The sequence below is a fragment of the Platalea leucorodia genome, assembly GCF_965183815.1.
Source record: "Platalea leucorodia genome assembly, chromosome: 7".
Classification (NCBI taxonomy): Eukaryota; Metazoa; Chordata; class Aves; order Pelecaniformes; family Threskiornithidae; genus Platalea; species Platalea leucorodia.
The window spans coordinates 34,231,839-34,376,017 of NC_138829.1; the positions used below are offsets into that span (position 1 = coordinate 34,231,839).

General features: G+C 37.6%; 1 protein-coding gene across 3 annotated transcripts; it reads left to right on the forward strand.

Annotated features, from left to right (window-relative positions):
• Positions 1–10,141: 10,141 nt before the first annotated feature.
• STXBP6 (syntaxin binding protein 6) lies at positions 10,142–99,600 on the forward strand (the record flags this gene model as incomplete). Of its 3 annotated transcripts, none has more annotated exons than XM_082316595.1 (5): positions 10,142–10,295; positions 65,592–65,722; positions 67,512–67,677; positions 92,968–93,125; positions 99,577–99,600. In XM_082316595.1, the coding sequence occupies 5 exons, from the start codon at positions 10,142–10,144 to the stop codon at positions 99,598–99,600; spliced, it is 633 nt and encodes a 210-aa protein (XP_082172721.1). The 3 variants fall into 3 exon arrangements, with proteins under 3 accessions (XP_082172721.1, XP_082172722.1, XP_082172723.1); XM_082316596.1 differs by having other exon boundaries at positions 92,989–93,125; XM_082316597.1 differs by lacking the exons at positions 65,592–65,722; positions 67,512–67,677.
• Between the last annotated feature and the right edge of the window lie 44,579 nt (positions 99,601–144,179).

The following is a 144,179-nucleotide window of genomic DNA, read 5'->3' on the forward strand; positions in this document are numbered from 1 at the left end:
CTCCAGCTGCAGTTGTGCAGTTTTGGGTGTGTCCATCCCCATCCCCCCCTTCTTAACTATGTTATCCCTAGGTAGAGGCACTACCACCGTTGCTGATGGGCTCAGCATTGGCCAGCAGCGGGTCCGTCTTGGAGCCAGCTGGCATTGGCTCTGTTGGACATAGGGGATGCTTCTAGCAGCTTTTCACAGAAGCCACCCCTGTAATCCCCCGGCTACCAAGACCTTGCCCTGCAAACCCAATACAGTACCAGTACCAGTTATGTGAGGAGGGATGGAAATGGAACCGTGAGGATTTGGAAAACATGATTTAAGAGCTTCCTGAGGTATACTAGTGGGAGTGAGCCAGTGTCAAGAGTACTAAGTGCTAGCTGTTAGCTGAAACAGTGTTGTTTTTTGGTGTTTTGTTTTGTTTCCTTAAAACACATTCAACTACTACTGTAATAATATCCTATCTCTCTGGCAACCTGTACACTGAATTATGAATCCATTTAACATTGGATTTTTCAGTGATCAGTACTTAGTACTTGCAGAGTTTGTCCTTATTGAGCAGCTGTGATTGTTCATGCTAATAAGTCAAAATCAGCTTCCTGTGAGATGTTTTGCCAGAGTAGCTGCTGTGACTTAGTGTTCTAGTAATGTAGCATATACTGCAGTAATAGCATTGCATAATATTTTTGTATATTCTTATATGCAGCACATTCTGATTTAGTGCAGAAATCACACTGCATGCTAACAGAGCCTAACTTCCAACCTGCCTTTTTGCTATGCCTCTGTTTAACCCAACAAATAACAGAGTCAGTATACCAAGAAATTTGCTCCTATCTTGGAACATGTTTGTTCTTATCAAGGAGCAGCCCCATATTAACTCCTGTGTTTTACAGCTTTTTATTCAGCTTGTTTCTTCGTTGCAAGTTTTGATTGTGAAAAATTTTGTCTTGATTGGCTCCGTGCCATGTCTTCAGTCGGCCAACTTCACTATTTGATGAAAGCTCCTGACATTTCAGGGTCTGTCTTTAAACCGCGGTTTCATGATCCTTGTAAACTAATAGCGCTGGTGCATAAGGCAGCCCTAATCTTACCCCTGCCTTTCCTTCCCATGTGCTGACACACAGCTGTCTAGTGAACTGAGTCAGGGAGTTGATCTGAGTAAAAACAAAACTAATCACTATTTTTCTTCTAACAAGATTAAACCTGGATTAATTCTCTTGTCTAGTTCACTGCACTACCATGTAAGCACTTGTGCTGTCGTAAGAAAGAAAAGTGCACAGGGAAATCAATCATTTCTGCCAGCACAAATGCATGAGGTTGGCATAAATTAAATGTGACACAACACAAACTGCTGAAAGAAACTGTGCATGCTCCAAACTGCAGTCCTTCAAACCAGTTCCCCTTTCCCTGGGGAATGTGGACAAAACCTATTTTTAAGGAACTAGAGGGTGACTGGGGAGAGAACTTAAAACAAACAAACAAACAAACAAAAAAACCAAAACCAAATCAAACATTGGTTTGTTTCTGTGATAAAGAATTAGGCCATGTGAATAAGTTGGAACTGGCAGATATCTCGGCTTTAATGGTGCCTTTGATGCCGTCTCATGTGACGTTAGTCATGAGTGAACTAAGGAAATTAAGTTTACATGGAAGTAGTGTAAGATGTAGGAACACAAAAATGATTATAGAAGTGTATTTAGAGGAGTTGGTATCTTTCCAGTTCTGATTGGAGAAGTGAAGGCGGGCCTGTGTAAGGTCTCAAACAATTTTAACTGACTAAAGTGATGGCACACAGAGTGTACATCCTGACTTTCAGTGAGTGTCCATCTAGAGACCTGCAAGTGTTGAACGACAGGATTGGAATTTAAATGATCTTACAGTATTGGAGAAACAGCCTGAAAGCAGTAAGTACAAAAACCCCTGTTAAGTGGGAATAATTAGTTATCAGATGTCAAATGTATTTTTTTCAGAAAAAGAAGAATATGGTAGATGTTGAACTAAAGCTCTTGTCTTTTACTGATGAGTTGGAAAAGATCCATGTATGGCAGTAGCTGTATAATCAGGAGTGTTTGCTGTAAGGTCTACAAAGTATCGTAGAACCATAAAATGTCTGGAGTTGAAAGGGACCCATAAGGATCATCGAGTCTAACTCCCTGCTCCTCGCATGACTACCTAAAACTAAACCATATGACTAAGGGCGTCGTCCAGATGCTCCTTGAACTCTGACAGGCTTGGTGCCATCACCACTTCCCTGGGGAGCCTCTTCCAGTGACCGACCAAGCAGTTCTTCCAGTTGACTCTGGTACCATAGATGAAGCTGTGAGTCCAGATTTGAGGATTGCATTTCAAAAAAGATGTAGGCCAGTGGGAAAGGGTCTAGAGAGGTGAGGTGTCTGGAACAAAAATTGGTGAGGAATGACAGAAGAAACTGTGATAGTTCAGCCTGCAAATAAAAGTCTAAGAGTGGATGTAATAACTGGTCTTAACATCTAAAAATATCTAAAAGGTCGTAAGGATTAAGCTGACTTCTCAAGACTATGATTTTCCGTGTTGCTATGCAGAAGTATTGCTGCTATGAATGTCCCAGTGTCCTGAAGTAATAAATACAACTTTCCACAAATGCAAATGTGGTCTCTCTGGGGCTTTGTTGTAACATCTGGCAGTTCTGAAGTTTTTTTGTGAATCTCTTTGTGAGATTCAAAATGTTCCCGTTCCAAAAGGATGACTCCAGCGGCAGTCTTCCCAAGCAGTTCTTGGTTGCCTTTCAGTAAGCAGTTTCGTCATTTGGATGGCACCGCTTAATGTAGCGTTGTCCATCCTTATTTTCAAATTCATACATTCACAAACAATAATGACTTTCAGATTTTGGGACTCTTCTAATGAGAACCTCTCTTAGCGGGTCCTCAGCTGTTGCTCTTCACTCGGAGAGGCCCTGATAGGGCGGTACCACCACCTACTGACGTGCCTTTCTCCCAGAAGCTCCCCCAGCTGTCCATACAGGGTTTGGGGGAAAGCATGTTTAGGGAACATTGCTGCTCCTGGCTGTTAAGAAAATGCTTAGAGAATGAATGTCCACAATGTCCACTGATTCTTGCATTATTATTTTATTAATTTCTTATGAATATAGTCTTGATCCAAAATGCCATGAAAACATAAGCAGCAATTTATTTTAATTTGCTGCAGTTCTTGAATGTATGGTTGTTTTCTTGCATGCCTGTTTTTAAAGCAGTCTGCTCCTAACTGTCTGTAGCTGTTCACACAGAGAATTCCAGTACAGAAATGTTATACGTCTTATATTTGAGTTGGATTTTTCCAGTTTGCAGTACTGTAAGTTCAATTCAGAATTAATGTTTTCTTGTGAGCAAAGTTTAGCTGGGACTCACCATACTGCGTACTAGGACATTAGCTGCCGCATCTGGAATTGCTGCGTTCCTGTCAGAAGAAAAAAAAAATTGTTTGACCTGGAATATACAGTAACCCATCCATCAGTATGCCTCTTTGGTGCCTTCTTGTACGGCCTCGTACTTAATTTTCTGTACCTCTTGGGGAGAGTTTGGGGACACAGAGTCTCAAAAGAACCAAGTGGTGTTGCGTCTTCTGCTTTGGCTGCCATCCGGCTTGAGGAAGTAAGGGTATTGGTTACCATGATGCTGTATGTATGCCTCTCACTCTCTCAGTAGTAATATGCCTTTACTAGAGCAGAGTGCAGGAATGAAAACAGCTGCTCTGTCTTCTACATGAAAGTGGGACTGATGCTCATTTACCCACTTGTGGGATTTCTGTGATGTCCCTGATGATCTGTCATTGGGGTTTTTTTGGGGGTGATGGAAGGAGGTAAACAAAACTTCTAGGTGAACTTTGTTCATTTTTTAAGAGGATTGTGTTATGGTCTGCCAGATTGAGGCACTGGATGATATAAACCCAAAGGTACCTTTCTGCTCTGCATCCCTTTTTTATCACTTCTTTATAAATACGTATTCTAGTCAGAGCCCTTGATGGATTTGATCTCATTAGACCCATAGGTCTGTACAACTTGCACAGAACTCAAATCACCTTCCTTTGGGATTGAAAGGTTGTAGGAATTGCTCAAGGCCTCAGGCTTTCTGCTTCAGGTGAAGAAGCATGTCAAACATCAATATTTAGGCACTTTTACTGCTTCAGTCTGACCTTAACATATTACTACTGTGCACTTTGCCCCTCTTGTTTAATTTTTTTTTTTCCTTGACTAAAAATATGACATGTTCTCAGGCCACAAAGTATAGTTCCTATTCCTTTTGCTTATTCTAGGAGTCTTTTGAGAGATTCACGGATCGTTCAAACCATGCTGGTTTAAGGGGTCAGCAAACAATGCTGGAACACTATTAAATCCCTGTAACCAAACCATAGCTTGCTTAGAAATAAAGTTAAGAAGGCTTGTATTTCTAACTTAAAGTGTATTCTGCCAAGTGTTGGTCTTGAATCAGGTGAGCTACAATATAAAGCCTCTGTAGGCTCCACTTAGAAAAAAGTCACTTCACTGTAAGAAAAACTCAAGTTTTAGGTTTAGGAGCCACTGTTCTCTGAAGTCTGCTTCTGTCCAGTTCAGCTTGATTGGGCAGACAGTTTACTCTGTAGTTATATATGTAAGTAAAAACATATTTCTTGTTTCTATTTTAAATTGCCACAAATACAGTTTACAATTTCATAATTTTTGTATTTTAGAATTAATATTTTACTCAAATGAACCAGTCATCACTGAAAGCTTATTTAAAAAAAAAAAAAAAAAAAAAAAGTTGGAAATGTGACTACCTACAAATAACTCTGGAGGGTGATTATTTTTTTTTTCCAGTAAATACTTCTAAAAGTTGTGAACTCATGTTAGCAGGATGTAATAGAATTTTTCTGGCCTGTACAGTGGCTGCCACTGTTGTCCTAATTTAAATCCAAATCTATCAAGCAAAGTTAGATTTTGCAAACAGAAGGATGACAGAAGATATTCTGATCTTATTGTTACGTTCAAGCCTTTTAAAGATTTTACCTTGACTGTTTTTAGAGTAAGGTTGATCTACTGGTTTAATCCTTATTTGCAGAGATAAGTTAACTTGATGTTATTCCTTTAAGATAGACTTAAGCTAAATAAATCTATTCCAAACCAACTTTAGAAATTGTATGTTCTAATATTTGCTTTTTAAGGATTTAGAAATTATTTGCCTTCATTTAGCAATGATTTTGTGCTTCTCCAAAGTTGTACTACCTATTTGACACTACAACAAATACAGAATTTTGATGAATGGTAATGATCAAATATGTAGTCTCAACACTTCCCGCAAGTAAATACCAGACAATTTTCACTATAGCAGAAGGTGGGCTTTTAGTAATGGTGTCTTGCAATGATTTCCTAAAGTAGATGTCCTCCGTCAGGATGGTGGCTTTATTAAAAGCAGATCTGAGTGCTTTCTAGAGCTACCAGTGCAGCGCAGTGATAGTTGTTTGCTCAGATGATTTCATACTGCAGGCAGCATTTCAGTGGTTAGCCTGTTCTGTGAGCCCATCCCTGTTTGTGATTAAACTAAAGATCCTTGAAAACAGCGAGACTAACATACTGAACATGTTTTCCTTTTTGGAACACATTATTTGCTTTTCCTTCTCTTCTTATTTCATTTTTCCTTGTTAATTTACTACTATTTAAATTCTGCATGCTGAGGATTAGTTTCCCCAGTTCCTTCTGTGTGCCAATACCTCGACAAAGATGCTGAAAATCTTTTTTCCATTTACTTGCATGGTCCTATAAAACATCTGGATGCAAAGATAAGTCAGCCGCTTGCTGGCTGTCTGCCCGAAAACAGTCAGAGATTCTGGCTGACTAGAAAACAGTCCAAGTTTTTTGTTACTGAACGTGTGGGGTCTGTGAAGGTATCAGCTTAAGTATCTTGGTTTTATTAATATCTTTTTTGGAAGTTACCTTTAATCCCTGTCCCCGCATACGCACATATAGAGGAATGGTCAGCTGTTCCTAGGAGGAGGTTTTAGTGATAGAAATGTCATGGACAAGAATTGCAGCAGAGGGAGATTGGAGGAGATGCAGATGGGCAGCGTGTTACAGGCACTAGTTCAAATCTGCACAGGAATCTTCCCTCTTTGGTGTTTCTGTTGAGTGCTGGGGGCACAGTGTAAATGTTGACATCCTTTTCCATAGCACTGTGATGGCTGGAGTGAAAATCTGCGGGAGGAAAATGGAATTTTCTTTGTTCAGCCAGAAGCATCATTATAATAATTTGAGTGGAATGAAGTACATGGAACAAAGAAAGCACGTGAGGCAGGAAGTGCGGGCTCTCTTTAAAGACTCTTACATTTACTGAAACATTTAAATCCCTCTTGCCACAGCGGGGTAGATGTTGTGAACAATAATGCGCTGTCTCAGAGTGCTCAGAGATCTTCCAGTAAAAGTTTCAACTTTTAAAGCATTTTATATTCAAGCATGGGGGCAACTGTTTGCATTCCAAAGTGTGTGAGTCCACATAGGCCATGAATGGAAACTGCTGATGGTTTGAATTCATCCTGGAATGTGCACCAAGAATACACATTACCGTGTAAAGAAGTCTTCATGTACTACATGAAGTTTTGCTTGTACCACCAGCATATTTTTTTTTTTTTAGATGAAAAGAAGTATTTTTGTTGGAGAATGGGAAAAATTGAGACTTATTCATGTTCCTTGAGCAAGTCTGCCATATTTTTTAGTGAGACTAATAAAAAGATTCCATTATGCCTGCTTTTGAAAAAGGAAAGTGCTGGAATGTTTCACTTACTTAAGACTTTAACATAACCTTTGCTTTTCATAGAATCATAGAACATCTCAATTTGAAAGGGACCTATAAGGATCGAGTCCAACTCCCATAGATCCACCAGTAAATATGGAGAAGGTAGCTTGTGTAAACCCAGCTACTGATTTTTTTTTTTTTTGACCTATGTAAAACAACTTCATCCAAACTATACTGACAGCTCAATCTCAGAAGTCTGTTTGCACACCGGCACAGTTAGTTGTTTTCTTTTTTAAATATATAGGCTTTTGTGGTTTGTGCCACGTCAGTTTCCATATTAGATTCCGCAATCAATATCAAATAACACTGCATTAGATTAGTTGGTTAATTCTGGCATCTGAGGCTGTTGTAAACCAACAGAAGGATCACGATTGTCCTAGGGAGCGAGTGTGTGCTTTAGAGGTTCCAGTTAAAACGTTTGGTGTCTACAGCATCTGTCTGTGTACAGCTTCTGGTGGATGTCTATACAACCAGCTAAATCACAAAGCAAATAAGAGCATGCAGCAATAAACTGCAATATTTAATTGTTCTATGTCCTGTCTTCTGTGTGTCTACTGAAATAGATGTAATCTGTCTTGGAATATTGTGTTGAGCTAGGCTTTATTTAAAGCTGGATTTGTATGTTGTTTGTGTGTAAAAGGACTTGCATTAAGAGATAGATGTGTGTATACATAGAGAGGTATGTTAATTAAATCTCCTAGGTTTTGCATTTATTTTGGGTTATTGTCTATGTGGCAGTCATTCGAGTTTCATGCTGTAAGTTGCAGTGCACGTATGAAGTGAAATGGTTTGGGAAATCTATGAAATAGGATATGGATAGTGTCTCTTGTTTGGCTTGCCTCCTGTTCAGCAGAGCCTTATCAAATGAAGCTATATACAGTGAGACCTGTTGCTTGTAATATCCTTAAAGTAAATCTCGAAGTACTGTATGAAAGTTTTGAAGTTATAAACCAATAATATTTTCTACTACAACTAATTGTAGGTAGGGAAAACATAACCCCTCCTAATCCAGGAAGTCTTTACATCACTGAGTATATCTTTGAAATCACACTTTATTTTGGTGTGTGAACCTCAAGAAAACAACTGAGAACATCTATTCAACAACTCAGTTGCAGAATTAACAGCATCAGATCGTTGAAAGCTGGAGAACACTTTTTCAGTTGGCTGTGACTCTAGTATATTTTTACCTGACAGTATTTGTGTGTGTTTTCTCAATAAGCTAGCTATTGAAAATTCTTTAAGCAAGTGAAGGTCTGAGACTGAAGTTATTTTTGCTTTGGTTATCAGTCTTTATCTCAGTCAGAAGGAGATCTGTGTGATTTAAACCCACAGTCATTGACAGTGGCCTTGAATTTAAAAACAAAACCAAACCAAACCAACCAAACAAAACAACCAAAAAAACCCAAAAAAGACCCCCAAAACTAGTCATAAACTGCCAGCAGCTCACATGCTGGTATAAGATATACTGCAAATATTTTCATAACACAGAAGAGGAGAAAATTGTGGTATAATGAACATGAATGTGAAAAGAACGTTTTCTAAGTAACTAGCAGGTAAATTTATTCTTTTGATTCTTTTTTCATGTTGATATATTTGTTGTTAAAGGATAGGTAACTTACATGGCAGGAGTTATGAAACTGCATCTTTTCAGGAGCTGCACATTTTTTCTTTCTTTGAAATTAGTCTAGATTTTTCCTTTGATGGGGCCATTTTTTAAAATGCAATTAATTTTTGTAAAGGTGCACGTAAAAAAAACCTAATACTAAAACTTGTCAGAATTTGCATACCGCTGTATTGGTTAACTGAGGTATACTATTACAGGTTATTTTGGCAAAGGTTTCTATTTGCGTCCCAAAACAAATAGGTGGTGAATTTGATTTGGACTAATTTGTGCTCTCTCACATCTCCATGAATACAGCTTTTTTTTTTTTTTTTTAAGATAAGGGAACATCATAAATAAGTGCCAAGAAAATGTTGAGATTGAAAGTGTTAAGACAATTATTTTGTTGATAGTATGCACACTAAAAATAATGGATCCATGACTCTCTTGGCCTCATAGATAAATTCCAGCCAAATTAGGTTATGTTTTCTAATCAGTAAATTGTGGCAAATATCAAATGATGCCACAGGCAGAATTTCTGGCTTCACTAGTTGAGACCTGAAGATGATCTTACTCATACTAAGAAAGCTAAGGATGTCAAAAAAGATCTGTGGGCTTGAAAATCTTAATAATATGGAGATGTGAAATTTAATGTATGTGTATTGGAATGTCATTGTATTTGAACAATTAAAAGGGGCATTCAGTAGTCTCTGTCAGTGGGGCCTGTATACTGATTAACAGATTTCAGTGCAGAACTCATTGGAGTTGTAACTGTGATGCTCTCTAGATAAAGAACCTGTTATTATCCTCTCTGTAACAGAGTTCTCTCCTTCAGTTAGGCTTCTCTGTAAGCTGTGGTCAGGTCGACCTTTCTTTTGCTGGACACGCCTGAATAAGCAGCTTCCCTCCTTCTTCCTCCCTGTTCTCTACATTTCTCTTTTCTCCCTCCCCCTCCCCCCCCCCCCCCCAAGTCGACTGTGCTGTTTTCTTATGAAACACATTGAGGAACTGACCTGGGTCAAAATTACTTAGTAGAAAAGAGGAGGTGTGGCTTTTCCTGCCTGAACCCAGGTGGTTTCTCTGACACTGTTTCTGTGCAGTTGCCCAGTTGGTAATTACAAAGTTGTTGAGGGGACGAGGCACTGAAGGCGCGAGAGGTGCAGGAGCTGCTTAATCAAGTACTGTCACCAAGAGCAGTGCTCCTGAAGGAGCAGTCTTACTGAGTCTGAAGCTTTCTGTATCTTCTGTGAATGTGACTTCTTGTCTGCCAGCACAACTAAGCTCAGAGAGGACACTGATGAACTCTACCACAGTGTTCCTTCCCTATGCCCTTGCAGTGCTTTCCCTGTCTATGTGGGACACATGAGCTTCCCTCCAGTTACCAGAGAGGCAATTAATGAAGCTTTTATGCAGCATGAAGTTACAGGGTGTCCCTCTGAGAAAATTTTGCATCATACTGAAGCGCTAGTGTGGACAGCTTCTGCCCAAAATAAGCTAAGCTAGTTTAAGATAATTTAAGAAGTGTGGAGAACAACTTAAGTGAAGACTCTTAGATACTTTGAAAATTCTGCCTCTAAGTGCATGCAATTATCTTCTAAATTCTTTGAATCATTAAAAACTTTATTTGAAGGTCAGAGCTGCTAATGCCCATGTAAATTAGCTGGACTTTCACATAACTTAGGAGTTTCTAATATTTTTTTTTTTATTTATGATTTTATTTTTAGAGAGGAGCAGTCTGCTATATCTGTGATCTACAATGAATGCCAAATCTGCAATCAGCAAAGAAATTTTTGCCCCACATGATGAAAGGATGCTGGGAGCTGTCCAAGTGAAAAGAAGAACAAAAAAAAAGATCCCTTTCCTAGCTACTGGGGGTCAGGGTGAATATTTAACATACATCTGCTTGTCAGGTAAGATTAATGATTTTGACATCTGGTTATCTGTTTTGGTTTATCTTTGATTTAACTGATTAGATATTATCTGTAGCCATAAGGAGCTGGGTGACTCGAATCTTAGTAATGTAACCAGAGGATTATGGCGCTTGTATCTTTAATCTTGAGACACCACATGCTCAAGGCTATTAATATTTATTCCATATAATAAATTGAACAGGTGGTTTCATTGTTTAAGAAAATTAGGTATTCTTTCACAGCATAGCTGCAGAGTATGAACAAACAGAATATTTGGAAACAGTCTTTGCTTACTGAGGTTAAGACCTTTCTTGGAGACATGAACTTTACAATGTATTTCATTTTAATGCCTTGAAATTTTTTGTTTGAGGCAAATATGCTTTCCTCTTCCTTTCATATTTGCCTCTGCTTGTTACCAGCTCATTGAGTACTTAAATATACAACTTTCAGCCCGAATATTTTCAGTTCATTGAACAGAACAGTGGTGCTATGTGTCAATCATCTGACTTTAAGAAGGATGAAGATGGAAATATTTGGATTGAAGAAAAGTATGTGTAAAGACATGTTTTTTGAGAGGTCACAGGGAACAGGGAGAAATGATCTATTTGTAGCTAATGTGTTCAGATGGAATTAATTTGAGTTTTTCCAAGGTCCAGTCAGCACTCGTGAGAGTCTGGATTTCAGGAACAGGGTAGGTAGTAGCTGTACGATGTTTTGCTTTATATTTTTACCCTTTCTAATAAAAGTAAAGGTCTAATTAATTATTTTTTTAACGTATATAAATGAAACCCATTGATTGGGTAACTTCTGGTTAACTATGGTATTGTAGGTTTTTGGCTGGCTTTTTTTTTTTTTAATACTTTGAATACTTTCTGGTAATTGTAGTGAAATTTACCTTAATTAAGATTACTTCTCAAGGCAGTTGGAAAGCAGTTTGTGATCCTGATTTGCTTGTAGTTTATACCTGTTTTCAAACTTAGAGTGGAATTCAGTTGCCTGGAAGTAGGCATTCAGTGCACTTTTAGGTTTCTTGCCCTTCTTCCAGGTAGCACCCTAGAAAGGCAGAAATCCCTCGTAGTTTCTATGTCCGCCAACTGAGTGTGTCAATAACTTTCATATCCTAGGGTGATTTGATCACTTAGGTTTTTAGGTATATCAGTTGCTCCTTTTGAGTGTGTGCATGGAACTGGAAGTAAAACTAGTGGTTAGAGGAAGAATCAGAATAGTTTGGGTTGGAAGGGAGCTTTAAATCAACCCCCCTACAATGAGCAGGGACATCTTCAACTAGATCAGGTTTCTCAGAGCCCCGTCCAACCTGACCTTGAATGTTTGCAGGGATGGGGCATCTACCACCTCTCTGGGCAACCCGTTCCAGTGTTTCACCACCTTCATCGTAAAAATTTTCTTTCTGATGTCTGGTCTGAATCTTCTCTCTTTTAGTTTAAAACCATTCCCCCTTGTCCTATTGCAACAGGCCCTGCTAAAAAATTTGTTTTCATCTTTCTTATAAGCCCTCTTTAAGTATTGAAAGGCTGCAATAAGGTCTTCCCAGAGCCTTCTCTTCTCCAGGCTGAACAACCCCAACTCTCTCAGAGAGAGACACAGTCTTCTTCATAGAAGAGGTGTTCCAGCCCTCTGATCATCTTCCTGACCCTCCTCTGGATCCCCTCCACGAGGTCATTCCTGTGCTGAGGGCTCCAGAGCTGGACGCAGTACTCCAGGTGGGCTCTCACCAGAGCAGAGTAGAGGGGCAGAATCACCTCCCTCGGCTTGCTGGCCACGCTTCTTTTGATGCAGCCCAAGATATGGTTGGCCTTCTGGGCTGCAAGAGCACATTGCTGGCTCATGTCCAGCTTTTCATCCACCAGTACCCCCAAGTTCTTCTCAGCAGTGCTGCTCTCAATCCTCTTATCCCCCAGCCTGTACTGATACTGGGGGTTGCCCCAACCCATGTGCAGGACCCTGCACTTGGCCTTGTTGAACCTCATGAGGTTCACACAGGCCCACTTCTTGAGCTTGTCCAGGTCCCTCTGGATGGCATCCCATCCCTCAGGCGTGTCAACTGCACCACTCAGCTTGGTGTCATCTGCAAACTTGCTGAGGATGTACTTGATCCCGCTGTCTATGTCATTGATGAAGATATTAAACAGTACTGGTCCCAATATGGACCCCTGAGGGACACTGCTTGTCATTTCCATCTGGACGTTGAGCCGCTGACAACTACCCTCTGGATATGACCATCCAACTAGTTGCTCATCCACCAAACAGTCCACCCATCAAATCCATACCTCTCCAATTTAGAGAGAAGGATGCTGTGGGGGACCATGTCAAAGGCCTTACAGAAGTCCAGATAGATGACATCTATAGCTCTTCCCTTGTCCACTGGTGTAGTCACTCCATCATAGAAGGCCACTAGGTTGGTCAGGCAGGACTTGCCCTTGGTGAAGCCGTGCTGACTGTCCTGAATCAGCTCCCTGTCCTCCATGTGCCTTAGCATAGCTTCTAGGAGCTCCATGATCTTCCCAGGCACAAAGGTGAGGCTGACAGGTCAGTAGTTCCCAGGGTCCTCCTTTCTACCCTGTTTAAAAATGAGAGCAATGTTTCCCTTTTTCCAGTCCCCAGGGACTTCACCTGACTGCCAAGTCTTTTCAGATATCATTGAGAGTGGCTTGGCAACTACATCAGCCAGTTCCCTCAGGACTCTGGGATGCATCTCATCAGGTCTCACAGACTTATGTATGTTTGGGTTGCTCAGGTGGTCACGAACCTGCTTTTCTCTTACAGTGGGAGGGACTTTGCTCCTCCCGTCCCTGTCTTGCAGTCCATCCACTTGAGAGGTGTGGAGAGAGGTTGCCTGTAAAGACTGAGGCAAAAAAGTTGTTGAGTACCTCAGCCTTCTCCTTGTCCATTGTTAACAGTTTGCCAGTTGTGTTCATCAGGCGGTACGCTTTCTTTGACCTACCTTTTCTGGCTGACATATGTGTAGAAGCCCTTCTTACGCCTTGTATCCCTTGCCAAATTCAGCTCCAGCTGTGCCTTCCTAACGCCATCCCTACACAACTGGACGGCATCCCTATGCTCTTCCCAGGATACCTGTCCCTGCTTCCACTGCCTGTGCATTTGCTTCTTGCCCTTTACTTTGACCAGCAGGTCTCAACTCATCCATGCCGGTCTCTTGCCTTCCTTTCTGACTTCTTACACCTGGGTATTGAGAGCTCTTGTGCTCTATGGAAGGCATCCTTAAAGATCTGCCAGCTCTGTTCTGCTTCATTGTCCCTGGGGGCAGTTTCCTAGTGGGTCCTATTGACTAACTCCTTGAACAGCTGGAAGTTTACTCTCCTGAAATTCAGGGTCCTGACCACTCTTCGCCTGACGCATATCCCTCAGGACCGCGCACTCCACCAGTGCATGATCACTGCAGCCCAGGCTGCCTTGAACCTTGATGTCTATTAGCTCACTTGCATTGGTGACCATCAGGTCCAGTATTGTATCCCCTCTCGGAGGGCTGTCTATTACCTGGCTTAAGAAACTATTCTTCATGCACTCCAGGAGTCTCCTGGATTGCCCACAGCTCAGCATGCTACTTTCTCAACAGGTGATTGAAGTCCCCCAGCAATATGAGAGCCTGTGAGCACGATGCCTCCTGTAGCTGGAGTAAGAAGGCTTCATCAATAAGCTCTCCTTGATCATGCGACCTGTAGTGAACACCAACCGCAAGGTTTCCTTTGTTGCCTTGGTTTCTAATTCTTACCCATAAGCTTTCAACCAGCTCATGGCTATTCTTCAGAGACAGCTCTTCACAATCTATTTCTTGAGTAGAGGGCAACCCTTCCGCCCTTCCTTCCTTGCCTATCCCTTCTGAACAGCCTGTAGCCATTGATAGCTGCACTCCATTCATGGGATGCATTCCACCAAGTTTCAGTAATGGTGACTAGGTCATAGCTTTCTAGGTGGCTTCCAGCTCCTCCTATTTGTTGCCCATACTGCGTGCATTGGTGTAGAGACATTTCAGCTGGGCTGTTGGCCATGTCACCTTCTTAGAGGAATACCCCTTAGTTCCTTTGAGGTATTTCACTGGTGCTTCCTTGTTGGCTCCTATTACCTCAGGAGCCCCTGGCTCATCTCTGTAAGACTTCAAGTGTGCTCCAGTGTACCCAGCACATCTCGGAGCAACAGGCTGAGGGCCCTGGCTACCCCTCCATCTAACCTTGGCGTGTCGTCCCACAGCTTGCCATGGGCAAGCCTGATATTATCCCTCTCCCCCTTCAAGTCTGGTTTAAAGCTCTGTCAAGGAGCCCTGCTAGCTCATGAGGAAAGACCCTCTTCTGCCTTTGAGGAAGGTGAATCCCATCCAACACCAGTAGGCTTGGTGCCGTATAGACCATCCCATTATCAAAAATCCCAAAATTGTGGTGGTGACACCAGCCATGGAGCCATGTATTAATAGACTGGGTCCATCTGTTTGTTCCAATGTTGCTGCTCGCAACTGCAAGGAGAGAGGAAAAAAAATAACCTGTGGTCCAGATTCCTTTACCAACTGTCCCAAGGCCCTGAAGTCTCTTTTGATTGCCCTTGGACTACATGTTGCTGCTTCGTCACCACCCACGTGGAAGAGCAAGAAGAGCTCTGTGAATCTCAGAAGATCGCAGTTATTTCTGGATTAAATGGAAGATAGCGTTTCATGGACTCTTTCAAATTTTTTTCCACTGAAAACTATGTTAAAACTTTAAAAACATAGGAAGTAAAACCCAGTGACTCTACTACTGGTATAAGACATCACACACATGCACACAAAGTGTACATTTATTGAATGTTATTGAATGAAATATTTTTTGTATACATATGTACAAATGCTTATGTTAAAATATAAGCTGCAGAGTATATGCACACACATACTGAGGACAGTGAGACAAAACAGAAGACTTCTTATTTCTAGGTGAGTGTTCTGCTTGTTATTCTCCCTGTATACAGAGCTTCAAGGAAGGGTTTAAAAGTTGATTTCCCAAGCTTGTTCCCCAGACTTGCGGTTGGGATACTCCTTTTGGATGTAAGGACTGCGGGTTTCAATCCTCTCGGTTTGCAGAAGAAACTGAATCTAGGTCTCCCATCTTTAAAAGAAATGTTCAAGTCACCAATCTTTTGAAGCAAAGCTCAACTCTTCTTCCTTTGGCAGTCAAATTTTTCAAGTGTCAGTCCAATTTTTTTCTAAGTCATTTTATTTTAAAGAACAATCCTGTTCTAGGGCTGTGCGGTCAGTTTTGGAATACTCACGTGTTTGATACCCATGTTTATGAGGAAAGCTTAGAGGTGTGATCTGTGCTTACAATTTTCTGTAGGCTAACTTTATTCAGGAGGTGACTTTTTTTTTTTTAATTGCCATTCTGGGGAACCTAGCTCTCCTTCAGCTCCCCCACCCCCATGTTGATGTGTAGCAGCCAACATGGATTTTCAGAGATTGAATGGTCTTAGATGCATCTAATGTCTTTCTGCAACAGGATAACATATTATGAGTAAAGAAGAAACAGCAAATATCCTGACTTCAGCAGAGTTTCTCACTGATGACAAGGAGAAACATTCAGGATCTAAATAAAATTACTGTGTGGTGGGCACCGAAAAGCTGCATAATTTTATTGGGAGAACCCTCATGCGTGGCTTGCGATCAGTGGGGTTTTGCAGGGATCTGAGACCAGTTGTTTTATATATATTTATAGTTTGTATTATGGAATGTACAGTATGATTATTAATTCCAGTAGACAATGAAGTGACTAGGGAGAGGACTGCCTGGCTGTGTTTGTGTTTGAGGGCAGTACTAGACTTCCAAACAGTCTGATCAGAAAGATGATGCAGTTCAATAGGGTCAAGTGCAATTAGTTATTTAGTCAGGAATAATCAATGGCACAAAACTAAGGAGTAGAGAACAACTGTTTCTGCCACTATAGTTAAAGGAAATTGTGACAAGGATAAACTGTGGGTTTTGCTAATCCTGATGGCTGTGAAGCAGTAATGGTTTCAGTTGCAGCAAGAAGTTCTGTTACAAATACAGAGAAGGTTTTCCTTTAGTAAGGGTGTTCATGTGGGGATGGCAGTTTAGCTGTGTCCCCAAATGGTCTAAGATGAACTGTATCTTGGGATAACACAATATACGTGGTGACCTTCCGTTTCTCTGTGATTTGGTACAATGAATGAGATACAATGGTGGCTACCTCTGGATTTCAGTTTCCATTTCAAGCAACACATGCTTTAACGCTGAGTGTTGCAACATCTATCTTGGAAACACCTTTATCAGCCTTTGACTCTTGTCCCATTTTTCCCAGGTTTGCTATGTATTAGGTAAACATAGTGACTGGAATATCTTTGTGTTCTTAGTTCCCTTGGACTAATTCAGTTTGGCCTTTGCTGAACGGAATTTGATAATTTACTGTTTAGAACTGAATTTGTCAGTTGAAAGAATACACATAGAAACTGACTTGTTAAAGGACTTATAAATATTTGGGGGTATAAAATATCCTGCCTAGTTGTGGTTTCATTCAAGATAGGATGCAGAAAATTAAACATCAGCCATTGTGATAGCTACTTTTATTTACTGCTCAGTTTCTAACTGACAAATTGCACCAATTGTTATAATTGGAGTTAAATGTTTTCCTTTCAGTGTTGAATTGAAAATACATTGCATCATAATTGTTGTCTATCTGCATTTTTGTAAGCATGGGTAGAGATGCTAGGCAGGGAGAATGCCCTTAGGCCCCAAAGAGATGGTGTAGTGAAGCATTAAAAGAATAAAATATTGAACCGAGCAAGATGGGAGAGCAAGGGAGATTCTTCCTTAAAATTTTAAGGATGTTCTGGATTTTTTTATTTGACAATATTAAATACTGAATTGGCTAGAACGACATACTGTTAATGCTCCAAAAAGGTGTACCTAAAGCCTGTCATCTGAAACTGGAGACAGGTTAAGGTAAGAAGGCTGTAGCCCTACCGCTTGCTGGACTGGTGGAAACAGAGCAGCTGGGTTACCTTCAACTTTCTAGCCTGCTGTAGGGATGGGGCTGGCCAAGTTAGACTGGTAAGCAGAGCCAAGAGAGATCTTCTGCGAGTTATTTAGTTGAAGAACAGCAAGAAAGGAGTAGACAGATGGGAAACACAGAGGTGGGGTGGCTGTAGGCAGAACAGAGAAGATGAAAACTGGGAGGGTTTGGTTGTTTTTTTTTTAATGTTTAAAGAGTATTTAACACAGAGAAAAGACAAATTCAGAGCTGAAAGTGGGTATTTATCACCTCCTCCACACTAGCAGACCTAGTGACAGTTACTGGATCAGATCTAAGTTTTAATTTTGTCATCATTGTCTTATATAATTGAAACATATTTTTTTAAAAATAGTTCTTAGCCTTATTTAGAATTCTTAAGTATAAAATACTTAAAAGGTCACTTCAGAAATATAGGACACTGGCGATCTCTCCTCCTTGCTTGTGCACAGTTCTGTGTGTGTTATTACCTTTGACACCCTATCATTATGTTTTTTAAGTAACTTCTAATATTTAAAAAGATTTTTAATTTGTTGTAGTGCATTGGAAGCGTTCCAGTTTGTACATATGGATCTGTCATTGACCTTTCAGACTAAAAATCTATTGCAGTTGCATTGAACTGAATGAACCAGATGGTTCCTTTTGAACCTGAGTTCCTGTGTGTCATAACACTCACGGCTTAGCTGCACTGCTCTCTCTAGTCCTTCTGCTGGAAAGCTTGGGATTTGACTGTAAAGCTAAAGTTGTTTATAACTGGGAGTGGAACTTTTTCCCTCTGTGGTTACAAGTTCAGTAGTGTTATTAACATATTGTCAGCTCAGAGTTTGGTTTTTTTTTTTTTTTGGATGGCTTTTATGCAAAAGTACAATCAAGAATGGTGCTAGAAAAGCCAAAAGGAAATGCAAAGAAATCATAAGAAATAATATACAAAAATAAAATGAGTAAGATGTACATGCAAGGGGAGAGTGTGTTGGGTTTTTCTTCCTTCTTTAAGATTTAACCTTCTGGATCATGTCACAGACTTTTTAAAAAGACAGGCACTAAATAGCTTAGAAAGCTATTTGCAGTTACCCCAGAAGGTTTGGGATTTTTTTTTTTTTTTTTTTTGCTCTGGGCATACAGAGAGGGAGAGGCTTGCCTTATTAGCTTAAATAGTTCTGTGAATACCCTCATTTGTGCTCTTACAGCACACTTACTTCAGCAGATATCTAACCGCACCACTCAGTTACACTTCTAACATAAGCTTTGTATTCTGTTTTTTGCCCTTAGAGTCAGTGGTGCTATGAAGTTGTTTTTCCAAATATGAATTTGTTATTCCTCCCATACTGGCCACTCATGGAATAGAATATTACCCAGGAATGACCTATATCTTTTGCTCCTTTGAAGGTCACTTGACATGACTGCTAGAAATTGGCCATAATTTCATGGGGAGTTCAAGGGCAGGTTAAGTGCAATTGAGTTTTCAGCATGGTAGCTGAACTGAAAATTGGAGAGTAGTGAGAAGGAGCTTCATATCAAAAGAATTCAGTTTTCTCCTAATGTGTTCTCATTTTCCATTTGAGTTTTGCTACTGCACTGAAGTGACAATCTCCCAATTTATTTTCTATATTTTCTTGTTGAAGAAAACATCCTATTTTCAGGAGCTTATAGTGCAGAGGATTCTTATGGTTTCTTCTCAGGACATGAGAAACCAAAGTAAACTTCATTTTCCACTGATTTCCAGGAGAATGCTGTAATCACCTCCCCATAGGGTGTATTGAGGTATTACTGTGTATTTTGGGGTGGGGGTGGGCAGGGCATTTCCCCTCTGTTTGAATGTTGTGTTCAGGAGTGAGAATGATACTTCAGTGCTCATGGTCAGACATAGGGCATTCACTTTGAGTCTGACTCACTTAGACGTCAGACTCTCCATTGAATGTTTAATTACTTATGCAAAATAGAATATGATGGACGTGAGAGATTCAGTCTGCCCAGAAGAACATGCATACGAAATGGTGGTCCAGTCTTTTGCAAGCTCTGACCTGGACAGCCATTTGAAGACAGCTGCAGACCAGTTGTGGTACTTTCCTTAGCCCTGTGGACCCAGACTGGCACAGCAGGCTGAACATCTGGGCATAGATTGGTATGTTCAATCAGGGATCAAGGGAAATATTTCTGGTACGTGTCCTTAATGCAAGGGCTACCTGTTGCAGATGGTGGCTTTAACATAAAGACTCATATTCTGTCCCTCAGAGAAGAGGGATGTGATGTATTCCTGTGTCTCAAATGAATTCTTGAGTGCTAACTATCGATATAAAAGTGTGGCTGCTGTCACCAGTTCTCTGCCTAACACTTTTGCATTTTATCTGAAAATACCTGAGAACTTTCTGATGGCCAATGGAGAAACTATTCCAGAATTCAATGGGCAGTACTCTGCAATGCAGAAAATGTAGAAAATAAATGTACTATTTCTTCTTTATTGGCTTTTTTAATATCAAAGCACAGACACGTTGAAGACTTTCTTCTATTGGCTACTGATCCCTCTGAAGCCTTCTCATTGTGCAAAGTCAGTGGCTGCTTTTGCTTCCAGTTACTCAGAGATCTACCCTACACTGATTTAGTCAACATGAATGTAAACTTTGCATAAAATCTAAGTGATACAATTTGCTCGTGTGGGTGGAGTTAAATTGATGTAACATTCTGTGGTTTCCACGCACATGTAGTTAGGTTCAAGTTTAATGGCAACTTCTTTGTGTTTGTTCTTGGACTTCCGTGGACTGATGCCTCTGACTGCCTTCCTAGTACCTACACTGATGTTCATGAAGCTTTTTACCAGTGCTCATGCACTGAACTGGTGCAAATGTGTGAGCAAGAATCTCTGGCCATGAGAAACATGAACAATTTCAGTTGACTTTCGCTCATATGAAACCATTAAGACTAACATTACACTTATAAAAAATAAAGTACAGTGATGAAGATGCTATGAGGAAACCGTTTTGGGGTTTTTTTGTTTGTTTTTGGTTTTTTTGTTTGTTTGTTTCTTTGGTTTTTTTTGTTTTGTTTTTGGTTTTTTTTGGTTTTTTGGGTTTGTTTTATTTTGTTTTTAACAGTAAGAATAGCAAGTCATTGGTATAGCTAGCTTTGAAAAGTTTAGTATGTCATTGGAGACCTTTGGGAAGAAGCCATGGAAGCGTGTCAGGAATGGTATTAGAGGTTTTGCCTTTGGGGTAAGAAGGTGCTCTGAGAGATCACTTGCGTTTACTTGTAGATTTTTTTTTTTTTAGACATTATTACAGAGGTTAGTTTTTTTCAGAGTAGTTTTAGCACAGAGGAAAAAAATCAGTAATATTACTGTTTTCTGATGAATAAGCTACTGATTATTTTTTTTTCCCCATTCTCTTGCTGGATACCTTTTGATATGCTTAGATATAAGTGTGTTGGCATATACCTGTGTAAAATGTAATCATACTAAATCCTTTTATTTAGTCTTCATACAGTAATTGTTTTACCACCAGAAAGTAAGTAAATATACACAGGTGTTGTCAGCCTTTATATGCCATTTCATATATGCTGTATCTCGTTTCCACACTTCCATTTTTTTTGTTTGTATTTTCAGATTAGAAAATCTGGGAAACAATTTTCTGGGTGTGTACAGCACACCCTCTTTATAATACTTAGTTGATAACTGGAGCTTGTTGGAGACATTCAGGTACTTAGTTTTACTCCTTCTAGCCATGGTTCAATCTTGAAAAATCAGCTTTCCTCATCTGGGGAGATACTTCATTCACTGAAGAAGCTGTCCAGGAAACAAGCTAAAATACGTAAGCTCTTCAGTGAAATTTAAGGTCATGTGTGAGAGTTCCTTAAAGTGAGTCAGGAGGCTGTGGCAAACACTAAAAAGGGTTAAGAACTGTGTCCTGTTCAATATGTATGTTTTTGCCTTGAAACTTTCAATGTTTGGAGAGTGAAATAGGCTCATTCCACTTTCTTCTTTGCTTTGCTCCATTAATTTAGAAAAAACTTATTTGATCATTCCAATACTTCTGTTCTAGTTCTGAATGAAATAATGCCTTCTTGGGGTTGTGTACATGGCAGATTACTCTATTTTCTTCACCACTGAGTGTGTTTTAGGCTGGTGCTTATATTCGTTGCTTAGCAAAGTTATTTCCAGTGATGATATAAAATGCAAAAATTTCATTAAATGCTATGCAAAAAAACCTCTATGCTTTACTGACTGTAAGGATTACTATAAAGGCAATTTCTGCAGAATGTAAGTTCTCAATTGGAAAATATGTTTACTTCATCAAATACACAAGAAAGATTATGGTCTTTCATGGACACGTTTTTTCCCCTTACTAACATTGCTTCAGAAGTCAGTCTGAGTGGAGTTAAAATCCTTTCTAAAAGTGATAGGATTGAAGCAAATAAGTCTCGTCAGTATCCCTACCTTGTCCTTACTAGGGTTTCTTTTAACCTTGATTAACCATCATAGGAGTTTGGAGGAATTCTCTGTTTACTCTGCCTTTACTTCTCCTTTTGAAATAGCTACCTAAAAGAAATCATCAAAAGCTGTTGGTTAAAACTTTTAAAGTTATTTAAATTTTATTAAATTATTTTAAAAATAAGGAAATAGAAGTTTATGTATGCAGAGGCATGATATTATCATTCGCCATTCTGTGGAGTGAACTAAGGCCTGTTACGACCTTGATGTTTTCTAAGAGAAATAAAAAATAAATCAAGTCCAAGAGATGTTTCAGACCCTGTCTTCCCTACTGTGGGCCTCTAACCATGCACGTGTGTTGCTCTGGGTTCAGGTGTTAGCTGGGCTTTTTTTTGTGTGTTTTGTTTTAAACTACAATAACAACATAAGTTTTGTACTGTGTTTCGTGGTGAAAATGCAAATTGTTTCTTTTCATAAGCCAGAACAGGAAAAAACCAAACAAGCTTCTCTTCCTTCCACTTCGTCCAAGGGTAAAGTTCATAACCATCACTTTCTCATCTTGGTAATGGCTTCTTTAAGATTAAGGTTTAATCATTCAGGTACCTATAGAGCAAATGAATGTCTAGCTCCTCGTGCTGTGTGCTCAATGACCTATATTGACTGCTCTGAACTGACCATTTAGTTAGGTAAAAGAGAGCACTGATATTTTTTGAATTGTTGCTTAACGTGGTTACATTCATGTAATGTACTGTGTGTGTCTAAATAAACATATATTAAATGTATACATATGTATGAAGCTTCCATCTACTCTTAGCTGCTAGCCTCAGGGCTCGTTAGAAACTGTGGAAGCAGTTTTTTTCCAGTAACGCTAATTGATTGTAACTGGCTGTGCTCAGACATATCTCGTGTTGTGGCTTGGAAGACTGGCAGCACAGACAAGGGTAATGCTTGTCTCAAAAACAGCTTCCCTGTTGCATCACAGCTCAGTGAATTTGCCACGATGTTGATGTTTTGGGTGCAGTGCTCATATTAAACTGTCAAAATACAGTGTCAAAATACAAAATACAATAGGCCTTCATCTACTTATAATAAGTGATCATGATACTGAATACAGTTCTTAACCAAGCCATTTTTCCCTTCTTTATCAGAACATGTTTTGTCTTTGTTAGGTATTTCTGATATTTTAACTCTATGGTTTTCAAAAGGAGTTTTAGAAGTAAAAATATCACCTGCTCATGATGGCAATAAATGCCAAATTCCATTTTGTAAAAGGAATTTAAAAATTTGAAGTCATGTAAGGGTCTTTGAAAAAATTTACCAGTGATCAAATCATAGAAGAGAAAAACTGATGGCTTTTGGGTGGGAGCCAGATTAACCTTCTGTTCTTCATTATTGATTTTTTTGTATTTATTTAAAATAGAAGAGGGGAAACGATGACCTTCTTTGGCGGGTAGGCTACATTTATTGATCGTATTCAGAGTAATACCCTTAATATATGTTGATGCTCTGATCCCTCCTGACTCCAAGTTGTTCAACTTAATGTAACCAGTACCTTTTCACAAGAATTTTGTGTAGGAGGGAATCTTGTTATAGCAAAGCTACAGAATTGTGTATTTGAAAGCATCTAGTCTAAGATTAGTGGTTTTTTTATCTTTTCTTCTTAAAGTGGAGAAAGAATATATGTGTGCTCCCATGCATCCCCCCAGCACACTATTTGATTTAATTTGCATGCAGGAAATATTTTCTAAATTGCAAGCTGAAGGTGTGCAGTTATGTCTGCTGTGTAGCTCTTTTTCTTTTTTTTTTTTTCTTTCAGAATAGAATTGTAGCAGATTGATAAAGCTTAATAGTTAATTATTGTGAATCACTTTCAGTTTTATAAAATGATGTGTCGATCCAAGGAGCTTGTGTTACTAATGTTACCTTCAGTTTTATTCAGAACTGAGCTTTTGGAACAGCTTTTTGCTCCACCTCCTGCATACATGGAATCCTTGGAAAGATTTCCAAAATACCAAATGAGATTATCTTGGCAAAGTAAGAAGGAAAAAAAACATGAGCAAAACAAAACCATAGAAAACTTGATGGTAAAAGTGAGGCATCAGATCTGTTTATTTAGTCAGATGTAATTTTGCAGTAATCAAAAGGGATAGGTTTAATATTCATAAATATGAAGCTTGTATTGATGCAGTAAGTTTTTATGCATAAAACAAGTTGGTCTCAAAGCTGTATGTTGGAAGGTGTACACTGGAAGCTGTATGTTGCCCCGTTCATCATAAAGGAAGCTTGATGAGGTTATTCTTAGTTGGAATTTGTGGCCTTTTCCATGGAGGCATTCCAGAATTACTGTGAAGGCTTACAACAAAGTAGTTAGGTTGCAGACTTCCTTCTACCCCTCCATGTTCAGAAGAGGATGGTGCCTCTGTAGTGCTTTATCTGTTCATTGGAATTACTTGTGCTGGGTAGGTTTGTATTCCTCAAGAGCTGGCAGTAGCTTCCTTCAGCGAGTGCAGTGTATTTCACTGCAGTGTTTTGCCCAGAACATGGCAGATGCTTGCATCAAGTTTAATGCCAGGTTAAAGTGTTTAATGTCATGCTGTCTTTGGAAGCAGTTTGTTCTTTGTCCAAGTGAGGCTTTTGGCAGGGCTTGGTGCTATTTTATATGCGATAAAAATGCAGAGCTATAAGTAAGGATGTACTAAACAATATTTCATGGTAACTGTTCCTTCATGTTTAAGTATAGCAACCATGCACACAAGACCTGCGTGAGTATCCTCTAATTGCTGGCTTTGCTGAAAACCGTTTTCATTATACCATTGCAGTTAAAACTGGTGTGTTTTGCTTTGAGGTAGGATTCATTTTTGAATGGTTTTCTTAGTTTTCATGGTGCATGGTATTTATAATACCCTGACTCACTGTGTTAGGATTTTTGAACTTGAATCATACTGGGCAGAAAACATCTGGATTGTTCCCTTGCAGTTGCACTTCAGAAAGCATTTCTGTCAATTGCTGTGTAGCTCTGCTCTTAGTAGTTGTATCAGCTTGTAAAGAAAACCAGAAGTTGTCTTTCTGACTGACCAGTGGTTGGTGTATTACAGAGTCTTTTAGTAGATAAACATCAGATTAAAATCTTATCCTTTTATAGTACTCTAAGCTGTAGGAGTCAAATCCTGTAAGTTTTCATCATACTTCTGACCTTTGAAGACTGTACTATCAAATAATTTCCAGTGCAGAGCAGCACTTAACAAGTACTTAACAAAGGAATTGCTAAGCTGATTACAATATCACATCAGGCTTCTTTATCATTAAGTAGGTTTTATTGTTGCCTCGACAAACAGAAAGATGAACAATGCAGTCCTGATCTCTGTTTTGTTTATGATTTTAATCTATAAATAATCTTTTTAAAGTGAGTTAAATAGAAAAAGAACAGATCAGAACTGATCCCTGATCTGCTGTGATTTGCTGTTATCCCCCAGTTTATCCAAACTGCTGCCACAGGAGCTCAGATACTAATCAAGTAGCATGCCACCTATAAAATACAATAGGGAGGGCTCACTGGTGAAATATATGAATATTTCTAGCTGTAGCAATAAAAACAAGGTTATAGTCTTGTGTGTGCATATGTGTATGCTACCACAAACAATTGCTCTGCATTTACAGCAGGCAGTGTTTCTCCTCCAACCTACTTACATTAAGATTTTTACGTAAGCTGGTTTTTGTAGTCTGATTATGCATATCCTAACAAGAAGGAAAAAACAACATATGAAGGGTGGGGAGGCTGAGAGAATATAAACTATGCAAAGTTTTGTTGGCCTTGTATCAGGGAGGAGCCTACCCATTTGTCCAAGTTAAAACAATCTTTGGTAACTGTTTAGCTGGAACAACTTCATAGAGAAAGTCTGGCACACCCTGACAGCTGCTCTTCTGCTGTGTTCATTAGAGCTCAGCAACACACAGTAACTTCCAGTAGCCTCAGGGAATGATGGAGTTAAAACCCTACTGCAGCTCACATTCTCTAATGTTAGTGTTTTGAAGAAAACTTCATTTAGGTGAAATTTTTAGGGAGGTGGAGCTGAGATAGCTTTAAAATATTGTGGAACTTGTGCATCAGGCAGTGAAGTTTCTTAGGCAATTTTATCCCCTAAATCTAGATGGCTATTGAAAAATTGCTTTAAGCATCTAATTGTCCTTCTTTATTGTCTCCTCAGACATGTCTTCAGAGGACAGGCTCAGCTGGAAGGGAAGCTGCAACATAAACTTCTTGCTGGATGAAATAACTAGTAAATGCTTTTCATGGATAATATGATATCAGCCCCTGCTGTGTTAGTTTTCTTAAATCTCTGCCTCTTGTCACTCTTTGTGGAACACAGTGGTAATGGCAAGAGCAGTTTTCTGTGACTGGATCAATGACTTGGAAGAGAACAGAACTGTTAAAAGAATATTTTCTTGCTAGAAGCAAGAGAAGCATTTACACAAAGCATTCAAAGCATTTGCACAAAGTATGCTTTTCCTGAGTGAGGTGAAAATTGAAAGCTTAAATAAACAAAAGCTTTCAACCTCCAGTCATTATGTTTGTTCACCTGCATTAATGACAGATTCCTAAAGAAATCTTGGTTGTTCAAGTGTCTGAGAATATCTAAAATTGTCTAAAACACTATCTGATAAGATTTTTGGCAGCTGAAATTTGTTAAATTTACATAAAGGAAAACAACGAGCTGGGTAGAGAACTTTTACAAAAGTTCTGGAATAACTTGTGTTCTGATTTATTTTTGTATTCGGATATCGTGGTTTCTGTATGTATATAGAGTATGGAATAGCTTTCTTAGGTTTAGCCCACATAAATTTAGCATACAGATACACATAAACCATCCTTCAGCTGTACCATCTGCCTGAGGGAATGCTGGTTGTTTACCCAGTGTTCATTCTCTAATGGAAGGTAGTTGGGAAGCAAAAGAACAAAAATTGTCTTCAACTATGGAAAACATAAAAATGGAAAAGACTTGAAGGGATACTTCGAAATTTGTCAGGAATTGGAAAAAGGGATGGCTTGTACCATGACATTTGAAAGATTTTAAACTGATAGACCACTGTGTGTGTTGAGTGATAAAGCCATGAAGTATTCATGTTTTGTTCCGTTGGACTCCCAAATCAATTCTAATTTTTTTTTTTTTTGTAAATTTAAATTTTAAAAAAAGGTTTTCTGTTGTGTCCCACCCCCCCACCAAAAAAAAAAAAAAGTAAGCAAGCTTGCCTTTGGATGTGTCAGCTTCTTGAAGTATTGATCTGTGTTCCTAGCAGCTTGTATAAAGCAATAAGTATCAGTTTTAACCAAAGGTGAGGTTTGTTTTGTTTTCTAGCTAGAAACTGATGTAGCCTAATAAAACAGTTTTGCACTAATGTCAAATAGCTTTTTTTCTTGGCCAGGGGGAAGGGTCAAGAGGGGAAGAGCAGAAGGGAGAGAGTCAATGTGTGTGACTACACAAGCTGGTAGAACTACAGACTTCTCTTGACTCTAATGATGTATTGCAGCATGATGTTGCTGTTTTGCAAGAAGGGTCCTTCAGTCCATACTGAGATACTATGAGGACTGAAGCATTTTATCATAAACTTCCAGTGGTAGTGGGGTTTTTGTGGTCCAGGTGATGAGAAATAACATAGTTTTCATTAAAGGCTCTAATTGCTTTTTAAATATGATAAAAATGTCTTTTTGTTTAGACATATTTCAGTCCTTATGTTACAATAGTCATAGAATGGCAGAACAGCCCAGGTTGAAAGGGACCTTGAAAGATCATCTGGTCCAACCTTTACTCATTAAAGAGTGTATTCCAAAAAATAGTGTGTAGTGAGACAGTGGTGTCATTCAGGCAATCTGCTACAATTATTCAGAGGAGCAGTCTAAACAGTAGAATTATTGTCAAGAATTGTATTAACCATTCATTTAGACAGATAGCACAGTCTTAAATACTTGAGTAATCAGAGATGTACCATTGCTTTCTATCACTTTGGACTGAAAATTTAATGAAGCGGAGAAAATCTGATAAGAGTTACTCATATTTGACTTTCTACAGCTGTGCTTTTCCTGTTGTAAGGATTTACCCATAACCTATGGTTTCAAACTGTTTCAGCTCAGTCTTGGTCACTTTCTTAATGGACTCCATACAGACTGTTCTCACCTCTCTTCTTACTGTGGACCCGTTCAAACATTCATTCTTTCGGTTTGCTCTTTTCTCTTTTTTAAAAAAAAAAACCTACATGATTTAGGGGAATCAACTTGGTTTCATGATGTCTTTCCCCTTTTTGCATATCTAAAATGCCTTGAAAGGCTGAAAAAATGTTTGAAATGCCCTTTTTCTGTAAGTAGCTCCTATTTTCAAACCACCCAACCTATTGTGGACAGCTTCTTTTTGTCTTATTTGTGGAAAACTTTAGCAAGGTTTCTATTTATTACTTCTACTTTTCAAATAGTCCTTCTTGTTTATGGTTAGTTAATTGGATTCTTTCTGCAGCCATTTATATTGCCTTTTTCTATCTCAACTGTTTTCTGTCAGCTGATCGTCTCTGTGATTCTCTTAGGCTGCGGCACCTTCTTGGAGAAATTTCTGTCACTAAACATAGTTCCTTCACTTCAAGTTAATTCTCGTTTTAATTTTGCGCACTTCCTTCCTGAATGTGAATATTCACTAGTAACAAGCCATTGTCATCTTGCCGCTATTTCTGCTTAACTCAATTTCCAGCTGTCCAGCTCTACGCAAGAATCTACCCTTTTTTTAAAACAAATAAAACGTAACCCTATTCTTCCTCTGTCAACAGTTGTTTGTGCCAACCTCTTTCATTCCTAACACAGACTAGTAATTGCTGATTGTCTTTTAACCTCATGAGATTATTCCATCCCCTTTTACCTTCTTGCTCTTTTTAATCGGTCTGCTCTTCTGACTTTTCCATCTTACAGTCAAGCTCTTCACTTTTCAATACCTCATCTGTGCTGTTGGACCATATTTTGCTTTGCTTTGCTTTGTTTTTCTCTTTCCCTTTGTTTCTAGAATCCTGCTACAGCTGTAAACCCAGGCTTCCGCTATGGCATTTCCGTGAAAATTTGATGTCCTATCACTTGGCTTCGTTCCCTGCTCAGGAGGAATCATTTGGAGTGCGGAATTACTATTTCTTACTCTTCTTGCACTTTGCCTTCAGCCGAATGGGACATTTGCTGCTTTGGTTGGGTTTGTGTGAACTCTGTTAGTGAGTGTCTGTTGGGAGACCAAAAGGTATCATTCAGCTGATTTGTGTAATACTTGATTAAAGCAGTCCTAGCACTTGCTTGTCAGCTCTGTACAGGGGGTCACATAGCAGAAGGGCAGAGAAATTGTTCCTGAAAAATGGTTTGGCTTTTTTTGGGCCATAGAGCCTGATTTTAAAACAATTTGGAAAAATAAGTACTGCACGGAATAGCAAAGAAAGAATAAGTATTAGAGCAGCCTTGTAGATCTATATTCTTGACTATGAATGAGTGGTCATTAGGACACATTTGTGGGGATGGATCATTGGAAACAGCTGTGTTGCATTCTCTTAAGTGTTTGGGATTCAGCTGTAAACTTCTGCTTTAGCTAGCTGTGCTCTGGCTTCCTTTTCACCTGTTAAAGAATATTACTCCTTCCCTCTAGGAGAACTTTTTGGCTTCACTGTTGTGCATGCTTCATTCTCTTTTGCATGTTAATCTCAACAGAAAGAGTATTTACAGCTTTTTCGTCTCTTTTTACACAGTGTTCTCCATAAATACTATCATGTATATGTATAAAAAATAATATATTATGTTTTCCATATGTTGAGGCTTCAGTGAACAACACAGGAGAGAGGAATACAAATTGATCTCTCTTTCAACACATCCATCCTCATGTTTTAGAATTAGCTTTAGACCTGGTTCCTCTATTTGTTATAAGTTGTCTCACAAAACATTGCGGATAAAAATTGAGTAATATGGTGACTTATTTTTTTTTTCTTTTTCATAAAACGCTTTATCTCTGATAGTGTGACATGTTAATAACACAGTTTGTAAAGCATCTGTATGTATATAGAATATAGAATAAAAGAAATGCAAATTCTTTGGGCCTTGAAGTGCTGTCTAAGCAGACAGTTTCTCTTAAATCGTAACAGGAATGCATCAATTTGAGGGCTGATTTAAAAATTATTTTTCCTAAGTATAGAAATGGTTTTGAAAGGATGGGTTTTGTTTCATTTTGAGCATAATACAAAGATCTCAAGAACTGGATGGAACTGATATTCAATAAATTCTGGAAACTTAATGTAATATATGCATATGCAACTTTGTCAAGCTATGTCTTGACTATGTGCTTTTATCTGTCAAAGCAATCTGACTCAGAGTACACATAGAATTTCCTAGAATAGGAGTAACTTGACTGACATGTCCCTTATTTTAAGATGTTATTTTTACTGAACTAGTAGTTTCATAATCTAGTTATCAATATTCTTGAAACAAAGGCAGTTACCACCAAGTTGCTAAGTGACTATAAGCTTGCATAAGGGGTAGTACTGTAAGGAAAAGGGGTGGACTGCCCACTTCTAATGTTTCTAGTATAAAAATAAGAATTCTTGTCTAACTTTTCAGGTTTATTCTTTGCCACTGTGGCTGCAGCTTGTATAGAAATTAGTTTTGTCTTAATGGATAGTGAGTACCAAAAGATAAGTTAGAAGAACCCTTGAATCATAATGTAGCTGATTGCAGGATTACCTTTCCGCAAGGAATGCTATTTCCTTATTACCCAAAACGCTGCCTAGTGCTTTGTGTTGTTTTTTAAAGCAAACAGAAGCAGGATTTTTGAGTTACAGATGACAGGGAGTCTTAGGGGACAACTGATGCCATACTGTGCAAGCTGTGCACAGTATGGTGTGCAGCCTCCATCGTGAGAAGGGTGCAGCTGCTCTGCTGACATCCACTGTGTGGCCAGATCTTTAAGTACATTATCACCAGCAATAGGAGACTGAGGCTCAGAACCTCTGGGGCACGTTTTCATAGATTTGGTATTTTAGCTAATGGTATTCATAGTTATTTTATTGAAACTGAATATGGATTAAAGGAGTAGTGGGTGTAAATTAAAATGTGCCAAAAAGAAAATCATTCACTGGGATTTATGATGGTTGCAGAACGTCCAAAATGCAATTAAGCAAGGCGTCAAGATACTGTTTCCGGATATTTCAAATACTATGAGGGTCTGAAGAATTTTCTTCACTGCTATAATACAATATGAAAAGAACAAATGAGACAAGTAATGAATAAGCTTGCATTCCCTTTGGTGTTGACCATAATGAATTGAACAAGCAGACTGAGGCAGGTAAAAGGAGATTGATTTACTAAACCAATGCATGTCAATACATGCAAACCCTGTGTTGGTAGGATCTAGAATCTGTAAGGTGTTGTAGTATTTGAGCAGTAAAAGGTGATTCTTATGGACATCTCTAAAAAAAATTGGGTGTACTTTGAAAGCAAATGCTGAGTTTTGTAATGTGTGTTATCCCTTTCCACCTGTGCACCTTTGGGATTGTTTTGATGCTCTGAAATGCAGAGGATGTTCTAAAATTGCTTTGTCATCTTCCCCCTATCTTTTGTGTTGTACCAGTAAGTGCTTGATATACAGCTGATACCAGTATTGTAACTTATAAAGAATTTCATGTTGTTTTCTTGCAGGTTCAGTGTGTTAGTTGTTTGAGGTGCACTGTCCAAGGAAGTTGGTGAGGTGTCAGGAAGCATAACCCAGGGAAGGGGAGGTGGAGATAGAGAAAAGAGCTATAGTTCTATCTGCAGCCACTATATCCTGCTGACAGTACAGCTGATCTATAAATTAGGCGGATACTACCATATCCAGTTCAACCAAGTTTTATTTTATTTTATATCTGATATACAGTGTCTGCATTTGCTCAGAACATCATTAAAGTTATTACACAGTTGGTTAGGTGTCTGTTGTGCCTGACCTGCTGTGGGATTGTGTTTGAACTTGGTTATTAGTGTTCCACAGGAGTGCTAAGAGGGATAACCACACACTTATTAGGCAGAGTTTTTTTAGATAAGACATTTGTATTTATTGTTCTAGGGAAATTTGACCTATTACTCATATAAAAATTTTTATGTACTCCAGGAGCACAGAAGCTTCCATTTTTCCAGCAGTAATTCCTAGTCCCAAGAGTACTGGACTACTACTGCACCCAATATTTGTGTAAGCTTTCAAGATGCAGCTGCTTCTTATGTTATTAAATCCTTTTCATCACGTATTCTTTATAGAAGGATAAATACAAATAAGTTAAATAACAATAGCAAGAGAATTTACTGCTGTCTGGGGCTATACAACTGCAACTTGTGTAGTATCGTGCAGTATGCGATGTTCAGTTTTAAAGTTCAACATCATTAACGTATCAAGAATCCACTATGAATTTGCTGTATAATTTCTAAAGTTAAACTTAAGGCTGACGTTCATAGGATAGTAGAATGAATTAGTAAAAGGCTGGTATTTCTATTAAAGCTAACTGATTAATATAGTATATTGGCAAAAAGTATATATCAGAGTGATATTCATCTGAGGACAATGGTGGTAGGTACAGTAGGAAATTCTGATTTAAAAATCGACCATTGAAAAATCTAAGTATCTTTAGTACTGCCTATTAGGATTTATTATTTGTTTCTGGAAAATATTCTAAACAAAAGAGCCACCCCCCCTGCAAAACCCTACCTATTTCTAATTCATTTTCTAATCTCTGAAGATATGACCCTTTCTGAGAATTGTTTAGCACAAAAATTGGTCTGCATTGTGTATGTAGAAGGCTAAGGAATTACAGGAACTTTAAGTAGGTATTGAGATGGTTGATTCTTCTCCAACAGCTACAAAAGGGGTGGCGGGGGGAAAGTAACTCAACCAAGTATCAGTTTGTTTCTACTCCAGGTACTTGCATTAGCTGATGTCATTCCAGGCCATGGGCTTTTGAATCCATGTTTATTTGCTCCGTTGAGAGAAGTATATGCAACTCTGATAGCTCTTTATCCTTCTCAGTGAAGGAGTACTTGAGTGAGATTTTTGTGGTATTGAGGAGGACTCCAGGCAATCTTAAGCAGCATTCCTGTGTTTCTGCATGGGATTTCCAGAAAAATATGTATGAAATCACACGCATTGCAAGTCCTGAAGTGTGTTAGACAAACCCCAAGTGCACAGTCAGTGCACACACTGTACAGGTGTTTCTCAGGATCCTGGTATGTTGTTCAGTCTCTTAGTCTCACCTGAGCAACAAATTGTGTGGGAAACCTCATGCAAGTATTCAAAGCCTTCAGCTTATGTTTAGGGAAGACTTCCAGATGGAAAGAGAGGAGGATGTATCTGAGGAAATCTGAACATAGGGCAGGTCTGTTTCTTAGGTTTGTTTTATTTTCAGCTTTCTGGAAATTGACTTGCTTTATAAACAAAATGTTGAAATAATAGCCTTGTTTGATAATGTTAAAATAATTGTTCTGCAATAGATGGCAGATACTTACATAGAATTTTTTAAAAGCTTGTTGTACTCATAGTGTTTTAGGATTTGGGGACCAAGTGTGAATCAGGCTGGATTATTGTGTTTTAATTTGATTTTCCAGATTAGAACACTTTATCTTGTCATACCCCAATTTGTAATCAAATGCATCCTCTTTCTGTGTATGCGAAACACTGTATCTTAAGCAGCTTCATAAAGCCGGTTTTCCCGTTGCTATCTGAACATGAATATCCCTAGCAGTGACCCGGAGAACTTGCCACAGCATTGATATAGGTACATACTGAACTATTTACACTTTTTAGCTGTAATGATTTGGGTGAATTTAGTAATATATGCAGTGGTACTTATTGTTCTGATGGTTATAAGGCTTTAATTATCTATTTTATTTTGTAATTGTTTCTAAAAGTTGCGGCCAAGTCCTAACTGGCAGGGCTGCCATGGGAAGGTGTACTTTAATGCTCTATTGTCAGTGCTTTGGTTATGGAGAGTAGTTCTGGCTAATCTAGCAGTAAAAGATAGATTAGATGTTACACCTGAACAAAAATCATATACTATTTATTTTAATGATAGCATGTTGTTATATTGGTGGGTGAATTGGAAAGTAGATAGGGTCCTAAGGCAATAGGGATTATTCAGCAATTGCATTTATAAAAATAAAGGAATTGAGTTCTTTTAGGAAATGTGCTTGATGATAGCTCCAAACTTGATTATTTGCTGAAATAAATAGTCCCCTCTTTTAATCTTATATATTAAGCTGTCATAATTTCAGAGAAAGTAATTGGGTAAAATATTTAAATGAATTAAATGCTGCAAGATATAGTTCAACTAATATATACTAGCCTGGAAAGTATGATAGGAAACACAGGTCAAGAAACTGTTTTAACTAGTCAGTAGGATCTGTTTCCTTCATGTAAGTGAATTACTGTGGTTTAATTTTTGACAATTTCATGGCTTCTTTCTCAAGCTGCAGAGTTTTGGTTGGTTTTACTTTTCTTTCTTGAAATAGTTTGAACTAAACATTAGATCAACAGGAAGGCCATAGCTTGAACCAGAACTTAGAAAACATAGACGAAACCCAATCTTTAATCAATCTAGTCTCGCCTCTCCTGTAGCATAGGCCACAGAATACTGCCCAGCAAACTGAGGTTGAATTGGTATTTAGTCAGCTCTTACCCAGTGTAATGGAGGACTGACACAGTCCAGGTTGTGGAAGACAAAGAATTAGCTCAAAAATGTACTGGAGGATGTGACAGAATGAGAAGGGGGGAAAAAACCAACCAACCAACCAAAAAAAACCCAATACAAAACCACCACAAAAAAACCCAAACAAAACCCCAAAACCACAGGTCTGAAAGGAGTCTGCAAAGCAAGTCCTTCAGCATAAGTCTTAACATTTTGGTGGCAGTTTAGGGAGTTGTCATTCTCTCCCTCTCCAATGGCACTGCAGTTTGTGCGGTCATATACTGACCTAGGTCAGGAACTGATTCAACTGGAAAATATTTTTCTTTTCCCGTGTTCTTTTGCAGCCTGCTCACTTTGCAGTCTGGTTCTTTCTGTGACTATGAAACCCACAGCATGGGATATTGTGAAAGCCAAGGCAATGGGAGGAGGTAGCTGGCGGCGGTACCTGATGTAAGCTGTAGGGGTACCAAGCCTCTGACCACAGTCTGCGCTGTCTCTGCACTGCAGCTTGTTTGGTGCTGGTACAAATCCTGAACAAACCGATTCCATGCATTTGTGCAAAGCTGTATTTGAGCTTAGTGAGATCAAGTGAGGCCTTCGTAAACAAGTAGTGCATTTAGTAAAAGTAAAATAAAAATACCATGTGTAAATAATCAAAACGGGAACAAAGTGAAATTCACAAGGCTGAGGTACTATGCAAGGGTTTTCCTAAGCAGTAGCTATTACTGTTACCTTAATACTTCAGATATGCTTTTTATCCAAAGACCAGAACAGTAGTTTGCATAGCTCCCCCTGAGTCGTGTGCACTAGGATATGTGTTCAGAGGAAGTTAAGGGGCACAACAGTCCATTACCTAAAGGAGGTGTTAGCAAGCTGCTCAGCATTCTCAGCCACAGACTGGCAGCTCACAACCTAAATAAGTGTTCCAGCTCGGTCACCCCAGGCTCTCAAAGACGTCTGTTTGTGTCCCATTGTAAAGATGATATCTATCTTATAGGCATTTATCCCTGCCAGATTTATGTGAAATGTATGATTTATTTCCTTGGACTATTTTTCTGTATTTGCCACTGATTGAAGACAGTAAGTATCAACACTGTAGATGGTCTCAAATCTTCATTTTTATATTTATTGCAATGAATTAGCTAAATTAATAATATATTTATTGCAAAAGTAGCTGTATAATATCTCTATCCTCATCTTTCTCAGGAGAAATGTTGTTTCTGATTGGCAGTATCAGGTGAGTTCGCGAGAGCATGTGGCATTATTAGTTTTCCTGTCACGTTCTAATCCTTGTAAGTATCTCATGTGGGATATAAGTAAAGAAATGCTTCCTTCTTAAGCAAAGTATTGCATCCGATAGCATCCCTTTTCCTGCATTTTTATGCACGTATGATGCTAATGTGTCTGTGCTCCACAGGTAGGAAAGAAAGCTGTGTAGCTTGAAGGTCTTTTATTACTGCACAGATGACCTTTCTGCAAGGTCCGTTTAAAATCAAGTTAATAGCTCTTCTGTCTGGATAATTTGACAAACACAGAAGGTTGGAAAAGTTTCTGCCCCTTTTTTAGATCATTCTTTAAATGCCTAATATGTGTGGGTGATGTAGCTGTGAAACATCACTTGGCTGATGATGCATTTCAGCTCTCTTTAAGAGAAATTGATGTGGTTCAATTATTTGCTTTAAAGTAATCTGATCCTAGGTATTTTCTTGCAACCTTGCTGGTCATATTCAATACCTGTTATTCAGGGAATGGTCCGGCCTAACTCAGCACATAAAATACAACTGAATTGGACATCCCTTTAAAATATAGTTAAAATCAAGAAGCCTTACTATTCCCATGGTATTGTCCAGTAATCTTTGAGCATTTGTAAACTATCAGGAAGCTTCTTTAACCAGTTTGTTCATCAGAACTGTGCTCGGTGTTACGCTTCATGCTGTTGAGTTTGACTAGGGAGAGTGAGACATTAAGATAAAACCCTTCGAATGGGATAGGCCTGCTCTGCTCCCTTCCCCTGTAATTTTAGTCCTTGCATCCTTTCAATCTGAATGCCTTTGCTTTCTTTCCCTGATGTTGTAGTTTCTATAGCTATTCTGGATCACATTCAACTTCTTGTGTTGGCAATCTTTGCAATTATAGCACATTCAGTAAATCTCTGACAAGGCTAAATTGACTTCTGAAGAGCATTTTGAAGGCGTCATTACCATCAGTTTCTGTCCTGACATGCTAATAGGGATACATCCCTGCACTTCTAGCAGAACTAAAGAATTAAGTGCTTCAATACCTGTCCCTATGCAGTATAAATTTTCTAGGATAGTGCTTGTTTCTTAGTTTCAAATAGCATATTCTTCACAGCTGTGATAGAGTAGGTCTGTGGAAACCTGGAACTGGGATGCAGATGTATTTGCTTAAGAACTGTTAAACCAACTGATGCAGCAACTTACTGCTTGTACATAGCTCTCTTTAGTTGGCAAAAACTTTTTTAAGGTTCATAGGTAATCTTGTGGATTTAGGGTTCTAGTTCATGTGAGAGCAAACTGTTTCAGTATTCTCAGGCTTGGTAGAAGGAGGGAAGGGTTCAGTGGTTGTCTCTCACCAGTGCCATGGGAGATTTTGCTAGCAAATGTTAAACAGCTGTTGCAGTAGTTAGGCAGGTCAGATGACAGATACTAATTACTGTATCCTAGTGATTCCCAGATATTCTGATGTCCTGTTCTGTTTATTGTTTCACGAACAGAGACTGAGTTCTGAAAGAAATGTTGCTTCTTTAAAAGCTGGTGGCAGAAAAAGTGCCAGGCAGGGGAGAACTTGAGCAGGAATGCTGCAATGGTTTTTAATGCATAATTGTAATATTAAGTATTTTGATTTCTCAAATGGTCATGTGAAAAGGGGAAGGGGGGGAATTAAACCCCTTAAAGCAAGGGGTCCTATTTCTTGATCTTTTATTTATTTATTTCAGGGGGAAAGCAGAGTAACTTTGGTTTTAGTAAAGCCTCTTACCTAGCAGTAGAATGCTGTTCTGACTGAACATAAACCGGAATGGTAGTGTTTGCAACAGGTCACTAACTAGGAATAATCTCTAGGTGGAAAGGTAATGGAAATGGACATCTGTGAAACAATGAAACATTTCTCATTAAGACAATTAGCCTGTAGGGTGGGGTGTTCTGCCCTCCCTTTTTTTTTCCCTTTTAAAGGTGCTGTGTCTAACTGCTGCTATTAATGTGTACTTGTGTAATTAAGCTAATGAATGCTGGTAAATTTTTAAAACTTGTGTTTCCAGGAGATTTCTGTGGTGTTATTTTCTCTTAAATTTCACTCTGAAGCAGCTTAAATAATGTAATGGCTTTATTACTACTTTTTTTCTTTTCCATTTTCATTTTTTACAAAGGCTTGGGACTCAGAAATTTCCAGCTGATTTTCCAGCTTAGTTTCAGTGGGAGGCAGGGTCAGATCTGCAGGAATTATGGTAGCTGTTGACAATATGTTGTTATTGTAAATTCTTCGAAGTTGTAAAAGTAAATCTTTATGGTGTGAAGCAAGCCCTATATGGTTTTTTTTTTCATTTGTTTTGGTTTTTGTTTTTTTAATATGAAACTGAAAACTGAACTTAAATGCTCAGAACTTCTTTAAGTACCCAGGTTTTTGCATTTTCATTTCAAACACTTTTTACATTTCAGTTCTGTTTCCATATGTTGTGGTTTAATCGCAGCGGGCAACTAAGTACCACACAGCCGCTTGCTCACCCTCCGCCTCCCAGTGGGATGGGGGAGAGAATCAAAAGGGTAAATGTGAGAAAACTTGTGGGTTGGGGTAAGAACAGTTTAATAATTTAAATAAAATAAAATAATAGTAATAATAATAATAATAGTGAAAATGAACACAACAGCAACAAACCCACCCCCCCCCCCCAAAACCCAGGAAAATCAAGTGATGCCACTGCTTACCACCCGCTGACCAATGCTCAGCATGTCCCCAGGCAGTGATCGCTGCCCCCCTGGCCAACTCCCCCCAGTTTATATACTGAGCATGACCTCATATGGTATGGAATAGCCCTTTGGCCAGTTTGGATTAGCTGTCCTGGCTGTGCTTCTTCCCAGCTTGGCAGAGCATGGGAAGCTGGAAAAAGTTCTTGCCTAGTGTAAGCACTACTTAGCAACAACTCAAAGATCAGTGTGTTATCAACATTATTCTCATCCTAAATCCAAAACACAGCACTACACCAGCTACTAGGAAGAACACTAACTCTATCCCAGCTGAAACCAGGACACCAGCTTATAACACTACTCTGAAATTTAAATTTATTTACTCAACAAGGTTTAATTATGTAAAATAAAGGTTTGTTGGATAGGATTTGTGTTTGCAGGGACTGATCTGTAGATATTAATTTTTTTTTTTTTTTACTGCTTCTGTGAAAAAATAGTGAGTTTTTTCTCCTTCCCCCCCCCCCCCCCCCCCCGAAAATTCTTTAGCAACAGTTCTGTCTAACTTTTTTCATTTCAAAGGAATTTAATAAATACAATGTCTGACTTCTAGAAGGAAAAGTTATGGAAGTACACTGTACCTCCTTGGTGGGTAGAGCAGGACAGAGATAGAAGCCAGCTATAGATGTACCATGTTTGACTTGCTTTGAATTACCTCTGTCTCCTCAAAATGTGTGCTTATCTGAAGGAAACAAAACATTTGTGATTCATTGATTAGAGCTTTTTTGTACAGAAATTGATTCCTAGCATTAAAGAACCAACTTCAAATTGTAAACTACAATAATAGAACAGGTCTTAATACAGTGTAGTGAGTTCTTCCAGGCTGAGCAAATCAAAGCAGTTATTTATTACTGGAGCAGGCCACAGTTTGACACTGCATGGTTGAAATCTTCCTCAGTTTATACAAACAAACAAAAATATTGTGTGTATAAGACAGCAGCTTGGAACTGTTTTCCTTCTGAAACATCATCCAGAGACGTGGGGCTGTGATACACTTATCTCTTGATGGCTGGGGACGGCTGGCTGCAAAATGGCACGGAAGAGGAAGGGAAAATAGATTGTGCCAAAGCTTCTTGTCATGTTCTCCTTTTATCTTGACTTAAGAAGGTTGTCATGCTGTTGTCGCAGGGCTCTGATAGGAAGGGGAAGCGTTACAAGTCTGAACTCTGCAGGCAGTAGTGGCATGTAATACAAATGTGCGGTTCAGTTAAGCATTGAGAAACAGTGATATATGGGCCGCAATTCTGAATTTCCCAGCCCTACTTCCTGAAACCGTGTATAGCTGAGCCCAGTAAAGTAAATACTCTTTGATTAGAAATGAAAGAGACTTTCACTTGCCTATACCAGTATGCTTTAGACTTTTACAATATTCTTTTCACTGCTCAGCGTCTTGCTTTAGCCATTTTGAGTCCTTTAAGAACTTCACAGAAGGCAGCTGAGAAATAATTCTTGCTATTTTTTGTTTTGTTTTTGTTTTCCCTCAAAGTCAACTAAGCATTTGGTAACTTGCAAAGAAACATATGATTCAATAGATTTGGATTTTATTCTGTATATATTTTCTAGCTCCTTCCTAAACCTTAGGCTTACTGAACGTGATACTGGATCTTCATACTTAATTTTTTTGAGGATCCTTTTTTCCAAGCTTCTCTAATCAATGCTTAAACTCATCTAGGTTTTCTGGTGTCTTATGACAATAGTTACATAGTTTAATTTTGAGTTGCATGTGTTTCCTTTTTTGATTAACTTAATTTAACGCCTTATAGTTACTGTGAGAAATTGTGAGGAAAAACTGAGTAGTTTTTCCCTATTCATCATCTTCGTGCCATTCTTGAAGTTTGGACTTATATTATGCTCCTCCCGTCTTCACCCTTCCCTGCGTTCAGTGCTCTTTTTCTAGATTGAAAAATGGTATTTTTATTTTCTCATTGCAAAATTTCCCTGCACAATCTTTGATCATTCTTGTTATGTGCAAATAAATACATTTTAAATTCTCTATTCTAAATTTAAATTCTATTTTAAATTTAAATTCTCTATTCTAAATTCTCTATATTCAGAAAGAACTTTAAAAGGATGTTATACTGAGAATATGGAAAATGATGTGTTTCAGGAAGATATGATATTTTGCCTATTTCTTGGCATAATTTCAAAAGCATGTATCCTGCCTAAAAATGGAAAAAAAAACAAAAAAAAAACCAAAAAAAAACCAAAAAAAAACCAAACAAAACAAAACCCTGTCTAAATAGAGATGGTTGGGGTAAGGGGGAGAACAGTCTAAAATGTGTTTATTAGAAATAACCATTCTGTGACTTTCACGTGAAGTAGCTATTCTCTGAAATAAGTCCTGGTTCAACTCTGGCATTTAGACAGTAAAAAACTCTAGAAACAGATTCTTATGGAAAATGTTTTCTGCTTGTAATGCTTACATTTATTTACAAAGTGTCCTGTTACAGTGTTCTCCAAGACTTTTTTTTGTTGTTGTTGTTAAAATATGAGGATTCTTAATAAATATAAGAAATCACCAGCTGGAACTGCTGTTGATACTGAAGTTGCTTCTCTTCTTGCTTTGGCAGAACTTTGTTGTTGTCCTCTTGCTGACTAAATCTGTAAAACATCTGATCTTAAGTCCTCACTATGGACCATCATCAAAGGATTTGTATTGATTTGCGTCAGCTGACTTACAGGCCGTGTGTTTAAATTGAAGTTGAACTGGGACTCATGCCCTCTTGACAGCCTATTGACCAACTGGACAGACTGCATAATATACCACAGTCCATGGAGAGGGACTTCATGTCTTTTGTCTTCAATAAGTGATAAAGTTCTCGATAAAATAGAGTGTCTTTTGGTAAGTCACTTTTGCTTTTAATAGATGGAGAGTGATATACCAAAAGCTTATAATTTCACAGTGTTTTAATTCCTTAAAGCAAATCTGAGTTAAGACTGCCATATTGTTTTTGTGGAATTATAAAAGATTTATTCACTAAAATGAATACTTTTGAGGGGTCATTTTGGTAATGTAAATCACTTTAAATCACTGGACAAAGCTGTTGAAGCTAGAGTTTAGTGACAAAACCTGGTACTTTTTGGGAGGATTATTTTCTTTAGGAAGTTTTGGCCCTCGTTTTCTTGGTCTCTTGCTCTCATCATACAATTTCGGAATGCTATGTTAAAAATGTGGCTGTACCTGTCATCAGTCTTTAAGTGTACCATTTTCTTTCTTAATGCTTTTAAACTAGTAAGTCATTACCTGTAAATGATGTTCTGAATTTTATGATTTAAATACTTGGTTCATCTTGATATCACATGGCAAATGTCATTTCGAAGGATATTGTGCAGTAACTTTTTTCTTACATAAAGTTAAGATATGTATCGTTAATGGATTTACCAGGAAATCTTTCCTAATCTGCAATGAAAATATGTAGTATTACTAATAAGAGGTGAAGGAAGTAGTGACAATTTACTTTATGATGCTGTCTGTTGGAAAGGCTATTTTTAGACTGTTGGAAGAGAGAGAATAATTATACATTTGTACACTTGGAAGTATGTCTCAAGTATAGAGATACACAACAAAGAAGCATAGAATGTGGTAAGATCTGTACATATCTTCTAAAATACATTCTTAATTTATGTAGCATGAGCAGAAATACTTCAGGGAATATCTTAGTGAGGTACTTTGATGTAACTTTTGATCAATGTTCAGAATTTGCTTTCTGAATTACCAGAGCTGAATACAAGCGCATGTGTTGCAGTGATACTGATTTGCTTTGTGAATGCATCACTTAGGACACAGTCCCACTTTTTTTTGTTTGTCTATGGCTATTAATAAATTTAACAAATGCAACTGCATTTTTATAGAATAATTTTATATTGGACTTTTTTGTTTTAAAAAGACAAACCGTTGTCTTTTGAGGAGAACATGGCTAATTATTTGTCTCTCTAGCTACTACTACTTAGGCAAGCTTTGAAAGAATTTTATTTCACATAGGGTAAAGGCTTAAGGAAACTGAAAAAGCTATGGAGTTATTACTGCCACTACTGTAGTTCAAGGCCATTCTGTTCACATCTTAAGTAACCAATTTCAACATCGTTTCAAGCCCTTCAGAAACACATTAGTACATTTAAATTAAGCAAGTTACAGTAAGGACAGCAGATACATTTTCTTCTTTGCACCATTTAACTGGTTTTATCAATGAGTATTTATGGATGACTAACGGTAGTTACAGGATAGCCTTCATAGACTAGACAGCAGACAAGCCAACACTTACAGTGATTTTTGGCTCTAAACTATGCAGTGGGAAGAAGCTATTAACAGCAAATTTACAAGTAGTGAGTCTTGGAATAATAGAATATAGTAATACTGTGTATCAGAGAACAGAAAAGTCAAGCAAATGCTCTATTATACATACAATATCAGATTAGACATAGGAGCTTTCATTTCAGGATGGGAATGGTTCAGGGGTATGTAACGCAGAGACCCCTGGTTATACCAGGGGTATGTAACGCAGAGAATAGGAAAGAAACTCCATAAAGCCATAATCAAGCCAAATAAATGTTTAAAAATGCAACACAAACACAAAAATGCATATAACTTGCATAGTAATAAATGTCATACAAAAAAAAATAGGAATTGTTATATGTTGTTAGTCCTGGCTTTTGGAGATTCTTCTGTTTCTTGATATGAATTTAAATTTGGATGGGGAGAAGCAGAGGAATGGGTAATTTGGTAGAAATATTGTGAGTTTTTTCTTGTATTTAATCCCTGCACTTTAAAGTGCTTGCAATTTTTACAGAGTAGTCAGCACACTAAAAATGACTGTGACATAAGTGTTAAGAATATAGAATTTGATCGGAAGAAAATGCTGACACCAACTAAGAGGGTAGTTAAGTTGAGAAATAGAATTATTTCTGAGTAATAGGTATGTAATTTTTATGTATTTTTAGAGTCCATTCAAGTTTTCACTATAAACATATGTAAATATTACTTAAATTGAAATTTGCAAATCTGCTCGGTGCTAGGCCCAAAGACACTGTGTTTGGCATTATGTAATTGGTCTGATTTTAAGTGTTAGGCCCTGAGCCTGCAATAATTAAGTGATGCTACAGTAGAATATTGGTGAGGGTAAAAATTACTCATTATATAAAACTGACATCAAAAGACAGAAAATCTCTAGCTCACTGTTTTGCATTACAACAGTAAATCAATGTATTGATGCTTGTAATGGAATTTATAAATCCTCAAGTAAATCTAATGTCGTTCAGTTATCGTATGGGAATGTAGTTATGTAGAAGTGTAGCACAGCTTTCAATGCTCTGTCTTTCCATCCTTGCAGGCAGATAGGGTAACTTGGATTGGAGAGATGGACTGCGAGGTGAGGGGAAGAGCTGGGAGGACCACAGGGCTCGAAGCTGTGATTCTGTCTCTCCTCAGTGGTTCAGAGTCTAACTGGCCAGCTGCTGGTGGCATGGTGCAGAGGCTGATGCTGGAGCTGATCCTAGTTCATGGCCTTGTCTATGACCAGGAAAACGGGATGTGCTGTGCTTCCCTCAGATTTGCAGGTGATACCAAATTGGAGGGGAGTAGTCGATAGGCAGGGAGGCAGATGGGATTTTTAATAAGCTGAATCTAGGTCGGGGAATGGGATGACGGGAACTTCATGACGTTCAGCCAAGACAAATGCAAAGTCCTGCACCTGGGCTGGAATAATCCACTGCTTGGCATCGTGGTTTAACCCCAGCCAGCAACTATGCACCACACAGCTGCTCGCTCACTACCCCCCGGTGGGATGGGGGAGAGAATCAGAAGAGCAAAAGTGAGAAAACTCGTGGGCTGAGATAGAGACAGTTTAATAGGGAAAGCAAAAGCCATGCACACAAGCAAAGAAAAACAAGGAATTCATTCACTAGTTCCCATCGGCAGGCAGGTGTTCAGCCATGTCCAGGAAAGCAGGGCTCCATCACACGTAACAGTTACTTGGGAAGACAAGTGCCATCACTCCGAACATCCCCCCCTTGCTGCTTCTTCCCCCAGCTTATATACTAAGCATGATGTCATATGGTATGGAATAGCCCTTGGGCCAGTCTGGGTCAGCTGTCCTGGCTGTGCCCCCTCCCAGCTTCTTGTGCACCTGGCAGAGCATGGGAAGCTGAAAAGTCCTTGACTAGTGTAAGCACTGCTTAGCAACAACTGAAACATCAGTGTGTTATCAACATTATTCTCATCCTAAGTGTGTTATCAACATTATTCTCATCCTAAATCCAAAACACAGCACTATACCTGTGACTAGGAAGAAAATTAACTCTATCCCAGCTGAAACCAGGACATTGGGCTGGTTGAGTCAGGAGCAGCCTCCTGGGAAAGACAGGGGTCAGTGGACCACCCTTGCAGCAGTGAAGACGAACTGCATGCTGAGTTCCATTAGCGGGAACGGAGCCTGCAGATCAGCAGGAGTGATTATTCTTCTCTGCTGGGCATATGGGACTGCATCTGGAAACCAGTTTTCAGCCTCCTAGTGTAAGGTGCATACTGTTAAACTTAAGAGTCTAGCACAAGTCAACAAAAGTATTTAGGAAGCTGTAGCATGTAACAGGAGGGGAGACTGAGGAAACTGGTTTTGTTTAGAAAAGATCAAAAGAGAAGGCAAGGCCATAGGGAGATCTAATTGCAGCCTCCCCCTCCCTAAAAGTTTCATGGTTGTAGAGAAGGTAGAACTAGATTCTTTTTAGACGTATACAGTAGAGAGCTAGGAGGCAGAGGTGACGAGTCACAATCAGGGAAATCCGAATCAGTTAAAAGGGAAAAGAAAAGAAAAAAAAAATTAAAATCACTATGGGAAAGTGAAGTTATGCCCTTAGTTTTGCTATGTTTTGCCATTAAGCAGCCTCACTGAATGTTAATGTTTGCCCTGCTTTGAGCAGGGGTTTGGCTAGATGGCCTTGAAAGGTCTGTTTTGATTCTGTGATTCCGAATTGTATAAATGAGCAGGTGGTGGTGGAGTAACTCCAGTGTGTTTAGACAAAGTAGTTCCAGTCTGTCATGAAATCACAAATGTTTTGGGAATCTGAGTGCTGTGTACAACAGGAGCTTCCTTAAAGCTTCATAATGGAATTGGAACAAGCAAAAAAACTTTTCTGGAGGAAGAGGAAAATACTAGATTTATGCTAAATCTCTTCATGAACATGCTGGGTGCTTCCTAAGGCTGTCACTGATATCAGCGGACTTTTTTTTTGCCCTGGAGATTGAGTTTGGAGATATCTGTTAGTCCTGAATTAACTTTGCTTTTAATGACAAGTACATTACATAAAACTAGGATGCTGGTAAATGCAAGACATATAATGAGAGAGAGAAGCTTCTATCAAGATAAAACTAAACTGATTTTATCCTTGCTCCTGATAAGTATTGCCAAAAGTATCGCTGCTCAGTCATAAGTTTGTTGATAATCTTTTCCGAAGTTTAGCAGTGAAGTGTGGCAAGGCTGTAACAATATCATGCTGTGAAGGTAATTGCATTTGACTTCAACTTTCCCAGATCAATCTCCCTCATGAGGAGATTCCACGGTAAAGTCTTATTTATTAAAGTTGGTATTTGAATCTTACTTTACTTTTCGATGATGGCTGTTATGTATTTGTTCTGTAACTATTGGCTGGACGTGGTTTTATTTGGCGTGTTTCTGTTTCTTAGTGTGGAATGGGTGTACCTAAAGTGTTTTGCTTTACGTTAAGTGTTGCAACAGATGTATGAAAGTGAACACAAGTTACCCATTTTCTCATGACTTCTGCAGCAAATGTGCTGAGCCTTCTTGCTAGATTACTGTAGACAGAAGAAGTAAGTAGTCTCATTTAGGGATTCCCGTTTTAAAGAAGTCAGAATAATTATTTTCCTCTGGTCTTGATTCTTCTGGTGTCCAGCTGGAAGAAACCAAATGCATTTTCCATATCAAGCATGTTTCCAGAGAGTTTCTTGTAAAATATATATGTGGTATAGGTTATCCACACTGTTACCTCCTATGCACTGTAAAGGACTGAAAAAAATTCGTTGTGAGACAATAAAATGTTACGAGATGAGAAAGCTGCACTGTCAGATTTCAGTTTGCAGGTTGTGCATCTCTTTAGAGGTGGTTGTGTTTAGAGATCATAACTTCAAATATATGTTTTTAGAAAACCTGCTGGAATTTGTTGAGGTTTTTGCCATCTTGAGTCTTGCCAGGTACCAAATTTGCCTGATTGTGTGCTAGTCTGCACCTCATTTCTTACCATGGAGAAGCTAAAAATCAGTCAGAAGAATTAAATGCAGGGAGACATAATGAGCAGTTCATCCATTTCAGAATAAATCCTGCTCATTGCATTGTGCAATGAATACGTAGTGACAAGAGTAGGAACAAATCTGCAACGTATTATCGTGGTGCTTGTAGTATCAGTTCTCTTTATGTTCAGACACTGTTTGTGTGTAAGGAGACATTTGGTGAAATGCAGATTGGGTTTTTTTGCAGCATTCCTTCATACCCAGATTTTTCTTACTTTTTTTTTTTTCCCAGTTTAAAGTGAACCTACTGTATTTCTCCTGGTTTGGGAAATTATTTGTCCTCCAGATACTACCACGGATTAGAGCTTTTTTGCACTATTGTCACATTGTATTTTTTCCTCTCCTGATACGTGACTGTTTGTGGGAATAACTCTTTTTCTAATTTGATTGCAATAGTACTAATGTCCTCTGTACGACCACCCAGCAAGAGAGCAGGTAGCTCCACTCTGTTATAGCTCTTGTACCAACAATCACAGCATGACTGTAAGCGAAGGGGGCACACCTGCTGACACAAGTTTTGAACTATTGAGCGTCTGACTTGTGTAACTTTTGCAGATAGTGGAACTATTTTAAGTATTTAAGATTCTTGATTTCTGTCATCTATACTTTCTTCATGTTTCACACCTGTTCTTTTTCTTTCTTTGTGGTTTTTTTTTCTTTCTCCTTTCAAGACCTTTCAAACTGTTGCATTTATCTGCTTCCAAAATATCTTTAGTTTTAACCTTTGAAGGCAGAGGAAATCAGGATCTGAGGAACAAGTTGTGGTTTTGTTTTTGGTTTTTTGTTTTTTTGGTTTTTCCTTTCCACCTGGTTTTAATTTGGCTATAAATATAAATGTGTTACACACAATTTCCAAAAGAAAATGATTGAGTTTCCCCTCTCAAAGACTGATATTAGTGTACTGTGTCCGGGAACACTATGGATATTGCTTTAAAGAAAATAGTTTCCTCTGTGTGCGAGTTTCCTTTACCTTATCCTTTGCGTACTGTCAATCCATTTATACTTTCACTGGCTGTTTTCTGGTAGGAAATTGATCCAATTCAGTCATGCAAAACACATTTCCAGCCAAATAATTCATAGTTACCTACTTGGACAGATAAAATCCTGTTGTTCAGACGGCTTAAAAAAAAAAGAAAAACACCAGCCAAAAGCCAAACAAGTAGTAGTGCTTTTTACAGACGTGGTTTTATTTCTGGTTTGATTTTTTTGTGTTTTGTTTTGAGTTTTTTTGGTTGGTTTTTTTTTTTTTTTTAATTGTTTTGTTTTGCAGAGCAGATGCATGGGCTAGATGTGTAACAGTTTTGGTGTGTTTTATACTTTTCTGAGAAAGAGGATTTGTCTTTTTCTGTTTTTCCATGAAGTGTGCCAGATCAAGCTTAGATGAGACAATAGTCAAATGCCAATCTGCTGATCTGTTTCAAACCTGGCATTAGTATGCATTCCCTGTCCATAGAGCTTAACGGAGAGGACCTGAGTCATTAGCTCAATTGGCCCTGTGTAGGGATGATTAATAACCCTTCAAAAGGCCAACTCAGTTCATAAAACATAGATGTTGATGTCTTCTTTTGCAGCTCTTGAGGTGTACACTTCACTAATTCTCTCCTGATTCCATTATTCAACCTCTAAAAAAAAAAACCCAAGGTCTTGTATTTTAGTCTATATATTGGAAGTGCTGAAAATAGTGGCTAATTTCTTGCCATGTGAAGGAGAAGAAGGACTTTTGTGGTTGCATCTTATTGGAGGAGGGAGAGAGTCACTGTTTTTAATCTTTCAGAAAAAATGACATACTAGTAAAATCTGCTAAACAGTATCAAAATCGGCTTTGGCAGTTGAAAGAAGTGCATGCTATAGCCTTTGGGTGCTATACCGCTGAATGCTTCCTATTTATCTTAAATTGAATGATGACCGCTAATGTATAGTATAAAAATAACTTTTTGAAAGTTCTGACTGCATTTTTTAATCAGTTCTTTGGGTTTCTGTTTAACTTATTTATGGTATCAATGAGATTTTTGCTTTTGGGGGTCCATGTATTATAATGATTTTTTTTTTTTTTTTTTTGCCTTTGGTTTTTTATTTGTTTGTTGGGGGCTTTGTGACTTGATGATGATTGATACTTGGTAGAGGGTAATTGGAATGTACATCTGTAGTAGCTTCTATTGTTGGCATTTACAGATGATGGACAAAATCAGTGCAATCTATACAGACTTGTTAAATATCATTTCAGTATTGACCTGGGACCCAAACCCAAATTTTAAAATGTTTCCAAACTCTTTTCTCTTTTGGCTTCACTTCACATTTCAGCTATAACTTTAGGTCTGGCCTCTTAATGTGTCACTTAATGTGTCAAAAATTATTTCATGGCCTTTGAGTCTGTTAGTTTTCTTTCTCTGCTCTGTATCCATTTTGGGAGGATCACAGTGCTTAGAAGTCTTCAGTGAGTGTTTATTAACCTGAAAAGTACTTTCATTATAAGCCAAGCTAAAGAGGAGAAAATAATTGTGGGTGGTTGTTTGGTTAGGGTTTTTTTGTTTGCTTTTTTTTTTGGGGGGGGGGGGGGGGGGCGGGGCGGGGGTTGTTTGTTTTGCTTTTGTTTTTTGCACAAATTACAAAGGGGACCAACATAGTGGCAGTAGTATGTAAAATAACAAAAGTATAAGAGACTTTTTTTTAATCCGTTTAGGTGGTTTTAGTAATTTTGCCAGGGGGCTATTTCCTCTGTTCTGCTTTTCTTTGGAAACAATTGTCTCCTCAGGCAGGTCAAATATAGACACATCCCAACTGAACTGTTGGCAAACCGTTGATCTGCTGAGGAGCAGTGAATCCTGTTGGATGTAAAATGTGAAAATATTACTGTGAAACATACATTATGTGGGTTTTAACAGTCCTATTTGATTAAGATCATAATTTCCTTTACATTTTTATGTTTAGTAAAGACAATGCTAGTGATCATTGCAATTACTGGAAACAAGTTTTTTTTCTATTATAACTAATAACATGTCTCTAAGGTGGTAATGAGTTTCTTTTGGGGGGGAGGGTTGATGTGGAATATTAACTTTTGTTTGGTTTTATGAAATGTAATGAAAAGGATGTTGTCCCTCATAATAGCACAGTACAATGTGTACAGTAGAAAAAAATAAGGTCAGCTGCAAAGACCTCTTGCTATCAGGATCTATAATGTGCAAAGAAATAAGGTTGAATCGCTCTTTTTTGTGCTCTAAAATAAATTCAGGAAGAAAACTCTTCTGTAACACTGGCAGATTAGATTGTTTTACTGAGTAATTTTCAGAGGAAAAATTTTCACAAAGGAGAAGCTACCATAAACAGTAAAATGTTACTGCAAATTAAAAATTAATGCTACATTAGCACAGTAAATCATTAAAAGGTTTTTAAGATACTATTTTCTGTATAAAATGTGGAAGAGTTGTTCCTAATTTTTTTTTTTTGAGACGTTTCTATATCTGTAGGGTATCTGTTTTTCTCATTAAGCATGAGTCATCAATTGTGTCTTAAACCTGTTTCTAAGTTTTTCTTTGGTTTGGAATTTCATGCGTTAAGTAATAGCCAGGGGCACAGTCAGGTTAGGTTTTCATAGCTTCACAGCTGAGAGATTAAATCTGAAGCCAAATTTCATTTAATTGAGTTATGAATAAAGAGAAGAGCATAATCTTCCACATTACTGCGAAGAAAATTTGGGGCCTATAAGGGCTACCTGGAGTATATTCCTATAAGAAGTATGCCTATGAAACAGCAGTAATTAATCCTGTAACATAAGGAGCTATGCATTTTAAGATACACAAATTAATAGGCCTTCTTCAAATAGAAAAGAATGTAAACTGAAAAAGCTGGTGAAAATGAAAGGTGGTGGCACGCACTTGAGATGTTTTAGTCTTAGCTTTGTATGCACGTCCACACACAAACGTAATAAGGAAGGTATTTCATGTACCTGAATGTTGCATGTTAAATAATAAGGTAAACTTTATCCTTTGATGTCTTTTTAATTGTGCTTTTCTGCCTGGAAATCACCTATTTCAGTGAACCCTTGAGGAAATGGAAATAGTGGATTGACTGAATACCAGTTTGATCACCTGCTGTTCATTATACTACACCATATTAAAAAGTGTAGATTAAATGAGATTAAATCTACACCTAATCACATTAAATCTAGTAGATTTAATGAACCTGCTGAAAATCTTTGTCAGAAAAAGTCAGTAAAATCCTTGAAGAAAATTGCAAACAATTTCTCTGAGGCTTCTTATAGCTAGTTATGGGGAAGCACAAATACGGACACTTTAAAAATACATGTTGTAACTGACTTGCTGAGAGTTCATGGAAGAAATCTTCAGAAAGCCATGCATCCGCCACAGCAGCTTTTGGCTTTTCTGAAAACATACTGGATATTTCCATATAATTCATTTTACTATGATGTCTTGTATCTATGATTTTAGATATTTGACTTTTGTTCAGTTGAGCAGTCTGAGAATGTACCTTTTCAAAATACATTTTCAAAATACCTGGTTGTTTAAATACATTGTCATAAATCACTTCACCACGTGACTTTGAAAAGTTAGCTTTTTATGCAAAGTTTTGAAGATGTGGCTCAGATAAACTTCCAATTTGCAGAGGTGATCTTCACCTTAAGCTTGTGCTAGGTCTAGAGTTCATATCCCTATGTTCTGGGATATGGAAGCTGTTAGGGACATCCTTCAGCTATCCTGTAATTGCATATCAAAGGGAGACCTACCAGTTCACAATTCTTTCCCACCGCAAAATGCTCCCTGATGGACCTTTCTTTGGTGGAGTACCTTCTGAAATTATTATTCAAGGAGGTGTATGTCATTCCTTGATTGCTGTGGCCTCATTAAGGAGAGTGATTAAGTTGGAGAAATAAAAACTGTTGAAACTATTTGCTAACAGTGTGCATGCTTTCCTTTCTCTTCTACTGTTAAACCTGTTTGATGTCTTACTCTCTACAACAAATTTTTTTACCAGTTTCTGGTTTTTTTTCTTCTTTAAAGGCTAGGAAAGCTCCATGTTTGGAAATGGTAGACTTATCCTTGGTAAAGAGAGACAACTGATGCTTTGGAGAGTTTTCCCAAAGAATAGTAAATATGAGAAAACTACTGTTTAAGTCAAATTTTCAGTCCTACCATTGCAAGATTGTTCAATGGCAGATGAGAGTAGTTTTATTTTAATAAAAATATTTGAGTTAAAAGAAGCACACTTTACAGGGGTGCTTTGAGATTCAGTGCTTTGCAGAGGACTGTAATAGTAGTAACAATTCAGATGTCAAGTATTTATGTTTTAATTTCTGCTCTGGTCCCTTACAGTTTATGGTAATAAAAGGAACTGCATGCAAGTAGCTTAAGATACTACATACAGTAACTGAATACTATCAGCACATAGCACCTTCGAATAAAATCTAGTCCACCGCAGGTATAAAATTTGTAATGTAGAATATAGAAAGAACACCTCTCTTGCAGTTCAGACATGTTTCTACAGAGTCTAATGAAGGATATATTCCTACTGGATATGTTTGATCTGTGAGTGTACCTAGGATCCAAGTATTAAGAAGAATGAGTAGCTGTTTATAACATGGGTAAAATCTGTGAAGCTAAGATACTCAGATTCGAGTGTCTGTTCAAATCTTGAGAAATTGTCTCTTTACGCAGTTGAACTTTATTGCCAAAGGTCTGTCTGCATTGGTTTTGCTTTTCTGAAGATACTGACCCAATTAACCAGTAAGTGATACTTGCTGTGTTTAAAAAAAAAAAAAAAAAAAGCCATTCAAATAGTCCTACTAAAATGCATTCAGGTGCAATGGTGGTGTGCTGTAATCCTGGAGTTCTGAAACTTACTTCTCATAACATGAAGTACACATTTGCTTTGCTGTTAATTTCGGTAAATGTTATGAAGTAGCCATTTCAAATTAGTTTTGAATACGTTTAATATAAATTGTCTGTGTATTAACAAATACATGACTAACAAATACACAAGAGTTCCAGAGTTCGTTGTGGGGGCTTTTTTTGTTTGTTTCCATACCAGTAGTAGAAGGCTGCCTTTCCCCAGTTTGTACCATAAATGCTTTTATTTCACTCTTTTTTTTTTTTTATAACCTTTTAGTGTGACACGGAAGATAGGTATATCATCTGATTCACTGACCTACTCTTGTAGGTTCTGAGCAGCTAATGATTTCTTTCCTACAACAATCACACTGCCTTAATGCACATGCCATCAGTGAGATCAGGATCGTGTTGATTATTTTGGAGTGTGCAGCCAGGGAAACAGGGAGAGGGGACTTGAATTAGACTTTTGTTTTCCTGGTTTTGCTGTCTAATGAGAGAACCAAAATATAACTATTTATTTCTTTAAATGGTCTACCGTGTTTTTTCTTTATGTTTATTTTTCCATATTTTTTAGAGTTGTCACCAGTTGTTTAGTGTTTGTTACTCTCATTCTTCTGGTGTTGCCTGCGGCTGTTTGTTTGCTCGTGGTTTATTGTGGTAGGGCCTTTCAAGGTCAGTCTGTAAGTAAGCATCTTACTTACAGCTTACTATAAGTAAGTAATAGTACAAAAGTACATATATACTTTAGTTTCTAGACACTTTAATTACCTGCATCTTGTTCATGAAGTGAAACAAGCTCAGTGGGTAGCTGCAATAAATCAATAGTTGAAAGAAAAAAAGGCAGTTTGAGAAATGCCATCATTGTACAAATTTAAAATGAAGCTGGAGAACAAAGCGTAGTGGAAAAGGATGGAGGGTAGATACACAACCAAAGTGCCGGGTCCCAGTTCAGCAAGACATTTATTTCTGTAAAATGGATTTTTTTTTTTAGCACTTTTTAAGGTAGTCTTGTTAGGGTCTCAGTTTCATTTGGATTTCAAATCATTATTCACATGCTTACAGATTTCAAAATTTTAAGTATTATTCATATATGACCTTCTGTTTCATGGTCTCAAAGTGCTTTGCAAACTAAATTGGCATAAAAATAAGTGGAGGTGACTTCCGACCCTGAAATGCTGCTGTTGAAGAGCACATGGAAATAGTAGTGAACAGCTTGGCAAGAGACCATACTGTGTCTCTTCAGATAATTGAAGCTGTAGGGAATATTTGTGAAGGTTTAAGAAAGTCTCTGTTAATGTTGTGGGTTATGTCAAGAATACTTGTTGGTTGATGCCATTGAAAAAGAGGACTTAACCACTGAATTCAGTGTGCAAGAGCAAGCATTGAATACCCTTGGTTGCAGATGGGCAGAGAACTGATTTCCAGAAGCACGATGGGCATTGGAAGTGTGACAAGGATGCCATCTGCTGAACTGTCCATAAAACACTGCACAGGATTCTGTCCCATGGAGGTTTTTGGTCTTACCTCTAAACTGCCTTGATAGTGTTTAATATGTAAATTTCTAAAGATTGGTGTCTAAAGTTAAATTGTTACATTCACACTTCTAGCAGTTAAAAAATTGGGGGAGTAAGATTGCATTTCAAAAGTCTGTTCATTTGTGTATATATATATCAAATTAAAAAAAATTACTCTCTGGACTACTGCTGGATACGTAGGATAGAGATAGGACCTGCTGATATGTAAAATATCCTTTGGATTTGTGTAAGACACAGAACACGAGCATTCTCCCAGATCTAATAATAATAGTACTGGTAGTCTTATTTTTATAAACTTAAATCAAGTTCAAAATATTCAGAATATACATACTTCAGAGATGATTTTTTATCCTACTTCTACGTCTCAGGCTAAGTGCTACCTAAAATGTATATGTTGCTTGCTGTATTTCATTTTAGTTGTCTTCAGAAAATAATTCAGATAGCAAAAAAAAGTCAGCATGTAAGAACATCCTTTCACAGTAATTATTGCACTTCCAGCGTAAGATGCAAGAAAGGCTGGATACCTGGCTTCTGCTGAGTAAATGGATTGTGGGTTATATACTGTGGGTAGAGTACTTAATAGCTTGAGATGCTGGTTTTTGTTGTTGTTGAATGGACAGGATTTAAATAACTGGCTTCAGTTAAAATAATGTGTGATCATAACTTGGGATTGGAGCCGTTGGCCCACTTACTTGTTTTCCTTCCTGCTTGGCCTCTCCTTTAGTCACCCCTGTACTTCCCCACAGATGCGTTTCTGGGGTTTTTGTTGTTTTGTTTTGGTTTGTGTGTGTGTGTTTTTTAATTTCTTCATAATCTGAAGTCTACCAGCATTTTTTAGTTGCTTATATTGAGACCTGGATGTTATCACGCCTCATGCGAATGTGAAGTTTTTGTAGAATTGGGTCCATCTAAAAGTTTGAGTTATAAGAATATGGAATAATTTGCCCACTGCTGTTCTGACTTAGGCTGTCGTATAGCAAAAGGTAGAGATTTTGTATTGAACAGATGTAATAGAGTCCTTTCTTGCATCTGCTGTGTGCAAAGTATTTTCTTTAGTAGTGCTCTAATCTACTATATTTTCAGTCATTGATTAAGTACAAAATCAAGAGAAGAGCACAGTCTTATAAGTCATTTCTTTCAAAGCTCCAGTAAATACTCTACCCTGTCACAGCAGGGTCCTCTTACACATAGAATCATAGAATCGTTAAGGTTGGAAAAGACCCTTAAGATTATCAAGTCCAACTGTTAACCTAGCACTGCCAAGTCCACCACTAAACCATGTCCTCAATCACCACGTCTACCCGTCTTTTAAATACCTCCAGGGATGGAGACTCAACCACTTCCCTGGGCAGCCTGGTCCAATGCTTGACAACCCTTTCAGTGAAGAAATTTTTCCTAATATCCAACCTAAACCTCCCCTGGCACAGCTTGAGGCCATTCCTTCTCATCCTGTCGCTTGTTACTTGGGAAAAGAGACCGACCCCCACCTCGCTACAACCTCCTTTCAGGTAGCTGTAGAGAGCAATAAGGTCTCCCCTCAGCCTTCTCTTCTCCAGACTAAACAACCCCAGCTCCCTCAGCCGCTCCTCCTAAGACTTGTGCTTTAGACCCTTCACCAGCTTTGCTGCCCTTCTTTGGGCATGCTCCAGGACCTCGGTGTCTGTCTTGTAGTGAGGGGCCCAAAACTGAACACAGTAGTCAAGGTGCAGCCTCACCAGTGCCGAGTACAGGGGCACTATCCCCTCCCTGGTCCTGCTGGCCACACTATTCCTGATACAAGCCAGGATGCCATTGGCCTTCTTGGCCCCCTGAGCACACTGCTGGCTCATGTTCAGGCGGCTGTCAACCAACACCCCCAGGTCCTTTTCCGCCAGGCAGCTCTCCAGCCACTCTTCCCCCAGCCTGTAGCATTGCATGGGGTTGTTGTGACCCAAGTGCAGGACTTGGCACTTAGCCTTGTTGAACCTCATGCAGTTGGCCCCAGCCCATCGGTCCAGCCTGTCCAGGTCCCTCTGTAGGGCCTTCCTACCCTCCAGCAGATCGACACTTCCACCCAACTTGGTGTCATCTGCAAACCTACTGAGGGTGCACTCACTTAGTGAGGGATCTTAAAAGTCATTGGCCAGTTTGTTCCAGAACCTGAAGCCTGTCAAGTTATCTAAGCAAACTTCTAAATGGAGAACTATTTTGTAATACCATGCTTCTTGTGTGAGTTACTGAGTAACAAATTCGAACCTTAACTTTCCAGACCCTCTTCCTGCCCATCAGGACACTTGCTGTGAAGTTCAAACACTGTTTTCAGGCTGGTGAGGTAATTCCTAGTGTACTGTCTGCATGCGGATGCACATCTGTTAACTTGTACGGGAATTATGCCAAATTCCACTTATTAAGAGTAGAAGTACTTTTGTGGTATTGATTTTAACTGATTCTCCATAGTTGCAGGTGCTGAAGTGACCAGAATGTAATAAAAGGAATATCTCAGGCCAGCAACATAGATATTCACTGTGGTCTGTATCTTGAGCTTTGATTTCTACACTAGATTGAGGTGGGGTTTTCTGAAGTGTGTGTAAATGCTTACGCAGCTATTTAAAGTATCCCATTCAGCAAAGTCTGTGTAGGATGCTGCCTTCCTTTTAAGAAAAAGAGAGATAAGAAGATTGAAGCTGTAGATGATCTAGACTAATACAGAAGGGCAAATGCTGTGGTGGGCTGAAATTCTCAGCCACAAAATGTCTTACAGTTAAGAAGTGAGGCTCTACCATCCCAGGACAAGGTGAACTACTAATGTGAAATGCTCTAGGCCAGGATCAGCAGGAGCTCTGTGCTGGTTGAGAGGTCCCTGATGAAGACTTTGGTCCCTCGGTTGTGAGGAAGTCATCCCTCTTCCCTGGGATCTGGCTGGAATACCTATTATCTTCCTCTGCAGCAACAGTGCCTTGGTAGATCTGTCAGAGCACCATGCTGTCCTCTCAACTAGATTTCAACTGGAAACATATATGGAATTCAAATTTACTATATTTGACTAGAAATATCTAAGGAGTCTTCAAATGCAGCTGACTATCCCTGTGCAGGAAAAAGGAGGTGGGAAAAGCTTGAAAGTTGGCTGCTTTGCAATATGGAATAGTAAAAGCCAATTCCAACAAAACCTGGAAGTTCAGTCATCATTCTGGAAGTGAATATGTGTTTAATAAGATTCCTTTCCAAATATTTGCAGTTAAGCAGAAGCTTTCTCTCTGGCTATAAAATGAAATCTGCCATTCTTTCCACTGTTAACTGCATCTGTCTATATAACTGTGCCAATATGAAAAGCAGTTGCTTTGGTATCAATACCTTAAATTATATTGCTGTAGTATATGAAGAATAATTTGGGGAAGCTATTAATTTATAATTGCAGTACTTCTATCTTTCTAGCTTTAAAAATTTGATTGGAATGAAAAATGCGTCTGTCAAGAAACCGTAGAGACTAATGTATATGGTATGATGGGGGCTTAAAGTGTTTGAATAGGCATAAAAACTATTTTTAAGGACATGTATTTACATGGTTCTGTGAAAAGTAAATATAATGGAAAACTAGGTGCAAAACTGAAAGGCAAGGCACTGCCTATAAGCAACAGTTTGTTATTAATGCACTCAGCAGTATGTTTGGAAAACATACAGGCTCTCACTTCAGGCTTATAGCACTTTATAGTGTCTTACACATAAAAAAAAAAAAAAAAAAGCATTTTTCATTGCAAGCCAAAGCAATTTTTTTTTTTTTTTATTTGAAGGCACCAGAAAACTGTTTTGTCTAGCCTTTCATCTTGGGAAGACACCACATACTTTAATCTGAATTTCCAGGGTAACTGATTTTTTTCATATTTTACTTTTGTTTTACTATTCAGCAGATAAAGATAACTTGTATGTAGAAAGAAAAAATATTACTTAAAACTGTATTTTGAACAATGTATGAAAAAACCTTAATTAAAAGATACATATTTCGTACATTTTTATCTGGAAAGCAATGAGAGTGAGGCTGGCAACTTGTTATGGACAGTGCTGCGGTAGATGCTGATTTAAGCAGACAGATGATGCAAATTGTTATTTGAACTGTTGGGAAGGGCTCTGGGAAAAACAGTATGTGTTTAGACTGAGCAGTTTGCCTCTGTATCTGAAATCTTCTCTTTTCATTGTGTTTTCCAATTTTATGTCAAAACATTATGCCGTGCCTAAAGAAACAGAAAGAATTAATTTTTCGTTAAACTGGTGTGTATTTAGGACCACTGACATCCCCTTGTCCTGTTTGGCAAGTGGAGAAGGTGAGAACTGCACAGCTTCTCCCTGCTTTCAGCTCCTTAGATCCCAGGTGGTGAGAAAGCAGCATTGTCAAAGGAAGAAAAGAAGAAATATGGGCAAAACTAGGAGATACAATTCTGAGAAGTCAAGCCTCAACTTATCAGCTATTTTGACACCTGGCAAGCCTTGACCAGCAAGTGGGAATTTAAACCTGCCCCAGTTTTAGTTGCTTTTGTTTATTTTCAGTGAGGCTAGCTGTCTTCTACCACAAGCATACCCTTTTTTTTTTTCTGTACCTAAAATTAATCCTGGAGGTGGCAGTGTAAGTCTGGGTTCTTATTAGCACTATCTTCTCAGAGCATCTCTTTGTATTCTAGATAGCTGAGGTCTAGGAACCATGGCAGGTATGAAGGTTGCAGGAGGTAGCAGTTGGACAACCACAGTGGGAAGGCTCAAAGTTCTAGCATTAATTTAGACTCCACATTAAATCAGTGTTTAGTTGAAACTGTCCCGAGAAAACATGAAATAGTACAAGTTTTGGTGTTCAAAGTCAAAGCTGGAGTTGATAGACAGAGAAGCTCACAACCATCATGTGAAGCAGACTGGAAATAGTTTTCTTGAAATCCACATGGTATACTAAGACAGTTTCACGTATGTGGTCCTTATTCTTTAATACCTAAATAGGTCAGAATGTACCGGTTTGCTCCATCTTACTTAATCCTCAGCTTCATTTGTCTGATTGCTGAAAAGTTACTTTGGGAAATTCTGGGAGTTGCTTGCCAGGACCACACTTTGCTTGTAGGACCATGTGGCCTAAACAGTAGTAGTTCAAACTACCTTGGAGCATTGCAGAACAGCAATAATACAAGCTTCCACTATCATAAGGGTTGAGGAATGTGTTATTTAGTGTCCTTTCTCCTTCCTAGACCCCATTTCCTCACTCTGGGAAGAAAACAAGGAGAGTAAGATTTTGAAATGTGGGGGAAAGCAATTGTGAGGTTGTTCTTGTGACAGAAGAAAGAGCTCCTCATGTTAGAGGAATAGAGATAAATCATCTTTTCTTGACTTTTGCTAAGGAATAATATAGGTGAGAATAGGAAATAAGGGTCAGTCCTTTTAGATATCTTGTTGATGTTGTCTTTTCTTTGAGCATTTGTACTTTGACATTTGCAAGAAGGAAATCCCTCTTGGGTATCCTCAAACTTCTGAGCTTTTCACAAGTTACTCATGCTTTGTCCTCTGAATACAAAAACTCAAACATGTTGCAGAATTGAGTAGCAATTGGACAAAGAAACAAAAAAATCACTATTTTTTCGACAGTCAGAAACTGCAGTTCATCAGCCTAACTGGTAGCCATAGCTTACTAGGATTGTGTATATACTGCCGGAATTTTAGTCAATGAGCTTTTTGCAAGTTTATGAAATAGTTGTTTCCTTGGTGGCTGGGAGTGAAGGGACTTGCAGAATGAGAATTAGATGTAATTGCACAAACAGAAATCTGGAGGGAGAAGACAGCTTTTCCATATGTAACTGGAGAACTGGAAAGTATAGAGGAGTAATTATCTCTGTCACAGTCTGTTCATAGCCTACTTTTTTTCCTTAAGAACTGGCTTGAAAAAAAATGCATTTCTACCTCAAATACTAATACACGATTTTATCTATTTCATAATAAAATCTGTATCAGATATCAAATAATATTTTTAATTAAAATGTGCTGCTGCTGTTAAATTTGCTTTTTATTCTGACTGAATCAAAAGCTGTTCAGGAAACTGCTGGCTGTTTTTAGACTTAGTCTGACTGTGAAAAGAAGAGTTTTGCTTTAGGGTAACATTTCTGCAAGAAGGTAGGAATGATTAAATTCTAGATACAGTGACCATGAAATCACATCACACTGCCATGGTATTAAGTTCAACTTTTTCTTCATCAAAGAGGTCTTTTTTTAAAAAGGCTTTAGACTGTCTTCAGTGCATTCTAAAGATTTTTTTTTTCCATCGTTAACAGCCAGTTTGATGAACTTTGCATCACTGGTTATTTGTGAGTTGAGGGATGAGTGTCCACTGTACAGGATTTGACATACAGAAGGATTATGCTGATCTAATGTTAAATTGATGAATAGTTTTGGATTGAACTACACAGATTGCTCGTGCCTTCAGTAGACTTCTGCAGGCCCGCTCAGGAGTGAGTCTCAGTCTGTTACTTTCACAAATGAAAAAATTTCATAGATTAAAGCAAGTTTTTGAGTGATCTTACTTCATTTGCACTACTCCCACCCCTCACCCCACCACCACCAAGAGCTAGTGACACAGCAGCAATGGAAGTTAAGGCTGCTTAATTTATTAATCTGTGCAGTGCACAGATTTAAAAAAAAAGAAAAAAATCTTGTTATAATGTGAACAGTTACAGCAGTCACTGCCTGCTTCACGACTTTGTACTTTTTAATTTCTCCCTTCAGTAGTTATTTCAGTCATTCAGCACTTTAGAAATACAATGCAATATGAATAGAAATTTTGTGACACAATCAAGCCATTTGTCATAAGATTCCTAATTACCTAGAGTTTGAGTTGTTAAATTCACAGATCCGAATTTAAAGAACATCCGAAACAAACAAAGATATTCAGAGTCAAGACTTCAAGGACAGACATAGCTTTTTAAATATGCATTTCAAATCTGATAAAATAAATAGAAGTTCATAGTGCGGTGGTTTAGAGCTTACGTACTGTTTCTCAAGGCCAAGTATTTTGGGGTGGCTATTGAGGGAATTAACCATTTTTCATTATTTTCTCTTTTCCATTTGAGTAAAGATACTTTAGAAGACTGAAACAGTAAAGAAATATATTCTGGACTGCAGATGAGATGAAGTTGGACTGTGACTTTAGTCTCCCTTAGCTTTCTGTGTGAAAAGCTGTATTGATTTGCTGCTATAGATGCTAGACACGCACATGGCACTGGATCCTAGCTGAGGTCTGGAATTCAAATACGTTTGTTTCCATGTGTTCCAAATGATGAGAACAGTGACTTTCCTGACTGTTACAGCATTCTCTAAAGCTAATTCTGACTGACTATTTCTGCCTCGTATTCTCTGATCTGCTTTTGAAACAGAGTATTTCACTTAAATGCGAGCCTTTCAAGCTTTAACAACCTCTTTGAAACTTAATACTGTAACTTATTTTTATTTACGATACAAAATTGTTAATAATGTCTTCAATCCCAGAAGAAATAGTACTGTTTCTGACGTGGTGACTTTTGTTTGTATGTTAATCTAGTGTTAAAAAAAACCCCAAAACACTTCAATGTCTTCCATCATAAATTGCTGTAGCTGACTTCTCAGACATTCTTTCTTACTTTGCCAATAACTGTATGTTCCTTTTGCATCTGGTGACACACAGAAATACCGTATGGACCAACCATCTATTGATGGGTTCCAAATAAATGTGCTTTGTCCACATTACTACAGCTTCATCTTCTGAAGGCATAACGTTAAATTCTGTTACAAAAAAAAAAAGACCAAAGCAAACAAAAAAACCCACCTAAAATTGAAGCATAACTTAAATATTGTCTTTTATTTTATTAAGGTAGATAATGATTGTGGAAGATTTTAGCAAACACATCTGAGTGACCTGTCAGAGAGGGAATGTGGCTAGGAGCATTTAATTGCGTCCACTTTTTTTCAAACTTAAGAAAAGACTTTTTCCATGTTTGCAAGGTAATACCCACTTGGTGGCTTGTGTGGAAGTGCTCTAGTTTGCAAAGCAACGTAATGAGCAGCTAGTGAGGATGGTTTTCCCAGCTGCCAAAGGGTTTCACAGAGTGTAATGACTGCCATACTACTATCAAGCTGTCAGGGACTAAATGAAGCACGTTTGGTGGGTTTGCGGGTAGCTGGTTTTTTGAATGTTCTAGAAATGCTGGCTTTTTCCTAAAATACCAAGACACAAAAGGTGAAACGCAACTAGATCTGTTTGGCTGTGCATCATAGTTACAAGTGTGAGACCTAACGGCAGAACTGCTGTTTTTCCAAGAGGATCACATCAGCTAACTGAATTTCTACCCAAGATGACTGAGATACCCAAGACCCTTATAAGCTCTTCTGTAGAAGAGCAGCCCTCTCAGCCTCTCCCAGACTTACTGTGTGGTAGATGATATAGAAACAGTCATCTAATCAAGATGTTTTTATAGTTGATCACTAATATGTATTTTCAAGAGTTTACGAAGTTTAGGTACTTAATGTGATCTTTTGCCGAAGTACAGAGTCTTCAGCTCCAGTTGAAGACAAAGCTGCTATTCCTTGATTATTAAAAGTGCTATACAGAGAGGTTTGGAGAATTAGATTTTGGAAATGTCAAATCAGCCAAACAATTTATGGAGATATTGAGATTAGACATTTAGTGTTTAACTATCGTATTTGTAAAATCTGATATTTTCACCTTGAAATGACCCCTGTTTTTAAAGGCACTAGAATGTATGCCATGTAGAAGCCTTCAGAGCACTGAGAGGTTTACTGTATTAAAGTATAAGGCTATACATCTCATAATTGGTTATCCATGAGATTCTGTGCGGGGAAAAATAATGTTCGATCACATAATTTTTCTGTCTAGTGCTTCCTGGTTTTGAGTGCTTTGTTTTGCAATGCCACTAGTGTTAATTCTATATGTGGCTTATGTATAGTATACACAAATTATTCCTTTTAATACATGGCTCATTCAGCAGTAGATTATTTTGCGTTTTGCATGGAAAGGGAATAATCCACAGACCATAAATCTTGAGCCACTGTTAAATAGCCTTCTATTATTACTGCTTTGTAGAAAATATGTGAAACTCGGTCCAGTGGAGCACTATGGAGTCTGTCAAGGTGATCACTGGGGTTGGCAAAAAAGACATGAGTAAGTATTAGAAAGGGTTCAGGGAAGGTAGGGACATGAGTTTGTGGTCTGCTTGTGTAACTTTTGAATTTGTTTCCTACTCAGTGGTATGTAATCTTGCAATAAAAACAGAACCTGTATGTACTATGAGTATAGATAGGATGCCTGTCACATCTGCTTTATTGATATTGTTAGGCTTGGGTGCATAAGCCATTGAGCAACCAATGAATCTTTAATCTCACTTCTTAGTAATATCTAGTCATTGCATTTCAGTAGTTGATCTAATTTTGTTGCTACCTTTCTGGTAGTACATTGATTTTCTCTGTTCTGTACCATTTGATGTGCAATTCTGAATGTCATACTGCACCAATTTGGTTCTCAGTGCTTCAGCTGCTGATTAAGAGACTTCTGGCGATCTGTTTATTACATTCTTATCAATAGTCTGGTCAATATATTGAGCCCAACTATGCTTTCTATTCCAAAGTAACTTCTTAAAAACAATTATCTGCCACGTGGAATGTTAGTATGTGATTTTTTTTTTTTAACCTATTAAAATTTCCTTGGAAATGAATTTTCTGTTTATTAAATTAAGTTCTCATAAAGGTGCTTGGACGTTCACATGCACAGACACACACTGAACTGAAAATGTATAAATCTGAGACATTGAAAAGAACTTTTCATATTAATCTGAATTTGCTAATCTATTCCAAAGTACATTTAACATCAAGACAGTGATCTGTGCATTGGTAAATTTTCATCCTAAGAAACAATATTAACTTTTTAACTTTATGGAATGATGAGGTATTACATCATTATTTACTTACTGTATAACTGTGCCTCTGAGTGCTGAAGTGTATGCAGCATGCATCTTCAGAGTGGGAAGCCTGTTAGTTTTCCTGATTTATTTGGGTAAAGGGGATGCACAAAAATAAGCAGTCTTGCTATTCACGTCTTGATAATTTTAAAAGTCTTCTTTAACTGCCAGCATCTAAAAGCAGAGAAAAGTGACTTTTCCAATAATATTCTTTTTGGAGGACCATATGGATAAAAGGATTTTTGGAAACAAAGACTTTAAGATGAAAAATAAATGACACATTATCTTTAGTAGATTGTGCAGTACAATGATTCTAGAAATTATTTCTTCACAGAAGGTGGAAGTGTGTTTGGAAGTGACTTAACATACAGCTGCAGATAAATAATATGTAAATAAAATACAGAGTATGACTATAGAAAGTGCCTAAAACTGCTTATAAAACTTCCATGGAGGTTAAAAGTTATCCTGATGAAAAGAAAATTTGTTTGTTTAGAGAAAAAGTCTAATACTGGAAGCCAATTTTCCTGCTGTTGAAAAGTTAGCTTTAAAGTTTAAGTACTCTTTGAAAACCTGATGCTGAGTTAAGGATACAGTAATAGGAGTGTTTTATGCTTTTTTTTTTTTTTTTTTTTCTTTTTCCAAAAGCAGAGCTGTCTTGCATGACTGACTTTGTGGTTTTTAACATATATTTTGTTTATAACAAGTAAGATTGTTCTTATTTATGTTCTTTGTGGTACCTAATATTTGGGGGGGGGGAGTTGAGCGATCTTTAGTTCCTTAATTCTTACAACTGTATTTTTCACAGACTATTGTCTGATTGGGTGGGTTTACTTCCTCAATGCAGTAGGTACATATACTTTTGTCTGTTGACTGGAAACTGGAAATTGGGAATTGAATGTCACAGATGGTGGTGGTGTTATACAAATGTGACCTATGTGTGACATGCTGTGAAAAGGCTGGAGAAACCTTTTTATTTTTTTTCAATCAATCACCATCATGAAAGTCAGTCTAAAGACTTAGACAATTTAAGTCAGTCTAAAGATTTAGACAATTTAACAGATTTTTTTTTAAAAAAGGTACATAAATGGACTTATACTTACATGGAGATGTCTTTTTCGTGTGTGTGTGTTCTCTTGTCTAAAATGACGAGAAAGAAATGAATAAGAGGCTGGGTATGAGAAACCTCTGCTAATTAGCGTGGGGAAAGAGAACAGTAAGGTGACTGTAAGAATGCAGATGGAAAGACCTGTGGTTTAGTTTTGTTTTTTACAGGGTGTTGGCAACTTAAGCTGATAATGGCGAAAATATATCCAATTTTGAGTAGTATAATGCTTGTTTGGCATCCTACCATCATTCTGACAGTAAGGAATGTGCTTTTCAGTATGTTATCCAGGAAAGGGAATGTGTTCTACTGTCAGACTCAGTGACATGTGTTTACTTTGTGGGACATTATAGAAAATACACTAGCAAATCAGCTACTGATACAGTGAACTAAACTGCACGTTCCTGAAACATTAAGACCATTTCAGTCGTATGTTTTTTCTTTTATATGTTCAGTGACGAACAAGAAACCAGCTCAAGCATCTATTACAAAGGTGAAGCAATTTGAAGGCTCTACGTCTTTTGTCAGGAGAACACAGTGGATGCTCGAGCAACTTCGCCAGGTCAATGGTATAGACCCTAATCGGGTGAGTCTGAACAGTTCTAGAAAATGAAAATGGAGCTCTTTTATAACTGATTTGTGAATCAGGCATTCTTTCACTATTCAAAAGGCGTCTGGGAAGATAAGACACAGGTTTAAGTGCAAATTCTCAAAAAAGAAATAACTCTGGAATATGTGAAGTAGACTTTAATGGGAAAGTTGGGAGGAGGCCAAAGCTCATAGTCATATGGGGCTTTTTCTTCCTGTCTTTCCCTACTTTTCTTCCTACTCTCTCTCTTCTTTGTAAAGAGAAAAATAAGAGCCTTGTTTGCCGTGTCTTCAGCTATAAGCCTCTTGGGGTCCATTTTGGCATGCGGCTGTGTTGTAAGATAGAGCAGTAAGTAGAAGCAAGGACAGGAGAGGTTACTGAGGTTTAAGTTTGTGAAATATTGTGAACCTTGCATTTTTTCTAGGACAGTCCTTTCCTCAGATCCTTCTGCATTTCTTACCTTTTTCTACAAAGTGTGATGGTGTGGTTTAGTTGCCAATGGCACATGCACACTGATTTAAACAACAACGACAACAACAAAAAAAAACCAAAACAAAAACCCAAAAAAACCAAAACAACCCTCTACTAAATAGTTCTGGAATTATTCCTTTAATGTGGGATATAAGTCCGCCTTGAGCTGTCTCAAGACAAAGTCATACTAATATGTAATAAGCTTATGAATACAAATCTTCAGTACTAAAACAGCAGAATTAGAAGTTAGGAATGTGGCTCATACTATGTGATCACAAAGTGACTTACTGTGTTCATTGTACAGCAAAATATGTTTGTGACTAACCCCCTTGGTTTGTTCAAAGCTGTGCTGTGATCAGCCACATAAGCATCTTAATGGTGCACCAAATTCTGTTACTACCCGGTACAGTCTTTTGTACAAAAAAGGAGGCCTTTGGCCACTGCCCTATGAAATGCAGGGGGTGCAGTTAGATTTTCTGTGGGTAAAGGGACAATAAAAACAAGGGCAATGACAAATAGATAAGGGACGTGAGTTTTAGGCCTGTTCCCAGCATCTGCTATGCAGCTATGTAAATAACAGATACTTGGGATACTCTGAGATTGAAAATCCTGTCAAGTTCTTAAGTGTAGACGTGTTCCTTTCAGACTTGTCTTCTTGTGATTCCTAGTGTCATCAATTCAAAAAAGCATTTACTAGATTAGATTACGAAATGATATTTAGCAAATTCTTGCATAAAATCTATTTATTTTGGCAGTTGATGCATGGTACAGAGCTGGGCTTTGATTTGTTCTGGGAGTGCTCTTTTGTTCATGTTATCCTGAGACCTATGAAACACTTTATGATAATACATTAAATACAATGACTAGGACTTGCTATTTATTTTCCTTTCTTGGTTGAGCATCGAGAGCAGAACCACATCTTCTATAATACAGTGTGAAAGTAGATTTTGTGCTGAGAGGCACAAGTCCTTGCATAATATAGAAGACACAAGTAACTATAGATCTGTAGATAATGAGGATTTCTCATGAGATTCCAACTTTTAATCTTTTGGTCTAAAGTATTTTTGTTTTCAGGTATTTTTGTCATAGCTGCATATTCCTCATTAAAAATACCTGCAAGAAAAAACTTTCTGCCTGTTTTTTTTTTGCATCCAAAAATATGCAAAGGAGAAATAATCCCAAGATGGTCTTGAGTTGCGTGACCTTTCTGCTTTTTCCAACATAGTACCTTTTAAGCAATAATAGCTCTATATCTTTCTCCAAATCATTTATAAAGCTGGAATAATAGTAGTGTGTTTTTTTTTTTTTCTTCTAGGATTCCCCAGAATTTGATTTACTATTTGAAAATGCTTTTGACCAATGGGTAGCAAGCACAGCTTCAGAAAAATGCACATTCTTTCAGGTTCTACATCACACTTGTCAGCGATACCTTACAGACAAGAAGCCAGAATTTATCAACTGCCAGTCTAAAATTATGGGAGGTAAGTCAATCGAAGCTGGAGTACTTTGTGCAGTTGGACGTGAAATGATTGTCACGTGAGTTACTCTGTGTTCAAAAGAGCTTTGCAGCCTAATTACACCTTGAAATGATGTGTCTGAATATGCTAACTTCACAGTAGTAAACTTCTAGGCTTCAGCATTTCTCCATCAAGCACCACTTCACACTTCTCTGCTATCTTTGCTTCCCTAGTCTTCAGTTCTAGAGGCAACATCCCCTACCCACCTTGTGAGAAGTCATTCTCCTCCCTCTTTTTAGCAACCTTGATTTCGATTTGTCTCTCTGTTTTTGTTCATCCAGAAACATATCTGGATGGCCTGAAATATGTCCTACTAAAAGCCTGTTCTGCATTGCTATTTCCTCACAAGTCTGTGAAAAAGTGGTTATTACTAAACTTCCCGTGGGTTTTTTGGAATTTACTTTGATCTTGATAGAAATCAATTAGTTCAGAGTTTTGTTATGCTTCATAAGTCACATATCTTAAGGTGAATTTCCAGGGTTAAACTAAAAAAGGTCTGGTTAGGTAAAAAAAGTCTGGTCAATATGTGAAACTGGTATTTACCATCCACTTCGCAAGCAACAAAAACTATTTTTTGGTCAGGATATTCACATATTTCACAAAGTATTCTTTAGGAAAATAAACTGTTTTAGTTGTTCCCTTAGACTGAAATTTCTGAAAATAATCTGTTTTTTGTCTGCTCTAAAACAGAACACTTTTAAAAACTCTTACACCTCCTGTGTTCTGCATAGCTGGAATAAAAAAACGCGCTTTTTTCCTTCTCAATGGGTCTCCAAACTGTAGAAGTGAAGTGTAAGCTGACTTGGGGTTTTGTTTAGTTGCTGTTTCTTGCCCCCAGTAGACATCAATTATAGATATGGAGAACCTTACTCAGTTCTTTCTGGTAATTCTCCTCTCTCATAAATCTGGAATATGTTCCTGCACACTATTTTCAGAACTATATTTTGTGCAGCCACCTTTATATGTTCTTTTTTCTGGCTGTTATTTTGTCTTGCATCCCTTTCTTCTAAAACACCAAAGGTAAACTTGAGGAAGGGGGAAGTCATCTCTAGTTTTGTGCTTATGTTTTAGCTACCGATACTGAGGTTACCATTAACTGTGGTTGTAAGTCAGAACTGTCTGTCAATCATCCTTTTCTCTTAGTGTCTTCTCAAACTAAGAAAAAAGGCACAAAATTTCTTGTAAACTTCCTCTCTCGTTTTTTCCCCTTCCACATTAACAAGGTTTCCTTTGTTTTCTTTTTGCTGTGGTGGGGAGGAGGAAGGAGCAGTTTCTGCACTGATGGGAGAAGATATCTTTCCATTTCAAATGGAAGAAATCTCATATCAAGCCTTTGTTTGTCATCTGTTTGCTAATGATGTTCACTTCCATCCTTCCTGCTAATAAGTCAGTATTAATAAACCATCACACATTTCAGCCTCTGAAATTATTTTATTCTCATAAGCTTGACCTGTCCAAAATTGAGTTCCTCATTCAACTGATCCAAATATTAACTCTCATCCTAAACAAGTGTCATCACAGTGGGGGGAAAAAAAAATTGCCACTGAGGTTCATAAACTTCTGCTTGACTTCTAGTTTTTCAACACACACTAGATCCTACCATGTCCCATGAAGCATACCCACATTCTCTCTATTACAACTTCTTAGCTAAAATGGTCTTATTCAGCCATTCTCCGATAGCAGATGGTGACTGTTTCTGTATTCCTTCCCTGACATTCTCACCGCGCACAGATGCGGTCTGCGTGTACACACACGGTACAGACTATGGACATGGTACAGGGCTAGGGACTAATAAACCTCCTCATGGATACAGTGCTTCTGCTGTTCTTCACACTGTCAGGTTTTTCCTCACACTGGGTTACAGACTCCCTGTGGATAAGTTTAAATTTGACAGAAATTATAATAACTGTAAACCAAGTAATAGTTGACCCTAAATTCCAGTAACTTTCTGTGTGTCAGCCTCACTGAGCAATGGGAAGTCTACCAAAAATTAAAAAAAAAAAAAAAAAAGGTCCTCGTTAGCAAATAACTAGTATCAATAATTATAAAAGGCAATGAGATCATATTATTGGAAATTGTCTTGTGATATGTAAGGTGCAATACTCTTGTTTAAACATCTGCTGTTCCTTTGAATATTCAGATTGGTATTCTTAATGCAACACTAAGTTTTCTACAGAAATACTGTATCTGTACTATAATTACAAGCTTTACTGGTATGCTCATGCATACAGATAAATTCTTATTCAGTTCCAAAAGCATTGTTCTAACACCCATGCTGGTATTTCTTGAATATAGAGATAATTCATTACAAAAAAATAGATGAAATTAGCTTTTCAAACTAAATTTTTTTTGAGTTGTGGAAAAATTATTTTTTCTACTATGTTGTTTAGCATTTTTCCTAATGTTCTAGTATGGAACATAAATGGGAATATATTTCACTAATCTTTCCATCATCTTCAAAAGTTTTTGCATTACTTTATATTTAAGTGCATGTATCTAGGGGAGCCATGCTTCCTCCACTGATTAAAAAGAAATAAATAACTGTCATAGCAGCTTTGAAATATCTCCCAATTAAAAGTAGGTCTCCTTTGTAATATGTAATACTGTGAAGTTAACTCAGTGACTGGGTTATGTTAGTTGGTCTATTACTGTGAGGCAAATGGAGTAATGAAGTGACCAGAAGCAGCACCATTCATTGACTTTAGAAGCTGTTCTGCAAGCCGGGAGCTGGCAGGCTCAGACACTGGGGAGATACCTGCAGTTCTGCTAGTCCTCGTTTGAAGCCCAGGGATGGGCTAACTGTATATCAAAACCCATTTAGTCTGAAACCTGCAATACCAGTGTTTTTTTATGGAAAATACAGTGAAATGTGTTGTCAATCTCAAATTCATCCTGACTGGAAAAAGTAAGGTCCAACTGTAGCCGAGCAAACCAAAGAACATATACCTGAGGATATAGCTTGAAATTAATTAAAATCAGTTAAGAATTTGCAACTTGAGTTTTTGGTTTTGTTGGGGTATTTTGCTAATAAGCCAGAGCAGCATATTCAAATCATTCTTAAACCTTAGCGCAGTCACATTTGGGATGAAGCATGTCACTTCATCCCCTCTACCAAGGTAGCATTTATGTTGCAAGTGATATTCTTTTGAACTTTCTGGGGGATGTGAAAAGTAATATCCGTTTTGGATGGTTAGTCAGTTTAACTTCTAATACCCTACAAGTATTTTTAAATAAATTGTTAGAATATATATGCATACACCCACATGCTTATGTATGTTATGGTATAGATATGTGCATCATATATGTAAAGTGAAATTACAAAATATGCTAATTCATATTTTCAAAAACAAAAAAAATGCTGCCAAAGAACACTTCCTCCCAACTAGAACTGAAGATGAAAGAACTTGAAGGGCTTGTTTACAAGCTTGCTTATCTTATTAAGCCTTATTCGTTCCTAAAGGATAGGAGTGAAGAAAGTGAAATTCATGCTGCTCCTGTTTCTGCAGGAAGTGCTTAGGAGCTTACCCATAAGTAAAGATGGGCGTCCCTGTGGAACTGCAGACTCTCTTCATTGCCTCCCTCCTTTAACCTCCCTGCACACACTCTTCCCCCTATGGGCCAGAGCCCTGCCCCTTATTCTTCTTCTCCAGAACCACTTTTTGCTTTATTTTCATTTGAGTATCATGTAAGGATATAGTCTGTAGAGTTAAATAGGCTAGACTGTGTTCTGTAACTTGATTAATGACATTAGTAATTACAGCAATAATGAGAACTGATTAAAGGTGTGGGTGCTAATTCTAAGAACAAAGAACAAATTCAAATTTAGGAAGACTGTAACAAGATTCCTCCCACTAGGATCTTGTACTAAATATTTCTAGTTTGTCTTTTGTTTAGAATCTAGAAGAGCCCTCTTCATAGCTTACGTGCATTCTGGATGTTATTTTGGACAGGAAAGGCAAGGCAGGCATTTGGGGGTAGAGGGATTTTTGACTGAGGTAGGAAATATTTTCCACTTCTGTATCTTTCTGGCATATGGGTTCTGATACTGGAATTTGTCTAATTTGGAGTATCTTTGTGTTATGTTAATTGTTACTTGGTGGGCCAGGTTAATCAGATTGTATTGCTTTTACATCAGTAATGTAAAAAACAAAGTTGGCGATGAGTGGTATGCAGAAATTTTGTCGTCTACAGGTTGTGTTCGTTAGAAAAACTTAATTCTTGGCATAACATTAGGCTGGCACTGAGAATGAATTTGACTCATTTCTGGATAGAACCCTGTGGTACAGCATTTGAAGCTGTTTGAAGGTTAATTCTGGGCCTATAAGAGTAAACAGTTGCTGCCACCTTTAGGTGCATGTTAGAAATGGATAATCCTTGGAAAGGAGCAAGACCTCAGGTTGAAGGAAGATGATGATCTTGCGATTTTTTTGCTGTTGTTGTTTTAAGTTTTGTCCTATCTCTGTGCTTTGGTTTTAACAGTCATGCTACTGAATTAATTAAAATATTCTTAGAAGTCCAAAGTAATGACGTCTTTGCCTCTGTAACCTTTTCTCTAGGACAACTGGCAGGAGTTATTAATCGATCATTCTTTTTCTCCTCCAAGAATATATTGCCAATGTGAGAATGGTAATGAGTACTTCTTTTTTCATATGCTATTGACTCATTTTAGCTTACCACGTTTGAGACCTGGTAAGCCATACTGTGCAGGATTAATGACTGACTAAAGGAGATGAACAAAAACTTGCCGTTAGGATGGGAGGAAAGATGATTGCTCCCCTCCCTCCTGTCAAATACCTGGTAGTTGCTGGTTTCAGTTCTTACCTGATAGCCACTGAAAAAAGTGTGTAATTTAACATATTATTCTTACAGACTTTCACTTGTAAATTAATTCTGATGCAAAAGAATTTGACAAAAAGAAAAAAAAAAAGGACGAAGTATTGACCATGTTATTTTGGTCATGTTTTGCCGTTTTGAAATTACCGATCAGGTGAGTTTTAGCAATGTTTCTGTACAGGAATAACAAAATTTTTCGCGTTTTATTAAGGTATTTCTTGCTAATGTATACCAAATACTCAATTGTTTGCTTTAGGGAAAGTAAAGGCCATTGTCAGTCTAGAGACTGAAATATTAGAAGTAAATTTTCTGCTACCAAAGACCATTTCAGGTGCTTGCTTTTATGCCCTGCATATTCCTGTCAAGATTAATTCTGCTTTACCTTTTTTTATTTAACTGGATGGATTTTAGTTATCTTAAGCATAAAAGCCATGTGTTGAGATCAGAATGGATAAGAATAGTTGAGTGCTTGTTCCATAGAAATATTGCATATAATCAGAACTCTAAATTAACTTTTAAAATGGGAATCTTGGGCAAAAAAGTACATTATGCTCTTGTAAAATCTGTAGGGGTGCATAAAATGAGAAGGGACATATATCATTATAAAGGTTGGCTCCTTTTTGATCTGTATAACTCTGAGATGAGATAATATAGAAAGCATTAAGCAATGTATTTTCTTGCCTTTTCTGAAGAATGAAGGTCTAAGTGAGGTGTTATCTTCAAGATGCAGAATACTAATATTTGTCATAGAAATGGGAAAATTTTTTGTGTCAGTGTATCAGATTTTGGTGTTTACAGAGCCAGAATGGAGTGCTGTGCTTTTGTAGTAATTATGGATTCTGAAAGTTCCTGGTTGGTTAGACTTTCATTAGGTATAAATATTAGTTAGCATTGAAAATATTACTAACTTAGGTTAGTATTGTTTTTTATAAATGTATTAGATTAGAGTTTAATGTTTTCAAGTTCAAATAAATTTCACAGTTTAGAAGAGGGTGAAGGTTGTGGTAATATGAAATGAATCCTAATTAGATATTTCCTGAATTTGTAGCCAATCTGCAATATAGAGTAATGTCCTGTTCTGGTATCAATGCCAGTATTTAAAAATATCAACAGGAGAAGTACATTTGAAATAGAGAAGATAAGTTTTTTCTGAAAGACATTTGTGACCTGTCAATTTGGCTCTTAATATTTGTGCTATTTTTATTTGTGTACACTTTAATTATTAATTTCTGATTTCTGTAATTTTGACTAAACTTTAAACTTCCGTACTGTATTTTGGAGGCAGGAAGGTGGGAATGTCAAAACTATATGGTGATGTTGAACCCTAGAAGAAACCAAAGCGTGTGAATGTAATTGGCTTGAAAAATTATAGATAATATCTTCTCCTTATTTTAATGGAACATTTATTAGCACTAAAACCAGATCAAGACAAAAAGATCAAAGGTAGAAAGAAAATAAAAAAAACACTTAGCTTATGAAAATCCTTGCTTTAATGTAACGCCTATGTAAAAACATTTAAAAGATTAGCTATCTAAAGATATTAATATAATCAGAATTTTATTAATAAGCAAAGATTGGAAGTAATCTATTATTCTCTTGTTCTTTTGATCATCAAGCAAACTAGTAATTATTGAGGCTTAGGGGATGACTTCGTTGTGTAGTTACTCCAGTTTTCCTGGTGCAGTATTACATCCCTTTGAGAAGGTGGTAATGTATACAGCTAGACAGACCACTAGTCTGATCCACTGTGGCAGTTCAATTTACTTCTCTTCTCTATAAATAAAATACAATTGGTTTATAATGCAGTTCTACTGAGCTGCTGTCCTATCTGTAGTGCATTCCAGCACCTTTGAGCCATACGCTTGTGTGTATTTTGTTTCACTGTGTGTCTGTGCCTTGGTAAATATTTTCCTAGAAAATTGTATTTAAACTGAATGTATTGTTTATTGTGGCTTGCAAGTTACTGTACTGTTGGTTTTGGTGCCTGAGAGTTGTGCTTGAAAAAGTGCTTTTGTGGAAGAAAGTGAACAGCCTGTAAAAATAAACTTGATAGAGAAGCAAAGTATCTGCACATGTCAGTCATGCCATGAGTCTGATTCCAGGAGAAAGCACAGTGTCACAGTGCTACCTATGACAAGAAAAAGCTTAGTGCAACATGGGTGCCATTTTTGAAGGTACAAGTCTGAATTACACATACTCAGTGTATTTATATGTATATAAACATATTTGTGCATAGCTAAAACATATGTTTGGTTTTGTGTATGTATTTTATAGCATTTTGGAATTCATCAGTATTTGCTTAAAATGAACTGGGTTCTTGTTTTGTTTTGATTCTGCTGTGCATTAATTGATCAGTGAAAGCTGTCTTCTGGTCACCTTTGTGTGTAACCATGCAAGACCAGCTAGAGTTTCTTCATCCTTAATGAAACTTTTTGATCTAGCTGTACTCTGACATGGAAAGGTGATTGTCCATGTTCATAACAACTTCAGAACTATTAGAAATGGAAAACAGAATTGCTTCTCTTTTTCTTTTTAAAAAAGAAAAAAAGCAGCCTTAGGTGATGGCCAAATGAAATCTTTAAAAAGGAAAACTGCACGACCTGAATGCCCAGCTGTTTCAAAAACTAAAATCCTCCATTTCTGTCCATGCAACCCAGTATTTCTTATGTTTCTTCTTTAGGTCACTGTTGCTTCGTTTAATGCAGCCATTTTTCCCGGTCTGGAAAGTGAATGCAAGTGGTTCATCCATAGTAATAACTGAAAATAAACTACTGAAAATACCTCTATGGGACACACTTTTGTGTGAATCCAAATCCATTTCTTAGTATTTGTGACCTTCTTAAGTCCTTGAGAAGGAATTTTGTGTAAATTCTTAGGTTGCTTGGGACAAGAAAACTCAAATGAAGCATTAAATAATAGTTTTTCTTAAAATGACAGTGCTCCAACCATTTGACCTCATCTTGTTTGAAAATCACAGAGCTGCTAGCTCATTTGAAATGCATTGCTCAGAACCATCTGGTGCTTAATGAATTGATACATATTTTTTCAGAGTATCTTTTTGTTATCTTTTTGAATTTTGATTCTTTCCAGTTTCAGTCAGAAAGGATAGGACTTGATCTGCCTACAGAATCACTTCTTGATCTTTTGGGTAAAAATCCTATATGCCATACTGTTCATAAACAGTCCCTTCCAAAGTCATAAGGCAATGACATTGCTATACATCTGAATGAAGTAAATATGAAGCGTAAATTATCTTGTCCAGCATTGTTTCCGTTCCAAAAATCATTCCAAATTTAGTACAGCATAGTCCTTCATAACTATTAGGAATTCGTTAGTGCTGACATTTTCAGTCTTCTGTACTTGTCCTGTTGACACAGATAGGAACAGCTGAGTTCCTATCCATCCCACCATGTGGTTTCACAGCAACGGCTCTCTTGCTACTTTGATAGCATAGGTCATTTCTCTTCTGAAGGGTTTTAGCATCTCCTTCATCTTTCGCAGTTCCCATATTGGCATAAGAATGCATAGAAGACCTTATTTGGATAGTCTTATTTACTAACATGTAATTTTTCTAACATTTAATTTTTCTTTCTGATTGTTCATATGCAGTGTTAATTTGATAGCTGTGTTTTAATCTGTAATATCTATAGTATATGGGCTGTGTTTTTTTTGTTGGTTTTGATTTGTTTGTGCTTTGTGGGTTTTTTGTTTATTTATGAGTGTGCTTTATGAGTGACTACGGCTTACATTCTGCCTTCTTGTAAACCTGGTATTTGAAAACACAGAACTCTGAATACACCACTACAGTGGAGGAAAGATCAGGTTTGTTTTCCCTCTGACTTATGTTCTTGAAGTTCAAACTACCTTTGAATATGGCTGACCTTCCCAGGTTCAGGGCTTCCAAAAAAATGAATTAGAAAACAGTATTTAAATGTTGGAAAAGTCCATGCTAAATCTGTGTGAAGATGAGGCAAATGACACCAGTTAAACTACATTCTGTATCTCTAGACTTCTGGGAATTGAGGGGAAGGAGGATTAAAAAAGTTATTCAGCAGCTGGGATGTTGGGAGGTGATCCCTTTGTTCCATGTGGTAAGAAAACAATTCTTTCCAGATCACCTGGAGTAGAACTTCCAGATTCAGGAGACTGCTTAGAGGAATAAAGGAATAGAACAACAAAAATTCCTTCTTTACACGTTAATATATAGTTAATTTTGTGTCCAGCAAAACTCAATCTACAACAAAGAAATACTATTAAGTATTTTATTGCTGAACAATGTTCCCTCTGTGTTTTCATCTCTCTCCTCTATTTCAATTCTTTGTACATAACTGTTTTAAAAAAAGTCTGCTGGCAATGCTGTTGGATAAAATAGCCCATTCTAATTCTGTCTAATTATGTTTTCCACCCCCTAGTTTTAACAGCCATTCCATCCTAGCTTAATTATATAGATCCAGTGTCCACATTTGAATAGAATGTCAGTCCCTGTTCTTCTTTGGCTTAGAAGAAAAAGCGAGTTTCTGGGTGTCTAGCATCATTCATCTGGTTTGCAAATGAACATATATATATATGAAAACTTCCTCCTAACCCAAGTTTCTAAACTGTTTAGATTTCTAACCTGGAAGAGGTAAATTAAAATACAAAGTTGTAGACCATCAGTGTAGCTAGCAGATAAATAGGAAAATGTCTTCCAGGCTACTCAAGCCTTTTGAAAAATAACCCATAAAATTTAGTTACAGTAACTTGATATTTTTGATTCCTTTCCATGGATTAATGTTATTGTTTAATATAAAACATTAAGAAATAGAACACTGTATGTAGTCTTGATGATGTCTTAGACCAAAGTGTGATAGTAATTTTCTAAGGATATAACTTACTGATTTGCTGTCTTTCTTTCTCTTCACAGTATTTAAACTCATTCATAAAATGCAAAACAGATTGGATCTGCATCACCTTCACTCACTGTAGACTTTAATGCATTTCATTACATCTGTGCAGCTGTAGAACATCTTTTGTGGAGAAGAGGCTTGATATGGATGCCACTGTTTTGATTCCCAGGGGTGGAATCAAATCTGAAATAACAATCCCTAAAATCACTTAACTTTCCCATTACTGAAGGTTAGAAGCTGGTCCAGGCTACTGAAACCCCAGTTGCACTGGCTAATCATGATAGATCCTGTGCTGCTGTCAGGCTACGAATGCATTCTGTAAAGACATTTGTCTCATCTCTACATTCTCTTAGAAATTTTTCTTCATTAAAATAATACACAAGTGATGGATCTATGTAATAATTTCCATTCTCTCTCCACTGCCACACCACTAACGAGATATAACATCAAATGGTTTCTTTCCCTCTTCGCTTTTATTTACATTTGACAAAAATATAAAATGAGTACCTTGGCTGGTTGCTGTTTCTGCTTACCAGTACATACCCTCGGTTTGAACACCTATAGAAACAATATTCTTTCTTCTGTTTCCTTCTCCTGTCCTTCCCCCCTCTGAAGGACTAGTGCTGAAATGATGCTTTAAAGCCAGTTATGGATTTGGACAGGGAAGTACAGAAGGTGAAGTTCTCTTAAGTGTTGACTTTTAATCTTGCAGCTAGGAAAGTCATTGCTATTCTGACCTGGATAGATTTTTTAGTAGCATATCTTTCCACTCCTGCTGAATTAAGGTCAGTAATATCTTTCAGACTTCCCTTACCACTCTTCAGGAACCATAGCAGACTCTTCTTCATTCACTGTGAACTTCGGCTCAAAGTTATTTTGCTGTTGAGCACCTGGATACTGTGATTGTTCTGCATGGTTCATGCTTGACAGTGGTGCAAAAGTGAAGAAACCTTATTCATCAGTGTCTCATTTAGAACATTTCCACAAAGCTATGATAAAAAAGCTCATGTGGACAAGTTGAGCCTAACTGTACTAGTAAGTAGAGTACTATCAGTAGTCTAGTTATAGCAGTCTTGAAATCAGAGTATTTACTTAGGCCCTCAGGTGGACCTTGCAGCCTCTTCTGAGCTTTGTGCATCTGTGATGATACTACTTGCAAGACCCTGGATAGCTAGCAGTCCAGATCTGGAATGGCTATGTAGGCTGCAGTCATTGCAGGAATCTGAAATTTAGACACATTCTTCCGTCAGTCAATCCAGAAAGAGTACGTAGCTTTCTTTTTTAGCTTTCTTTTCAGTAAATAGGTTAAACCCAGGGCTAAAACAAAAAGTGGGATGTTACTCACTAGACCTTTTTTTTTTTTTTTTTTTTTTTTTTTGTGTGGACCTTAAAATGTACCTTGCAAATCTAAAGAACAGACATGGCTAATGAGAGCAGAGGAAGAAACTGATCTCAGTTGTCAATAAAGCTTATCTTGTTTTGCTGTTTGCTGATGAAGGTTTTACAGCTGAACAGTTAGGATTATCATTTTGCCTCCTATATTCTTTATAATCAGTAGGACCTTTTTAAAAATATGATGTTATAATTCAGAAGGTATTTTTCATTATTGTTAGAAATAACTTGGAAGCATCTGTTTAACTCCCAGGATGTAGATATTACTTAACTTGTAGCAGGAATAAAATATGCTGTTTCCTCATGTGAGAACTGAGATATGTTAAACTTGGCATTTTTTGGCCTTGAAAGTACAAGATTACAGATATATAAAAAGAAATTGTATGCAGATGTAAATAATGGATTGAAAAGCAATGAAGTAACAAACTAGGGTTACATTAAGACATGTTGTTACAGTATAAAATACTCTAAATTACTAGAATTATTGTTATAGGGTTCATTTCAGATGTTGCAAATTGGGAAGACTGAAAAGTATGAGATCATACTTTAAGAGCTTTCTAGAGGTTTAAAAAGTGCTTATAATCTACTCTTTGGTTTTTTTTTTTCTTTTTTCTTTGTCTTATGTGCTTTGGAAAAATACCAAATTAGATGGATTTTTAATCTAAAAGTCTCTGCTTCAAAATAATATGCAATACTTGCCTGCATTTTGCTGTTCACAGCTGTTCTTGGCCACTATGGCATTAATGGGTATTAAAAGGTTCATTTGTGTCAGAAGACATTGCCCACTGTACATCAAAACAAGGGAAAGTAGTGTAATCAGTCTTAATTTGAGATCACTTCTTACTCTAAAACCTGTATTACTTTCCTGAGCAGAATCAGATTTTCACAAAGGTGGAACATTGATCTGTGACTTGAGAGTACAGTGACTCTTAATGTTGCATGATCAGTACAAGCTAAACTAAGTGCAGAATATGTACCACTTATAACAACTACCAGACTTCAGTAACTAATGCTTCTTTTAAAGGTCATAAACTTTACAGATTCAGGTGTAAAAACCTACAGAAGTGTTTTGTTTACTTTCAAAGAAGGTGGAAGTCCGTGGAAATCCTCCTGTTCAGGCTGAGCTAGGAGACTTCTAGATTTTAAGTCTCAAATTTAAGTTGGGAAGGACATCCTTGAAAGATAAATTGAGAAATTGGTGTTCAGATTTAAATCTGCAGCTTCAAGTATTTAAAAGTTATGATTAAATTAATAAATCTAGTAAGGATACTACTATCTATGAATGTTATGTCTTTCAGATCACTTAGTCATCCTTTCTGCCTGGTAACTTAAATATTGAAATTATCTAGAGAACAGTCCATTCGTGTTATATGGGAATTCATTAAGTGGTGAGAGGGAATTATCTAATACGATTACATCAAAGAAATACTATTTCCGTAATCTTCTCCTTAATAACTCCAGCTGTTTAATAAGCCTTTTGTATGGCTATTTAAGAGTTCAGAAACCTTTTGTACGTTTGGTTCTTTTTAGCAGCAGTTTCGTCTTTTATTCAGAAGAGCTCCTAAACGAGGCTGTCAGCACCAATACATGTGAAAGGATGTGTAACAGTCACTTCGCTGGGAGGTGAGAGGGTTGAAAAAGGAGGGGAAGAACATGTTCATCCTGTTGACCTTTATGATCAGCTGTTATTTTGCAATAGTGGTGGAAAGCCTTGGGCTGATCATAGGCTAGGAACTGTAACTCTCTGGTAATGATGATTTTAACAAAACACGTATGCTCAGTAAGGAGAGGCGTCTTATGGAAGTGTGAAGTGCCGGCAGTTGGAACTTCATCAGTCTACATGTTTTTATTTTGAAATACCTAAGCTTCCTGAGTTAGAAACCTAGAGTGCACTTAGTCCTTTATTACTGTTGTGTTTCTGGTGGGTCATTCCGGACACAGCTGTTCCTTGTTGTGAACAGTTCCCATGACAATTTTAGTGGAGGAGGAGATTGGCCTTCATGTCTTCAGTACTGTGTTGCAGTAATGAACAACTGTTAATTTTTTTTTATGACATAATTCTTTCTCCAAACAAAATATATCAGTTTGATTCCTGAATCTGGCTATAGGTGGGAGTCACCTGAGCCTTCACAGCCTAGGGGAAGCTTTCAGACTAGAGAAACTTGTAACTTCCTCTTTCTCCTTTTCCTTGGAAAAAAATTCCTTTCTAGGCAGTTGAATTCCCATCTGAAAAAATGCTAGGTGAAGAACTTGAGCTTCCTGTGGTTGCTTTCTTTCTGAAGTGTTGTTTTCAGTGGTTAAGTACAGTTTGGAGGGTGGAGGAGGAGGTGGCTTTAGTGAAGTGCTCTCTAAAAGAGTGACTAATGAAGATACGAGCTACATTCAAGTTGATTTTTATTATTGACAGTAGCTGATCGAAACAGAAATGTGCACAATTAGCAGAGAAAACATTTAGACATAAACATAGTCATACCAGTCCTGGGCGACTGGGATGTTGCTAAAAGATTGCCCTTAAGTGTATAGCTCCTAGGTTACCAGACCACGTTCTCCCCGAGGGCAGCTGCTCTTGCACAGCCAGTCAGTCTCAGGCCAGACACTGCATTTTCCGTTTGGTGCGTTCAAACCATTGCTCTTGACTGATTCCATCCTAACCTTGGCCAGTTCTCACTGAGTCGTCTTCATTCTTCTCATGAGCTACAACTTTATGTCAGTCTATATGGTAACGGAAGTTGGCGATTTTGAATATGCTACTTAAATGGTCTTTCAATACAGATTGAGTTCGTAGCAAACATGGAATTTTCAAAGTCACCTACCTGATGTAGAAGTGTGAATCTGTTGACAAATACACTGTGTGCCATGCCTCTATTGTAGCAGGTTAGTGCATTATCTTTCTCAATAGCAATTAACACTACTTAATCAGAAGCTCAATCAATAGTATTGCTACAGTGACTGTAAGCAGTACCTTTGTTTAGAAAAATCCTGTGTTTTATCTTCAGGGCATGTTGCTACCTGATTCTCCCACCCACTCTAAAAGAAATGTCAGTACTTTGGTGAATTGAATTTGAAACAAAACAAAACAAAACAAAAAAATTTCATGTGGAGATTTGTAATCCCTTTGGATTGCCTTGACAGGGAAAAGGTGAATTAGGCTTTGTATTGGATTTGGCTGGGATGGAGCTAATGTTCTTCATAGCAGCCAGTATAGTGCTGTATTTTAGATTTGTGACCAAAACTGTGTTGATAACACACTAATGTTTTAGGTGAGCCGTGCTTACACATTGTCAAGGCCTTCTCTGTTTCTCATTCTGCCTGCCCCTAGCAAGTAGGCTGGGAGGGGACGCAACCAGTGAAGCTGACCCAAATTGACCAAGGAGGTACCGCATGCCATGTAACAGCATGCTCAGCAATAAGAACTCGGGGGGGCTACCTCTTCCCAAGATAGCCATTGCTCAGGGACTGGCTAGGCATTGGGCAGCTGGTGGTAAGTGATTGTTTTTGCATCATCTGTTTTTTGTTGGTTTTTTCTCCCCCCCCCCCCCCCCCCCCCCAACTGTTTTTATCTCAAACTTTGAGTTTTCTTGCTTTCGCCCTTCTGATTCTCTTTCCCCATCCCATTGGGTGGGACTAAGCAAGCAGCTGGGTGGGAGCTTACCTGCCAACCAGGGTCAACTCACCACAGGCTTTCATTCAAAATAGATTTTTTTCATATTAAATATAACTCTTCATATGAGTCACTGTCGTCTTATCCTATATGAAATCTGTTTCATCTTTACAAATATCCCTTACAGAAAAATATTCTGATTTTTGGATAGAATTTGATTGGATATTTTTACTTCTGGTCATGAAGAAATGTAGGAAATACAGGATTTCACCTACTGGCAGAAATGGCTGAAAGGTTTCAACCAAAAAACCCATATGACATAATGTCAATAAAAAAACCACATGGAAGTTATTCCATTTCCAGTGATTTAACAGTCAGCTGATGAAAAGCAGCAAAGCTCGCAAGCTTTTTCAGTATTCACAGCTCTCCAGTTGTGGCCCCAATGGAACTGCATTTAAGATAAATATTTAAATTTGGCATCTCATTCTCAAACAGAAGCTTGCCATGGTGCGTAGCTGCTGTTCTTTGTTTTAATTGCACATTCTGCTCCTTGACAGGTCAGCTGTAATAGTGACATTGCTTGAGATCCTGTAGAATCTTTCCCAGAGTAAGCCCCTTTAACTCATAATTGTTGTAATGGGCAAATGTCACTGCTCAGTAGGATTTTTAGACTTCATTGGTTTTATAATCCCCAAGAAAATTACCCTTTTTAGAGAACAAATTAGGCTTTCTTCCTGCAAGGTTTTCGAAGTTATTATATACAAAGTCTTTTCCAGCTTGGATCTTTAGGTAAGTTTTTCCCAAAGGTGTGAATTCCTGTATATTTGGCCTGTATTTGATATACTGAGTTAATAATCTTGACAGTAACTATTTATCATTAATATGAGCCCTAATATTAACTATCATCATTAATTGTAATTTAATACTGATTTTAATTTGTCAGGATTTATCTGTAAGAAGGTATTTGCTTAAAATGTAGTAAAAGTAAGAGCATAAACTGCCCCTGCCCGACCCCCAAGTTTTAACTTTTTGTGCAAAGTAAAGATAAGAGACAAATTCCTACAATAAATTGAAACAAAGATCTGTTAAATGAATTTTTCTAATTTTACTGTTTGAAATTTGAAACAGTAATTTGATCAATCAGTCTCTTCATGACTAGCGTAGGCACTCATATGAAACACTTTTCATATGCAGGGTTTTTCTTCTTTTTCTTGGTCTTCGTCAGATTTTCTGTGGAGAAAATTTTTTTTTTCATCCTTTTTCTCCACTTTTGAATCTGGTCTTACTTAGGTGACCCAACAAAGTAATACTTGTAAAGCTTTAGATAATACATTATTTTGCATATCATCTGTGCAACGTATCTTTCTTTTAGTATCTGTAAGGACATTCATCTTTTCGGTCAACACAAATAATCTGTGCATATAAAAGCATTTATATTAGTTTAACTGTTCAAAAGTATGAATACTTTCCTTGACACCATTGCTACGGAGTACTGAATAAAACAGAAGAGAATCTCAGTAGATCAGGAGGTATTCTCATTATCAAGAGATCTCATCAATGAAAAATATTTTTTTTCACTCCCGTGGCCCCTATGTTGTTTAATGTCACTGTTTAAAATAAAAGGGCACTAGCATCAGAAATAATACTTCCATTTTCTTCCAACAGTGGCAAGAAAGTGTATCCTACTCAACTGTCCGTGGAAAGGATTTTTATAGTCCCTTGCAGAACCATAAAAAGGATTGTTTATTTGTAATACAGCTCTTTCTAAATCTAAGATTTTGCAAGCCATATTGAAAAATTTGGATACACCTTGCTTGTTAGCAATAAAAATATTGAACTGTTGAACCTTTAAGGTAATCAAGGTAAATTTATTTTTTTTAAAGATTTCATCATCTCCACTTGATTAAATTTTATTCCCTATGGTCTGCAGAAGTGTCATGGTTTAACCCCAGCCAGCAACTAAGCACCACACAGCTGCTGGCTCACTCCCCCCTCTGCGGTGGGATGGGGGAGAGAATCAGAAGACTAAAAGTGAGGAAACTCATGGGTTGAGATAAGAACAGTTTAATAATTGAAATAAAGTAAAATAATAGTAATAGTAGTAGCAGTGGTAATAATAATATACAAAGCAAGTGATGAACGATGCAACTGCTCACCACCCACTGACCGATGCCCAGCCCTTCCCCGAGCAGCGGTGCCTCCCTCCCAGCCAACTCCCCCCAGTTTATATACTGAGCATGACGTCATGCAGAATGGCATAGCCCTTTGGCCAGTCTGGGTCAGCCCCCCTGGCTGTGCCCCCTCCCAGCTTCTTGTGCACCTGGCAGAGCATGGGAAGCTGAAAAGTCCTGGACTTAGTGTAAGCGCTGCTTAGCAACAACTAAGACATCAGTGTCTTATCAACATTATTCTCATACTAAATCCAAAACATAGTGATATACCAGTTACTAAGAAGAAAATTAACTCTATCACAGCCAAAACTAGGACAAGAAGTCATTCTCTTCATGTGCCGCTTTCAGGTTGTGGTCAGCTAATGGTCGTCTGTGTTTCATGCTACTTGATTTTCTTTAATTTGTGTGGTTCTGGTTAGGGAAAATAGCAGAGATCATCCAGATGCATGGATTTGGTATGTTTGGAAACAATAATATTTGGCCAGCTAAAAGTGGGGTTGGTTCTTTTCTTAGGGAAGTTTATGATAAGAATTCAACCAAGATGATAGGTAAAAAGATACTCTTTGTCTCATGAAATCCCTAAAGCCACAAATAGTTGGAGACTTGGAAAATATACTAGATAAATATCACTGTATATTTACCTTGCTCTAAAACTTTTTTGAAAGCATCTGCTGATTCTTGTAATTTTCTTAAATGTCCATCAGTTTTTGTTAAACAACTTCTTCAGGAGTTTTCTTGGAACATGATGAATATTCCAACCAGATCAGACCAAAATCTGTTTATCCTAGTATTTTGTCTTTGATAGCAGTGATCACCTTAATTCATTATTTGCCAAACAAAATTACCAATTTCCAATGCTTTTGGGGAGAGGGAGGAATACATGTCCTAAAGGGAAGGCTTACAGCATTTAAACAGGTTAAAGCATAGTTGTCTGAAGGACATCAAACAGCTGGCTTCATTACATTTCCTACCTGTAGCTAGATTGATTAAAGTGAAAGTAAAATTAAATAATAATATGGGCATAAGATGCATTAGTATTGGCAAGCACTGCTAACTGTAACTCAGGAGTCAGACTTTCTGTGACTTGTTCTAGCTGTTGTCAGTCCAAAGTAATGTTGTAGGAATCATCCAATTTCTGCTATGTTCAGAAACACTTTAGTTTTTCTATGGGGCAGATCCTAGCTCTCATCCTTGAACATGGAGAGAAGTTTTGCAGTGGAGCTGCTTGTACTCTAGTAGATGTAGGGGAGGTTTAGGGAAGCCTACGTCAGGGGTGTTCATGGGATGCAGAATGCAGAGCCTGGTTACTTGCAAGCTGTTGATCAGCACTGACGGTGGAGATACTTAGCTGGAACAAGTACAAATTCCCACACAGCAGCCCACACTAGAGGGTTTCTTCCCCCTCAGTTTCGTGCTGCTTGAGCCACAGTACCTTCAGGTTTAGCATAGCATGCGTTATCTCTGCCAGAGACATAACCGACCAGAAACAGAACGCTAAAATAGCAGCCTTTCGCTGACAAAAAGACACAAAAGGACATTAAGTAAAAAAAAAAAAAAAAAGTCTCATTGTGACTGGTATGACCTGCCATACTAGGTTTGATTTTTCTTTTTTTTTTTTTTTCCTCCAGTCTATTAAAACTTTTTAAAGTAGTGAATGAGTTTAGTGTCAAGGAAATACTGTGGATCTTTGCTGTGCAGTAATTATGGGTAGGTGTTTTTCAAAACCTGTAATGAGAACCAAGATGGAGGTAGATAAAAAAGGTTTGACAATTCAAAAAGAAAAAAACACAAAAGAAAAAACAAAACCCAAATGACTTCTACTTTGAGACATGCAAATGACTGTAATAATTTTTATCAAGCCTGGTATTTGAAAATTAATGCTTGACATTGACAACTAAGACAACATCCAACATGAATAGCCATATTACGTGTAGGACTGAAGATTAAATGAGGTTTTCATGAGTCTGAATTCTGTTTGCATCCATAGAGAAGCCTTGGTATTTAACAATTATTTGAACCAGGTAATAATTCTGTGCTGAAAACTTCAATTGCTAGTTAACTTGAAATACATTTTCTACCTTTGTAAGGCTATTGAGCAAATCCTTGGTAAAAACTTTTCTAGACACACAAAGGGCAAGGAGTGCTGGCACCAGAGATTTGTTAAAAGCAAATTGGTCCCAACCAGCTTGTGTTCTGTGGTGAAGCGACTGGCTTGGTGGATGAAGGGAGAGCAGCAGATATCATTTTCCTTGACTTCAGCATTCAACACTGTCTTCTCTAGCATCGTCATAGCAAAGCTGGGGAAATACAGACTGGATAGGTGGACAACAAGGTGGGTGGACATCAAGGGTAACGGTCAGCAGTTCAAAGTCCAAATGGTAGCCAGTTACTATTGGCATTCCTTCTAAGTCAGCACCAAGGCCTGTGCTATTTAACAGGATGAAATGCTAAGAGAAACCTAAGAAATTAACTGTGGTTCTTTAAGGGAAAAATTTAACTTTATTATATTTCTGAAATTCATTTAAAAATAGATGTAGTATCTTGAAAAGTCACAGAAATACTTCACCTGAAATTACTGTTTATCTTGAGAATTTTTCCCATGCTTAGGTAACTTGCTGGTAAGAGATTTGGAACCTGTGAACACAAGATCAAAATATTAGCAAATTGGGGTTTTTTTTCTTTGTGATTTTACTTACAATTTAATCAAATTGTATATATGTGTATGGAGTCTAATAATAATCATTGGTATGAAAAGTTAGAAAACTGCTATAACCAAGCAAAGAATTTAAAGCTGATCAGTTATATAAGTCACAAGGATCATCATTAATTTTAGATGGAAATTAAAAAGGTGATTTATTTTCAAAATTCCCTTCTGAAGCTATATTCTGTCATTGTCACCTCCATTTTTGAGGAGTGATGAGATAAACTGAAAAGTAATCTTAATTCCTAGCTATAATTAGAAATACAGTCTTAAGGTTTCTTTCACTATCCTTTGTCAGGAAACCCGGAATTTATATTCATCTCTTCCTCTCTTAGTGTTTTGTTTTTTGGTTTTTTTTGTTTTGGTTTGGTTTGTTTGTTTTTAATATTTGGCTTTTGTCAATTTAAACTGTTTTTTCAGTGTTTTGAAGTAACTTGGGAAGAGAAATAATGCTGTACTATATATCCTCTTCCCTTCTTCAGACCACTTTCCCACTTACGAACAGCATCTCTGTGATGCTTTCACGAGGATGTGTTCATTCTTAATTGTTAAGCACCTTTCTCTTCTCTCTAGAGTCATTTAGTTTTGTATTGGTATTTTAATTGTTCAGTGCTTTTGGTTCTTGAGTGATGAGTGCACAGGCAGTTAACAAAACACAATATAGTGAAGGAGAAAAAAGCTATTCTTTGTATTTACAATCAATGTTTCCAAATTTCTGTTGAACTTTTAGTGGCACCAGTATATCTGAGTGTAAATAGCATGTGTAGGCATATAGAATAATTATGCTGTGATAGAGGTGGTCTTGTTAATGAGCTTGAACTGATTGTCATTACGCTTTTAACCTTTATTCAGTGACACGGGTCCAGTTTCATGCAGTTCAATGGGAACCATAAATATCTGTTTTCTTTAAATTAAAAAAAAGTTCATGTGATAGATGGAACTTCTTAATTATCATAGCTAATTGCATTCATTTCCTTCTCAGAAGAAGGTAGTTGCTAAATTCTACATTAATGCATATACAGTTAAAAAGGTGAATGCTTGTATTTACAAATCAGTCACTGTAGAGTCTTATCACTAATGTACAGATAAATCTCCTCATTGAACCGAAATACATTTGATATGGCTAATAGAGAATGCAATGAACCTTTTATGAATGTGTGATAAAACAAATCATGCAAACTAAATAATAGTATCTCTAGAGACCAATTAGTTTCTTCAACAAATAGACCGGTTCCCAGGCTGATTGATGATAGTATCTTTATATTTTTCAGGTTACTGGGTATGGTGGGTTAAGGATATACTTTTGTGCATGATAAAAGGCCTAAAGCAATGTCACCTGATTTCATGGGCTGCAAACCCCTCTGATATAGCTTGTGATCGTAAGAACCAAAAAATTAAAAATGAGTCTGAGAGGAGCTGTGGTGCTTCCTGAAAAGTGTTATTTCTTCAGTTTTTATGCCCATAAGCTAGGGTCACTGGTCTAAAGCACTCGCCCAAGGGCCGCTGCCCTTCTGCTATTTCTGTGCCTTTGGGCCTCAGTAATGTTATGTATAATTATACGGGTCACTGAATTCTCTAAAGGGAGCAGTGATTTTAATTCCAATAGTTTATATTTTACTGCAGCAAATTCAAAATAAAATATATAATTTGCTTAGCAAATTGGATTACCAAGCTGTGTAACTATTGATTGATTTGGAAATCTGCATGTTCCTTTCCTCTGGGTAGACAACTTCAGATAATAAGACAAAAAGTGTTATAGAAGAAAAAGCTGTATTAGGACTTGTTTGCGTAACTGAAAATAAATTAGCAGTATGTTTCTGTGCTTTTATATATAGCAAAATTAAACTGAAGAAACCCAGTGAATTAAGCTTGATTTGTTTAGTTTCAAACTGAAGTTGTCCTAAACGTACGTTTTGTTGATACTATAAATTAATATTAACCTAATGCTTTATATTAAACTCAGTATAAATACATATTTTCCCCATATTATCTGGCAATATTTGCTCCACTTACTCAGTGAGTCTGCAAATACTGTTGGATAGCAAAAACCTGTGTGCTTGCCCTTAATAGACACTTAAAAAAAAAAAAAAAAGCTGTTTAATAAAATTACAAAATAAGTAAACTTTTTCTATTTTGCTTTCATGTTTATTTGAAAGAGAAGAGTCTGTAGTATCAACTACTGGGATCTGTTCTACAGCGCTATAGAAAGATATAGGTGCTCCAGAAATGGAAGGATCTCTTTATACCTTAGAAAAAGCAGCCATACAAGCATGCGACTCTTTCTGCTCACAATGAAGACTGCAGCCACACAAAATTCAAGATCATGGGCCCTTGGAATTGAACATCTTGGAACAAAGCAAGTTCTTTCCTACTAAAAACAACTCAGAACATCAGCTGACCCATACCCATATTTTGGTGGTGTTTATCTCATTTTGCAAGTGCTATAAAATCTCTTCCCTGAGAAGATGTATGTGAAAAGCTGTTTAAAGCCTTCCATTGAGGAGCTTGTGTTTCTAATCTAGTAGATGAGAAGTTCTGAAACCCCTCAGGCTCTTCACGGGGGGGGGGGGGGGGGGGGGGGGGGGGGGGCGGGGGGGAAGGTGGTTAACAAAAAAAAAAGGTGGTTAACAGCAGTTGTCACATCTTTGGTAAAAGTTGAGAAAAGATGGAAAACAGTCTTTCCAGACTCTAGGAAAGAGATGTTGACTGTCATTTCTTTAGTTTTTTTCTTCAGTGTCTCAGTGCAGCTGGCATAAGTTTACACCTAAGTGGGTACAGTTCAGGCAGTTTTGTTGTTCAGTCATGGAACAAACTTCTCTGGAGATCATGAATCACAGTAGTTATCTCCTGAAGAACAGCTTAAAAATTTTGCAGGTTGTAGGTGATTTGTTCGTAGGAATGATTCTCCAATACATCCAGTATAAGTGTTGTTATTCTTGCAGTGGTACTAATGTAAGGACAAGGCATAGTCAGTCATACCGGCAACCACCTACACATGCTCTAGAAATACACTGATGAAATTCAACAGACTACTGACACATGGGTTTCTGTGTTGCTTATAGATTAGAGTGGATTTTATTTTATTGTTTTACTGATATTCCATTGGAAAAGATTATCCAAAAGTAGTTCTCCAAAACAGTCTCAGAATAGCAACTTCTGCAAGTGACTGCCCATAAAAAAATATAGCAGATCTTACCTGGAGAGAACACAATATTGTATTAGCTAGAGAGAAAAACAGTTACTATCATTGTGCCAAACTTCCAAGTTCATTCTCTGCTGAAAACAATGTGGAGAAATAGATATCAATCTTTGGCCACAAATCCTGATATTTCAGGAATGTAGAAAATACAGAATATTTTCATTCTGCCAATTTCCTATTGACATTGACAGAAGGTCAGCAATGTGTTAACTTCTACTCCCCAGCACATTTTAAGACTTCAGAAGATGCTTAGTCTTATAAAGCACTCCATGTACCTTGCTTCCCTTGAATTCAGCAGAAGCTTTGTGATCTTGTAAAGCAGCAACAGAGTTAATCCAGTGTTGAGAGCTTTTAAAACTCTTATCCGAGAAAACTAGCACTGATTTATACAAGAGGTTAAAGCCTTTAGATCACACTACCAAAAATAGGAAACTGTTTCCAGTGCAGTGTTGCCTAGTACTTGTGTTTATTGGGAAAGCTACCTGAACAGAAGCCAAAATAATCTCCTAAGAACTGGCTTTAAACAAGCAAATTATGAACAAAATAGTTCCAACTCAGAGTGTTCTCAGAGTGTTCATCTCTTCAACATTAATGCCAATCGTTATTTCCCTTTTCTAAATGCAGCCTCTTTGTTCCATGCAACAATAGAAAAACCCAAACTTGTAGCTGTTCCACATCCTATACATCCATTATTTTTAATTACTAATGTGAAAACTGTAACAGTATTGATATACAGCAGGCCAGGGTGCTCTTTCCTTGGTATTTCTCATATTGACTCATCATATGTGAGTCATTGTGTGTAGGTTCTTGGGTCCCTCCCCCACCTCCATAGTTTGATACTAGTTGTGTTTTAGTTTAATAAAATTTTAAGGCAGTTTATCTCAATAGTTCCTGCATGTGCAGCTTGTACTGTTGTTCCAGAGGCTACTTGGGGCAACCTATGGTTTCATGCTTCACTGTTTGTTTGCTGTTTCTAAGGAAAGGAGTATTATCTGTAAAATGAGTCTGAATGGGTCTTTTGTTCTTCTTTTTCCTTATGAAAATAATAGCAAAATAACCCTTCAAATTAATGTTTGGGTTTTATTTTTTAACCTGGCAATATTTTTGAAGTAGATACACTTTTCAGATTAACGATAAAAGTGGTAGGTTTGTGTTTATTTTCACTTGACTTTGTTATAACAGCAGATTTGCTCTGTAGTGCTCGGTTCAGCTTTGTGTGTTGAACTAGTTTTGTACCTTTACCAGCATAATTCATTTGAAAGTGTTACACATTTGGTTTTCATGCTGTGAAAAAATGCTCTGTGCGATGACAATATTTGGGGCAGTTCAGAGAACGGCGTAAGAGTGGTTAATACTCTATTTGTATTGGCTTTCTGGCTCTTGCAGTGCCTTTATATGTGTCTAGACAACAAATTCCTAGATAACAAATTCCCTGTAGGTAGATTAAGTTTTAAATCTTGTGGAAGAAAACACACTTCTGCTGAAAAGGTTAAAGGATGAGACAATTTTTTTTTTTTTTGTCCTAGATGTATTTTAATACATACCAATTCGTACTGATAATGTGTAACTTTCTCTGAAGGGTTTTCAGTTTGTACTGTGGTTTATATTATAAAAGTTCATCAGCAGTTCATTCCAGAAAGAGGAAAATCCCTTCTGTTGAGAAACGGTATAGAAAAGAGTACTGAAAAGCGTGAGCATTTAAAAGGGATAAACGTAGAGGAGAAAGGGAGTTCTGTTGAAAACTTGAAGAAACTACTACATTGCATGCCAAAGAAGAAACAGAGAAACTGATAAGTTGATTTGGATGATAAAGCTAAAGGCTTAGAAGATATTGAGCCTTGCTGGGACTTTAAATACTAAGGTTTAAATAAAGTATGTTGTCACATGAAACATGGCTGGTGCTCCATGTGGAGAAGGGTCAAAGGTAGATAGATCAGAGCAGCATAAAATAACTGTAGTAATAGTGTTCGGGGTGCACTTGCAAATGAAATATTATAATAATTATAGCGTGGAAAAAAAATGGTGAATTCATACAGATGTGTCCTGCGGTATCAATCATTTATTCTCTAAGGAAATAGTGTAACCTCCAAAGAAAGTTAATCTGTATTAACATGAGAGTGTTGTGAAGAAGCTGTGTACACTTGTGAATGGTTTCATTGATTTAGTAGAATAGCTTCCTGAAATGACATATGGGCATAAGGCTTAAAAAAAATACATAGTTAGGTTATGTCCACTGCTTCCTTATATTCCCCAAGTATTATGTTGCCATATGATACTTGTTTATAAGTTGCTAATAATATGGTTTGAGTGAGAAAAAACAATAACTTATCCCATTATCCAAAATGCAACTAGATGGTAAACTAGCAGATAACACATCAGCTCTAGAACATCATAAATGAAAATAATTGTATTTAATACAAAGCATATATATATATATATGGGTGTTCTAATAGTTTCTTTTGATATTGCAGGAAACAGCATACTCCATTCAGCAGCAGACAGTGTGACAAGTGCAGTACAGAAGGCAAGTCAGGCCTTGAATGAGCGTGGTGAAAGGCTAGGTCGAGCAGAAGAAAAGACAGAGGAGCTGAAAAACAGTGCTCAGCAGTTTGCAGAAACTGCACACAAGGTAAGATTTTGGCAGGATAAGGCTCTTGGTAGGTTAGAGACACACATTCCTTTATTTTGAGAGGAGGAAGTTCTAGAAAAAATTGCTGTCAGTCACTGTTTACAAACAGCTTGCTGTTTTCCTTGATACTGTTCCTTCCTTGGCAGATTTCTGGTTTATAGCTACTTCTGTGCATAGATCTGAGGTTTGCTGCATTTCCACTTGAATTGAAACTACCTATCTTCACCTTCCTGAAGCAAATTTTAAATCCATCATCACACTACTGTTTGGTACTAGTCCTCATACTTCGTGCAGCAGTATAGTGAAATTGTTGTTCATCCCCTTTGATAAGGAGTCATGGGTCTGTGACTTTCTCTTTCTGAAGACGTATCTTTTTATGTCTGGAAATGTTATTTATGAGGATTTTGAGGAATTGTTCTGTCTCAGGAATGTATGGACATTGCCTGTTCTTGATGGAAGGTATTGATAGTACTGTGCCTGTTGCTTCTGCATGTGCATAATGGTGCTGAGCTTCCATCTCTGTGACAGAAATTCTAGGTATCCACAGCATTTGATTTGGTGGCTGCATAACACATCCACAGCAGACAGAATGCTTTTCAAAAAAAAAAGTAAAAGTTTTCTGAATGTGAGCAACCATTTTAGCATGCAAGTTTTGATAGTTTTGATGCTTAGCACGTGCATTAGGCTTTATCATGCTTATGCCAAAAAATGCCTGGCTACTGCATTAACACTGGAAAACTTGGATTGATACCTTGCAGTTGTATGCAAGCCTCTGCCTTATTTAGCCTTTAAAGTGTCACAAAACCACTTTTTTTAATATTTACTGGGATAATCCTCTACTTTGTAGTCCATTTAGATTAGCGTGGTTCAGCTTAGTGTCCTGAGTATGGTATGAGCCTGCTTTTGGACTTTCATCTACCACCACCACCTCTTCCCACCACCACTAGTGATGATAACTGTGCCAACTAAACCAACCTTAAACAGCAGCTACTACTGCCTCTAGCATAAGGGGCAAAAGGTTTGCTGCTTTAGAGTAAAGCATAGAGTGCTGCTTGGTAAGGGAGTTCAAAAATGAAAAATTCCTCTGATAGTTGGGCCGCTTGAATCTTGATTAAGATTTGAATAGGTTTCATTAGTGTGTGTTGCCCTTTCGTCTTCCACATGTGCAGAATAGCGGTTCCACAGATGAAGACATGCTGTGAACAGAAAAAATTCTTTTCAGCAGGTTCTATTAGGCAAATCTTATTTTTAAAATCTCAGGATTAAAGGATGAAGTATTGTAATAAAAATACCATCTTTCATAGCCTGTGCTGTACCATATTTAGAAATAAAAGTTTACAAAATCCTGATGTAATAATTCACAACAAAAATTGGAGGGAAACATAGCAGGAATGGTGGAGAAGCTAAAAACATCCACAAGTATTTTATGTTTTTAATCAAATAAAAAATGTGGGAAAATTCTCAATCAGGATTTTGTACATAGTCATTTGAGCTTACATGTCTCTGGCAGTAAGTGAGAACAGTTTCTGCAGGAAATGTCTAAGTGATGCAGGATAGAAAAGGATAATCTCCATTTGGACTGTGTGCTGGGCTGGGATTTATGAAACCTTCCTGCCAGTCCAATTCTACAGATTACCAGTCTTCCTCAGATGAGTGTGAGGCCATGTGCTGTTGAAGCTATCCCAGTTATCAGCTGCCTGAAACAGGAGTGTGATGGTCTTTCAGTGGATGATAGTTAAGGATTTGTAATAAATGCTTGGGTTTTGTCTTTTTAACAAGAAAATAACATCTTTGTGTTTGAAGAAAACAAAATATAGTTTAGTTCTTAGAGGACCGCAAATGAATAATTGTCATCTTAATGATCATAAGGATAATTTAGTAAAATGGGGTTTACAACACCTTTTTCTTGCAAATTTTTCTGTATTGGTGTCCCGAGTCTTGAATTGTATCTTAGCAGTGCAGAAGTCCTGCAATTTCTCTGCTGTTATCTCACAAAAATGCATAGGGCAGCCACCCAAGGATGTATTAGGTTAGAGAGACTGTGGTTTTATGGTGATGTGCTTTGGTTTGCAAGAGGGGTTGTTGGGGTTTTGGTGGAGCATTTAGGAATAAGTACAGTATTGTTTATTTTAATGTTTCTCTGATTAAGTCTTTGAGGGGCAGCTGCTATTCAGACCTTAGATGTTTGTACAGAAAACATATTACTCCAGTGAAACCGGGAAGGACAGGTCCAGCTGAATGTTGCTTAAATGGCAAAATTGTAACTTTCTGGCAAAACAGTGACATGAAGAGAGAGGCACCAATTTTAACTTGCTAGTATTTATTAACACTTTGTGCAGCAAAGCAGAGTTCCCATTTTAGTTGCTTAATAGTTGCCTTCAGTAAAACAGTAAAAGTACTTTGAATTATTGTCAGCCCGTAATTAATTTCACCACTATAGTATCATGACTGGATACAGATTTCTCTTACAGCTTAATTTGTATGTCTGGACGTTACTTGGGCAACAAACAGGAGGAGTTGGAAGCCATTATGCAGCAGGAAAACTATGATATAGTTGCAATCATGGAAACATGGTGGGATGACTTGAACAACTGGAGTGCTGCAGTGGACGGCTATAAACTCTTCAGAAGGGATAGGCAAGGAAGGACAGGCATTGAGGAAGCCCTGTATGTTAGGGAGTGTCTTGACTGTGTAGAGCTTGATGATGGTGGTGAAAGGATTGAGACTTTATGGGTAAGAATCAGTGCAAAGGCTAACAAGGCAGATATGGTGGGAGTCTGTTATAGACCATGCAACCAGGATGAAGAGGCAGATGAAATATTCTGTAAACAGCTGGGAGAAATCTCACAATCGCTAGCCCTTGTTCTCATGGGGGACTTCATCTTACCAGATGTCTGCTGGAAATACAGTACAGCAGAGAGGAAACAGTCTAGGAGGTTCCTGGAGGGTGTGGAAGACAACTGCTTGACACAGCTGGTGACTGAGCCAGCTAGGGAAGACGCCCCGCTGGACCTGTTGTTTACGAACAGAGAAGGACTGGTGGGTGATGTGATGGTTGGAGGCTGTCTTGGGCACAGCAGTCACAACATGATAGAGTTTTTGATTCTCAATGAAGGAATGAGGGGGGTCAGCAGAACTGCTACCTTGGACTTCTGGAGGGCAGACTGTGGCCTGTTTAGGAGCCTGGTTGACAGAGTCCCTTGGGAGGCAGCCCTGAAGTGCAAAGGAGTCCAGGAAGGCTGGATGTTCTTCAAGAAGGAAATATTAAAGGCACAGGGGCAGGCTGTCTCTATGTACTGAAAGACAAGCTGGGGGGGGAAGAAGACCTGCCTGGCTGAACAGAGAGCTTTGGCTGGAACTCAGGGAAAAGAAGGGGAGTTTATGACTTTTGGAAGAAGGGGCAGGCAACTCAGGAGGACTACAAGAATGTCATGAGGTTATGCAGGGAGAAAATTAAAAGGGCCAAAGCCCAACTAGAACTTAATCTGGCTACTGCCATAAAAGACAATAAAAAATGTTTCTATAAATACATTAGCAACAAAAGGAGGGCTAAGGAGAATCTCCATCCTTTATTGGATGCAGGGGGAAAGCATAGTGACAAAGGATGAGAAAAAGGCTGAGGTACTTAATGCCTTCTTTGCCTCAGTCTTTAACAGTCAGACCAGTTGTTCTCGGGGTACCCAGCCCCCTGAGCTGAGGGGAAATGGTTACTGACTTGCTATACCACGTAGACACACACAAGTCTATGAGTCCGGATGGGATACACCCAGGGGTACTGAGGGAGCTGGTGGAAGTGCTCACCATGCCACTTTCAATCATTTATCAGCAGTCCTGGCTAACCGGGGAGGTCCCAGTTGACTGGAGGTTAGCAAATATGATGCCCATCTACAAGAAGGGCCGGAAGGAGGATCTGGAGAACTACAGGCCTGTCAGCCTGACCTCAGTGCCAAGGAAGGTTATCATCTTGAGTGCCATCACACAGCACATACAGGGCGACCAGGCCGTCAGGCCCAGTCAGCATGGGTTTATGAAAGGCAGGTCCTGCTTGACTAACCTGATCCCCTTCTAAAACAAGGTGACTTGCTTAGTGGGTGAGGGAAAGGCTGTGGATGTTTTTTACTTAGACTTTAGTAAAGCCTTTGACACCATTTCCCACAGCATTCTCCTGAAGTAAGTGCCTGCTTATGGCTTTGATGGGCGTACTCTTTGCTGGGTGAAAAACTGGCTGGATGGCCAGGCCCAAAGAGTTGTGGTGAAAGGACTTAAATACAGTTGGTGGGTGGTCACAAGTGGTGTTCCTCAGGGCTCAGTATTGGGGCCAGTCCTGTTTAATGTCTTTATTGATGATCTGGATGAGGGGATTGAGTGCACCCTCAGTAAGTTTGCAGATGACACCAAGCTGGGCAGGAGTGTCGATCTGCTGGAGGGCAGGAAGGCTCTACAGAGGGATCTGGACAGGCTGGATCAATGGGCTGAGGCCAACTGTATGAGATTCAACAAGGCTAAGTGCCAAGTCCTGTACTTGGGTCATAACAACCCCATGCAACGCTACAGGCTTGGGGGAGAGTGGCTGGAAAGCTGCCTGGTGGAAAAGGACGTGGGGGTTTTGGTCAACCGTTGACTGAATATGAGCCAGCAGTGTGCTCAGGGGGCCAAGAAGGCCAATGGCATCCTGGCTTGTATCAGGAATAGTGTGGCCAGCAGGACCAGGGAGGGGATAGTGCCCCTGTACTTGGCACTGGTGAGGCCGCACCTCGAGTACTGTGTTCAGTTTTGGGTCCCTCACTACAAGAAGGACACCGAGGTGCTGGAGCGTGTCCAGAGAAGGGCAACAAAGCTGGTGAAGGGTCTAGAGCACAAGTCTTATGAGGAGAGGATGAGGGAGCTGGGGTTGTTTAGTCTGGAGAAGAGAAGGCTGAGGGGAGACCTTATTGCTCTCTACAGCTACCTGAAAGGAGGTTGTAGCGAGGTGGGGGTCGGTCTCTTTTCCCAAGTAACAGCTGATAGGACAAGAGGAAATGGCCTCAAGTTGTGCCAGGAGAGATTTAGATTGGATATGAGGAAAATTTCTTCACCAAAAGGGTAGTCAAGCATTGGACCAGGCTGCCCAGGGAAGTGGTTGAGTCCCCATCCCTGGAGGTATTTAAAAGACGGGTAGATGTGGCACTTAGGGAGATGGTTTAGTGGTGGACTTGGCAGTATCGGATTTATGGTTGGTCTCAATGATCTTAAAGGTCTTTTCCAACCTAAATGATCCTATGATTCTATGATTCTACTTCAGCTATATGTCAGGTCATTTTAAGATACAAAACACATAATGGAGACAGTGGAAGATGCATGGCATAGGAATAGTCTTTCTAGCATCTTTAAAAAACACCTTAGTCACCTGTAAAAAAAATACAAAAAAAACCCAAAACACACTTAATTTGCACCAGAAACAACAGCACTCACAGGTGACTGCACAGGAGCTCAGAGTTATGGATTCTGTACAATAAAAACTTGTTGTCAGAGTTGCCTGCTAAAGACACGTTTTTCTGAAAAAAAATATTGTTGTTTGAGGGGAGAAACAAAAGTGTTGGTTGGAGTTCTTTCATGCTGAAATCCCTTTCTAGTATATCTCTTCAAATAATAGTTTTTTAAAATGGCACACTTATGACCAGGTCCTTGAGTATCAAAGGCTTATGTTAATTAAATTTGAGTCATTTATTGGTCAGCATTTCAGTGGTAGCAAATGAGGAAATTTTAACTGCCCCAATCAGTTCTGGTTTCTAGGTAATTTCCTAGAGGGTTTACTCGTCTCAGCTTCGTTAGCATGTTATTATCTACATATATCAATTTTTTATTATACAGAGCCTGAAACTAAGTTCTCTGCTTGGTTTGCCAAAGTCAGTTTGTCTACACTTTTTATACAGGATTTAACTCACTTTAGCTCTTCCTTCTCCCTCTCATTCCCAGTTTTAAGTCCATTTTTGAATTATTTGAAATGGAAATAATAAGTAATCACAGAGGTAGAAGGGCAATCAGTCCTTAATTTTTCATCATTACGTAGTGGCAGAGTTGCTGAACAGGTGTTTTAAATTACTTGTCTAGAATTTCTGATTGTATTTAACAATCCAAATCATTAGGTCTAAATGACCATTCTTTTAAGCATGTCTTTGTTTCTTGCCTCTTGCTCTAGCCCTCCTCACAGACAGCAAAATGATGGAACATTAGGAAACACAGCTATGAAAGCAGATAAATCCTGCCTCCTCAGCATAGCAAAGGGAGACTTTGCCTGTCTGTCACAGTAAAGGGAACAACTGCATATCTGTGTGCAAAGAAGTTATGGATTTCAGGCATCTTTTGGATAATTCAGTTTACAAACTCTTCTGATCCAGACTAGCCACATTAGCTTGATAGAGCTATCATTACATGTGATCTCTCTTTAATTCATTTTTTCTTTCTTTTTCAGCTTGCCATGAAGCACAAATGCTGAGATACTGTCCAAAGTTGAAATCTTCCCGAGAGAAACTGAAAAGGCTACATTCAGCAACTTTTACAGGAGATCCAGACTTCTGTGTGCTTTTTTCTTCCAGTTCAGTGGAGCTGCATTCTTTCAGTTTCTGTGCAGGAAAAAGTGTTGCATTTCTACCTTTTTGACTTACTTTTGTTCCTCTTTTGTAATATTGCTACACAGTCCTGCAGTACTTTCTACCTGTATTTCAGTTGTTACAGGAGTGAAAGCAAACAGGGGAACTGGACCAAATGACAAGCTGATCAGGATTAAAATAGTAATATTTCTTCCCCAGTTGTACAGAAAATTATTTAACTGGTTGTGGATGTATGTATGGAAATAAAATCCAAAGAAGGGGTATACTTTCCTTCATTTTATGTAGCATCAGCAGAATGTGAATGTTGGATTAAACACCTGGGTTTATAACTATAGTGGAGAATAGACTGCTTTGTCTGAGGAAACAGAAAACCTTGTTTCTTCTGTCCAATGTAGGAAATTTTGCATGTGCCATCACCAGCATTCAGAAGTGCATATCTGAGTTTCATATGGGAATCTGTTACCAGTGCTGCATTTTGAATATTCCTGTTTTCCCTTCTGGATTATTTGAATAGTATAATGAAACCTACAGAATGTATACTTGAGGTTTCAAAATTGAAGAAAAAAGTAATTTTTACATCTATACACTCATAGCTGTGCCTCAAACACAATCTAGAATTTAGCAATCTGGTATAAAATAACATTTCATTTTCTTTTTACATGTGATTCTGTGGCTAAAGGCCTATGTAAAAGAGAATGCAAAGGCCTGGGAAAATAAAAATGCACTATTTTCCAAATTTATTTTTCATAAATTCTACAGTAAGTGGTTTTGGGAACACTTCAGAAATTTGTCTGATTAGAATGACTTTTGTGTTAGCTAGTCATGTGATTTTTAAAATAGAAGCTTTCAAAAAGCATGTCTTGGTACATTAGGATCATAACTTCTAGTCTGGGTCTCAGTTTTCAATATATTATCACTGGAAGGTTGACTCCCTACTTCATTCTGTGTTCACTATATGCAATATATGCCCTGTATTCTCTTACAAAAATAAGTAGGTTACTCTTTTCCTTCACAGCTGTTTTCTTAACATTTTTTAGGATGTTCTAATATGCTTCTCAAATGAAGGAAAAAAAAAAAAAAAAAAGATGCTGCACTTTTTTTTTTAACCGGTAAGCTAGAAACAGAAACCCTAGCAGAAGTTTCAGCCTTCGTCTTCTGAAGATGCCTGCTCTTCGTTTTTGTCCTCATCTTACTGGAGAGCCAGAAAGCTGACATTATATGAATGTACTGTAGTTTTCATTTTCGGTGTAGAATAAGATTTTTGCATTATTAATGACACTTTAAACAGTAAAATCCTCAGAGCAGTGCTTGTAAGGGTGATAAAAGCTTCTGTAGTAATTGAGAATATTTTAGTTACTGCAAGCTGAAGTAACTGAAAATCTCTTGCAAATACCCATTTTGTAAAAAGATGCTTGGCTTTAGGAAAACATCCTTATTTGAACTAAGGACACTGTCTAGTTAACTGATTACATTCAAACTTTACATCTGTTGGATATTTTTCCTGTAATTTAAACTGTTTTGTATGAAGCTTTTTATTTAATTTCACAGTGGGAATTGAGAGAAGGGATAAATTTGTCATCTGTGTAGTACCATTCGATCCTTTAGATCTATTTAGCATCAGCTCTAACAGTTACTACATCCAGCACCATCAACTGAAAAGGAATTTGGCCACATCTGTTATAAATCAGAACAGGCTCATTAACAACATGAGTTCTGAACACTCCATTGAGCTACTTACAATTAATGCTTGCCCTGGAAATGTCAGTAGCTTTCCGAGCGCTGTTGTAATGACTGTGGGCATTTCTGCAAATTAACCAGGAAAACAGTCCCTCATTAGAAATTAAACTTTTGCTAGAGACAAAATGTTAGGCTATTTTTTAAAAATAGCTTCATTAGAAATCAGTCAGGGAGTACATTTTTGACCACATAGCTATCTTCCGTCATCATCTTTTCCGCTCTTACTTTCTTAACTATATTCTGCTGCTAACCTCACAAGTCTTTCTCGTGAGAGAAAGAGGGAATAGGTTTTGAACTACTGCCATCTAGCTGGTCTTCTATGCTTGTCAGTAATTTAGAAGAAATGTCTAAAACCCAGATCAGATAAACCTGAAAAGAATTAGTTGTCTAAATTCAGATAAAAAGGCATAGGTTTTCAGATGTTTACATGAATATCAGCTGGACAGGACAAGGTCACAGTTGCACTGCTAAGTTCCAGACCTTTTGTGAGTTGAACTGTTCTAAAACATTACTTTAGTCCCACTGACAGTTTTCAGCATTTTTTTTGTACCCTCTAGTTAAGTGTATTGTGTTATGTATCATAACTCAGGACTTTTATCCAACCATCAAAAGCCATTTACTATGGGAATTCTAAGTAACCTAATGTTATTGAATGAAGGAAAAGTGGTTTGTCTGTGTGTTTACTTTGTTCTTGCTGTTCATTAAACTACAAGATTTGGTAGTTTTTAGAAAAAAAAAAATCAGAGGTGTATAAATGTCTATCCAAAGGTAAATCTTACAGCATTGCAATTTCCTTCTGGAACTTAGCTTGTAGTGTATACAACCTAGTATTATTAGATAGTCATGTACATAACATATACTATAATTCAGGTTAATGTTTCATATGAAAGAATGTATTTGTAAATTGTAACAACATCAATAGTTTCTTTATCTTTTTAAAGTTCTGCAAAGAATAAAAATAATGTATTGTTAGACTTGACTACTGTACTGCAAACTGTCTTAAAAGGCTACTTTTGTGTCTAGCAAAAGTTGTGCATTATGTGAAATATTAATAAAAATGTGCTCTCTAAAAAGTGATCTTAAAGGTAGGTAGGTTTTGCTATGATATGCCAGAATTGTAATACTTGCTGGTATCTATTGTAACCAATTCCTTGAAAGTTCTCAGAGATGTAGAAATTATTTTGTGCCATTCTGGGGAAAAAAAGGGGGACCTGCTCTCTTGAGTCATTACTGGAAACCCTGATTTTGTCATTAAATACTTTAACTGTGATGAAAACTGTCCTTGGATTATTTGAGTTTTCTATTCAAAATATAAATTATTTGTAAATGACACTTTTATATTTCACTTTAGCAGAATTATATTTCACTCTAGCAAAACTGATTAAAAATTAGCTTCTACTGTAACGATGAAAAATTTCTCTAGAAAGAATATTCTAATTAAAAAAGAAGTAATGGGAACTAGGTTGAAGGATCTTGTCCCAGCAGATTCCAGACAACAGGTAACACAGGTTTAAGTTAGCATCCTACCTAAAAGCTGTACAGGCTAAAAAACTTCTGTGTTAATTTGCTTTCAATTTGCTATGAAATGCTTATTCTGAAATTGTTACTGTTTTCTTTTGACCAAATAATTTTGTTGATAAAATTTTATCAAAGTAAAAGCAATTTTAATTACCCTATGGGAATAAAACTATGAAGGTAGAATTCTTCTACATGCAGAGAAGCAATCCCATATATTCAAAAGAGGACTACTTGCAGAAGAATCAGTTCAAATATGAACTGACTTCACTGCCATCTCTTTTTCAGGCTTAAATGTGGTCCCTAAGATCCTAATCTCAAAAATGTTCTGTTGACAAATATTGTCAACTGGTTAAATTACTTCAGTTGCTAAGTAAATTTTGCTAGAATGCATGATGTTGAATGCCATACATGCCCAATGCCCAAACTGTATGAAACTTATAGTAAAAGAAATAGATCTCTGGTGGATCAGAAGCAAACTTGATCAGAACTGTATTTTGTTGTAGTTCACACGTTACAATTTGGCAGTTCTTTTCCATTGTTATTGTACATTTATCCTGTTAAAAAAAAAAAAAAAAAAGTTTGGTTCATTTTCTGAGCATTTTTTTAGATCAATTTCACCATGTTGGCATTTTTTCTTGATCTTATGATTTTCATAAGTCATCAGCCTAATCTGCTGCTGTGTATAATTTATCATAGAGATGATGGGGTTTTGTTTGTTATCTTTGAGTCATGGAAGAGGCTCAAGCGTGAATGTTTACTGATTCAATATATTAGGATTTCTAAGTAAAAGATATGCTAGTATGTTGAGTGTGTTGGAGAATATTGTTGCTGCCGCACTCCTGAAGGCATAATATTTGACTGAGAAAATCAAACTAAGATGCCTATCACCTTCAGCTGCAAGTCACAATACCAGTGAAGATACGCACTACTTCAACTGGTGAGGAGATCAGTAGGCCTATCCAGTAGTCACCCAGTAGTCACTAAGGATTGCAATGTCTCAGATTAAATATTGCGCGCTTTTTTTTTTTTTCTCTCCAAAATGAGTCCCTCATGGAAGTGGTCAGCTACCAGTGGGGTAGTGGCACGAACTTATTTATATAAACACTAATTTTTCAAATTATTCTGAAACTTCGCCATCCACTTCATAGCATATCATTTCAGCTTGTTCCGTGCATCATTTGGAACACTGTATCATATTATATATATGTTTCAATTATACTTTTTTTATTATTTGAGTTGTTACTATCTTTTTGTCTGCCATCACCTCGTGCAATCCAATATGTGGTAACATTTTTTTAATAGATAATTAATGTGATGGTGGCTAGCTTTGGCAGGGGTTGACTAGGGATTATGGACACAAAAAGTAATATACTGTTTATTTTCACAATGACTGAGCAATTCTAAAGTGAGTGTAAAGATACTGTTACAATGAGGCATAGTAGGATGGCAGATCTTAAGTGTTAAGGCCAAGTATTCAGGGTATAAAAGGAAGCTTGTTACTAGGGAAGTTGGATGGCTTTAGAAGTGTAGAGAATAGGCATCCGACAAAGCTCTAATTGATATTTTAAATAATTTCACAGGTCTCTGGTAGCTAAAATAGTCTGATAGCTAAAAACTGTTGCAGAGGAACTAAAGTTCAAGCCTGTATTGTGTTGAAATTTTGTTGCTGCTAAAGATGGAAGGACAAAGAGTTTTCTTCTGTCTTAAGTGTTCTCTTCTGGATAGAACAGAAGGGAAATGTGAAACCAGAAAATTTTGAGAGTTTTTCATACTATGTTAAAAAGGAAATCTTCGATATATGCAACTAATATTAATGAACATGCTGGTTTGCAGCTAAATCTGTGAGTCGGGGTTTTTTCCCATTTCAGAAAGAAGAGACACAGTAAAGCTTTGTTTGGATTAGCATGATCAGAAAATAAGGATTTCTACAAAAAGTGCATTTACTTGTGGGAAGTATTAAGATTTTAATGAGAATCCTTCTTTCCAAAACCTTTACCAGTTTTATTAAATACAGGATCTAGAAGCATTTATGACAGCTGTGAGATCTTTAGTGTTGTAGGTATGGTTGGCACTCTGATAAAAGGCATTTAGCTTTAATAATAGATTGCGGCATTCGTTTGCTTGAGGCTTGTAAGAGAGTTTAGCTCAGTGAGAAGCATCCCAATATTGCTCTCTAGGGATAGTGTAAGCACTGTTCATGCTGCAAATCAACAGCAGCTAAATTCTGAGGTGAGGGTGGGGAAGATGAGGGAAGGATTGGAGACTTCTGGGTCACCATGTCAGCGAGTCAGGAGAGGTGATGAAGTAACCGCCAAGGGAGCCCTGTGATGATGCAGCTCCCAAGGAAGAGGACAGCAGTGGTGGAGGGCTTGCCATTAGTGTTTTCTTACAAGTGGGTAGAGAACCATCTGCAATTTTGGCAGCGAGTTCTAGGAAAACATCTTCGCGACAGTCCTGAGGGGTTTTAAACCTCCTTACAGAGAAATGTGAGTACCTTTGGTTTTTATCTTACCTGTTCTTTTCTGTTGCTTCCCCACGTGCAGTTGTTCAGCATTTCAGACAAGCTGAAAACAGGTCTGTTAAAAGTTGGAGCACTCAAACTGCATGACAGGTACTATTCTTCACTGAGGCCATGAACAATTGCAGAGCTGCCAGTGTCTGACTGAAATTATAGCTGTACATATAGGATCATTTGTAAGACAGATGGCTGAGAATGGTACCATTTATCTGCCAGGCAAGGTTTCATAACTCTTAGCATCCGTTCCTGGGGAAAGAATCATTAACAGTTAGCTATTGCTAATTACCTCAAGTTAGTAGGTGTTAGATTAAAATCCTTGTTTTCTGACATCTCTATTCTATATGGCAATCTCTGCAATGGCACTGAAAGAGGAAAAGTGGGTGGGAAGGAAGAGGTTACGTGTTCATGTTCATTGACTGGGTATGCTTCATAGAATCCGTTCCTCTGTCTCTGCCTGGCACAGTAAATGCAAGGTTATTTATGGCTTCCCTTACTACCCCGACTGCCTTTCCTAGTTCCCACTTTTGTACAGTCTTTCCATATTCAGTATCATGTTTTTCTCTTATTACTCACAAGTCCCTCATCCTAAGAGGTGGCTGCACAGCTAAACTCTCAGGATTTTTAAGGGCAACATGAAGTACGATCTGTAACCCTTACCCTTTGGGGTTTAAACAGCTCCTGTTGTGTTATTTATTGACTACATTTTGTTACTGTTTGTAGATGAAGATGCAGACGTGCACTGCACGTAAAATCAGGATACTTCACATCACAAAAGTTGTAGTGAAGGTGTTTCAGCATGTCTGAAAGGATTTAGGATAAGATTTAATAGTCGGAAATTCACAGTGCTAGATCACGAACCTAGGTGTTTATTCCTTAATCTTGCTAAAGGTTTTTCTCCAAAATCTGTGCTGAAGTTGTAATAATACAAGGTATTTATCTTGAATGTAGTATTTTTCACCCTTCTGTAACAAGAATTCAAAGAGAAATATCAAATTTCTTTCATACGGGTGTAAACTAAGACATGGAAGTAAGTAATTTACAGTAAATTAATGGGCAGGAATAGAATGGAGGTCTGAGAATATAAAACCCAGATCTCTTTATTCCTACTAGAAAATGTCAAGATTATAATGGAAACATTTTTAATTTCTTGTTTTGTTAAAAGCATCAGAAACAAAAGTAGGCTTTTGACAAAGACTTTTTTTGCCCTTCCTGCTCTAGCAACGTAGTATCTTTCATGGTGTGCAGTATACAGTGCCTGCGAAGCCCGATCTGTTGTTGCAAAACATTTCTGGAGAGACACCAGAGGAAAGCTGGGCAAAGGCAGCAATAAAATCTCATTGCTTCTCTACTTGGATTTTACAAGCACTGCAAGAAGCTGTCAGCTTTCAGGCTGAATGTATTTGTATCAATGCCATGAAAGAATCCAGTTTAAGGTATGTGGGGGAATGCTGTGTATGCATGCCTTTTGTCACAGGCTTCAGCAACTGTGAGGAGAAAATGTCTGTTGCCTTGTGCTCACACAGTTCGTTCTCTGGTTTAGTGTAAGGAACAAAAGCATCTCTGTGTCGGAGCCACACAGAGCACTTTGTCAAAGTCAGCTTTCATTAAACTGCCCTTTGAAACACACGAACCCTCTCTCCTAAAAGCATGGAAGAAATAATTCAAGGAAAAGGAGATAAATCCTAATAAAGCATCAGAAGTACTTGTATTCTGCAATGGTATTTGCTATAGGAATTCATACTGCAAGCAGTATTTCAAGTAGCCTAACTTTAGCTGTTTTCTTAACTCAGCTGAATGAAATTAAAAAGCTCTTCAAAGTCTTTCTTGTCCCTGCTTTTGGAATTTAGAAATTAAGCATTGGGATTGTCAGTTGAAGTGAAAGAGACTGTACTACAAAAGAACAACGTGGAATAGGACGAGAAGTGCTTTTAGAAACGAGACTTACCACTACCCATGGATGACTCCCAGCAGGGGAGTCATGCAGTGAACACAGGAGACACAGAAAGACCAAAATGTCACAGTACAGAAATGAGGATAGACTGGACCACCTTGACCCTCAAAGGGCAGCAGAACTCGGCATTTCAGAGGAGCAGTGATAGTCTGTGAAAAGGATGTGATTCATGGTTGTCATAGAAGAAATAAGCAAGGCAGTCATGTAGGGTTAAATTTCATAAGATCATGCAGAGAATTTACAAATAGAAAAGTCGGCAGACTTTGTTTTTTAACATCAAATATTTTAGCTGTCTCTAATGAACAGCATAGGGTTTCATTTTAAGGTATGCTTGTAATGACTTTAACTCAACCATTTTCAAGTTTCATGCCTTAAGCTGTAAGCAACTTTTCCATTCCTAATCAAATGCTAATGTAATGTCAGAGGACTTAGTTTAACTCAAGGGAAAGGTAAACAGGTGTCCTAATTTTCATTCTAACTGGTCAAAAAATACAAGCAACTGTTCTTTGGCCATTCCTTCCATACAAAAAGATCTTTGCAGCATTGCTAGTTTAATATTTCACCAGCTCTGCTAAGATTGCTTGTTCCTGTAGTGGGGTTAAGTGAAAACTTCCAGTATCTGCTGTCTTCAAATCTGGAGTTTTTCAGTTCTGAGATTTGTAAAAATGTTACTACTAAAATGATGCAAAGTCTTTATCTCAATTTTGTTATTTTACAGCATAGTTCCTATCTGAAATGCATCATAGTGGGATTAGCGGCTGACAGCTCATGCTATGAACTGCAGTGACTTGTCAAACCAGTGTAGTGTTACCAAGTTCCAATCAAATTCTTTATATTGGTAAATATTAATTCCTGTCCTACTAGAAATTGTATTAAAATCTGTCATGCTTTTGACATTCCAAGGACTGCAAAGCAACAGAGTAGCATTTTGCCAGACAGGCAGTGATTCCCCAAGTCAGACTGCAAGTGCAGCTACTTGTGTCAGGGGAATCTAGAAATCTCTCCGAATAAAATAGCTTCAGGTTTTTTCTTCCTAAGAAAGTCAATGTAAAACAATGATGGAAACGCTTTGGGAATGGTAGTAATAAGGTATTTTATTTGTTTAACTTGAAGGGAATGAAGAGAAGGGCTGGCTGGAATCCCTAGAGAGCACACAGTAGAGGCTTTCTAGGAGGTGATGATAGTTAAGGGTTGTTTTGTATAAGCCAAGATGTAGGCTTGTTTATGTAATCGTAGGCTCCCTAGCCAATTTTTGTGCCCCAGCTTCAGCTCTGAGATTTTTGAGTTTCAGCACAGTGCATTAAGGCACTTCTGAATGGGATGTATAGACACCACCATGCTGTCCAGGAAAACCTTCAAAGATGTCATATGATGTGTCTAAAACAAAGAAAACATGCAAGTACACTGTGTCTTTTCATGAAGACTAGAACATATTTAGAGTCAAGTATTAAAAACATATTTAATGGAGCACGTTAGCAAGATCACATTAGTATATGAAAATACTTATTTGCCAGACATACCCAGGGAATAACTACTCATTATAAAAATGTAATCATATGTTCAAATGAAACAGAAGAACATCTTCCAGTAAGAAGATGCAAGTCCAATAGCTTTCATCCTATCAGCTGCAGCTGATCCCTAGAAAAATGTCATAGGCACATCACCAGAAGTAATTCAGATACCAGGGTTTAATGAGTTCCTCAGTTACATTCTGACAGCTAGCTGGGTTCGGGCTTAGCCAGTAAAGCAAACTTGCTTAAACTACTTCTGTCAATACCCAGCCTTTGTGTTTTAAGCAAGCGTGGTTTATTTCGCGAACAGGAAGTCTAAGAGAATCTACGTGGACGGCTTTTATAGCTTGACCAGTGAGTTAAGCTTGCTTGACACAGCATGGCAGAAGTCACATAACCATAACTTAATGCTTGTCATTTTAGTTATTGCAGTTAAAGTAGTTTGCATTATTCTTTTTCTCCCTTTTCTGAATTTCCCCTCAATACGGCGTTTCTGTTCTCTGTAAGTGCAGATAACAGATTTTCTGAGTTATGTATGTTCTTTCCAGACATTACTACCACAAATGTAATCAAAACAAACACTTAGCTGTTTTTGCTGCAGTAAACTCCATTTGTCCGTGTAAGCCCAGTATTTATGTGGATTTTTCAAGACCCTCTCAGAAAGGTTTTGAAGAATGACATGAACAACATTCTGTGCAGGAAGTTTGCTGAACTGAAAAAAAAAGAAGAATAATGTGAGGAGAAACCATTTCTACTGTCAAAAGGCACTTACTGAGTTAATTAGCCTATTTACAAAAGCTAAAAGGAAAATACAATTTCTTACAATTCTTGTTAATTCTGTCATGCTGATTAATATGAGCAATAATGATGAAGTGCCTTGTTTCTTCTCTATTGTGTAGGCAATGGAATCCTAGAGGAGATTAAGAAAAGAATTTAAATCTCTTGACTTGAAAACATAGAACATACTGCCAAAGTGACTTTTAATGTCCTACATGAACCGTTGAGTACAGAAAAAAATCAATCCTTCAGTTACTGGTATTGAAAGGATGTGCTACTATGCTGTAACTTCTGAGAGTGTGGGAGGGATGTTCTAGAAGTTTATAATTTATCAGAGGTTAAAAGTTATTTGAGCCAGCTGCATGCTAGAATACAATTCTTCCATGTAAGAGGAATTACGAAGGAAACTGGTTATTTCCTTTATGAAGTATCAGGGAAAGGGAAAAACTTTGCAGTATTAAGAAATTGTATATGTTCTTTACTATTTTTTTACTTGCATTAAGATAATAGTCTCACTCTTTTTCATGGTGCTAATTTATCATCCCAGTATTTGTCATTATGTAAAAATATATGATATCAAGCATATGTGTGTCAGAATTAGTACAAGATGTCTTCCTCTTCAACAAGCTTTTACACATTTTCAAATATTTTAAAACTCTTTGAATAGCAGTATCCTAATCTTGTCGCTACTTCTGCTGTAGGCACTTATGTTTAGCAGTCACAAGTTTTAAGATAAATTCTCTGAAATATTTTCATTTATTACATTATGTGCTTAATTGTTTTTTTGCTGCTGCTGTTCTCTGTGTATTAGTCATATTTTGTCAATCTTCTGTGTCCTTATTAGGACATAAGGACACTTCTGAGTCCTAATAATTAAGACATAAGTGGTGAGTTTCACACTAGGTCTGCCTTGAAGGACTATTTTACTAAAGTACATGGAATTTTGTGATGGTCCTTCACATACTATTGCAAGTTGCATTCAGTGATATAGAAACTAACTTTCAATTTATTAATTTGGCCCCTTAAATGCTATGAATTACAAATGCAGTACAGATTCCCTGGTGAAATTTATTATTGTTGTAGGTGTTCTTAGCCTGATAGTTAAAATTGATTTATGGTCAAGGATACCCTCGGCCACCTCTGGATCTGAGATTTCAGTTTCTGGAGTGGAACATTAGCTTGGATATATGCCTTGTGCTATACAACAAGCTTCCCTTCCCCTCTTTTGCTTTCCCTTTGATTCCGTCTGGAAGAACAAAACCATAGGATGGACGTGAGCCACACACTTTGAAGCCTTTTTGAGATAACTGGGAAAAAGTGAAGGTGAGATGTGTGGCACAGCACATTTTCCTTCAGTCTTGACAGACCAAAGAGATTAAGACTCCCCTGCCCAACATGATAAATGGAGTCATTTAGAGCTCCTTTGAAAAGGTTGAAAAGTTAATATTCTTTATGCCTCAAAGTGTGAATTACAGGAAGTAGGACCCGAGAAATGGATTACTTCTGTGAGCACCATAGAATGGCTTACCAACAGCCGGCAAGAAATGCAAGAAGGAATAAAAGAATAGGTCTTTCTGGTCTAGGATTAAGATTTGAAAGATGAGGGATTACCACAGTGTATTTGTTTGTAAGAGAAAAAAGGGACTTCCCAAGCTTTCTGGAACATCTCAGGAAGAGATATGTAAGTACATGTCTTAAAGTACATTTCTTAATGTACTTTCTTAATTGTAATGGTCGTTAAAGCTAGAAGTCCAATGTCGACTTAAAATCAGGGGAATTAAAAATTCAATTTGTTGGTCAATGTAGCTTTGGGTCACAATGGAGTTAGACATGGCAATGCATGCACTGGGTCAATTTGTCATGATCATCAACCCCTGCAATCACTGCAGTCAGTTTCAATTTACATCTTTATTGATTTGCAAACAAAACAATGCTGCAATGACACTGGGATGATCTTGGGGTTTAGCTTTGTTTTGTTTTAGACATGCTTTTATTGCCATCTCCCTGGTTGTGTATTCACAGTTTTCCATGAAAATAACAACTGGTTTTTATGTAAACATTTATCTCTCAAGCACTGTCCCTGGAGGTTGGAATTGACTGTGAACTTGTACAAGTCTCATTCACACCCAGCTTGACCCAACTTGGTCATGGCTTTGTATGGAAAGGAAAACAGTTCACAGATGCACAAAATGAATATATAGAAATTCTATTACACATACACATGCAACACTCAAAACATACCCCTGATACATCATATTTCTAATTTGTAATATGACTCTACAATGTGACTCATTTTTCACGTAAAAATCCTCCATTTTCTGAGGAGTTTTGTACCCTCCATCCCAGTTTTTTATTTGTATCTCAGTAGGATGAAAGATGAGGTTACCTGAATTAGACAGCTGTCAAAAAGTAAAAGATTTTCTTAGAAAATTATTTCTGAAACAGTAGGGTATTTGTCTGCTTGATAATAAATCCTGAACTATCATGAGCTGAACCATTAGTTCAGATTCCACTATTTCCTGAAGCAAGAGGTAAAAGACATGGTACCACAACTGGTGTTAGAAAATTTATTTTCCCCCTACTTAGAACTGAGTGAAGAGGTCAGATAGAATGGGTGCATTTTTTCCCATCGATAGTTTTCCAGCTTTATCAGTCTAGTTTGTTCTTTTTTTTTTTTTTAATTTATCAGGTGAAAGAGATTTCTAGAAGTCACTTTTAGTTGTAAATATCAGTAATTATGTAGCTGACAATTAGTCTGAGAAATGGTGACTTGAAGAAGAGCAAAGAGTTCTTTGTCAACTAATTCTTGTTCCTGCACAGTACCAATTATATCTGGAACTGCAGAGTAAAGATCATGCTACTATAGTCTTTGAAATATGTTGTTAGTAATATCATAATTATACTGAATTTATAGAGAAGAAAAAACAATTCATGGCATTTTTCTTCATAGTGCTTTTCTGTTGTGAATTCAAGCATGACTGTTCACTCTGAAGAAAAGTGTCCTCATCAATCATCCAAGTGAAAAAGCAAAAGTAAGATTGCTGTAGTATCCTTTTTTATTTTTCCTAAATCAGTGTATGTGTGAATTTATACGTATAGTTCTTAGAGCATTACAGTTGTCAGTTGAAGCAATTAAAACTGATAAACAGCTACACTGTGTTAGCACTGATAATTATCTTGGCCTTTTAAAAATCACCAAAACTATGTTAAACAGATGTACTATCCATTATACATTTCTGAAAAAGCAGTTTCTCTTGAGTCCCATATTTAATGTGCAAACTATTAGGAAAGTCACCAGTAGCAAAAAAGGAAAATTTAAGCAGATTCCAATTTTAATAACTCTACCAGTTAACTTTACTGTTGTAGCTATCACCTCTTATTTCATGGTTGTTCTGCTTCAGATACAATTCTTTATATCATCACTTCTGTTTTAGCTTATGCTCTGCCATCTTCTCCATATAATCCACAGGGATTGTTTTCTACGGTTCTTCTGATAACATTCTGCAAATTATACTAGGACTGTTTTTTTCTCTGTTACAATGGCGTTTTTGTAAAACATGGAGAGGCTTTTTTTTGTCAAGAAACATGAGGAATCTGGGACTTTTCTTGCTTGTTAATTCTAACCCTCAAACAGTGGTCTGTGCTATTAATGTACTCATCTATTAAATAATTTTTGTTTGCCTATTATAGTGATATAAAGTTAAATTGAAAAAAGCTCTAAAATCCTTAAATGCTTTTGAATAAATTGTCTTACTCTAAGTACAATATATGAAATACTAGAATACAGTCAATGCATTACTAATTAAAAAAAAAGGTAGAAAAAATAGAGCAGTTTCTCCACCAGAATTCAATTTCAGGTAGCTGGTCAGGCTATATAGGAGATAATTAACTATTTTTCCCTAAACATCCTTCACAAATAATGTGTCTTCTCACCTTGCTACAGTACATAACTGCTATTGATTACCTGCTCTCTGTTAAATTCTGCTTCTGTTCGACACCGAAGGGTACATACAGGAGTTCTGACAGATTGATCAGGACGTGCAAAATGCAGTTTAAGGACATGATAGCTCTGACCTTCAACTGAGAAGCCAATCCAAGCTACTGTGTGAAGTGTGTCTTTAATTACCCAAGCCATTGCATTGATATTTTCTCTAGCTTTAGAAATATATATAAATATATATATATGACATTTATGCAGGTTTCTATGGATACATGCTAAGCAATGTTACACAAAGGAGTGTTAATGATGCCTGGTCATAAAAAAAACAAACAAACAAAAAACCTGAATTTCAAAACTTTGAATTTAAACTTCTTTTGAAAAAAGCAGTTGCTAGAAATAATATAGGAATACAATGCAAAGAATCAGCAAAGTTATAATGAGCTTATTGCAATTCTGGCAAACAAGGCACCTGACTGACTTACACAAAGTGGTAAAGAAGAGAATAGAGTTGGTGTTGTCTCTTGGAAGAATGTTCTCAAAATAACCTTAGGTTCAAAACCACAGATATTAAGATTGTATTTGGGAGTGAAACAGGTTAAAAAAATGTCAACAAAAAAAGGTATTAATGACACATTCCAAGTAACATAAATAAAGGGCAGAACTTGAATAATGTAACAGAAAAAAACACTCAAGGCAAGTGTAGTATTTATTGAGCTCAATGATATCTGAATATCTCTCAAAAGAAAATGAGAATGTACATAGAGATATTTAACTTGAGAGTTGTCAGCCAACCCTTATGTGCCATGGAAATCTAGTCACTAAGAAAGAGCAATAATAAGTTATTGGAAGTATTTTAATTACCCGCATCCTGAAAAGATCTTGGAAGGGTCTTCAATCTGTATGTCAGACTGAGGAAGAAAACCTTGAAGACAATTGTCTGTACTGTCCTTTAGAAAGCATCATGATATCAATGTTGTGTTATATGCGCCATAAGATAGCAGAGAATGATAACGGTTGGACACCTGAGGCTCCTGTATGGAAAAAAAAAAAAAAGGAGGACTCTCTCGGATATGGTGATATGTTCTCATCTGGGTCTGTAACTTGGAGGATAACCAGTGATTATAGCACCCCACCAAGAGTGGAGATATGAGAAAGGAAAAGTAATAATGAAGAAGAAAAAAAAGACAAAAAACTCTGCCCTGGTCAAAACTAGACCAAAACATAAATTTAGCACCATTTCTGTCTATTTATTGTATGTTTTGCTAGATTTGCTATTATTGAAATAATACAAGATTTATAGATGACAAAGAAAAGAATTGAACCAGAAGTCCTTCAGCTATGTTCCTGCTTACAATCTGATGTAATTGGATCCTAGACCTATAAAGATTTCAAAATGTTAGGGCTGGTGTGCTCAGAATTTCTATTTTTGACATTGGAAGTTCAGAGAGGTTCAGAGATCTTTTATCATTCTGGTGAAGACAGAAGCATGGTAATAGTATTTAACTGACAGCAAGTGCTAGCACGGCAAACAATAGAAAAAAGATTCAGACACCAGTTCTGTGATTACTGACACCTAATTGTGAGCAAAACACAGGATATTGGCAAGCAAGACCTGGATATTGGCTTACTGTGTCCTGAGGTTATGCTGGCTCTTCTTGTTATATATGAACCTAAGCACGCTGGTCACTTGAATCTATTTAAGTGGCAATATTAGATGCTGTTGTTTTTACGTCGGTGCTAATTATTGTTGCTTTCAGTGTTGTGGACTACAGAATAAGTGGTGTTATGATGAGAACAGTACCACCTATGATAATTTCCCCCCCTGTCCTTTGCAAGGGAGCAGTGTCTAACATTCTGCAGAACATTGTGACTCTGGACTGAAACTGACTTCAGCTTAGGTCTCAGCTATAGCTCCCCAACTTGCTTTAAGGGAAGAAAGAGGTTGTCTGGTTTTTTTCCTTGTAAGAAAATTCAGATAATTTTTCTACACTAGGTCACCACACTAGTTACAAGAGAAAGAAAGATCTCCTGCAAATGAGAAAGTTATCTTTCCTCTATTCTGGTTCTTCTCCTCTTTGAGTACATCTAGCATCATCTTAAAGCTGGAAGAATTCATTAGAGAGCTCTTGGTGATGCCAGGAAAGAATGACTTGTGGTCATATTGGTCCTTTTACTGCATGTGACAAATAAATACTGGATAGCTTTGGCAGTGGTGTTTACAAGAGAGATATAGATATCCTCGGATGGGTATTTATATCAAACAGGCTCAAAAGTCAGGCTCAGAAGATACTGTTACAGATGGGAAGAGACAACTGGAAAAAAGTACAAGTAATGATGTGGGAAATGAAGAGTGGAGACCACTTCCTTGTTGATAAAAAACAAAAAAATTGTTTCCTTACTTCTTTGGTGTCTTGAAGTATATGCTGCACTAGCTGATACCTGCCTGATGTTTAGAGATCTTTGAATTTCAGCTCTGATTCCAAGAATTGTGGGTACTGAAACTGAAGTTTATTACATAGAAATCTTTACTTTGTTTCACTGGATTTTTAGAAATGAATCTAAGTTGTTGTATGCTGCAGAAAACACATTTGGGTAAAGTAAGCAAGTTACAAACTGAAAAATGCTGCATGGGCTAGTTGCCGGGATATTTATCCCTTGGCATCATCATCACACTGTGATTGAAGAAACCCCAAAACAATGTTAGAGTGTAGACAATCATGCCCTTATGGCCTGCGTTACTTTTTTTTTTAACTCACCCCTTTTTGAGCATTTATCAAGTGGCTAACTTTCTGCTGTCGCCTGTTAAAGCAAGACTATGCAGCAGGAAACCTCTGTGGTTTGTTCTATTATTAGAAGCCAATTACTGTCTGGTGGCATACTGTTGGGAAAGGTTATTCTTCTATGTCAGCAAATACAAAGTGCAGCAGCTTGGTGAATGTACAGAAGAGGCAGGAATATTGCTGCGATAACTGTTGTTTTATAGAAACATAGAATCATAAAATTGTTAAGGTTGGAAAAGACCTTTAAGAACATCAAGTCCAACCGTTAACTTAGCACTGCCAAACTAAACCATCTCCCTAAGTGCCACATCTACATGTCATTTAAATACCTCTAGGGCTGGCGACTCAAACACTTCCTTGGGAAGCCTGTTCCAATGCCTGACTATTAAAAAACATAATTGATTAAAAAACTGCCTCGGGTATTTGACCAGCAGAAGAAAACATGGCTAGGAAGCTAAAGCCTCAGCATGATGACAAATCTGAAATAAAACCCATTTGGGGTATTTCTTACATTTGAACAAAACCAGACTTTTTATGTACAACGCAACAAATTCATTCTGATAGATACCATTTTCTCTCAAATTAGTTCTGTTGGCTAATTTTTGATCTGCTTTTCTTGTTCCTTTTTCTGACACCTTAGTTGACCAACTTCCTCTCTCTGGCAATAATTCAGTTTTTCTGGGACAGTTTCTTACACCCAAATGTATGCAACATTCAAACCATCAATACCAAAGTGTGCTGCTACCTTATCCTTGTTCCCATGTCTTTTGCTTAATACATTTTTGGCATCCTTCTTTCCCTATCGCTCTCCTCTTCATAATTTCTCTTTCACTAGAAAACAAATTGTAAAGTTCCTATGATTATTTTTTTTTCTATTTTTTGCCTTTCCAGACAAAAAAATATTGTTCACAAAGTCCCAAACCCTTTTTACTACTTCTGTTATGGACAAGTAACAGGTTTCAATATTGCTTGCGTTCTTGTTGACTCTTCCACAGAGAGAGGTCTGACGTGAATGGAGAGTAACCTGGAACTGAAGGGCAACAAAAATGATCTGCAAAGTGGAAGCAATGAGGAAAGTCTGAACACATTCAAGTCATTTAGTGTACCAAAGAAAAACAGAGAATGAATGATGATGACTTTCAAATACATAAAAAGATAATATGAAGAACAAAGGATTAAAGAGGATTAAAGTCTTTCCTAATAGATAGCTTAAGAAGCAACGGTATTACAATTGCAGGAAAGCAGATGTAAGTTAGACAATAGAAAATATTTCTTAATGGTATAAATATGGTTGAATGGGCATCACTGAGAGTTCTGAAAACCAGAAATGGTGGAGCTATGATTTATTTTCTTGGGGCAGGTAACCTCAATATCCTTTTCATCCATATCATTAATGGTTCTGTGACTTCTGATCTCTCTTCTATTAGCTGTTAACTTAAATAGACTCAATCAAACTAGATTTCACATCATCATTATCCTTGTACTGGCTCCCCAAATGTACTCATTACATCATGAATTAAATTAGATTGTAAGTGACCTTTCCTTGAGGACTGCTTTAAAGTGTCAGTTCAGTACATGGCACAGTAGAAAAATCTATTGAGGTTACTCTGAAATACGTCTCTCTCTCTGCAGAGAAATTCTAAGGCTCCTTGAAAATTAGGAGGAATGAAAAGTATAAAGATCAAAGACAAGAAAAAAAAAAAAAGTAAAATTGACTGGCTTGTCACACTTCTGAATAATCTTGGACTATGTCACTCAACATTGTAAGCCAGGTCTGAAGTTCACAGTTGCCTGTAATCAAAACTGACTTGTTAAGATCTTTGTGAGTGTAACTGAACAGCTATGTTGCAAAAGTACAAGATGAATAACATCACGTAGCTGCACAGAAACCAAAAATTCCACAGATATGAATTCATGCCTAGCAGCATTAGTATGTTATTTTTCTCTGGTTTCCTTTCTTATTTTGTTCACACTTACTATTAAGTATGAATGTAAAAACTTCAAATGTAAAAATTCCCAGAAAGAAGGAGTTAGGCTGCTTTTTTCTACACTACCTGTAGAAGTAAAAGCAAAAGACAGAAGTAAGAGTGAAGCTTATGCATTTATATGAAATACCTTTAACTATATGTGCAGTGGAGTACATTCCATGTCTCTAGGACTCTGGTTTGAATTAGTTTTTTCACATGTAATTTGTGTGTAATCGGTGTCTGATGTTGCCTAGTGGGCTGAAAGTAGTGAGCTAGCCATTTTGGTCCACGAGTTTTTCTAATGCCAATTTTTTCAGAAGCCAGTGATGGTAAAGAATATCTCAGCATCTGATCCAGGGGTTGTTCCACTCCCAGCCATATTTTATCCTGTCAATATAAGACCACATTATCTCAACTAACTTAGATAAGGTGAAGATCTTAACATTGACAGGTCTTCAGGAGCTGAGGTACAGGGTAGATTAGAAAATCTTCCATTGATATTGCTTATCATGGATCTGCTCCTTAGCCAAAGAAACTAACTTCTTTCTGAACATCTGATACCCTGTCATGAGCCCTAGTCACTTTTTAAAGTAAATATACAAAAGAAACTGCAAGTTTTACAGACATTTGAGGCTTTTATACCATCGTTTCTGTGAAGTGTATGAAATAGTAATTTCAAATTACTTGTTTACATTCTAATCAATACTAGGATTATTTCTCTTTTTTTTTTTAGTATGGTTCAGACCTCTTAAATCACATCTATAATTTTTACTGAGTAATTGTTATTTTAATTCAGTCCCACAGCCATCGACCTACATCTTGTACATTTATTTCCTACAGTGTTTTCTATCAAGCTTTAGATCTAGTTGATGATTCAATATATACCTCCAGTTACATTTCTGTTTAAAACAGATTAACACTGCAGTGAAACATATGGTCCTAACCAGTGATCAAATACACTATACCTTTAACTCCCATGAATGGAAGTAAGTGGAGTTGTTAGAGAATGTCAAAAGATTACATTCAAAACATTTATCCAATTACTGTTAGCTTTATTTTACAAAAACAAAAGTGTTCAGAAATGAGTGATAGTGATTTTTTTCACTTTCTGAGTGAAACATGATTAATTGCCTGATAAAAGATTGCATTAAACAATTATTCTTAAGTTTAAATATTTGAACTCTGTGCTTTTATTTTCTGCATTTTACTTAGCTATATTTTAACATATGAATTACTTCATTATATTTTGCAGTTTTAAATAGGAGGTCATGCTTGGTAAAGGTCTACTTTAAATCATGTCCATTAAAATAACTCCTACTGTTTTGCAAGTGATTGGAACAGTGAGTACATTTGCTGAAATCTATTCTTCCTCTTTCTGTTAGAATGTATCAAAGAGAAACCGGAGTAAAAAAAAAAGTGTCCTTTCTAGCAATGGGGTTCAAATTTAACAGGATAACACTTTAAAGCTATTTTTGGAAATATGCTTAAGGGGTTACATTTCTACCTGATACAGCTCTGTAGCTGGTGCTGGGTGATTTTTGTCAAATAATACTTATTGAGTTCATGGATTCTGAGTTTTTATTTCTCAGTGGTAACCTGCTGTTTTCAGAAAGCAGATCCTTCTTTCTAGGAGAAGGTGGTAATTCAAATCTAAAGGCCTAAATCACCTCTGTATTTATAGGACTAAGCCCACACTTTTTAATTAACTATGTTGATCATTAAAACTACTTCCATATCATCTTCAGTGATGGATTGACTGTGTTTGCACTAATGTACATGAAGGGAGAATTTGGCTTAAGATATCTTGATTAACTGAACTTCATCCTCCTAGTTGGCTGGCTGAGTGTGCAGAAGCAGAAGAAAACTCTACAGCTGTATACTATATAAAATTGCAATTTGTATGTTATAGACTAAGAAGCAAATTCTGACAGAAATGAAAGAATACATTCCCTTAAGATATAGTTCAAATGTTAAGCATAAGCAATAAGCAATAAGACAATTTGTCTTGCTTGCTCTCACAGTTTCTTTCACATTCAATTGCTTAAATAACTTCACTGTAGTCCTAGATATTAATGGTGAGATATGTAGCATTTAGGCAGGAGGTCCAAGATAGATTCTGACCACTTTTGTTCATTTTTAATCCCAGTTTGCATTTTGTAAAAGCAAGACTGTCACCTTCAATAGGTTTGATCATAATCCACAATCATATTCATATTCCACATGATCAAATTCTCTTTGCAATTTTAGTTGGATGTGATATTCTTCATCACCTATCTTAAACTATATACAAGATGCTTACACCAGTAAACAAATGGTAATTATGTTAAAACCTTTGGGTCTGTATTTTTAAGTTTGAGATGCTTTTATGCACATGCAAGTTTGATATAAATATGTAGATAATATGTACGTGTGTGTATCTATATATGTACATGTACACTAAATTTGCAAGGTTAGGCATTTAAGAGTTAGGAAGGGCCAGTCTGTTTATGTACTATCAACTTGAAACTGACTCTCTTAGGTTTATGATTCAGTATTTTGCAGGCATGCCACAGACTTTTTTTTTCTCCACACATCTCTGGCTTAATACCAGGCATGATAGTATTGCAGAGGTAACAACTCTGTGGAACTTGCTTTCATCTTTTTGCCCTTTTAGATATGTAGGGCTCAGGCAGGTAAATTTTTCCTTGGGGAGTGGAATTCTGTCCCTATTTCATCTGATGTGAGTGGGATTCTGTCCCTGTTTCATCTGATGTGTTCCTTTCTGATGCCCTGAGTTGCACTTTTCCAAGTATATACAGATACAGCTGTGCTTCAACAACAGTAGGTGTTAGAAAATGTTTGGCTGCTCAAAAATTCAGCTCCAGTAAATGTTCCAATTCATGAAGCTAAAGCTAATAATTTTTTTTTTTTTTTTAGTCTACCTCTAAAGTGGGAAATAATGTTTCACACCATAGTAAGTATTGTGAAAATCAATACTAACTATTTGTGAAGGACTTGGACTTTATACAGGGATAAGCATCACAGAGAACTTATAGCCAAACTCATCACTCACTGTTCAGAATAGTGTTTGGATGATGGATCACATACAAGGTATGGACTGACAGCCTAAACACTGAGCTGAAAACAAAAATAAAATTGCTGCTTTATTTCTTCTTTACATGCAACACCATGCCAAATAGTAAATGTGCATTATTAAAAGTATAGAATACCAAAGATCTGCAAGGAAATGCTTCTTGCAACAATATGTGGTTTCTGGCAAAGTTTCATAGCAAAAAGTAGTTTGGCTGATTTTTTTTTTCTTTCAGTTTCCACTGATTAAATTAAATGATTTTTTTTTTTTTTAAATTCATTTAGAATCTTTTTAATCTTCATCCCAAGGAGTGATAAGAAGTTAGTTCTTCTCAGGAGATGTATTCTCCTTTTCGTCTTCTTTTTTTCCTTTTTTTTTTTTTTTTATTCTTATTTTTTCTTTCATTTTGTTGTCTAGATTTCCAGAATCCAGATACTGAATATCCCATGTTGCAGGACAGAACAGATGACTGAGATGCTGAAGACAGATAGTATGAACCCAGTACCAACCCATAAGGCAGGTAACTATCAGTCCATTTAACAGAGTAAGAGAGTATTGTGACAAAACTTTAAATATTCTCTTTTTTTTATTGCACTATTAATAAGATTAGGGCTTTCTGGTTGCCACACTGCTTAATGATGCCAAGTGTTTGAAATGAAATTAAGGACAATAATTTGAGAGTTTAGCTTAAAATTACCAAGGTGCTAAAAATAATATATTTGACTTATTTTTTTCAGACTGGTTTTGAGCTGTCTGCATACAATCAGGTCATATATACAAGGTTTTTTCAACCATGGGTGTTAAGAAAAACATGTTTCTCAAGGAAAGCTGAAAGCCTTTCATAATCACAGGTCTTCAGCAACCGAAATTTTAAGAGTTGTATCAAGTATCTTGAAACCAGTAATGTTATTACAAGAATTAACAACACTATTTTTTTTTTTTTTCCAAAATAATAGACTTACATTACATGTTGTAAGGAAAATTGGTGTTTTCAGATCTGGACAGCACAGCTGGATTCTGAAAAACACCTGTGTACATGTGCAATTCTCGTGACTTTCATGTGGATCAGCTTGCAGGACCTACAAAGCATTCCTGTATACAAGCTAACATCTATATCGTTATTGTGTTATTAGTTAGCAGACCAACTAAGACAGGTCTGCGACAATAAGTATTACAAATGTTATGTATTATGTTCATTTTGCTTTTATAAGTAATTCCAGAAGTTCTCACATTGGCCAAAGTTAAATAAAAGAATATTCAGAATAATTTAAATTTTTTTTTAATTTACATTTGCATGTAAGTGCATTATTTTGGTCTCAACATTCTGAAAACATTTAATTGGTTTGCAGTCTGGATAACCTGTTTTAAGAAGAAAGAAATATGTTTTTTAAAAAAAATCAGAGCTCAGAAATAAAAAAGAAAAAGTGGTGACCTTAAAAGTCCAACAATATAATAGGAAAGGCATAGTTTTCCTCTCACTGAAGCTGGTGGGAGACACATCTGAGATTTTTCTGTTCTGCTTTGGAGCTATAGTTCAGAAACTCTTGAGATACTGCTCTATATTTTAATACTGAATCCAAATATAATAAGTGAAGCAAAAGGCCAGCTGAATACAGCTATTCATCTTTTTCTGTATGAAGAAAGAGTCAACTTCTAACTGTACCTTTTATTATAAAATACAGTCATAATTCCTGAAGATTCTGAAATAAAGTCTGCTTTGACATCCTGCTAATAGCTATTCAAATTGAAAATTTTCTTGTGCCAGCACACCGAAGCCCAGCCGGTGCAAACGATAGATGCTTCCTATTTTCTTAAATTGGTTTCCAGCCTCTGGATTATTTGCTATGCAAAGGCTGCTGTCCTAGAAGGGTTCATGGAATCCTTTTAGATACTGGATATGCTTGCATTAATTTCCTCCATGCCTTTTTTTGTGAATTAAGCCTGGCACAATTGCGGCTGTTCCCTTTTGATCAAACATTCCAGACAAGGACTGCAGTTCATTTACTACCTCTCAAGTAACCATGTCGAAGTGCATTATAGAGCATGATGTCTGAGGAGGTGTTGCTACTATCTGCACCAAGCAGGCACATTTGCAAATTCATGAGCTCTTTTTGAAATTCATGAGCCATCCTCTGCCCAGTTTTTCATTTTGTTTTCTACAATAGAATATTCAGAAGATTTAATTGTCTTTTTCTTGTTCTGAAAGCACATTACTGCATCTTTGAAAATATAAAACCAACAATAAAAATAAAATATGTATATAAATACAAGATAAAACAAGCATATGTGAATTATGGTCTTCGTCCTTAGCCACAATTCTTTCTTCATTCAATGCATTTCCAGCTGAAATCATGGGACATCTGCAATTTCCATTCATTTAATCAGCTTTCAGTTACTTGATTTTTTGTTGTTTTTTTTTTTATATCAAATTATCCTGCTCTGTAATATGTTCCAGTGACAAAGTGTTTGTCTCTGCTTATACACTAGACACAGGAATTGTACCTGATTATGAATATATGATGATGCATAAAGGCGTACCTTTTTGTTCAGTCCCATTCCAGTGTCTGAGCATCTCTTCTGATAAATCCCATGTAGTTTACACACTAGGGAGTTTTCCTGGACTCAGCAAAAGGATGTATGGACAGCAATAATCACCAAGATAATTTGTTAGACCCTTGTAACTATAAGGCTGAATTTTACATGGACGTTTTGTGGACAGAACCAAAATGCTTTTTATCCTATACATATCCTATGCTACTCACATCATTAGGAGACAAAGTCAGAAAAGCAATTATTCCTCTCATCTACACAGGGCAATGTGGATAACAGAATATACTTTAGGGTTTGGATGGAATTCATTGTATACTGATATATGAATTTTTCATTTTTGACTCATTGCAAAATCTTGATGATCTTTGTAAAAGACAACAACACCTATTTGTGGAAATGAGTACTAAGGCTAATGAACTGCACTGATCTTTTATATATTGGCTATAATAGGCATTTGTACCAAGGTACATAGTGAATAAAAACCAGAATGGTTGAAAGAGTTGATGGGATAAAAAGTAACATGATGAGCTTCAGTACAACATGTCCTGATTTTTCTTTTTCATTGTCACAGTTGACTGTCTTTAGTCTCACACTAGATTTTTCAGTTTCACTTAAAGTGAGATGTGAACTCAATAAATACAAGAGATAGATAGATAACAAAGTTGTGGGAGAAACTACAGGAACTGCCCAGTGCTCTATAACACAGCATTAAATAAGTATAGCCACAAAATATCAAAGAAAAAGAAAATGAGCAGTGGGGCAGGGTTTTGACATATCATTGACAGGGAAACATGAGAAAATTACACAAGCACCTTAAAGACAGAAATCCTTAAAAAAAAGAACATCCAAAGAGATATCCCTACCAACTCCACCAGTTCCAAAGGAGGGTTTGCTCTTCTAAGAGTGCAAATTTTGCATCAATGAAACAATACTCTATCAGAAGAAGTTGCAAAATCTGAAGCACCTTGTATCTGTATGTTAATTGAATTGGGTTGTTTTATAAATCTTAGAGATATTTTTGGTATTTTATAAAAACAACTACCATATTTCAAAAAATAAGGCTGGAAAAGTTTGAAAAATACATGTTTTTTTTTTTTCTATTGGAAAAAAATTCGATGTAAAAACCAAACAACCAGTGTAAATTTATTTTCAAACAATTTTTTTTCATGCTTTTCAGTCTTCTCCACAGGAAAAAGTGATTGAAGCTTTCCTTTTTTTGCCAGCTTTTCCACTAATGTATTTCATTTTCTATTTCAATATATATGGTAGTACTACAGCAAAGGCCCAGTCCTGTAGATGAGGTATGGACTGAATCAAAAAGTAAAGTGCAGAACCTTCCAATGTTAAGATAAGAAGGAGAATCAGAAGTGACCACGGCCTTGACTTGTATTGGTAGCAGAAGTTAATCCTTCACCCAGTCAATTTCCACAGTTCACTGTGTGTTGGCCTATGTTAAACCTCTCTTTCTGAGGAAGAAAAAGAAGTCTCTTATAGTGTCCCATATCCAAACAGCTCTGAAGAATGATGCCCAGAGCACAGAGACTTCCATTGCTCGTGGAAACCTTGCTGAAAAATTCATGGACTTCACAGTTTTCATGGACTGTTGCCTATCAAGGAAATGTTTAAGGTGATTGTGCAGGCTAAGAAGCTTGTTGTTAAACTCTGTGTTAGTGAACTGCCTGTGCTATGTGATCGAAGCACTTTCTGTTTGTCAGTTCTGAATACACAGACTCCAGCAACAAAAAAATGCAAACAGCCAAAAACATTGTATTGCTTTGCAAATAGATGAACACTGAATGTAAGTGAACTTTACAGAACTTTCCTACTAGTCCTGCCCCAACCCTCACTCTAGTGAAGTTCACCAAGAACCACTCAGTTTGGGGAATGAAACGGGGAATATTCTGCATCTCTTCAGCTGTTGTTTTTCTATTGTTCACAGGGCAAGGCAATTCATGCAGATGCACTGAAATACCAATTTTAGACACACCAATATTAACCAGTGCCATTCTGCTTTTTGTAGAAGACAGATTGTAAATACAAATTTAGAATCATTTTACTGTTTTACTGGTTAACTTCTTGCAGTGAATAGATATTGATTACTTTTGAAAAAAACTAATGGGAGCAAGGGGGAAACTGGTTAAGTTAAAAATGTCTGGAACATGGGATAAATTGAGTAAAGTCATAAACTAAAGAAAAGTGCCTCAAATTAATACTCTTAAGCAGGAAAAGATCAAGTTATATGTAAAAAGTTGAGATTTTGGAAAAGGAAATAATGAGATTTTTGTGTGTATATCCATGCAATGTATATGCATTAAAATACTTTCAAGATGGTCTATCAAATCTTTGTACTGAGGCCAACACAAATTCAAAGGATGACTCAGAAAACTCTGATCATAGCAGCCATAGTGACATGACTGACAAACTCCAAGGAAATGAGGGCTCAGTCTGAGTATCTCATCATTTTCTTCCAAGAACCAGGTCAAGCAACGAAGAATCATGACTGTAAAGTCAGACCCAAGGCTGAACAGCTGTTTTGGCTGCCCAGGGAGACAACCTGTTACAAATGGTATGAGTGCACTGTCTGACCTACAACTGGCTCGGAAGTTGTTTCCTTATCCAAAAGGCACAGGTAGCTAATGGTAACTGAAAGTTTCAGTGCAACTCCATCAGGAACCTCCACAAAACAGAACTGGCCTACAGAGCTGTGTTGACTTCATCTGACACGGAGTCAAACTTCTCACAGGTAGGCTGCTGGGATGAGCCCAGCAAATGTTTGGGCTCTGAGACTTCTCAGAGATCCTACCAGCGCCATAGTTTTCAAGATTTTGAGACTGCCATTGGCCTAACGCTTTGGGGCTATCAATACAGATAATTGTGAGGAGGACGACTGTAAGTGGAACCTAGGAGCTGGGCAGTAGGAGTATGTCAGTGTTTCTGAAATATTTAATGTCAGAAGATTTTGAGTCCTGCAATAAAAAATGACATTGAAAAAATGTATTTTCCAATATTACTTACCCAACTAAAATAAGAGATGTTTCAAAGTGTTTTTGAAAAGATTTTCAAAGTTCACTAAAAATGAGATGTTTTAGTTATCTAATAGGTATCTAAATAGGTGCTTTATAATGTATGTGTGCAAAAAGAAGAAAATTCCATTGGCAATTATAAGAATCTTTTAGAAATATGTGCTCAAGCTTTTATTCAGTCATAGCGTGATAATATTTTCATGCTGTCTAGCTGACTGACATTTACATTACAGTTATATCAAGCATTTGCTACTAATGTGTAAAAGATCGAATTTTGTATTGAATATTTTTACACAATGAACACATGATATATCATAGTTTTGTCTCTATTAAGAATTGTAGTAGGTGAAGCTAAGATAATGCTGCTAAATTTGCATCCAGATCTGAACACAAATTAATGAAAGGGAAGGAAAACTTGGGTGTGGGTTTTGATTGGGTTTTCTCTCAGCTTGAGAATAGATCTTGAAAACTTAGACATGACCCTGTTTTCAGATTTGTCAGAAACATTAATGGTCTCACACAAAAGAAATGAACCTAAGACAGGATTCAAAGCAGTTTCTCTGAAGACAAAGAAATGAAGCAGAGAAAAACTGCAATTCAAATTACCCAGAGAACCCCAAGTGGAGACTGTCTAGAGGATTCTTCACTGGAAGTATGATATGAAGAAGTTGACAGTCTATGTATTGTATGGTAGATAATGTGATTAGAGTAAGAGTTCTAAGTACCTCTTGGGCAAAGGAATATCCTAGAAAAAAATTAATTCACAGAATCAAATTTGAAAATATTTGTAAATCAACAGCATGCAATTAATTAATTAGAAGCACATAGGAATGAAAATATTAAGTTTAATTTAAAATGCCTCAGCATTACTTGGCTTGTGTTTCAACTGATGGTTGAGTTATATTTCTAAGCATTCAGAGACTGATTCCATTCATATAGCTTAAATGGTTTTTCAGCCCAGGTTAGAAATTTCCCAGCCCCTCGGAACGAAGTAGGAAATTTAAAAGAATAGTTCTTCAGCTTCATGGTAGCTAAGAATGCAAGCTAGTTCTCATTTTAAGCATATCTATTTGCTGGATGGTTTATTCTTTCTGTTTTGCAAATATGTTTTCAAACATATTTTCAAATTAGTGTTCCACAAGATACCCTTACTGAGGTTGCTGAGGATGTCTTGTGGCTGTACTGCCTTCAGTCTGTTTTTGAAAGAGGGATTATAGACTCAAATGGCTGAGACACAGCTGAGACTTCGCTTTTCCTCCCTCCTCCTCCTTGCCCTTCTCTTTGCTGAAAGTCTGGGGACAATATTCTCTTGCTAAGGGAAAATTTGAACTGAAGAGTACAAAATAATGAATGGCTTGCACAACAGTAAGAGCATTATTTTTTCTCAGGATGGCACACGCAAAGAAGGGAGAAGCATGGGGACTGTAAATTAGTGACATTTCATAGGATATTTTTTGTCTTTTTTTTTTCCCAGTGTGTCAATACTCTACACTTCTGTAATATTGGTTCCTTTAAAGGTTTTCTAATATAAAGCACTGGCTGCTTGTTCACTTTGCACACATATTCCTTTATTTTCTTTATTCCTTTATTCCTTTATTTCCTTTATATTACCAGGTGTAAGCTTAGTGTACATTGAATATCAATATTGGTGTGAGCCAGACATTTTGGGAAGATACTACGTAGGCTTTCCCTCACTGCTGTTTTAATGCACCTGTATGTTGACCTGTAATAGCCCAGTCACTGGCCTCAGTAGAAGACACTTCCAGACATGAGTACTTTACTGGTTTATGCTGTAGCAGAAGAGTTTACAAGGGGTTTTAAAATAATGAACTGTGACAGTGTTCAAATACTGCTCTCCAGACCTGCAGCACAAACACATTCATTGTGAGTCCTAGCTTTTTTATACCATAAAAGTAGACATATTAAGAACCTCATTACCATACTACAGAGGTGTTCACAATATGTAAAACAGAACACTGCGTAGACTACATGGTGATAATTGCACGGTTTGGTGTCTTAGGAGGCTTAAAAATGCAGAAAGGCCTAAATTAATTTGTCTTATTGAATCCCAGGCACAAAGCAAATTTACTTCATGGTCAGGTAAGTTAAAATACTCTGTCTGAATACTCATCACAAATCTTTCTTACATCCCCTGAAATTACACAGGAGGTAAAACTCAATTCCAGGTTCCTCAGGGTGGCTAAACACCAGCTTTTGGAAGTTCATCTGCTGCTACTGAAAGGTGACCTTGAAGTATCAGAGCCAGCACTTGCTTCCGAGTCAATTGTTGCGGTTATCATGCTTTGGCTGCAGCTTGCAGCAATGTTGTAATATTGTCACTCTTGGCAGAACTCCCTATATGCATTAGTATGAAATAGTATATACAAAGCCTGTATAGTCAATAAAGATGTAAAGGCTGGAAAAATGTAGGAAAACATGTTTAATTTGCTCAGTTCCCTGGGCTCATTAAATTGGCTCAATGACTGGATTTAAAATAACTGAGCTGATATATCAGCCCAAAATCATTTTTATGCCAGAAACAGCAGCAGTGTACTTTGTAACTCCAATGCTAGATTTTCCTGTGGCATACTGCCCTCTTGTGCATCAGTAGCGCTGTTATTAGAGATAATCTAAGAGTGAGAAGCCCATTTACAGTCTTCCAAAATGCAGGTCTGATATTGATATGAATATATAACAACTTGCAAAACATTCTCCAGAGCATGACAGACAGAAGGAATATGTAATAAACAGAAGTTCTCAGACTGTCTCTTGATATCCTTTGACATTTTCTATTTTTATCCAGAATGAATGCAATGACTTCTTAGATAAATAAATAAATAAATGCTGTCTTCTTTGCAGATAATACTAAACCAATGGACAGCTGTGAAATATGACAGGTAAGGTCATTCAGAGGGCTGTCAAGAGAATGGAGAAATTAGCTGGCAGAAACCTCATGAAGTTCAGCAAAGACAAGCGCAAAATCCTGCGGGGAGAGAATAAGCCCATGCAACAGTGCAGGGTGAAGACCAACCGGCTATTATGCAGCTTTGCAGAAAAGAACCTAGGGTTCTTGAGTGATGACAAGGTGAACACTAGTCAAAGATGTACTAATGTAGCAAAAAACCCCTGCCTATCAGATATGAGTATAGCCAGCAGGTCTGGGGAAATGTTCCTCCGCTTCTGTTTGACGCTTACGAGATTGCACCAGAAGTGCTGTGTCCAGTTCGGGGCTTCTCAGGACAAGTACAGATACTGATATGCTGGAGCGAGTACAGCAGATGGTACCAAGGTGGTGGGAGCTGGAGCACATGATGGAGACGTGACAGGAACTGGGCTTGTCCAATCTAGAGAAGTGAAGACCAGAGGAGATCCTACTGCTACTGGGAGGAGCAGGGAGTAGACTGGGCAGCGTTGAGTGAGAAGGAACTCCCTCAGAGACCAGCAAGGACTATACAGAGTTTGCTGCAACCTGGGAAGCCAGTGAGTTGTCTGGAATCAAACTTGGATCTTTTTTAAATTGCATTCCTGTTTGACCTAGTCATATTGCATTTTTCTCTGTTTAAAATGTTAAAAACTCTAATTTATATTCTATGATAGTATGAAAATTTTGCATTTAAAATCCCTTTTGGTTATCTGTGGAGAAAGCACTACAAGGAGGCTCTTGTCACCTTAGAGCTCCAGCAGAGCGGTAGCACTTTCATACCTGGGTTTTGGTTCCTGTGTCAGTGATATTTGTTTTGTACAAAATGGAAAGTCTTCAACAAAGAGAGACTGTGTTCTTTTAGATTTTTCTAGCCTGGCAGAAAAGTCACTTTTCTGCTTGTAGGTTAACATGGAATGAAGCCTCCCCAAGCAAGAGAAAAAAAATTATGACACTGGAATTTTCACATCCCAGTACATAGGTGTTGTGGTTTAATCTCAGTCAGCAACTAAGCACCACACAGCTGCTCGCTCACACCCCCTCCCCAGTGGGATGGGGGAGAGAATCGGAAGCGTAAAAGTGAGAAAAACTCATGGGTTGAGATATGAACAGTTTAATAATTGAAATAAAGTAAAATAGTAGTAGTAGTAGTAGTAGTAGTAATAATAATAATAATAATAATAATATAATACAAAGCAAGTGATGCACAACGCAATTGCTCACCACCTGCCAACTGATGCCAGCCCATCCCCAAGCAGCAGTCCCCGCCCCGGCCAACTCCCCTCAGCTTATATACTGAGCATGACGTCGTATGGTATGGAATAGCCCTTTGGCCAGTCTGGGTCAGCTGTCCTCTCAGCTTCTCGTGCACCTGGCAGAGCCCATGCTCTGAAAGTTGAAAAGTCCTTGACTTAGTGTAAGCACTACTTAGCAACAACTAAAACGTCTGTGTGTTATCAACATTATTCTCATCCTAAATCCAAACCACAGCACTATACCAGCTACTAGGAAGAAAATAAATTAACTCTATTCCAGCTGAAACCAGGGCAACATGTTGACCATTAAGCTCTGGGTGAAAGGGTGTCCTTCTCTTTCACATTTATTGGACAGATGATTCTCAGGAATGCTAACTACTTCAAGTGCCACAGATGAAATGAACTATACATCTCACCAATGAATGTCATAATAGGTTAGATGAGAGTTATAGCTGCAGTTACTTATGTTTGGCAAGCATTAATTTAACTGAGGCAAGCTCTGTGGCAGAAATAAGAGGGCATGAAAATTCCTGCATCTCAATTTAGTATGTCAAGTTTGGCAGTAAGCATTTAAGCAGCCACATTAGATACCTACATCTTTTTGTTGATAGAGCCCCCACTGTAATAGTAACTTCTGGAAAGGACACTGGGGCTTTAGTACTGTTGAAAAATGTTACACTTTCTTTGGATTTAAATTAGAAAACTATGTGGTAATTTAAAAATAAATCATACTTCCCTTACTTATGGCAATGTTTGGCCCTTTTACCTCTATAAGAAAGGAAAAAAAGATAATACAGCTATTCTTCCATCAGTCATGTATCACATCTCTATGAAAGTGCTAGGTAATTTACTGGAGCTTTCAGAAACACAACAGTATAGATTTCTTATACAATAATAATTCCACTCTAAAGAAAACCTTCCTTGCCAACTGAATAAATGGTGATCTGGAGAGGAAAGAAAAAAATTTCTTTGTAAACAATAATTTTTTAAAATATAGAGAGGAAAACTTTCTCTTACACATTACATATTGTGTAGTATATACTATAAATGGCCATAAGAAACTTAGCAATGACAATTTACTAGGGACTATGTTTTTACAGCCTTATAAGTGATTTAATAGCTCTGGATGAATTAATTGTTACTCTAGTATCTTACATCTATAGCAGCACAAGTCCTGCAAAGTTAACGTACAAATCATTACTTCCTTTCATTCTTTTGGAAAAAAGGTCATTAGGGCAACAGTGCATACTGTGGTGATGTGGGGCAACAACAGTGGTCTTCCAAACATTCACAATATTTGCTAGCCAATGCTGTCACACTCTGGAGCAATCTCAGCTGATGGGGAAGCTTTTTTGGCTGCAAAGGCCTGTATCCATTTCATGAATCTGCCAAGTGCAAAAAAGTATGTAATAAAAGGTGGAAAACCAGTGTTTAAGTCAAGGTGTTTGTGAGGTTACTGTCCCTGAACAGGAAACGGAGGTTATGTGAAACCAGCAGGAGGGCTGTCTAGCTCAGGTTAAAGTGTGTGATAGGGCCATGTCTGGAACCCGTGGAGAGGGAACATAAAAGCTAGAAGTCTTGCATTCCAGCTATCTATCTCCCTGGGTTTGATAGCGAAGGGACTGGACTCATGCAGCTGTAGCGAAAAGACTCTGAGTCCTCTAGAAGCTAATTCAGAGCAGAAGTCTTGTTTTTTACTGTCTTTAAAAGAATCCTAGAGACAACAGCTTTCTAATTTAAAGATCTTTGTTAGGTACCTAAAATTTTACGAGTTGAACTTTATCAGTGTCTTTGCAAAATGAACTCTGAAAGTTCATGCAACACCCCCCAGCCCCTGGTTTATTCCAATGTGATATCATTAGCATTCATCAAGAGGGATTGGTGGTAAGTTAAGTCCATTATTATAATTCTGCCCAAAAGTTTTAAACCAGTGTTACATAACATAATTTTTTTATTAGAAATAAACTCAGACATCTCCAGCGTATTGCTATTTTGCATGTTTAGCAGGGGATTTGTCACAAGTAATGCTATTCGATCTTAATCCATTTCAAGCTGTGCTTGGGGGAGAGCCAATGTGAAACAAAATAAAGACTGTAAGCCCAGGAGTAATAAAATGAATCTCTGAAGTTAGTGTCAAATTCTGACATGTAAGTTGATATATCTCCAGTAGAGGTGGAAATCACTGGGGATGAAATATTGAACAAAACCAAATGATAAAAGATGCTCTCTAGTATCTTCATTAAAAAAAACCAAACAAACAAACAAACAAAAAAAAACCAAAAAAAAACCCCAAACTCGTCTATTTCCTTGAATTAAACAGCAGCTCAGTTATACTGCTATAAAGTAGTGAAAGCAAAGCTGACACTATTGTAGTTATTTTTAGTAAATTACATTATTATGCAAATATTGTCTTTATTTTCTGCATAATATTTGGCCCAGCTCTGCAAAAAACTGCGTCAATGTTTAACCTTACCTTGTGTGTATAATCATACTGACTATTCTTGAGAATCAGAGCCATTGCACACAGCAGAATTTGGCTCCGTCCTGAAACTTTTCTAGGTACAATTTGGCAGCATCTTCTACTGTCAGTGATCTACTACTGCACTTGCTCTGCAAAGTTATTATCTGGCCTGTGGAGTGAAATCTATTCAATAAGACTGAAGTAATTGTTAAAATCATGTTTAAGAAGCAGCAGTCAAGCTTGGAGAGCTAATATACATGAAGAATTCCTGGGGGTAAGAGGTCTACAACCCACCATGACAGTATTTATGTTTAGTATTATGAAGTAAAATATCTCAACTTATACCATGAAACATGGTGAAACATGAGAGAGACCTTTGTGTTTCACTTCATGCAGCATGAGCAAATGTAATGCAATCACAGTTTAAAGAAACAGAATATTTCTTTATTTGTAAGATAAAGAGATGTATAGCAGAGAGAACTTTGCTGATGTGAATACAACCTAAATCTCCCCTAGAAAGTTTTTAAGTGCAATTTACCTTCTTATGACAAAGAATGATGATGATAATATGTTCTTTGAAGAAAATACACAAAGGTTTAGAAGCCATTTTATTAGCTTACAGATTTATCATCTGGGACAACATTTGATCCTTGTGAGGCTGGATACTCTCACTGAAATTTTAATAGAAAAATCAGACCTATATGCTTCTATGACTTTGATTGCAAGTTGATAAATAATCAGATTTAAAATCTATGAGTATCCTAATTTAGCCTCTCTTACTTACACTGAACAAAATTGAACAATGCCCTTATCAAATCAAAGTTACAATTGCAATCAAATTAAATCCATCAGTAATATAGATGAAGAATGAAGGCAAACTGACTCATCAGGGAAGCTCAAAACAGGAAATTACACTATATTTTTCTGATTTTTAACATCTAAGCACTAACAAAGTAAGGTTCTTCATCTTTTTTAACTTGGACAGCAAGGCCATCTGAATTACTGTTTATTCAGTGACTTATAAGGAGACCATATTCTCTTTAAATCCTCTGGTTTGATATAGAATGGCTTATAATTCCCAATTACTTTTGTATGGTAGGATACCTTTGGGTGAACACACTTCTAGGGCTGATGAAAACATAAGCTGATTCATGGTTTTGTCTGCTAAATGGAAGGATAATATACATCTTATCACTTAAACACATTCACATGTTAATTATGCACATCTTTTCTAGGAAAATCAAAGCATGTAGTCAGGAGATCTCATAGTAATAAAATACAGTAATAAAAAAAAAGAAAAAAGAAAAGAATAAAAATAAAGAAAAAAAGTAAAAAGAGAAAATAGTAAACTCTGTCTTTTCTGGTCTTCACAGCATCAACATCAAGAGTGCAAGTCAGTTCTGATGCCACTGAGTACCTGGTATCAGTGACCTTTGGTTGCTTCCAGTACCTTTGTTTCCCCACCCATTTCTGGACTTTCCATCATAACTGTTAGCTTCGATCTTCTTTCTTTGGTGCTCTGGTAATGAAATAGAGACCAAATGTGTAGGTTTTCATTGCTGCTTTACCACTCAGTCTCTCCTTGAAATAACCTCAGGCAAATTCACAGCCTTATAACAAAATCCAGTAGAGACTGAGGGATCAGATCAGTTTAAAATAGTGTAAAAGTTGCCTCTTTTTTAATCACAATGGATATGCTCCAAAAGTACTATACTAAAACAAAGATGACTTAGTAGTTTAGTTTTGATCCTTGCATTCCTCATCATTAGCTGTGGGGTGCATAAGACCAAAGGTCCTGTAATTTCTGGTATGGTACTAGCATGAATTATTACCTAACTACCACCACTGCCCCTTACTTCATTTATATTTCCTGTCTAACCATCGATTTATGTTTATATTGTCCTGCTTACTCTCAAAATAGTTTTAAAACTGTTGTGGATTGAGGCAAAGCAGCCCCTGGACAAAGAATATGTTTGGTTGATTCTGGACAGATTTAAAAAAGAATATTTTGACAAAGAATTACATGTACTTCTTAAATATGAAAAAATTTAAGCGCAGTATTATGCATACTGACATTGTGACTGATTATAAACATGAAAAATGCTGCAGACTGCTCAGATAGGTCTGCTTCTTCCATAGTTTTGTTCCTCTGAAGTTTCAGTTTGCTTATGTCAGTTTCTGAGCTAGAACAAGATGTCATCTGTAGTTTGTTGGCTGCTATTTTTTCTACATTTGATGGTCCTGAGACACAAACAAGAGAAAGGTGATGTCAATGTACTGAACTTGTGGAACAGTGATAGCTGCCAGTTAAAGGAATGAAAAGCTTTTTGTCAAGTGCTCATTTCAATGAGTTTCAGAAGGGAAGTGGAAGCAGAAATGGAGTACTTCCCATTTCTCCAAGCACATTAAACCCTCTGATCAGAAACTCAGTTATTGCAAGACTTAGTAAATTATCATGGTCCTAATTTATGTGCCCTGAGGATTTTGTCTGAGCCTTTGGTCCTCTAAAAATAGGTTACCAAGTCAAGTCTACTGTCAGTCAAGACTGGTGCCATCACTTCCCTTGGAGCATGTATTCACAATCTGTTAGCCAGCATTGTCAGGAATTTATTTCTTTCATTGGTCATCAGCATAATTTTTCTTTTTAAAGTGTCATTCTCTAACATTATTTCTATTTGATGTATGTGAGTAAATAATATTTCTTTCTTCTGTCTCATACTTGTGCACTCATATACTCACAAGGGTTTAAAACCCTTGCAATGTTTTTAGGTGGTTGGCATGTCCTCACATTTGTTCGACATGAGACTTGGCATTTAGGCACTAGAACTTTATTCAATATAGCTGTTATTTTTCTTCTTTTCAGTGTAGATTTTATGCTGGTTTTCCATTAAAAACTCACAAAGAGACCTTCAGTGTAGCTGATTTCCCGGTCTAAATTCAATATGAGAATCAGCAAACAAATACCTTCTAACACAGACACTTTATGGACTTATCTATAGTTTATCATATTTTTATTACTGTTTCATTGATGGCTGAATTAAAATGAATCATGGAATCATAGAATCACAGAATACCCGTTGGAAGGGACCTCAAGGGTCATCTGGTCCACCCTTTCTTGGCAAAAGCACAGTCTAGACAAGATGGCCCAGAACCCTGTCCAGCTGAATCTTAAAAGTGTCCAAGGTTGGGGAATCCACCACTTCCCTGGAGAGATTATTCCAATGGCTGATTGTTCTCATTGTGAAAAATTTTCCTCTTGTCTCCAATCAGCATCTCCCCAGGAGTAACTTTTACCCGTTACCCCTCGTCTTTTCCATGTGACTCCTTGTAAAAAGGTAGTCTTCATCTTCTTTGTAGCCACTCTTTAAATACTGGAACATGGAGATGAGGTCTCTCCTAAGCCTTCTTTTCTCAAGGCTGAACAAACCCACTTCTCTCAGCCTTTCCTCATACGGCAGGCTTCCCAGTCCTTTGATCATCTTTGTGGCCCTTCTCTGGACCCTCTGCAGCCTGTCCTCATCTCTTTTGCATAGCAGGGACCAAAACTGAGCACAGTATTCCCGGTGTGGCCTCACAAGTGCCAAGTAAAGTGGGATAATGACTTCTTTATCTCTGCTGGTGATGCTCTTTTTGATGCAACCCAGCATCCTGTTGGCTTCTTTGCCACAGCAGCACACTGTTCACTCATATTGAGCTTCCTGTCCACCAGGACCCCCACGTCCCTTTCCACAGAGCTGCTCCCCAGCTGGGTAGATCCTAGCCTGTGCTGCACTCCTGGATTATATTTTCCCAGGTGTGAGACACTACATTTGTCTTTGTTGAACTTCATAAGGCTCTTGTTAGCCCACTCTTCCAGCCTATCCTGGTCTTCCTGCAGGGTGACTCTCCCTTCCAAAGTGTCCACTTCCCCACTCAGTTTGGTATCATCAGCAAACTTCATCAGGGTATGCTTGATCCCATCATCCAGATCACTTATAAAGATATTAAACAGCGTTGGGCCCAATATTGATCCCTGGGGGACCCCACTTGTGACAGGTTGCCAGTTGAAAAGGAGCTATTTACCACCACCCTCTGGGTGCGGCCTGTCAGCCAGCTCCCCACCCACCACACAGACCACTTGTCTAGACTGTAATGCATCAGTTTCTCTAGGAGGAGGCTGTGAGAAACTGTATCGAAAGCCTTGGAGAAAGCCAGGTAGACAATGTGCACTGCTCGCCCCACATCAACTGAGCAGGTTACTTTATCATAGAAGGTGATCAGGTTTGTCAAGCACGATTTGCCCTTGGTGAATCTGTGCTGGATTTTCGCAATCACGTGCTTCATTTGACTTGTGATAGCCCCCAGGAGGATTCATTCTGTAACTTTCCCAGAGACTGAAGTAAGACTGATGGACCTATAATTTCCTGGATCCTCCTTTAAGCCCTTCTTGTAGATGGGGGTGACATTAGCCTTCTTCCAGTCTTCTGGGATGTCTCCCAATCTCCATGACTTCTCAAAGATTATGGAGAGTGGCCTCACAACAATGTCAGCCAGCTCTCTTAACACCCTCGGGTGGATATTATCAGGGCCCATTGATTTGTGGGGGTCAAGCTCCTGTAATAGTTTTCATACCAACTCTTTCTTCACTGATGGTGGGTCTGTGTTTGCATCAACCTGGATTTTTGTTCCCAAGGCCTGGGGCCCATCAATGCTGGTAAAGACAGAGGTGAAGAAACTGTTAGGAACCTCTGCCTTTTCAGTATTGTTCGTGAGTAATTCAGTTCTCCTGTTTAACCGTGGGCCAATATTTTCCTTCTGTTTCTGCTTGTTGTTTAAGTACCTGAAGAACCCTTTCTTGTAGTTTTTGACATCTCTGTCCAATTTCAATTTAAGCTAAGCTTTTGCTTTTCTAACTGCATCCCTGCATGCCCTGGCAATGCCCTTGTAGTTCTCAACAGGTATTCGTCCACTTTTCCATCTCTGGTATGCTTCTCTTTTGGTTTTGAGCAGACTGAGAAGCTCGCAGTTAAGCCAAAGGGGTCTCTTGCTCCACCTTCTTCCCTTACCTTTAAAGGGGATGAACTGTTTTTCTGCTTCCAGGAGAGCATTCTTGAAAAACTCCCAGCACTTGCTAACTCCTTTATCCTCCATAGAAGCTTCTCACAGAATCCCTCCCAACTGAGCTCTGAGCAAGCTGAAGTTTGCTCTTCTAAAATCTAAAACCTTTGTCTTAGTACTAACCTTCAGCATGCTCAGCAGGATCCCAAACTCCACAATATTGTGATCACTGCAGCCAAGGCTATCACTAACCAAGATATTACAAAGCAGGTTTTCTTGGTTTGTGAGTAGCAGTTCCAGCAGTGCCTCATTCCTGGTTGGCACATCGAACATTTGTATGAGGAAGCAGTCCTCCATGCATTCCAGGAACTCGATGGATATGTGAGCTGCTGCATTGTTCTTCCAAGAAAGGTCTGGGTAGTTGAAGTGACCCATAGGAACCAGGTTCTCTTGACCCGAAGCTTGCTTAACTTTGTTGGCCTTATCATCTTGGTTTGGAGGTCAGTAGCCGATGCCTACTGTAAGATCCTCCTTGGAGATGACACCTCTGATCTTGACCCAGAGGCATTGGATAGGGCTTCGACCATTGCTGTGGTTGACTTCTATACATTCAAGGTTCTCGTTAACATAGAGCGTGACTCCTCCTCTTCTTCCCTGCCTGTCTTTACAAAATGGCCCATAGCCATGCATCGTGATCCTCCAGTCATGTGAGTTGTCCCACCACATTTCAGTTATTCCTATAATATCATAACTTTCTGACTGGGTGTGGAGCTCCAGTTCCTCCTGTTTGTTCCCCAGGCTGTGTGGATTGGTATACATACACTTGAGGTGGCTGGTCTTCTGGTTGTCGTCTTGGGAGGCAGCTAAGGAACATTTGTTGCTGCTCTGGTTTGCTTGGCTTATTCCCCAGTTGGTTGCAATGCCACTTTGGACCCCACCCTCCAAGTTCTTCAGTTTAAAGCCCTCCTCACCAAGTTGGCCAGCCTGCTGCCAAAGGTTCCCTTGCCTCTTCTGGAGAGGTGGATCCAATCCCTCCCTAACAGGCTATAGTCATCAAAGAATGTCCCATTGTCATAAAAGCCAAAACTCTCACGACAGCACCAGCCACAAAGCCAAAAGTTGATTTGCATTATACATCTATTTCTCGATGCACCCTTTCCTCTAACAGGTAAAATGGAAGAAAAGGTAACTTGGGCACCAATACTTTTCTCTTGCACCCCCAGGGCTTTGTAGTCTTCCTTGATTCTGCCCAGGTTCTGGCTTGCGGTGTCATTTGTGCCTACATGAAAGAGTAGCAATGGATAGTAGTCTGTGCTCTTGACAATTTGTGGCACCCTCTTGGCAGCGTCTCAGACCACAGCTCCTGGAAGGCAGCATACCTCTCATGACTCCCTGTCAGGCTGGCAGATGGGCGCCCCAGTGCCCCTTAACAGAGAATCACCTGCTACAGGTACTCGTCATTTCTTTTTGCGGTATCCACTGTGTTAGTGGTATATTCTATATTCTATAAACAGAGTAAGTTTTTTAGTTTGATAATCATTCAAAATAATTCAGTTTTTCAAACTTGTATTATAACTCAAAAATATTATTAACAATGACACAGCTCCCAAATTAAATTTCTAAACCTGGCATATGACTTGTAGAGAGCGTATCTGCTAAGGCAGGGGACAGTTGTAGGTCCAGACCAAGTAGGCAGTTGCCTAAGGCAGCAGCAGAGACACGAAAATCACAGTGGTAGCAGAGCAGCTTCCCCAGGCACCACCTGGTGTGCTGACATTATACTATCTTCTCAGTCTCAATAATAAGAAAACTTATCCCACTCCCTGGCCTTGGTTTTCCCTCATCTTCCTGCTGGTAGACAAAGGAGATCTGGAAACATCCTAGCATGGAGCTGGAGAAGGACCACTCTTCCCTTCATCTCCCTTCTCTCAGGCAGTCATGCTACATTGGGTCAGAAAGTCAAAGCAGGTGTTTGTTATTTTATCCTCATTAATTTTGTTTCACTGTTGTGAAACCTTGAGTCTGCCCGTGACAAAATCATTATATTGATTTCTGTACCACTGTACTGGTTTTGGCTGGGATAGAGTTAATTTTCTTCACAGTATGGAACTGTGTTTCTGGTTTGTGATGAAAACAGTGTTGATAACACAGGGATGTTTTAGCTATTGCTGAGCAGTGCTTACACAGCATCAAGATCTTCTCTGTTTCTCCTGCTGCCCCACCAGCGAGGAGGCTGGGAATGCACAAGAAGTCGGGAGGGGACACAGCTGGGACAGCTCACTGCAACTGACCAAACAGATATTCCATGTCATGCAACATTGTGCTCAACAATAACACCTGGGGGAAAGAAGGAGGAAGGGAGGGACATTCAGAGTTATGGCATTTGTCTTCCCAAGTAGTGGTTATATGTGATGAAATCCTGTTTTCCTGGAAATGGCTAAGCACCTGCCTGCCAATGGGAAGTAGTGAATAAATTCTTATTTTACTTTGCTTGCATGCCCAGCTTTTGCTTTCCCTATTAAACTGCCTTTATCTCAGTGCACAAGTTTTCTCACTTTTACCCTTCTGATTCTCTCCGCCATCCCACTGGGAAAGAGTGAGCAAGCTGCTGTGTGGGGCTGAGCTGCCTACTGTGATTAACCCACAACAACCACAAAGCATTTAGGACCGTAACTCCTGAACAGCAGTGGGTTTGGTCATTCTAGTCATTCATTTGGTTATCATTAGTGATCCTCATAGCTTCCCATTTTTACTGATATAAACGAGGCTTCAAATCAGCCTAGCAGGTTTTATTCCAGTATGTCTCAAGTATCAGCGCTACATGCATGTGCAAAGGGATCTTCACTCACAATAATTCCCTCTCTGAGAGTGCCATTTTTCAATTTTATTGTAAAGTTGACAATCCCAGAAATAGCATTACATACGTGTGAATGTTCAGCTGACTGCTTAAGCACCAAAACTAGAATTGTGACTAAATTGCAGCACATGTGCCACACCAAAAAAAATTGAACCAAGTTCCTAGTTGTTAATAGATGTTCTCAACACTATTGACAGGGTTTCCTGATACAATCCATCAATTCATAATCTGTTTATGTAATGTTTACATTTCATTAGTGTTTGATGGGATCTAGCTACCTGGTTGAGGCTTTTATGCTTAATGCTGAATGGACATAGTAGATACACTCTATCACGTTCTGCTGCAAGAGGTGGTTGTTTTGGGGTTTTTTTCCAGACAATGTGAAGGCTCTTTTTAAGATGCAAAGTGTACAGACAAAAGGAGATGGTAATCCATCAAAATCTTTACTAAAAAATTCAACAATCACTAGATTTTTAAATCACTTACTTGTGTGTCACTTGTGGTTGCTTTGAGCAACCTGATCTAGTGAAAGATGTCCCTTCCCATGGCAGGGGGGTTGGACTAGATGATCTTTAAAGGTCTCTTCCAACACAAACCGTTCTGTGATTCTATGATACATCAAGTTCAGTTGAAACTGAGCAAGGCATTAAAATTGTAAGGAAATGACAGAGAGTACCTGGCTGTTTTTTGAAAGCTAGGTTAAAACTGAACCACTTTGAAGGAATTTAAGATCTAATTACTAAGACAGGAGAAAACGGAGTGTTTGAATAGACAGGAATTTAAGAGAATAATTGGTTAACCTTATATTGATTCAAATGTGACTTGTACAATGCAGATGAACAGATGAGAAGAAAGTGAGAGCTATTTTGGATAAGAATATCAACAACTAAACTTTGCTGACTTAGGGACAATCCCAGAAAGCAAGAGAGCATTGGCCATACTTGTTAAAACTGGACTGAACTGGCACTTACTGGTAGCAACTTCCACTTTCTTTTCAGAATGGGCAGTTGCAAACTTAAAGATCGATACTCAGCCTGTGCTATAAACATGTATGGGAATGGTAGAGTCAGGGAGAATTTGCTAATGACAAAATAACTTTTTTTAAAAATGTAAGTAGGCACATATATTTCACTTCAGCAAGAAAAAGAAAAATTCTAATGACATAAAACCTTGTATTGAGAAAATGCTTATTTCTCATCATTAGTGCAATTAGAAAGATTTTCTTTTGCAGTTTTGCGACAGCTTTTGTAGTGGCATTTATATCTTAGTTTCTGCCACAACCCTTGCAATTTAAATGACCAGTTATCAGACAATGGAGGTAAAGATCCATTAATATATGTCTGCTGCAAAGAAACTGGGCTTTTTTCCTATTAGTTGGTGAAAGGCTCTTATATTTCTGCTTTAGATGAAAATACATTTGGAGAAGATGAGAAATGTTTTGTAAGACTATTCTTTCTCAGAAACATTATCTCAAGGCATCAGTTAACTTATTCATATTATATTTTGCCCTTTGTTAATTAAAACATTAAATGTGAGCTGAGAACTAATTTCTGTTTCCTGATCTTTTTATGATAGTCATGTTTAGCTGCTTCTTACTGGTTGGATTTTCATTATACCTGCTCTCCTGGTATTTCTGGTAAGTATTGAAGTAATGAAGAATTTGGTATACCACATCACAAAAGAAAAAAGTATGATGTACTCAGAGGTAAATAATAATAATAATAATAATAATAATAATAATAATAATAATAATAATAATAATAATACCGCCTATAAAATTGGTATTTGTGAGAAAGGAAAGTATGACTTTCGAAGTCCTAGTTTTGTAGTGAACAATTTTGAACTTTTATGTTCAAGTTTTCAGGAGGGAAGTTACCTTTTTGTAAGCTTAATCCAGCTGCCTATGTAGCCTACATATGGAAATTAAAATGATTGAACGTAGTTCTAAATATTAATTAAACAGAAGATGATTTCTGAAAACATGTGTTGTATAACTAGGTTATAAATACTGTCCCTTGCTGATAAAAACAGGAACTAACTCTTAAATACAGATTTTTAATTTTTTCTTTTCCTTTTTTTTCAAATCTAGAAACTATGTTAGAACTGCCTCTGAATAATTAATATACCTTGGGCATTCTCAAAGCTTTGTTAGACATACCTTAAAAACATAATATCAATGACATTTCTTGTTCTTTTTCTTCTTTGCCAAAAAACTACACTGTCTACTGTACATTATTTGGGTCTTCCTTTCAGAATCTGGCCTGGAAGAATTCATGTCTGGACACAGGCAGCACAGCTTACAGCTGGGAGACAGCCTTGTCTCTCATTAGATAATTACAGCTTCCTGAGTGAGACTGATGCTAACTACACAAGCATGAAGTTCTCATGTTCCCTTCCCTTTCAAAGTCAAAGAGGTCAGCTTAAGCCATCTGCTTGGCATACATCAGAACAAAGGAAAAATTGCTCTCTCTCCGCTGGGATGTGCATCTGCCTCTGCAGGCATCTTTTCTCTGTTTGACTTCTCTTGTAGAAAGTAAGCTTCTACACCTTGGTAAAGCAGAGTGAAGAATCAATATATACATAGGCAGGGT